The 129,717-nt window shown below is 42.0% G+C and overlaps 2 protein-coding genes across 7 annotated transcripts; both read right to left on the reverse strand.

The window, feature by feature from the left end:
* Positions 1-3,404: 3,404 nt before the first annotated feature.
* LRRK1 (leucine rich repeat kinase 1) lies at positions 3,405-60,564 on the reverse strand. Of its 6 annotated transcripts, none has more exons than XM_042475295.1 (35): positions 60,417-60,561; positions 54,943-55,133; positions 44,272-44,435; positions 42,699-42,870; positions 42,119-42,298; positions 41,107-41,255; positions 40,420-40,646; positions 39,659-39,786; positions 39,189-39,352; positions 36,643-36,780; positions 34,772-34,884; positions 34,613-34,689; positions 34,058-34,084; positions 32,935-33,064; positions 32,194-32,306; positions 30,491-30,705; positions 29,451-29,615; positions 27,270-27,442; positions 25,625-25,745; positions 24,275-24,434; positions 23,495-23,771; positions 20,276-20,447; positions 18,551-18,714; positions 18,048-18,187; positions 16,972-17,221; positions 15,600-15,766; positions 13,894-14,091; positions 13,420-13,697; positions 12,560-12,754; positions 11,546-11,700; positions 9,426-9,543; positions 8,771-8,887; positions 6,458-7,305; positions 5,038-5,139; positions 3,405-4,056 (listed from the first exon to the last, which is right to left on the reverse strand). In XM_042475295.1, exons 2-35 carry the CDS (start codon positions 55,007-55,009, stop codon positions 3,879-3,881), a joined length of 6,042 nt encoding a protein of 2,013 aa, XP_042331229.1. In that variant the 5' UTR covers positions 55,010-55,133; positions 60,417-60,561; the 3' UTR covers positions 3,405-3,878. The 6 variants fall into 6 exon arrangements, 5 of the variants coding, with proteins under 5 accessions (XP_042331229.1, XP_042331230.1, XP_042331234.1 ...); XM_042475296.1 differs by lacking the exon at positions 60,417-60,561 and adding an exon at positions 60,206-60,362; XM_042475300.1 differs by lacking the exon at positions 34,058-34,084 and having other exon boundaries at positions 34,613-34,641.
* Positions 60,565-67,536: 6,972 nt separating this feature from the next.
* ALDH1A3 (aldehyde dehydrogenase 1 family member A3) lies at positions 67,537-89,690 on the reverse strand. Its single transcript, XM_042476943.1, has 13 exons — positions 89,516-89,690; positions 81,576-81,680; positions 78,152-78,292; positions 77,251-77,380; positions 75,341-75,402; positions 73,119-73,247; positions 72,465-72,578; positions 71,023-71,125; positions 70,743-70,927; positions 69,767-69,931; positions 68,923-69,080; positions 67,975-68,049; positions 67,537-67,666 (listed from the first exon to the last, which is right to left on the reverse strand). The coding sequence occupies exons 1-13, from the start codon at positions 89,621-89,623 to the stop codon at positions 67,594-67,596; spliced, it is 1,548 nt and encodes a 515-aa protein (XP_042332877.1). The 5' UTR covers positions 89,624-89,690; the 3' UTR covers positions 67,537-67,593.
* Positions 89,691-129,717: the final 40,027 nt, after the last annotated feature.

Raw genomic sequence — 129,717 nt, forward strand, 5'->3', positions numbered from 1 at the left:
CCCTTAGGGGGCCTGGGAGCCATCTGAAAAAGATTATCAACTGACTTGCTTGGGTAAAATAGGTCATTCCTCACAAAACTGGCCGTGTCTCCTTAAGCCAAGGATTGCAGGTTGCAGAGCAGAGAGAGGTAACATGGTCAGAGCACAGCCAAGCAACTGGGTGGCCACTTCCACATTGCCAGAAATGCATATGCTAATTTATATGAAGTGATAGGGATTTAGAAATAATGCCCGACAGTCTGTATTGCAATTGCAGATTCATAACATGGAGTTATGGATCTGGAACTGCTCCATATTCACTAATATAGTGGGCTTTTGGGATCTGCTTGGGTTTGGTTCCAGGATCATCCATGGATACCAAAATCAGTGGATGCTCAATTCCCATTAAATACAATGGCATAGAAGTGGTGCCCTTTATATAAAATGACAAAATCAAGATTTGCCTTTTGCAATATATATAATATTTTCAAACTAGGGATGGTTTAATCAATGGATAGGGAGAGATGACTGCAATATGTAATCATGACCATGATACTATTGTCATGATCATAAATGCCCTCCCAAGCATATTCTACTGGTGTAGTGTTTTGGCAGTTGGACTAGGACTCTGGAGACCTGGGTTCTAATCCCAACTTGGCCATGAAAATCCATTGGTTTAGCTTGGTCAAGTCACACTCTCTCTAGGAGAAAGACAAAAAGACTATACCCTGCTAACAATTCTTGCCAATAAAACATGTGATAGATTTGTTTTAGGGTCACAACATGTTGAACCAACTTGAAGGCACCCAACAACAACAGTGAAGACATTTCAATGAATTTGGTCTCTTCTCGGTGTGTCTAATGGGAGCTGTCCTCCATAGAAATCTTGAAATAACAGGTTTGGTTGGACTGGAGGGAGGTAAAAAAACAATGAAAAATAAAATAATAAAATATAACTCTATGGTGGAGCAGCTGGGGAAAAAGGAAGGGAATACACAAAAAATAGGAGCAGTTTGCGGTGGCAATGTTGATCATAAGACATATGCCAAAATCCATAGTGTGGTAATAACTTTATTAGGCCAACCAAAAAGGCACCGAATTCTCTAGGAATAGACGATTTTGTAAAGGGCCCCATTCATTGCTACAGTCCCTTGTCCTGCTCTGTTTGCTTTGTCTCTTCTGCAGTCAAAGAGATGAGACAGATCAATCTCCCCGAAGAACAAATGCCCTCTAGTGCTTCTTTGGGAAGGCCACAAGCAAAACTAGTTCCCTTAAGCAATAGAAAATTTTGAACTGATGCTCTGGTTAGACTCCAAAAAATAAAGGTGCTTTGACCTGATTGGATTTTGTGCCTCTGCCATTACTTTGTTGTTGTTGCTGTGTGCCTTCAAGTCATTTCTGACTTATAGAGACTCTAACATGAATTTATTTTATTTATTGTTTTGGCAAAACTTGTTCAGAGAGTGTTTGCCATTGCCTTCCTCTGAGACAGCAGGGATTTGAACACTTGTTTTCCAGAGTCCTAGTCCAGCTCTCAAGCCATTGCACCATGCTTCTTCAGATGACTTAGTACCCAAAAAAAATGATGCATCTACAGTTGGCTGTCTACATTTGCGGATTTGATTAATATGCTCTCTAGGAAGTCTAGGTCTTCCAATACAACTCTGTCAAAATTTGACCATAGAGTTGTGCTGGAGAAGCTAGAAGTTCCTAAAGAAAGCACTTCTCTAGGCATTTGTAGGTCCTCCAGCGTGATTCTGTGATCAACCTCTGGCAGCTGTTGACCATAAAGTTGCATTGGAGGACTTGGAGATCCCTAGAGAGGTCTTCTCTTAGGTAAAAAGGTACCTAAGAGACCTCTCTTAGGTAAAAAGAATAGCATTTTTGTATTTATGGCGAATGTGGAGGGATCATTGGATCAACTATACACATAATAAATGGGCAAAAGTAAATACAGGTAAGAGAACACTCTAAACCAACAGCTTGTTGACCAAATTCCTTTCACGCTGCTGTGCAAACTCTGGGAGGTGCCATGACACTGAGGGGCAGATGCAGCCATTAGTTCCCAATTGGGAGTGACAGTGACGCCACTTAGTTCTTGGCCATCTATTTTGAGGGATGTTTTCTATTGGAAACTATTCATTGTAAAGCAGCAGGCGGTGAGAATTTAAATTCTATGCCAAGCACCTTGTGGATATACATGCCACAAACAGTTCCAAATTTCAGTAATATTTCATGTAGACGCTTGGTTGGAGGAAGCTGTTTTTATTATGATTTTAAAAAAATCATTCTTCTGTACAGACATGCTTACAATAACAATTCATTTTATTGTTATTTGCCAAGACTAGGGTTCCCAGTGACCTTATTAGCATGCCGCATAAACTCTTCTCTTCAGGTGCTTATATAAAAATAGCAATAAACTCTTTTATGTACAGTGAGTTTCTGCGCTTGCGAATTTGGGGAGAACATTGTAGACAGAGCCCATGTTGCAAATTTCCCTTGAGCATCCTCCACCAGCCCCTTTCTCCCCATCCATCCTCAAGAATGTTGTCAAGTCACTTCCAATTTATGGCCACCTTAAGGCAAACCTATCAGGGGTTTCTGGGCAAGATTTGTTCAGAGGAAATTTGCCCTTGCCTTCATCTGAGAAAGTGTGACTTGCCCAAGGACATCAAGTGAGTTTCTATTGCAAAGTGGGGAGTTGAACCCTACTCTCCCAGAATCCTAGTTCAATACTCAAACCACTATACCATACTGGCTCTCTGCCCATTCATCCATAACATCTACCTTAGTTCCATATCTTGACATCATTGCAAAGTGCATTTATCTATTGATGTCAGGACACAGGAGTATTATTTACGGAGCTTAGTTCAGTTCTTACAGTTTTGAACAGGAGCTGATCTGCTGTTTGCAGCACCTTTAGTCCTATAAAGTTGCATGAAGGTGTCATTCTGATACATCCCATATGGAACTCCTCAGCTTGCTCCATTATGGAGCACTTTCAAGGTTTGTCTTCCTGCAAATTACACTCTAAAATGCCTGTCTGCCTAGTGAGCCGTTGCTATTCAAATAGCATGTTTGCCGCAACAAGAAAGGCATCACAAGCAGCCATTTTGTATCTTCTTGGTTGTCATTTTGTTTGCTCAGGTCCTTCATTCAAAATTAGTGTACGTTAAAACATTCACATTCTAAAGATTTAAAAAATCAACAGCTCTCTTAACATAACCAAGTTTTGAAAGAAATCACCAATTGCCACTTAGAAGTGTGTAACTGCGATGACAGAGTTATTGAGAGTTCAGAGCCTGTTGGTGATAACACATAGGACTTTGTAATCTGTTTGCAGATGATTTAGAAATTATGTTCATAGTACTAATGCAGTGCTGCACTTAACTGTAATAACCACATATCGGTCCAAGATATCAATAGAATTTCTAAGTGCAATTTATTCATCTTCCCATTCCACTGCTCAACCTATGCAGTTTAAAGCAGGTGTTACCCCCATATCCAATAAGGTATTGCTGATCCGGACCGTGTCCTTATTGTTGTGAGATCTACCACTAACTTAAAAAAAAATTGGTATGTGATTTTGGTTTTTAGTTTGTTTGTTTGTTTGTTTTGGAAAATATAATCAGTGCATTGCATAACAATACAGCATGACATTGGCCTCGCAGAGATGTGTCGGCCAGATTCACACATGCACACGACTGAGATAAGGATGCAAATGATGTTCTATCAGATGACTATCTGAAAGGCATTGAGGACATAAACCCAAGAATGTCTTTAGCAGCAATATTAGAAGATTAACCATCCAGGCAAGATTCTAGCTTGGACGTTGTCTATCTTCTGTCAGTTTTCTGTTACTATAAAGTACTCAGTCACTGTGCCTTCATCCACAAGCACTACCTTCTCTTTCGCATGCAAGCTTCAAGCCTTCCCAGTTCTTCATACGACTGGTAGAAAATGTCAAAGTCTTTGGCACCCCAGCTCCTCCAGACAGCCAGGCAGCATTCCATGGCCTCATTCTTGAAGCAACACACAACAGTATCCTTGGCCAGGACAGCAGCATCCACTAGTGACCTGGAAACCAGTAATCATGTTTGAGAAAGGGATTATTAAAACAAAACAAATGGGGAGCCAGAAACTGCTTTTTAAGTATTTTGAATGTTTAAATGTTGCCCTTTTAAAGACACTGCAAGGAGATAATGCTTCAAACAAAAGTTTCTAATTCTCCTCAGCCACAGATACAGGTAGAGTCTCCCTTATCCAGAATTCTGAAATCCAAAAGACATGTTTCCCCCAATAGCTGTGATAGTGACTCCTTTGCTTTCTGATGATTCAGTGTACCCACACTTTGTTTCTTGCACAAAATTAGGCTATATGTTTAGTGTACATGAAATATAAATGGCTCCTGTCTTCAAGATATTTCATTATGTACATATATGCAAATGCAGGTATTCCAAAATCCAATACGCTTTTGGTCCCAAGCATTTTGGATAAGGGAGACTCAACCTATATGTTGAGTAGGATGACTAACATTGGCAGTGGTGCTTTGCAGAGTTTGACTTACTCCTTCTTTGCCCTCCCCATGACTAGGTAATTTAGAATAAATTACACTAACAAACAAAAATAAGAGCAAAATTAGACACATTGCACAAGTATGCTCAGTTTGCTGAATTCTGTTTCTCTTGGCTCAAAACCTTGATTGTCTACATAGGGGTGAGGATATCTAGGGGATGCCCTAGATATGGTTGAATTACAACTCCTTGTTTTCCTCACCAGGGTCCTGTCTGCACATTTATGCAGAGAGATTTGGAGAACAGAGGCAAATATGTTTGCATCAGGTTTTGCTTTCTGCTTTTGCCCCAGTGCTGCTCATGAGCATTTCAGGAATGACTGACTCTTCTCAAAGGCTCTGACATGCCAACTAGAGAGTCTATTAACAACTGGAGATGCTGAGGATTAAACCAGGTCCTTATGTGTGTACAGTCTGTGGTATTCCACTGAGCTATAGGGGTCCCTCCCAATCTGTTTCCCCATACCTTTCCCATCCATCCTTACCCATAAGCAGCCAGCTCTGCAGCTTTTAGTACGGCAATGACTCTGCCCCGCTGAGAGATGGCTTCTTTCTCTAAGCCAATCACAATGATATCTCCACCTTGCCTGGAAAAGGAAAGCAATAGGGTTCCTATTATATATCACTCAACAGGGGAAGTGATTCAACCATAAGAAAGATATACACTTTCTCAAAGTTTCTCAGAAGCAGCTCCTTATCTCTCCTTAAAAATCATGGTGAGAGGAAATAACTGAACTTCTCAATTGGCAAGTAAGGATCTGCTTCTCAGACAGGGCTGGCTGTTCTGATTCAGTTTTCTATTTGGGGCTCATAACAGTTTGTCTTCTTTGTTTTTATAAGCTCTCCCAGAAAACAAATACATGCTTGAGAAAATTGTTCAGTCTCCTTGGTATCTCAGCAGGAGAGGTTTTAAAAACAACTGGGATTGGTGAGTCCAACCCAGGGGGGACAGTGTAGAAAAATGATTTTGTTCAAATGCCTGGGATGTTATTTAGAAGGCAGCCACTTTTCATGCTGAGAAACTCCCAGTAACCAAGCCATGACTGGGAGTCAAACTAGGCTGCTGCCTTTCTCTGGACTGCAATAGTAGTAATACAGTAGCAACATGCCAGGAGAGAAATGAGGCTGCTCAGTCTTAGCCTTTGTATTGGCTTTCCATGCACAAAGCCTAGAGCTACCCAGGTCTCGAGAGGCAGGCAGCACACCATTCCTGAACATGACAGATCTATTTCAAGATTACATACAGTGGTTACTGACAAACTGATCCTTCTCTGTGAGTTCATACAACCCCCTTTTAACATCATCTAGGCCACTAGGCACTGCCACATCTTGTGACAGTGACTGCTGGAAGAAGAGCAGTTACAGATTGATCTGGTTACTTAGCCTTTGGTTGAGACATTACATGTACACATAGCTCTGCACATGCAGTTATGTGTCCTTTCACAGTTCAGTAGTTGCTTGCTTACTAGTGGAGAAGTGGGGAAAGTGATTCAGACGGCAGAGAAGCAGCTGTTCTCAGTTTCATCCCGCGGGATAAAATGAAGGTGCATGCTCAAATGGAGTGCACCTGCCTTTTTCTTCCCCCAAAAGCTCAGAGCAGCCAGATCCTGAATCTCCATTTCCGTCCTCCTCCTACCACTAAGAAGTAATAGTAGCAGCAGATGCCCAGCCCCAAGCTTAGGAGGTTTTTGGACAGAGCTCAAGGACAAATAATAGCTCTATGCAACTTGCTGCAAAACATACTTATGCACACCTAAGTCACTAGCAGGATGCCAGGCTCTGAGTAGGATTCTGAATTGTAAGAATTAGCACTGTAAAATCTTTACATAGTGATGGAAGTGCAAGCAAGATTACAGCTTTTGAACCACCTTTCATGTGACCACAGTGCTTTCCAATGCAATTTACCTAGGGATCCATATGAGGTCTTTTACAGGGAGGATTCTCATGGCCTGGAGACGCTCAACATCATCACTGGTTGGTTCAGAAATACTTTCAGGTCCTTCCATGGGAAGGTTTAGCCCCTGAAGCTTGTCAAGTTCCTCGCAATCTGTCGAGAAAGGTGCACTGGAGGAGCTCACAGGGGAGCTTGGCAGGCTTGAGAAGGATCTTGTCAGCATGTTGGTAGATGAGGGTGAGTAAGATGACACTGAGCAGTAGTCTGTCAAAGAGTCCTGATGGTTTAATATCTGAATCCCTAGTTCTTGGCTTTGTAGAATGTTCACATCTGTTAAAGAACTGGTCTCTGAACCCAAACTCCCATTTGTAGCTAGCATAGTGGGAATCGATGTTGATGGTTGCTGAATAGTGAACATGTCTCTCAAGGGGCTTTGGTCCCCACAGAAATAGCGCGCACAGAGCTGGTAAGTGGTGGTGTAGTACATCACCAGGAAATTGGTTGTATCATCCAAGCACCAGGCCACCTCCTCCCCATTACACTCTGAACTACACACTATGGAAACAATGACAGATGGTGGGTTGTAGGGTTCTAGTCGCCTGGTGATTTCCATGACTCCACAGTCTATAATGAGGACGCCAGGGCCATTGCTGTACCAGACTTCGGTCCCATTGTTTGCTGTTTCCATTGCTTTCACAGGGTAAGGATTTTGGCGGGGGTCATCATCGCTGATCTGGAATATGGAGCGATTAGCAGTGTGGGAGCACAGGTAGCAGCAACTGTCCTCTGGGACACCTTGGGATTCTTGGAAAACAGCTATAAGTCCATCTGACAAACCAGCCAACACTAGGTAGGCATTCTAAAAGCAGAAGAGAATTAAAAATGTGATAACTGATTTTGCATCCAACTAAATACCCCCAAACTTTACACAGTGTTACAAGGTGACAATGCCCATCTCTTAGATTTCAATAGGGCAATTGCTTCAGTTGCAATGGGATGTGTAGTCATCAGATACTAATGGATCCTGGGGCAGATACCAATGCTAAGTCTCCTACATGTAGAATTTCTATATTAGCACATTTGTTGATCTTTGCAGTGTATCAGAACTCAATACCGCACAGATTATTTTCTCAATCTAACTCATGTATCCAGACACCAACCAACCAATTATACAGCATTTACTGCTTATTAATGTAACAATGCAAAACATAGGGAATTCCATGTAGGCAATTGTACCGAAGTTGACATAATTTATTGCATAATAATGGTAAGATAACTGAGTTTTCAATGTGAAAGCTAGCAAGGGCAGATATAAATGCTTAATTTTGAAAATTTTAAGAACTATGAGAATTGGATGAACATACACAAACTTTTATCAAAACCATAGTGAAAAGCATTGCATTGGGTCAGCAATGTGTGTGGATATGTTGGGGGGGGGGTTACCTTTGATCCAGAATATATATCCCATGCATCACTGTACAGTCCACACAGGTATAGGCCTTGAACAAATATGGGCCTTGAACAAACTTTGGCTGTTAGGCATTTAGAAACCATCACTACATTCCTAGCAAATTCCAGCTGATCAAACTCTTTTAGTTCCAAAGAATTTTAAGAAAGGAAGTGAAGATTTTGTTCTGAACATGCCACGAGGAATTGCTTTAGAGAAGAAGACTAGGCAAATAAGCTCTCTCTTTTCCTCTTTCTAATTCTGCTCATGTCTCCTAAGTGTACACTAAAGAACAGTTTGTTAGTCAAGATGGAGATTATGGGAGTTGTAAACAGGTAAATAGTTAACAAAAGGATACCAGGTTTGAGTCTGTGTCTGGGAGAAAGGTGACATAGAATTAAAATAAAATAACATAACATAAAATAAACTGTTTGCTGGCTATTTCTATATTCTCTGTTGCATGCTGTCAATTCTTCCATGAGTGCTATACTCTAAAGTTGATTTAACCATTCAAAAATTGTGCGAACTTCATCGCTCTTCCAAAATCTGTCCACAACCATCCTAGCTGCTAAGTGTAGGCAGCCAATTAATTGACAAAATTCTTGGTAAGTGGAACTAATACTAATCCTGACATATTAAACTAATCTGAATAATATTTTGGTCCAAATCCAATGGCTAGCCCCAGCTAAAACATCCCTAATGAATGCATTGCAGAATGGTAAAACAACACTTATGTAAATCTCGCACTGATTCCCTGGGTCTACCCTGTTTGGTTCAGGTGTTTGTGTTTAAAATGAAATGAAAAACAGATTATGATTGGTTTTCTGAATAGCTGGAAGATATTAATGGCCCGTGTTTGAAACCTGCTTCCTTTTACCTTTTTTACAATGGGTACCGCAAGGAAATAGGTGACAACTGCTGGCGTGTCGACACCTTTTTGTGGCACCTTCAGAGGGCACATGCCTCTTAAGCTGTAGACATAAATCTTTTGGTCCTGTACAAGAGCAAAAGAAAGAAACCTAATTTCAATAGTTATATTCATGCTGTCACAAATAGAATGAAATTGGAAGAAAAAAGAAAGAGAGCACATATATAAAAGTCAGCAAAACTAGGGAAGGGTTTTATCTTTTTGTCTACTGATTTCCTAACAAAGGTATTTCTCAAGTGGATTCATTTTGGAGAAAATAACCCCATTTATGCATCCCAGCGTTTGGCTCATTTTCATAAAGCACTTAAAATGATGAATCTCTATGGATTCAACCCAGCACTGAATGGGAAATCTCACCAGTGATCAATCATATGGTCTTTTCAAAGAGTAGTATCATGTCTTTGGAAATGCAGATGACATGAGACACAAACCAAGAAGAAAATGCTGGGGAAAACTGAAGCTAGGGCTCCCAAACCGAAACACTTGTTGTTCTCCTGTACCTCCACAACTTCAACAGACATAATTTCCAGCATCTTGGTGAGTTAGATCCCAGTGATAAGAGACACCCCAGTCCAAATACAGAAACAGTTTGGAGAGGAAATACCTCTGTGGCAGTCCATAGTGAATTCTGAACTTTCAGCTGGCAGCACACCTTCATTCCTGGGCAGCTCATCTTTGCCACTTCTATCAGCCCTTTCTCTGCATTCACTACTGTATAATTTCTGAAATCAGAAAACAGCACTCATTTTTTACTGCCTCGCCAGAAAATTGGCATCAGCAAGTAGCAATGAAGCAAAAAGCCAGAGATGCCTAGTTCCAGGTGACCAAAGCCGTCTGTCCCTTAACCAGGCCTGAAACCAAAGTGAAATGGATTTGGATCACTGGTTTATCCAGAAACACCTGGAGCACTACATGCTCCAAAAATGTGGCCAAAAATGGAATGTTAGACTGGCTGATAATTATCCAGAATGGTGTTTTTAGTAATAGTTTTATAACAGGCAAAGCTGGAGCTCTCACTTGTTTTAGTGAGGCATTAACCACTCCCTTTACCTTCTCAGTCAGTCCCCTTCTAGCATTTTTAACCATCCAGGAAAGGACCTAGAACACATGTAGCTGAATCCTATCCACAGGTTGCACAAACTGAAAAACACCCATTGTCATTGGCAAGCAGGGGCCAGAGTTACATCCTTTGGATCTGTACCATCCAAGTCAGAGTGGGTCCATGCAATTTTATCTGCAAAGTGCATGGCAAGTTGTCTGCAGCTGGCTGTCAAGTGGTCAGGATTTTCTTCTCTTGGGCTTCTGTGTGAAAGACCCCTGACCCCTCGAAACTGCTCTGCCGGCTGACTCCCTGCAGAGTCAATAAAGGCAGAGAAGAAATTTGTCTTTGTTGCCTTTTATTGCCACAGAATAGGTCCTCAGATAAACCTTGGCCTGTATTACATTGGATGAACTCTGCATTTTCTGCCAACACTGTTTTAGTTGCCTTCTAATTTGTTCTATTGCTACCAGCTCCCTGGAAAACCAGAGGATCAGTTTGGCTCCACTCTGTGGGATGGGATGCTCTCACAGCAAATAAATAGGAGGTTTGCTATAAGCAATCTGCCAAACCTTTTTTGGAGACTGGGCATGAAATGCAGCACAAGTGATACTTTTTACCCTTTTCAAGTCTTGGTTTTTCCTCTCTTCTTTAACACTGTGCTTTGGGCCTTTTTCTTTGGTGTGAGCAATGAAAATCTAAATTTGTATCTACTCCTGTGACAGGAGAATCCTGGGGGCTCTAGTAAATTCAGGTGCAGGTATGTAAATGTACAGCGCATGGGCTCTCCTGCATGTGCTGCCACATTCACTCAAGAGCATCAGGTTGCCCATAGGCTTCTACACATTTCACACCAAGTTTCTTAGCTAAAGGGGAAGCTGTCATGGTAATTCCATCTGAAGGCTGGTAGGAAAGTTTTTAAACATTGACACATGAGTGCTTTTCCAAGGAGGAACAGTGCGTTTGTTTTGCCGTTACTCACAATACAATACCCTTTGTGTTTGGAGAGAAAACCACAGAGTATTCATAAATTTATCATTAATGCTGGGCCTCTTTACCAGCTTGAGCACAAAATGTTACACATCTAAAGATTCAAACCAGATGTGGCTCTTTGCTGTTGTTACTGTCCTGCTTTAGAAAACACAGACACACACCACAAAACAGCCATTCAGACTCAAGGAATAGCATTATGAAAAGAAGAAAGTGGCCACCATCAGCTGGTTCAACCCACCTAATACATTGCTTTTTATCATTACATTTATTAATATACAGATTGTGTCCAAAATCCAAAATAATCCCAAAATCCAAAATTGCCCACATAAGTGGTTGAGATCGCGACACCTTTATTTTCTGACGGCTCAGTGGATGCAAACTTTGCTTCATGCGCAAAATTATTAAAAACACTGCGCATATAATTACCTCTACATTAAGTGTGTAAGGTACATAAGAAACATAATTTAATTTAATTTAGAAATGACAGCAAAATTATATTGCAAGGTGAAGTCAAAGGCTTTATACTGCAAGATTTGCAACACAAATGAACGTAAAGGAATCAGAGCACAAAATATGGCTGAACATCTTCTGTTTAGTGAAATAAGTTAAGAGATACAGTATTAAGCAACTGGTTCATTTATGTTGCATGAAAGATCACAGAGGGGATTTTAAAAACACAACTACACACAAACCTGGCATCTTCTTTCCCTTCCCAGAATACGACTGTGTACTCTTCTTGCCCTTGGGAAGAGAAGAAAGATGACTGTTTCCCACATGGCAGCAAGTACATGAATGTAGCAAAGGTGGGGTCTTTCATTCTTCCTACCACTGAGGTGGCCAACGGTCGCTGGATGAAAGAGAAAACAGACTTGCTACATGGCATATATATGTACAGAAAGATGAAGATTCAGAACTTATAGGCCTTCTGAGTCATAGAACAAAATGGCTTTGGAAATTACTGCAGTGGGGAAAAGGGAGCTCATTGCATACATGGTGCTCTCTATAGGAATGGCGATCTTGGGTCTCTCCACTTGGGAAGTGAACATGGAGCACAGGAGCTCCACACATGCATCTTTGTTCTTGGTGTGTACCTTCAAGTCATTTCCAACATCTGGCAAGTCCAAAGTGAATATATTATGGGGGTTTCATGGCTGAACTGGGAATCGAACTCTGGTCTCCAGAGTTTTAGTCCAACACTCAAACCACTACCCCATGCTATACCATCTACACACTACACCATCTTTATTTGCATGTATATGATAACCCTTTCTTCTAACAAGAACAGGGAAGTCAGCAAGGAAGGCTGAGTGTGCAACTGGCAATCTTGAGCGAGTCATTCACTCTCAAGCCTATCCCAGAATTGTTAGGAGAACAAATGGGAATGTATGTGAAGATGATACCACATATGCATCCATGAGCTATTTGGAGGAACAGCAGTTTAAAATACACATTAACAAAATTACTGAAGGGACACTGGACCAGAGTGCATATGTATCACTAAACTGCAATACAAAACAGTCATCCATCATGAAACTTCTGTTCACAGCAACCATTTCTAGTTTTTTCAAAAAAATAGGGATTTTAAGATTTAGGATCTTGACCTAGGCAAGATCAGTTCTAAATATGGTTCAGAAGAATGTTTATACTGTGCCATGGGCAATCAAGTTAATATGGAGCACTGCTTCATCTATCTACTGTCCATGTACCTTTTCAGGCTTGGTGTCCCAACACTCCATCATCAGGGCCTGCAGTCGATGGAACTGCACCTCTTCCGGTTGGCCCAGAACAGGCCTTATCCCTTTGGAAAGTTTCTTTGCAATCTGAAGCTGATGTTGCCCAAGCACAGGACGCTGTCCAGATAACAGCTCATAGAGCACCATTCCATAGGAAAACATGTCAACCTAGGGCAAAGCATATTGGATAAGAGAGGGAAAGTATATTTAATGTGTATTTCATAATTCTCATTTTTCCATCCTACACCCGTCCAGTGGGCTGCATTGTTGCATATGGACACGGTCTTAATAGCAAATCAGTATAGGAAGGTTGACTAAAACAATTTAGTTTTATTTAACAGTTTGACATAAGTTAGTACTTGCGCTAATATTTATAAGACTAATTCATAGCATGAAATTAGCTATTTAGGTGATTTTATTAGTAAAATACATATTTATTCAAGTCTGCCAGGGTCACTATTGAAAGAAATCTTCTCTCTGGTTAGTATACCTGGCCTGGAAACTGGCCAAGTACACTAAGGTCCAAAACAAATTGCAGAGATAATCTGGTTTGAGACCACTTTAACTACCCTGGCTCAGTGCTAGGGAATACTAAGAACTGTAGTTTATTGTGCACCAGATCTCTCTGACAGAGGAGGCAAAATATCTCACCAAACTACAGTTCCCACAATTCCCTAACATTGAGCCAGGGAAGTTAATGTGGTCTCAAACTAGATTATTTCTGCAGTGTGTTTTGTACCTAATTTAGAGTAATTAAGATGGACTGAATCATGACCTTTATCTTGAGTTCTGGGTGTGATTTTCTGTCATGGACGTGGATATTTTAAATGTACCTTTTCATCATAGACAATCCGAGGTCGTATCTCTGGGGCTTGGTACCCAGGTGTACCCTCCACGCCTAGAGCCCCTTCGTGAAAGGATTGCCGAGAAATCCCGTAGTCAGACAGTTTGATATTGATGCTTTCTCTCACATCTAAAGACCACACAAGAATGTTGTCTGACTTCAAATCACAGAAAATGATGCTCTTCTTATGGAGGTAAGCCAGGCCAGCTGCTATCTGGTATGCCACTTTTAAAGTCAACATGTGCCCTAGTGGCACAAAAGATGCTCCTGGAGTAACAGAAAGAGAGAGAGAGAGAGCAGAAAATGGCATTGAGTTCAGGAAAAACTCCCTTGATTGCAATTGTTTTGGAGAGAGGTGGGGGGACAGTCGCTGGAACTGTATCCCTTTCCTTTTTTTGGAAGAATTTCCCAAGGGCCACAGCCCAGTTTGAAAAGGCAGAAAGAAGAAGATCTGGTCCTTCACCTTTGGAGTTTTCTGATAGCACAGTGGTGAGGCTGCCCAAAGGAGCCAGCTCCAAGGCAAAGCAGAGCGGGTGGATGCTGATCCCGATCAAGGAGACAACACACGGATGCTGGAGTGAGTGCAACATGCAGGTTTCCTGGCGGAACTCAGAGAAGTTCTTCATGGCATCCATGGCTCGCAGGTGCCTCAGCATCGTGTCTAAATGGACAAAGACACACACTGACATTAAGTTAAACTCAAGGTTAGTGGCACATGCACACGAGAAGTCCTGCTGGGTCAACAGTCTGTTTACTCTAGCATCATGTTTCTAATGGAGACCTGCCAGATGTTGCTGAAAAGGAGACAGCCAGAAGGTCAGTGAAAACTATTTATGGCATTGCTACATAACAGGTCAGGGAGTTTACGCATATGGCACTTGGTGATGAGGATGGAGCATTTCTCTTTGACCCCTTGCAACCCGTCTTTAGGGTTAGGCATGGAAAGTCTGTATAAAAGCTTAATATGCTCAGGAACCAAGGCTATGACTGTGATCTATCCAAAACTGGGCAGTAGGCATTACACCAGGCTGTAGCAGAGGGAGTGAATGAAGGCACAGCTCTCATCAACCTTGTAAAGCTGTAGTTTTTTTGTGGGTTTTTCCGTCTATGTGGCCATGTTCTAGAAGAGTTTCTTCCTGACGTTTTGCCAGCATCTGTGGATGCTGGCCATGAAAGCCTTCGACCTCACCTTGCAAAGCTGGTTGGTATAAGACTTTTGCAGCCAACAACTAGTGTCTGAATTGGTTGTGCCTTTTTCTTTCTCCTTCCCAACTCTTTTTTCTCTTGCGTTTGGTCTAAAGCTTTCTTTCTATTGATATTTTGGTAAGAAGCACGCACGCACGCACGCACACAGACACAGACACACACACATACATTCCAAAAAGCAAACTTTGACTCTGCCATTTTATATAAGGGACATCATTTTACTATCCATAGTATTTAATTGGACTTGAGCATGCATGGATTTTGGTATCCACAGGGGTTCCTGGAACCAAACCCTAGCAGATACCAAGGGACCACTGCAAATATATTTCTGGGGGAAGAGGCCTCCAAGGTCTTTGGTGGGATGTGTGTGTAAATGCAGTTCCCCAAACAGCTGACAGTTGTCCACCCTCAGTTCCTATCTTATACCATGTAAAGATGCTAGTACACAGGCACTGACTCAACAGTCTTTGTATGCTGCTTTTCAAGTGTTCATGTTTCCTGCAGTGAGTATGGCACTGTCTTGTAATTGGATTACTACTTGATTTAGGTTTTTGACCCCTTCCAGAAAAGGGTGTGTATTTTTAACTGGCGACACCAGGCATTCAGCTCAAGTCTTAGCACTGAACGATGACAGCTGCTGAACTGTGGGCAGCACAGCTTAAGAGTCAACTGGGAAAGTCATTCAAATTCCTGTGCCCAATTCTCACTTCCATTCCATGCATTTCTTAGATTTCTAAAAACATTCCCGTTTTTATTCATGAATGCATGTTTCTATAAAGATGTGTTAAAACACACCAAACACCAAACTTCTCACACCCAAGACAGACGTTATTTCTAGCCAAGGTGTAAAAGCTGTATTTAAACAGGAATTTTTGATATTTAAAAGGGGAAGGTTATTTGCTTCTAAACAGAGAAGGGGGTGAAAGGGAAAAGTCCCTAGTTTTCAGAATAGCGGTACAGTACCTGTAGCTGAACAAGCAGAACTCTTGCATTTTTTAATCTGAAATCGCTTCACTGCCACCGGTTTTCCTTGGTACTGTGCCTGATATATAACAGTCCCACTTCCTCCTTGGCCGAGGACATTGCTTTCATTTTCAATGTATTCCAGTTTGCTGTTTTCCAAAAACAATCTGCAAGGCATGATGGAGAGAATGAGGCAAAATTTATCTTTAAGGAATTTAGGATGTATGTGCTGAGTTTCCAAAGGGCCAGTGTTGGGCAATCCCAGTTACCTATCAAATGGAAACAATGGCTTTAAGGTCACCTATAAAGCAAAATAGAGAGCATAGCCAAGAAATCAGAAGACTATGGGTGCATCTACACTGTAGAAATAATGCAGTTTGACACCACTTTAACTGCCAGGGCTCCATCCTACAGAATCCTGGGATTTGTAGTTTTGTGAGGCCAAAGTCCTTCCCAGTATTCCATAAGATGGAGCTACAGCATGTAAAGTAGTGTCAAACTGCATTATTTCTACATGTAGAATGCACTCTAGGACTTGGAAGAGCAGCTATGAAAGATCAGAAAGAATTAGATAAGATGTATGAAGGTCAGAATTTTCCTTGCCATAATATTTCCAATGGCTATGTATGGGTACAAAAATGGGATTGTAAAGAAAGCTGGCAAAAAGAAAATCAGCTCATTTGAAATGTGGCACTGGAGGAGCGTTCCATGGATACCATGGACTGTTAAAAGGCAAATGAATGGATCAAGCCTGAACTCTTCCTAGAAGCTGATGGATCAAGACATCACTATCCAAAGTAATAAATAAATTGAGACTGTTGTACTTTGGATATGAGAAGACAGGTCTTATGAGAAAAGGCAATGTGTGGTAAGGTGGAAGGCAGTAGAGGAAGACCACAATACAGATGGATAGACTCGATCAAAGAAGGTAGAGTCCTCTGCTTGCATGATCTGAGCAAGACAATAACAAGTTGTCTTGGAAGTCTCTCTTTAATACCATAAGTAGAAGTTGGCATGATGGCAATTAACAACAACAAAACCTTCTGTGTCCCAAGAAACAGACAGATTAGATGGTCCCCACTCAAGCTTTGTCTTCAAATGCCTGCTGATCTAAACCCTGGTCTCCAGAGTCATAGTCGAAGGCTTAAAACACTACACCATGCTGGCTCTGTATCTTTCTGGGTAGGGAAATAATTTAATGAAATCACAGCAAGCCTCTCTGAAACTACTTTACATACATGCATACATAAACAAACTGGAAAGCGGCAGCAGAATTACCAAAACAATTTGTAATTCTAATAGATCTAACAGATGTTATTTCCAGACATTGTTATTTCCAGGGTGAAAAAATGAAAAGGGAAATCCATCTCACCTGGCAGGAAAATCTGTCATGAAAAGCTCAGGAACCAACTCCTGCAAAAGCACAGGTATATCTGGGTGGTAACCACAAACAATGCTGTCGGACTCAATAGCCGTCAGAACACAATCCTCCATGTTGAAGTACTGCATGTCCTCGATTTTCTGGTTGCCTTTTTCATCTTTTTTTTTAGGTGTCGAACAGACTGGGCAAGGGACGTACTGCTCCATCAGCAGAGTCCCATCACTCTCGGTGGCTGTGAGTGCTGATGATGGATTGAGAACCATAAATCAGATTTCAAGATTGCGTTATCACAGTCAAAACAAGGTTCCCTAATAAGGATAGTGTGTTGCTGCACCAGTTGTTTTTCCCCAGGATAACTTCAAGGACTAAATCCAGGAAAAAGGGTGCTATTCCTGCAGGCAACATTCATTCATTCATTCATTCATTCGGGACTGCTCTGTGCACAGAGTTGTTGGTGAGCATTAGTTGGGATTGCACACCAATCCCTACCTGGCAACTGGTGAGGCCCTGTATCAGAAGTGCATTGCTTGAGCTTTGCAACAAAATCAATTCGGGTTCAGTCTCCCTTATTCAAAATGCTCAGGATCAGGACTATTTTGGATTTCAGATTTTTCTGGATTTTGGAATACCTGCACTGTATTTGCACACACACCCCCCCCACACACACACACATTTGGGGTTTCAAGCATTTTCGATTTGGGAAACTCCAGCTGTTGCACTTTTAAAAGCCAAATGCTTATTACTTGAGTATAAAGCATATTATAACATTGCTACCATTCATACCATTCAAATCTAGACACTAGGACCCTAGAAATCGCACACTGGGGTATTGGATTTGCATTTTTGTGCATGAATTCTTCACCCCACCACAACCATCCAGATGCAGATGCATGTCAGTAAGGAATCTTGTCGTGAAACTCAAAGGACTTGCAAAAGCAGTTTGTAAGACATTGCGTGATGGTGTACAGAAAAGACAAATGTCCAAAATGCACAGAGAAAGGCAAAGTTCTCAGGGACACCTAAAAACATTATTTCTATTAGCAGAAACTAATGGTAATCATTCTTACCAGGAAACCATTGGTCTATCAGGGAATTGACGTGATCGGTAATAAAAGCCATTGCTGAAAAATCCCTCGCCTCTGACTGGCAGATAATTTTAATGCCACCGCTTTTCTTCTTCTTCCAGTTAACATCTGAAGACTCTACGCTGCAAGAATAGAAACCTTGAGAAATCAGTGAAGGGCTGTTTTTAACCAGCTTTCTGCAGCGTTTTAGCTGCCTGGGATCTTACTACATCAACCATTCAGTCTTCTGTGAGCTGAATTCCTATAATCCAACACTTCTGGAAGGCACAGTTTGAGGAAGGTTAGTTTAGAGGATGATAGATTTAACATCCCCTTACACTGAAAATATAAAACACAGCTGTTTCTTTCCCCATCGCTCACCCAGGCAGACTTATACCCACATTACTTTCACCTAAAAAAAACCCCAAACCCAACTACTGTATACCATTTCACTTTGGTTTTTATGCCAAATATCCCAGACATACTTCCCAGGGATCAACCATTACCTCAAGTAACCTCCATCAAAGGTGACAAACAGCCCCTCTTGCCAGTAAATGGTGTGGTTTCTTTTAACCCGGAAAGTGCTGCATCTGTTTCGCTGTGTGCCGGTGAAACTGTAGATGGCAGCTCTTTTATTCCTAGTCTTGGTGTTCTTCTTGTTTTCAAAGAACTGGGACGGGAGGAAAAATGGGGACATTATAAAAAGAACTGTCAGAATGGCACATCTGGTTAAGCATTCTTTTCATGTTTCAAGATGTGTCCGTGTGAAACAGACAAGCAGGACCTGAGTGCTACAGATACAGGTTCTGTTCTGTTATGTAGGAAACAGCAGATGGCTGGACCTTCAGCTTGAGAATGATGCTGACTCGGATCATTCAATTGTAGAGGCAGAGCCTCGCTTGATGGCAAAGCCATTGGTAAGATTTCATCAGATGGGTATTTGCTGTGGCTTTCCTCTGAGGCTGAGAAAGTATGATTTTCGCAAGGTCACCCAGTGGGTTTCCAGAGCCATGTGGGAATTTGAACCCTTGTCTCCCAGAGTCCTAGTCCAACATTCAAATCACAACACTATGCTGGCAATCAACTAGAGTAGATCTGCTGAATCAATTGCTGAATGGTAAGTTAATACCTATGTATATGCTATCAGATTAATGGGTCTACTTCAGCCGGGACTAACAACTGGATTTAGGCAATTCACATCCCGCTGAACATGAAGACATCCATAGTTTTTGTGGATTTTTCAGGCAATGTGGCCATGTTCTGGAAGAGTTTAGCCTGAAAAAACCACAAAAAACTATGGATGCTGGCCATGAAAGCCTTCGACTTCACATGAAGACATCCATTTCATTTAATAGAGCTGGACCATAATCTTAAGAATATTGAGAATGCTGATTTAATGTGTATGTGTGGAAAATGCACATTCATCAAGAGCTTCTGTGGACCACAAGCATTATTCCTGTCATCAGTGTTATCATCAGCTGAACATTCTGAACTGATGACAGGATAATAATAAGATAAGAAGATTTGGAGAGTAATTACACAGATTGCCAAGGAAGTTAATACCAATGCAATCAGTGCTAAGAATTAACTTGTGCCAAATTCATTGCCCTTGAAGTCTTCAGTAAGATGCATGCAGTGGCCAGAAGCATATTTGAATAATTTTGGTCTGGGGATTATCTACAATTAAGCTCCGTAGTTGTCAATGTAAGCATTTTTCCAGTTACAAAAAATGTCCACTGCAGCTTGAAATAAAGGGTCTGCCTATTCCAGGGATTCCTGTGAAGGCTGCAGTGGAACTGCTATCTGTATAGCCAGGTCTCTTCCCATGAAAGGAGCATCCTTCACTGCGCTCCTTTTCTCCACTGGAGGAAATAGTGATCATTCATAAAAATGGGACACATGAGACTGAGATGATGGTCGAGATGATGGTAAATCTGTCTCTTGACCCTAGCAGTACCAGTTTCCTGGGGTTTCCATGTCTACCCCAGAAAGTCTACCAAGTACCTTTCTGTATTTTGCTACCCAAATACAGCTGTCCTGTGACCAAATACTGAAAACACTCATTATGTGTGAGTCTTAATATGATACCATTACTCTGACGTAGTTCTCATAGCAGGGTGCTTCTTGTGCATCAATGAAGCTAAGACATGTCCAAGATCATGAAGTGTCAGATGTGGATTTGCTCTCATCAGATACAAAAGATTTCCCCCCTCAATTTTGTATCCTCTTACCTGGAGGTCCATCTCTGCAAGACTGATAAGCATCCGGGCTATAAATCTTTGCCAAAAGCCAACTGGGACAAAATTCATCTTGAATACCCTTTGGATGGTGTTTGTTGTCTGATGGCGTAAGCCATGAACGTCAAGGGCTGGTTTGGCAGGAAGCAGGTGGGGTAGAAGGTAACTGAAAACAAATGCCACAATCAGGTCACAAATTGCACTTTTCAAACCAGCAAATACCCAGTCTGCTGGACAGAATAGCTTTGGTTTTATACTAAACAGCATAGCAAAAAACATATACATTAAAAGCCTTTGCAACACTGCAGGAAGAGAGGAGCTTTACAACAATCCTGCACAAAGAGACAGGCAAAGAATAGACACAGCTTAGAGGCTCATCTTTTGGAAAGCACTTTGAGCATAAACATGGAGTACTTGTGTTGCTCACGAAAAACAGATTCCCTTAAAAAAAAAATACAGTCAGATACTAACAGATTTCTTCATTTCCCTTAAGCATACAAATGTCTCAAGGATACCTTCCAGGCAAACATATGCCAGTGAGAAACTTCTAATGACCAAACAGATACTGCAGGAACTTCAGCAGATTGGTGCCAGAGGCCCATTATGTGTGCCTTTTTTTCAACTGCTGCTGAATTTCCATTCCACATAAGATGCTGGCACAAAAAGGAGCAAGCTGCTGTCCTCAGAATACCTCTCAGGACTTTGGTTTCACAAAGCAGCATCTCTAATATAACTATAAAACACTCTGAAACTGGTCCGTCTCCCTAATTGTCATCCCCTTTTGTTGATGCATTCGGTAAGAACATGGGACCCAGCCAGATCGCTCAAGTGAGCCATTAATTTAAGAACAAAGTCTGTACCCTGATGGTTCACAAATCCTCCTTGTGACATCTTAGCCAGCAATCTGCCAGTCTCCTGATGCCTGACTCTGAAAACTCAGAGGACGGCCAATGACAATTCAACTCAAGGGTCAAATGCTGTCCTACTCCGTTATAGAATAACAAACAGTTTCATTTATATACCGCTTAATACTGAACAAACAGTGTCTAAGGGATTTACAACGGTAAGCTAATTGCTCCCAACAAGCAGGGTACTCATTTTAGTGACCTCAGAAGGAGGCAAGCCTGAGTCGAGCTTGAGCCCTTTCACTGGAATTGAACTTGCAATGGTTTCAATTATGGTTTTGAGTGAGTGGCTGCAGTATGGGCATTTAACCACTGTGCCACCAGTACATAGAATATGTACTGCAAGGGGAACCCTACTGGGAGACAGACCACCTGCTTTCCATCCCAGAATTAAGCCCCCTCATCTCGGTTTGAAGGATCAGTAGCAGGTGAACAGAGAGACCTTTGCAATGAGACACAGGATAGCTGCTGTCATCCAGAGGAGACAATATGGTCTGACTTAGCATGTTCTTCCATCATGTAAAGGAAGACTCCAGACCAAAGAAGTTCTGGTAGGCAGCAAAACTTACTGGTTAAGGTTAAGACTTATAAGAAGGGAAGCCCTCAGTTCAAAACCTCTTCCTTTGAGCAATATGGGGATCGTGGAACTGATCAACCTCACAGAACTGTTGAGTTACTGTATGTTGATGTTAACATGTTAATGTATGTATGTTAATGTATTATAATGTAAGCTAACCTATATAATATATGACCCAGCGTGGAATATGACTCTGGAGAACAGGATTCGGTACCCAGCTTGGCCACGTAAGCCACTGGATGACTTTGGGCAAGTCACATGCTCTCAGTCTCAGTGGAAGGCAATGGCAAACCCCCTCTGAAGAAACTTCACAAGAAAACCCTATGATAGATTCGCCTTTGTGTTGCCGTAAGTTGGAAGCAACTTGAAGACACACTACAACAACAAGAAATGTATATTGATGTGTATCTTAATTTATGTATGTACATATGCTAAGCAAGCTGAACATTCTTAAAGCGTCTGTCTGTCTGTCTGTCTGTCTGTCTATCTATCTATCTATCTATCTATCTATCTATCTATCTATCTCTGCTTTATAGGCTATGCTTTACTAAGGGAGAGCAAAGTGCATCCTGCATCCTCCCTGCAGCCTCCAGGACCACACACCTCTTTTTCCTAGAGGGAATGAGGCGCATTTTGCCACATTTGTGATCCCCCTGGGCCATTTTAAAACCAAGTGAGGTCTTTTTTAACAACAGAAGGTAAACAGGGGATGCCTTTTGCTCATTTCTTTTTTAAAAAAATGTCCCCTGGGGGCCTAAAATCATGGTGGAAAACCATCCCGACCCTGAGGATGTTTGTAGCATTTGAGGACAGCTCCCAAAAAGTCTCCTGTAGCTAATGCAGCCCCCTATCCTCCCCCAGTCAGCCAACCTTTGCTTTACTGCAACAGCACTGAAGTGCAAAAAAACAGATCTCCTTCTGTGCTGGAGCATCATGCAAGGTGCAAATTGGGAATGTGCCCAATTACACTTCACAGCTGATCAAACCGACAATTGCTTTTCCGGCTAACAATAGGATTGCAAACCCCTCTTGGGCAATCTAGATGGTAATTGCTAGCATCCTGTCAAAATGAACTAACCACAGCAATTGGTGTCAATGAACAGTCACAAAGTTTGCTTGAAGATGCTGCAAAAGAGTGGGCGAAGAAGAGGAAGGCGAGGGATGGGACAGCAATCTGCTTCTTTGCAGTAATTGGCTTGGGAGGGGGGGAAGAGAGACTGAGGTGGGAGAGAAGAGACGAACAAAGTGTGAGGAGCAATGCAATGGCTTGTTAAGCCAGAAAAACAAGACAGAAAAGCTTGAGGTATCTAAAATAAATGCTTCTTTTAAAAAATGTGTACAGTTCCTTATGATCAGCCTTAAGAATCTCATCGCCTAGGTTGGAACAATTCTATAGCAAAGATCTCCAAATACTTCTGGAGATCCCAAGGGAGGAGCAATGAAACCACAATCACTCCATCCAGAGGTGCATGCAATTGACCAGAACTGGGGCAGGTGAAGGGATAGGAGTGAAAGCAACGAAGCACATGATTGCTGATTCTGGAGGGAGTGGATTTGGACACACAAAATCCCATTTCCAACATATGCTAGCACTCTTTCAATTTTGCTGCATCTCCACAAACAACTAAAGCTGAAATAAACATCTGGACAAAAGGAATGACCTCTCCCTACTCCCACTTTGTTTCCAGCTGCCTGGATTAGCTACACTTCTGGTGACAATTACCAGTGTACCTGTTGTTGGCTACCGGCAGCGCAATTTCAAACTTGGCAAGGAACTGGAAATACTGCTCTTCCGTCTGTTGGGTGAACCCTGTCCCAACCAGTAGCATCCGCAGATCCTCAGCTTTGATCACGCCGTTCTTAGCAACTGACTTTGAGCTTTTGATGTTGAAGATTCTTTGCAGGCATTCCGACAACCAAACTGGGTCGAGGAAATAGAGGTTTCTCAGGCCGTGGCTTGTATCTGGGAAGTGCAACAGCGTTCCCGTTTCTATCAGGAAATTCATGGCTGGGGTGAAAGGAAAACACGGGGGTCAGGTCAGGAGTACAACAGTCTATTGTGAGAATAATAATAACAACGGCAAAAGCAACAGCAACAGCAATGATGTTGTAGAGGTGTGTAAGGTTGTCACTATAGCTCAGAAGCTGAAGGTACATCTTGAAATTCACCAACAAAAATGGGAACCCAGCAGCAGAGGTTTTACTGTCCGCTCCTTCTCTCTGAACACAACCATCTACAAGGTGGGCACCAGGTGTGCCAATGAAGAGAAGAAGGATTTTGTCAAAGCAATGGGGGAAAATAGGCAGGAAAAACTGCAATGTCTGGGCACCCTCTCCACTGCAAAATGCTAAAGGAACCACCAAACAGTGCTGTTATTAGAAAGGAGGCATGGCAATATATAGGAACACAAAGAGCTGAATTGGGACCCCAGGAATGCTGGGTTAGATCCAGGGATTCCCTAACCCTGTTGTATTTATTGGCTTTCAAGGAGTTATTACATGTAGACCTACCAGCTTGCAAATCCTCATGATCCCTGATGTCATTGCCAGGAGTTTTCTCTACGATTTCCTCTATTTCCTTGTCTGTTAGATATTGTACATTGTCGCTTTGGCTTCTCCTCTGTTGCTCACCTATGATGGACACTTGGAGGCTCAAGTAACTCCTTGGTATCTGTTAAGTAATACTGAAAATCAATGGCCATCAAAACAGTTGCCATGTTTTACAGATGTTAACATTAAAGTATTGGTTGCTATAAGGGATAACAAATGATTTCTACAATTTTGTCTCCAGTGAGGAGACAAAATATTTCTGTACAGTTTCCACACAATATTTGCACATGCCAATTTTGGAAATTATTCTGCACAGAAATAGGCAGAGGGGTTTTTGCATGAGAATTGTGTGGTTTTGTGCACAATAAACCAATTTCTAAGTAGCCATATAGGTTTTTATGTGTGTGTCACATCGTTGGTTTTTAGCTGTACAAAAACAACAGCCTTGCACAACAAAAATAATGCACAGAAAACAGCACTCTTACACAACAAAATCATCTTCCTATATTTTGTGTACAATTGCTCTTTTCTGTGCAATTTGTGTTTATGCGTGTAAAATCTTTGTTGTGGAAGATTTCGGCTTTTGCACAAGATTTTTCTTATGCAATTCTTTTGTTGTGCAACATTGTTGGGTAACATTTCTGGTTTTTTGCAGAAGATTTATTGGTGTAAAATTTTTGTTGCATGAGATTGCTGGGGGGGATAAGCTAGAATCATGTCATTTCGTATGATAATACAGTCAGATGCAGCATCTCTCCTTCTGGAGTATTGCTAAAGTGTGAATGAATGCAAACAAGGACTGCATGGACCAGTCCTGTGTCAGACGTTATCACACTCCCTCAACTGTTCTGATTTGGCAGAACCAGTCCTAATTCATCTTCTGTCATGCCACTTTTTCATTTCCCTTTAAAATGCCCCAATTTCTCTGCCTTCCTCTGACTTTCCCCCTTTGTGCTTCAATTGCTGCTAATTGAGTTCACAGAAGTAGTTTGCATTCAATTAATTCAAAAGGAGAGAGCAAAGTCTTGCCCTTCCCAATGGGCTCAGGCAAAAGCAAACTGCTGCGGCCTCTCCTAGCTTGTGTGTTCTTCCTCATTTAACAACTTTTGCCATCCTGACCACACTCTGATGTCACCTGGTCGCACATGTTTTTATCTATGAAATGTTGGAGGGTGTGCATTATGAATGCCAACCTGCATCAACCTTGTGTTTACACAAACTAGCCAGCAAGACTATTACTTCTGAAAAGGGCAGATATGTTTTCTAAAAGCTACAAAATTTACCATCCAAGTTAAAAATGACTATACACACCAATCTCCCAACAAGCTTTTGGGAGCCAATAGAACTCCCAGCGTCCTTCATGTTCACAGTGATGTGATAGATCAGATGTCGCAGTCCTTCCAGACCTTCTAGTGTCTTACATGAGATTTCACTGCAACGCAAACCAACAAAGAGATGTTAATATCACATAGTGGTCTAAACAGCTTCTCAGGGTTGCTATCCAGAGTAAAATTGTCGGGGGGTTTGGAGTCTGCATTGGTTTCCTAGGGGACCGTGTCAGTACCCTCAGACACCTTGTATGGCCATGTTCTCGACCCCAGAAGAAGCCTTTCCCCAATAGTAAGGGGCAGTATATAAGCATAAATAAATAAATCTCTCCAATGGCTGATGGCATTATTTTTTAAAATAGATCTAAAAGAATGTTATTTATATACACATTCACTAGATTTCAGAGCGGCTGCCAGGCTGCATCTCCTCTTCCCTATTATTAAACTAGGCTCATTACATTCACTGTTGGGCTTTGACTGTGGTGCATTTGTAAAACTAAGGGCTTGGGGGTGGGCTTTGCCTTGTGGCGGTTGGCACAATCGTCCCTCTGAAGTGCTATTTTGTAAGGAACCACAAGGCTCAGGCCTTCAGTATCAGGTCAGTAAAAGCCTCTTTTCAAAAACCTCTCTTGCAGCTTGGGAACTGCCTTCCTTCTATCGCGCTCTCCTCCTGGTCTCTTTGCTTCTTGCTGTATAGAGGCAGTCTTCTTTGTGCCTTGCCACAAAGCTGCACTCTTACTCACTCCCCACATATTCTCCAGGGTGGAAGGGAGGGAAATATAACAGCAATTTTTGCAGAGACAAACTATATCTTCTGTTCCAAAGCTCCAGTCACCATGGATGGTGGGTGAGGGGAGAAGACCCTCGGGCAGGGATTGGAGATAAGAGCACTTTTGTCTCTGGCCCACAAAAGCTTTCTCATATCTCAAAGCGACTCCAAACAGCACACTGCCTATCCCAATCTTACATTCTGAAGAGCAGTGATGCAGTCAGTTCTAGGTGAAGGATTGTGAATGAAAGAAATTGTTTTAGGGAGACATGAGACAACTGGGAGAGACTATATCGTAGTACCCCAGGAGAGTGTGGGAATAGGATGAGAAAGGGGCTGCCGGAAGTCAAGTGAGTTTTAGAAGAAGGTTGTGAAAGAAGCTTTGGTAGACTTTGGAGAACAGTGTTACTCAGAGATGGAGAGATCTGAATGAATCTTTCAGCCTTGATGAAAACAGGAAGGCAAGAGAAGTGGCATGCAAGAGACAGAGAACTTGAAGACAGAAAGAACATCATGCAAGAGTCCTGTTAATTTATGGACACCAAGTCCATTAAAAAAATTATTTATTTATAAAGGTCTGGCCAATAGATATTCTGAGGAAGATGAACCTGGTACAGGACGCTAACACTGTGCCCTATTCATCTACATCTAATACACAAGCTCAGGAAAAATATATATGGTATGGTCTATAGGGATCTACAGCTTCAGCATGCAAACATAAGATTGCATGAGTGGATGCTCCAAAAAAGAAAATTATCTCTACCTTTAGGAAACTAGCATGTCAAGAAGATGGCTGATGTGACAACACTGTGTGTGCAGTGGGGAGTGTACAGTTAATGGAAAACAAGACCTTACTTACTGTAAGTGTTTCATTGTGATATCTGGGAAACCAGTTGCTCTTGAGCCAGAAGGAGATCGACAGATAGCCAGGACATATGCTCTCAGGGTGGCGATCCTTTCAACCCGGAATTTAGTATCAATCAAGTCAAGGTGAGTTCCCACCACCAACACAATCGAATTGGGTGCTTTGGCCTGGAAAGAGAAAACCTCTAGTGTCACTGCTTTTTCTTGGATCCAAGTATGTCTCCTCACATTTTGAACCTTTGCAAAAAGCAAAAATACGATGTAATCTACTAAACTTCAGTTCCAATCAAATGCTGAAATCATTCAATGGTTTTGGGCCAGGATATTTTGAAGGACCACCTTTACCCAACAGATCACTGGAGGAATACAGGAATCAAGTAAAAACCAGACACTCTTTCTCCAGTCTCTTTGTCTTTTACACTGAATGACCTGGAGGTAGTAAATTAACCCAGCAAAATATCCACAACCACCCCTTCCCTCCATGGCTCAATACCAGGGGAATCCCTGGATATACTGAGAACTTTCAGGCCTAGGGCAAAGCGCTAGGAAAAACCCTCAAGCTCTGGAATAACTGAGCTGGCTAATGGTTCACCTTCCGTGAGTCAGATAGCTTTACTGAGGCTGAAGAATACTAATTGAAAAGTTAGCAACATGCTGTGAAATAAAGCAATAAAAATCTATGCCCCTCTGTTAACATCTCTGAGCAATCTCATGGGCCCTGATGAGGAATTGGTGAGGAATCACCAAGGTGATGAGGAATCACTAAGGCTGCTATCACACTGCAGAATTAATGCAGCTTTAACTGTCATGCCTCCATCCTATGGAAACCTGGGATCTGTCCTGGCAAGGTGGATGCCAACATGGATATCCCCTCTTGCATTTAAAAGGAGCTGACTCTTCTAGGGAGAACCCAAAATGGTCACATATTCCAAGTTACGTGCCACGGGTGGGCAGGATATGACCCTACAATTTGGAAAGGAGTTCTCCTTTCTGTAACTCACTCCTGGAATCCTGAAAATCTAACTACCTCAACAACATCCACTCCACTGAGTATGTGAGTTGCTCACTCTAGCTAATGGGTGACCAACATCTCATCCTCCTTGGTAAGGCAGGCCTGCTTCATTACAGTAAGTCCCATGGTGTTCAGTGGGCCTTATTCTTAGGAATGTGTGTACAGTGGACCCTTCCTATCAATGGATTGGCAACCTGTAGATTTGACCACCTGCGGATCACCATGCCCTATATTATTCAACGGTGATGCATGCATGGGGACATCCAGATGCGTCAGTGTACATGGCACTACCACTGAATAATATGGGGTGTGACAGTCCACATTTCTGACATCTGTGGGGGCCATGCGGAACTGAATCCCTATGGATGGGAAGGGTCCCCGGTACATAAAACTGTAGGCTTAGTTGATTTCATTGGATAGCTTAAATGCTCAAAGAAAATCTAACTGACCAAAATGGTCTTCTGCTTAAACAGGCAAGAGTTTAATTCAGATGAGATGTGCAATGCAAAGACAAGATGTTCAATGGAAAGGCAGATCAGGATTCAAATAATTTTGAATGAATTCTACCTCCTTTGAAAAAAATCAGCTTTGTAGTTCAGAAGCATTTTGGAAGTAACCAAGTGATCAGGTTGATGTGTCTCTTAAAATCAATTTCATTTGGAATCCTACAACATGCTCTGCTGGAGAATACTGCTATTGTAGGCTGTTGACTAGAGTCAGTTGCAACTCCTAGTAAGCAACACCTAGGTTGTTGTTCTTGTTGTGTACTTTTAAGCCATTTCCAACTTCTGGCAACCCTAAGGCAAACCTATTATGGGGTTTTCTTGGCAAGTCTCTTTAGGGGAGATTTACCATTGCCATCATCTGAGGCTGAGACAGTGTGACTTGCCCAAGGTCACCCAATGGGTTTACATGACCAAGCTGGGATTCGAACCCTGGTTTCCAGAGTCATAGTCCAAGGCTCAAACTACTACACCATACTGGCTCTCTTAGCTTAGCTAGGTGTTGTAACACCTAGGTTAGAACAATTTAAATTGAATAATTGTTTGGCTAAGTCTTATTAAAGAAATTCTAAAACTAGTCTCCTTTAATCTATTGGAATACTGGATTCTTCATGCAGTATCTCCCAAACAGTCTGAAAGCCAGCCGCAACTTCCCGCTTACCTCAATATTCAGTAGCCAAAACTGAAGACTTGCAACAGCTTCTTCCCCGAGTGCCAAGTTCCAGACGACTACGTACAAGGCCTTATCTGTGAAGAAACACTGGTTGACTGTTGACATGCTGGTGGGACCCCCGATATCCCAGACGTTAAACTCAACTGAATCCATCTAGTTGGACAAAGAGAAACATTGAGGGAGAGACAACACCCACTGCAGTTAAAGTAAATCAGACAGAGATGATAATGCTCAATGCATAATGAACTCGCACCCTGCATATCTCCATAATGTGTATCAATGGGTATCAATGTTCTGGGTGAAGAAAGACACATTTGTCAAGGGTGGCTATCACTTCTGCACAGGAAATGTAAGCTAATTGCTCCCTGCAAAGGAACCATGCCTCTGCTGTGGCTAGAAAACCATGATCGCTAACGTTCTTTCATTAAATATGGATTCACCTTATTTTTTAAAGACTGCATAGTTACCTTTGGTCTGTAAAGCAGGCATCTTTTGCCTCCTCTTTTTATCTAGGGGAGGGTAAACATTACTCTCCTTTCAGCAGCAAGTAAAAACATTTTGTGCCATCGTGCTTTTTAAACCGATGCGGGCTGAGTTTTTAAATGTCAGATACTAAGGTTGGATATTAAGATATCACTTTAGGCAACAACAGAAATGAGCTGAAGTCATTTCTTGCTGCAAAAAAAAAGGTCTCTCCTGGATCTAAATTGTCCCAGGGAGATGTGGCGAAAATGTTCCCCATACTATCTAGAGGGCATTTGAAGCATTTAAGGGGTAAAAAAGCTTTATCCACCACTGCTCTACAAGAGTTAAAATGACTCTACTGTCCACAGTAAAAGACAAGAAAGATGAAGTAGGCCATGTCTCCCCATTTGAAACTTTTACAACAGCCATGAACTCAGGAAAACCTCGAAAACTTTGGGATCAATGTAAATCTATCATCACTGGTTTTTGTCATTTTTCAAAGGCACAGTTAGTTCTCTTGTCCTGCCTTGGAAGAGAAAACTTTTGAGTCTCTTCATGTTTACCTTCGATTTGAATCCAGATGGTTTCTGAAGCTCCCACTTTGTGGTCTGGATCGTAGCATCATTGGGCATTGATGGGGAAGCTTTCCCTGTTTGCAGAATCTCAATCAACGTGGATTTTCCTTGCCGTGGGGGTCCCACGACGATCATTTTCATCAGGTTGCATTTCTCCGCTTTGCGTAGCTGGGCTCGTAGGTAGGCTAAAATGGTCTTGGGACCTAGTAGGCATAGGAATGCCAAAATGGTCAAACTAAAGTGACAGCAGAAAACTACAGTGAGTTCTTGGTATTCACTTGAATTTGGTTCCAAGACCCACTATGGATACCAAAATCCGGAAGCTCAAGTCCCATTAAATACAATGATGTACTAAAATGATGTCCCTTATATAAAATGGTAAAATAAATGTTTGCTTTTTGGAATATATATATAATATTTTCAACCCATGGATGGTTGAATCCATGGATATGGAGAACCAACTGTATTGGCTACTCCTAGGTTGTGGAATCTTTCCTCCTCCCATGGGAGGTTCGGTTTGGTCTACACAGGCCAAATAAAATGCGCCCCCCCCATCATCTCAATGGAGAGTCCAGATGATGCAATGCCAAATTCCTGAGACTGGCATGAACAGTCCAGATGATGGCAGGCCTGTTTAGCACCAAATCCAGGATACCCTTGTTACAATGTATTTTAAAAGCTCCCTGTTTGCTCTAGATCCTCCCAGAAGATCCAAAGTCCTCTGTTCTGATGCCAGGATGGCTGTTTGAAATGCATCTTGCTGTGCTGCCCACGACTGCGGCCACACATCACTCACTCTGAGGTCAGAATGAGGTGACCAGCCAAGAGATCAAGGCTGGGCATTTCATTCTGACCACTGAGCAAGCGACATCTGCAAGTGGCAGTGGCAGGCAGCACAGCAGTACGCACACATGGACAGCCACCAGGCATTGGGATGGGGAGCCCCAGGTATTGGGGTAGGTCAGGGTAGCCCCAGAGCATGGATACTCTGGGCTTTTGATGTTGTTGGACTTCTATTCTTAGCACTCCTTGCCACTAGCTATGGCTGCATCTGCACTGCAGAAATAAGCCAGGTTGATACCACTTTAACTGCCGTGGCCCAATGTTATAGAATCCTTGGAATTGTAGTTTATTGTGGCATCTCCCACCAAATTACAATTCCAGAATTCCACAACACTGAGCAGTTGAAGTGATATCTAATCATATTATTTCTGCAATGCAGATGCAGCCTATGTTGGCTAAGGCTGATAGGAGACTGCAATCTGACTATAGCTGGAGGGTTTGCATGCCTCTGCTGAAGAGAATGCAATATCAGGATTCCTAAAAAATGAATAAAACTATTAATGCTTCATTCATATAAGCCATGCAATGGCTGCATTTCTAATTGTGAGTTTGCCTGAAGGCTTCACAGTTCAATTATGTTCAGTCACTGGAGGAAAATCCCATGCCTAGCGATGCTTCTCTTGTGCCACTGCTGAGAAAAGGTGACTTGAAAATGAACTGATCAAGCCGAATTTGGATGAAATGGAAAGTTCTAGGTTTAGAATTCCATTGTGAGAGAAGTGCAGCCTGGACAGATTCCATCCCATTTTCCCCACCATTCAATAATAAATAAAACAAGGCTTGGTTTTGGATTCCCTCTCTGTGCAAACAGCTGACACTAATAAACCATAGGGAAGAAACAGACTCACTCTCTTTTCTGATCTCCGCAGGAAGGTTGCCAATATTTAGCTCCTCAATATCCAGCTGCCAAAGATTAGCCAGTTGTCCAAGTTCAGGAGGAAGCTCATGAATGCCTGCATTGCTGTAAATATATATATATATATAACACACCCATTTGGTGAGAGGGGGGACTGACATCTGAGCTGCACAAAAATCTACTCTTGAGGAACAAAATTGGATGCAAACCCAAACGTTTCAGCTTGGCAAAACTTTCCAGGAATCTTAGTGCAACCAAGAAAGCAACAATAACAACAGTTGTGACAACATGAGTGAGATGGGAAGGTGACTAGGACTGCAAATGCTCCTAGCAGGAAGGACACACATTAATGCAAGTGCATGGTTGCAAATATTGATCCATGATGGGCTACAAATATTCTCTGCCACTCACTAGTAGCCAGACTGACTGAGGGATTCTTGGCAGTGCAGCCCAAAAGCTAACATTTGCAGTTCGGCTATAAAAACTAGACTGGCAATTACATTTTCCATGAAATGAGCCAAACTTATTTATTGCACCGTGATCCCGCTAACAGACATGGTGGCATCCTACAAAATCCTAGGATCTGACATTTAGGAGGGACATTTAGAATTCCCAGTTAAAGAACTCTAGCACCTCACCAGACTACAAATCCTAGGATTCCACAGGATGCAGCCATGGCAATTAAAGTGGCAATTAAAGGCACTCCATGTTGCTTTGGATTAGCTGGACTTACTTTCCCAAATAGAGCTCTGACAACCCTTTGAGGAGGCAGACCGAATGGGGTACGGAGTCTAACTGGTTGTCATTCAGGTAGAGAACTTCAAGAGTTTCGCTCAGATATTCAGGAAACTCCAAGGTGGATCCTGGAAGGAGGAAAAAGCAGAATCTAATTATTAAAAAGATTGATGCAGGGTCTGATTTCACGGATGTAAATCGGTGGCAAAGGATATTCTTCAAATGCGGATATCTCCAAGTGAATCCCTGGCACCTCCAAGTTGAAAAGGATCAAGTCATGGAAGGTGGGGAAAATTACCCAAGACACTGGGAAACCACTGGGAGACAGAGGAGATGATACTAAACAGACCATTCTAGGATAATGCTGCTTCCCACATGGCTTATCTACAATGACAACAGATGACCCTCCATATCCATGGATTCAAGAATCCATGCCTTGAAAATGTTTTTAAGAAGTATAAATTCCAAACACCAAAGCTTGAATTCGAAGACTTTCATGGCTGGCATCCATAGTGTTTTGTTGTGGTTTTTCGGGCCTTTGGGGCCATGGTTCCTAGTAGAGTTTCTTTCTGACGTTTCGCCAGCATCTGTGGCTAGCATCTTCAAGATGCCAGCCACAGATGCTGGTGAAACGTCAGAAAGAAACTCTACTAGAACATGGCCACAAAGCCCGAAAAACCCACGAAAAACTACCAAACCTTGATTTTGCCATTTTATGTAAAGGATACCATTTTACTATGCCACTGTATTTAATGGGACTTGAGCATCTTTTGGTATCCATGGAAGATCTTGGAACCAAACCCCAGCAGATACCAAGGGCCCACTGTATGTAAAACCAATCACAAATCATTTGACTTGAAATAACCTATTTGATGGCAACAGCCACAAATATTATTGCTGACATCTCCTCTTTGCAGGCATCTGGGAGGAGTAGAGGGCCCCAATCCTAACTGGAAAGAACAACAGTGACGTCTGCTACACAGGCTTCTCCTGTTTCTTTCTCTTAGGGAAAAGGTGGGGTATAAATAAAGTGACTGATTGATTGATGTTCCTTGGCACCTGGACTGACTGTTTATAAGCTTCTAACCAGCTCTCATTTATTGAATTTATGTCACACCTACCTGCCCAAAAATTGGCACTCAGGGCAGCTAGCAACAAATAAGAAACAAGTATGGTTAAAACATAATATCGTGTTGAAATACAATGAAAAACAGACTGAAATAAATGAAAAGGTCTTTGCCAAAGACTAGCCTAGGTTCCCTGGTAGGGAGTTTCAAAGCTTGGGAGCATCCACCAAGAAAGTCCTCTCTCCTGTCCCCACCAGATGTGTCACAGAAAGGAGCAAGTTCACAAGTCCTGTTGCATGACAAAAGAAAGCTGAGACGCATAGAGAGAGAAGCAGCTTTCTCCTTGCTTCTTCACATGACGCTGTAGCACTTCCATTCTCCTTCCAGAGGGATATGGTCATAAAAGTGTGTCTTTTGTTGTGCTGGAAAAATCTGTTTGACAAAAGGTATGCTTTTACGACCACCTCCCTCTGGAAAGAGAATGGAAGTGCTATGATATCATGCAGAAAAGCAAAGAGAAAGCTATCTCTCTATTGGTGCATCTTGGCTTTCTTTTATCATAAAGTTGAGAGAGAAAGGCCTAGACTCTTCATCCCTTGCTTACTATACCTGTTTCAGTGCCAGCACGGCCTCTGCTCCTAGTAGTGAAAAATGCAATCCGCTTAGTTTTGACCCCTTCATCCGTTCTGTAGGCAAACAAACAAAAGACCAGTGAAACAAAAAGCCCTCCGCTGCGGTAGGAGCCTGGGATCAACAAAACGGACTCACTTTCCAAGCTGGTTCTTTGAGAGGTCCAGAGATTTTAGCTGCCTGCAAGTCCACTTCTCTGGAGAAGGTAATGTGACTATCTGGTTCCCAGAGAGTTTCAAGGACACCAAAACCTGAAATGGAAAGAGGAGAATTAGAGGAGCCGACAGGGGTTCTGTACTAGTGAAGGATAATGGTTTAAAGATTGTGGCAAAACTGTTTTGGCTTCATGCGTTCTTTATACGATGAGTGTATCCACATTGCACAAAAACAGCAGTTTGATATCACTTTAACTGCCCCGGCTCCATCTTTACAGATTCCTGGGGTTTATAGTTTTAATCACCTAATATGAACATACTCTTCATTTTTATTTTCTGCTGAAAGCCATAACCATCTAGGCTTGTGTGCTGACAAGAAAGGCTGAAACTAGTTGTGTGCATGGCAAGAGCATCACTTGGGCAGGACCACTTGTGTATGTATGTGTGGATGTGTATGCATGGATGCACATATGTATGTACACACTCCTCTTTCTTCTTCCCTAACCAGGAGGCAACTTGGGAAAGGAAAGATCATCCATGCCAGAGGTCTGAACTGATAATCTCTTCGAAAAAAGCATTTGCAATTTAGCTCAGGAATATTGGCAGCTCTAAAGTCACATGTAAACAACCCCGGATTTATTACAGTGGTGTCAAGTTTATTCTTTACAGAATAAACAAAAGCCAGGATCCAACTGGATCCTTCCACTAGTGGAAGAAACTTGGCAGTGGATCCTGAAAGAGATATTTCTTGCCCTGCACAAACAAAAAACCCCACAACTTTAAAAAAACTCTTTCTCTCTCTTCTTCCCCCCAGCCTTCTATTCTACTTGAAACTCTGCCCTTGAGGGCTTCCAAACCCACTGGAAAAGATATTAAGGGCAACATAAGGAGAGGAATCCACTTCCTCCAAAAATCCTATAAGCATATAGGATTCTTCCATCTGCCAAGGGATGCGACTGCATCCTGGCCAAAAGAAGCAAAACAAAAACAGTCCCAAGAAAGAGAAGGGAAGGAGAAAATCAAGCGTGCTTTGCATTATTAATTTTGTGGTATACTGTAAGCTACAAAAATCCATGATTCTATAGACCTTTGGTCAGTAGAGAATCTCTCTGGGGGAAGACCCACTGCAGTTTGGTAGATCACATACTTGCCATGCAAAAGGCACCAGTTTCCAAGCCCTGGCATCTTCAGATGTGGCTGGTTAAAGACCCCTACCTGAAACCTTGGAGAGCTGCCCTGTCCATGCATGCAATACTGAGCTAGATAATAATAATAATAATAATAATAATAATAATAATAATAATAATAATAAGCCCGCCTCTCCCAGAGGATCGAGGTGGTTTACAATCACAAAATAATGAATAACAATATAAATATAACAATAATAATATAAAATATGAGATGTACTCAGGTGGCTTCCTATATGAAATATAATGATGCAACTAGTGAAATGACTGAAAACTTGCTAGGAACCCCAGCTCCTAAATTACTGTGGATTTCATGAACCCTGGGAGAAAACTGAAGAGAAAAGGTAGAACAAAATGTCACAGGAGCACCATCTAGTGCTCAGATGGCTGGATACACATGCAACCTCCTTCAAGGAAACAAAGAAAGTATGCATTATGAGAAATGGAGAAAGACTTCAAACATGCAAGGTGGAATCTTATGCTATCAAACGCTCAGGGATCCATGCCAGTTTATTCAAGCTAACTGCAGCCCCTACAAAAAATGTGAAGGAGTAAAAGGCCAGATAGCAGCAGAATGGCTTGTGCTTGATGGTGCTATGAGCCATCTATCTGGAAGCATTTGCATTCAAAGAAAATTACAAGTGATGACAGTGTTCCTCCCACTTACTTCCAGTTGGAAAAGACACTGGGGAACCTCTTTCAGAAGATTTTCAGAAAAATCTACTTCCTTCAGGTGATTTTTCCAAAAAACAGCCAAAGTATCAGGCAGGGATTCCAATGTATTTCTGGATGCTTTGCAACATTTCTGGAAAGGTAAGGAAAAAACAAAGATTCAAACAGAATTCTTTGTGCTGAGAATCTCACCTTTTTGGTGTCTGTGTTTATTTTTAAATCATGTTTCTAGTCCTTATGAATGCCAGGAGAGGTTTGGAAGTGACTAGCAAAGTTTTGAAGTGAGAGCTGGAGATGGAAATATTGTGTATTATTTAAAAACTATCAGATGATACCTGGGTACTTTACAACATACAAAACACACAGTGCAAATCAAACACACAATTGCAATAAAAATGCATTATGATTAAAATTAACAAAAAGAGGTATTATAGAAATCTAAAATTCCTAAATTATCTAAAACATCTATTTCTGAAGTGTGTTTTGCACAACTGATATTGAAGCATGTGTTACTTTAGGCACATGGGCTCCAAGTCAGATTGGGCCTTATGAAACCAACACTAGTATCCTGAATTAGTCATAGAAATCAATGGGCAAAGTCTGAACCTCTTTCACCATGGATGAGATATGTACATATATCTGTCTTTCTCTAGAACTAACAGAATCAGAACCAATTTATCTGAAACTGTGTAATAGATGCACATATGCTAAAGCTGCATAATTTATTGACAATGCAGAACTCATCTTTATTAGCACAGAATCTGGATTACACTATAAAACAATTTTTGGAAGAGAGGTTTATTTCTCTATGCACAGGAAATATATTCTCTGCCAGCTATCTTCATCCATGCAAAAGCATTTATATATATGGTTCCTCTACCTGCATGTGTTGCATGCCTTCAAGTCACTTCCAAATTTATGGCAACCCTATCACAAGGTTTTCTTGGCAAGATTTGGGGGTTTACTATTGCCTTCATCTGAGGCTGAGAGAATGTGACTTGCCCTAAGTCACCCAGTGGGTTTCAATGCCTGCTCTCCAAAGTCACAGTTCAACACTCAGACCACTACGTCACACTTGCTCTACCTGCAACCTAAAAAACACCAAAACACTCAACAGAAAAGGCTATACTACATGATATTTTGCCATGAATAAAATCACAGTATTGGAAGGACTCCAGCTGTCTGCTAGCCCAATCTGCTGCCAATCTGCTGCTACAGGTAGCTATCCATTCCCCTTTTTAAAATCTCTGGTAGGAAGAGCCATCACCTCCTGAGGGAATCTGTTCCACTGCTGAACAGCTTGTGATTTCAGGAAGTTATCATTACTTCCAAATCACTGAAGATTTGGCCAATGAAATGCAAGCCAAAACCCAGGTGGAGCAAGGTGTCAATATGTGACTGTGATTTCCATTGCTAGAACTGGAACTGGACACTTGCCAGAGCCAAGACCTGAACTGCTTAACACCTGGGCAATTCTGGGGTTTCTTCCTCCTCTGCAAATGCAGATGCTGAAGCTGCATCTCCATATTCTCCTGGGGCATGAGAGTCCCTCTTTAGCAATAGCATTTATATTTCTATAACACTTATGAGTAAACTCAGCACTCTCTAAGCAGTTTACAATCTGTAAGCCAATTGCCCCCAACTGTCCGGGAAAGCAGCCAAAGGGCTGATAAAGCAGCTAGTTATCAAACAAACAACCCCCTCCCAGCACAGCAAAGTCAATGTAAGCTACACAGTCCTGGAGAGTTGCAGTAGCTTTGCCAAAAGGGTTTACCAGAAGAATTGTCAGACGGTCCAAGGTTCAGGGTAACAGATAGGCAGGTAGATAAAGCAGTCCAAGGTCAAGTTTCCGGGTAGTCAAGACAAGAAGCCAAGGAGCCAGAGACAGAGTCTTTCCTCTAAAAGAGTCAGATATCCACTGGCAAAGAACCACACATGCTCCAGGTGCTTAAGAAGGCAAGGAGCTGGCCTTCAGCTGTGCCTGATTACGAAGACGTTTCTGATAAAGCCTCCGAGATCTTCGAAGGCCCTCTCTTTCTGCTCGACGCTCATTGAAGGTAGGCACACTGCCCAGATCCTCCTCCATGTCCACAGCCTCGGCACCAGGCAAACTTGACTGCTGAACCTCTGGAGGGGCCATAGACTCTGCTCCAGCAGAACTAGGGCCAGCCTCTGGCTCCTCCATTACAGGTTCAAGCCCCTGGGGCTCTGGCTCCTCCATTATAGGTTCAGATCCCAGAGGCTCTAGCTCATCCTCTGAGTCCTCCAAGCCATCTTCCAGGCTGGGCATGACACCAACAAACTGGGTACTTATTTTACCGGCCTAGGAAAGGATAGAAGGCTAAGTCAACCTTGGGGCCCTGGGATCGAACTCACAACATTGTGGCTGCGATACTCGGAATTTAACCGCTGCACCATCAGGGCTCCTTTAAGATCAACCATCCCTCAGCTACTTTAGGCCATTAATGCAGCATCCATGGTCACAGTATTTTATCTATTTGGTCTGACACTGTTTCCACCATGCCAGCAGTTCAGACTTACCAAGGGACAAGCCCATGGCTGAGGAAACACCTTCAGATTATTCCTGGTCACATTGAGGATGTTCAGTGACTTCAGACAGTGAAGAAATTGAGTGGATAATTCCAATAATCTATTGTCTGAGACATCCAGTTCCTGCAGTTTCCTTAATCCAATCCAATTAATTCCTTTAAAAAGAAAAAGGAACATCAACAGATTTGACCAAAGGTGACCAAAGCTATCTCTGTCCCATAGCCAGGTCTGAAACCAGATTGAAATGGATATAGATTGAAATGGAAAGGCAAACTCAACTCAACTGGACCCTTACCTTACCTTGGGGCTATGTTTAAAAATGTGATTATAGTGCTTAGCTTCCCTGCATTCTTAATAAGACGTAGTTCTGCCTCCCCCATTTTGTCACCAATCCAGAAGTGAAAAATGGCCTGGTGCATAATTTGCGTCAACTAGGAATTCCAAGACCAAGATGGACTCACCGATGTCCTCATCAAATAACCTTTCTAAATAATTTTTGGCAGCAACGAGCCTTTGGAGTCTGCAGAGGTGCAAGAATCCTGAAGGAAGACTGAGAAACCTGTTGTTGGAGATGTCAACCTCGAGCAACCTGTGGATTCAAAGGAGAACACGGGGGGAGAAGGTCGTCAAGTAAAATCTAATAGAAATGAGAGAATTAGAATGAACATATTGTCTCCCACCAAGACGTTCCTCTGTGGGATCTTGCCCTAAGTCATGGCAACTGTGGGAGGCTATGGGGCTGCATTCTTCCCCTCAACCGCTGATTATGAAACAAAGAAGAAGGGCTTGCATGTATCATAAGGAATAACCCTGCCACAGTGTTGGTTGCTATTCAAACCAGATGGTAAAGAGTCCTACAAAATATTCCTGCCATTCAGGAATATACCATCAAAACACTCCCAACAGCTGGCCATCCAGCCTCTGCTTAAAAACCTCCAAAGAAGAAGACTCCACTGCACTCATTGGAAGGAAGGCAGAAAATAAATGGGATGAATATATGAATCATTGTCCTGGTTCTAAAGCCATTAGCCATAGTGTTCTGGTTTGGATGAATCAGATTAATCCTTGCGTTCCTAATTTGGTCACTTCACAAGGCTTGCTCATACCTCAAGCTATCAAACTAGCCAATGGAGAAACTGAACACAACCCTTGGTTGATTCAAAAAGTGGCTCATGCTAAACGTTTAGTTCCAGATGACAGTTCTAATGGTAAGAACACATACTTTGTGCACATGATTCCATCTGAAGAGTGGACTTCAGGCAGCTCACTTAATCGGTTTTCACTGAGGTTCAATTTCTGGAGGTTAATCAGTCCCCAAGGGATAATGGATGGGAGCGAGGTCAAGCAATTGGCAGCCAGGTTGAGCTCAGTTATCTGGTGGGAGATATCTATCAGCCAATCGAGATCCACCCAAGGAAGCTTGAGGTTTGACCAGTTCACCAAGAGAGCCTGAAGATTTAAGCAACAGAGAAGATTTTAAAGGGAGGTGTTGAATCTCTGAGATACACCAAGGACATTCTGCCACTATCTGAATGTAGAGCTTAGAAGAGTTGCTTTGGGGCGGATTACAAATTCCAGAATCCCCAGACAGCCGGCCTGGCACAGTGAACTATAGTCCAAGACCTGACCTTTCAAATCTAGTTAAGTGCAACTGGAAGCCATGTCATTAGACAAGTTGCACACTCTCAGCCTCTGAAATACACCATGATAGTTTCGCCTTAGGGTTGCCATACGTTAGAAACAATTTGAAGGCACACAACAACAACAACAACAGTTTTTAATCTGTATTGTTTTTAATTATTTGTGAGCTAGAGCTAAGGGATGGAATTGCTCTCAGCCTCACATCCACCGAAGGAGAGAGAGATGCTCCATTCCCTTAAACGCCTTCAGTTTACACACAGCTACTCACTGCTTTTGCAGGCGCACTCTTGGGTAATATGGTTGTTTCAACAAAATATTTCCGAAGAAGGCGTTTGCTTGAACCAGGGCAGTCCATCAAGATGTAGGAACAAAAGAAGGATCCATGCTCAAGCAAGAAGGCAGCTACATCCTCATATCCTAATAAAGAACCCAGGAAAGAAATACCAAGACAAGCAGTCTTTGTGTGTACTATATTTCCAACTTTAAACAACCATGAAAACAACAACATCTGAAATGCCAAATTGTTCACGGCGACAACTAATTTAAAAATATACAGGAATTTTTAAAAGGAAACTACTATGATAAGTGTGTTTCCTCAAAATGGATGTAGTTTTTTTATTTAAGTAAAAGATCCAGATACAGTGAACATGTGTGTGTGTGTTTGTGTGTGTGTGAGTGTGTGTGTGTAAAGAGAGTCCCTCTTTAGCAATGGCATTTATATGTCTATACCACTTATGAGTAAACTCAGCACTCTCTAAGCAGGAAACTGGCCAATGGAGGGATCGTCAGCTGTGGATTTCCTTCCACCCATGTCTGTGGTCTCTGCATGCAGACAGAAGAGGAGTGAATATATATGTAATATATACAGTATATGTAATATATATGGAATATATAATATTCCAAGCTTTGAATTGGCTAGGACAATGAATAGTCTCAGGTCTAATCTGGACTGCAGAATTAATGCAATTTAACACTGCTTTAACGGCCATGACTCCATCCTATGGAATCCTGGGATTCATATTCTGTTGTGGCCCCAGAGCTCTCTGATACAGATATAGCTAAATATCTCACAAAACTACAAATCCCAGAATTCCATAGCACTGAGCCAAGGCAGCTAAAGAAATGTCAAACTGCATTATTTCTGGCAGTGCAGATTAGACCTCAGTGTCCGTACGCAGAACATGCTCTTTGAAGTTTGGCTTCCAGTTTTGCCAGATACCTTTTGGATTGCCAGGAAGATAATATTTTTTAGAGCTTGTACAGAGCCCATGGTAACATACCTGCTTTTATAGCTGCATAAAGAGGCAATCGGATAAGAGCAGGAAATTCATTCTTCCTTACTGCACAGCTGTCTGGATCTGCTTTGTATGTCAGGACTAACAATTTGACTAACTCTAGATGGCCTTGTTGGCATGCAATAGCAAGCATCCAGTTCAGAAGCTGCAAGGCACTGGAAGGACCTGTTCAAACAATTGTTCACAGATTGCAATTAAATAAATACTTATTCCATTCAACAAAATACAAAATCCACAAAACAGTGATACCTTCAATGGAAAAACTAAAAAGCACAAAATACATCCACAGTGCAGATATAATCCAGGCTGACACAACTTTAACAATGATGGTTCAATGCTATGGAATTCTGGGAACTGTAGTTGTGGTGCCACAGTAAAGAGAAAATATCTCACCAAACTACAAATCCCTGAATTGCATATCCTATCCTATCCTTTGCTTACACATGGCAATTTGCAACAACAACAACAAAATGTGATACCACTTTAAGGGGCAGATTTGGTACTCATGATAGAACATACTGGAGACAAGGAAGGAACAAGGAAGGGACAAGGAGACTCAGCCTACCGAGAACAGAATCCAGGAGTTCTTGTGCAACATCCTTGTGCCCAAAATATGCCGCCATGACAGCGGGGTTGTCATCACTGGGTTCAAGGGGCACCACAACACATGCTTCTTTCAGCATATACCTCACAGCCTGCAGGTCCCCATAGGCAGCCGATAGACTTAAGAGGTGGCCCTGTTGGGGGAGGAGAAGAGATGATATACACTATACAGGAATCCCAATGGTGTCAAGAGAACTGAATCCAACCACTAACAAGGATTTTCACTTTCATAAGCTGCCTCTAAATGTTTGTGTAAGGTGGTGCTACTTCTCTTATCGAAGCATCAGTCATACAATAAACCAAGTGCAGTCAGTCTTCTCATTGGGAATTTTAGAAAATGACTGTCACCCATACATGCTGTGGAAACAGGTCCAAAATAACCAAGAGAACTAAAAGAGTGTCTGGGGAACTATCCCACCCAAGGAGAAGAAGAATTATTGCAAGTGGTTTAATATATAATACCGTTGTGCCCGCATTGGAAAATCCAAATCGGACAATTCCCTGGGAACTCCCTTCAACAATGAATCATTTCAACAATGAATCACCATGGGACCCACCTAACATTAATGTTGAAAAGCACAAGGGATAAAAAAGATACCTAAGAAACCTGCTTTTAGCTTTGGTGCCTAAATTTGGGTCCCAAACATGGGTCCCTAGGTGGTGTTGTACTTCCACCTCCAAAAGCCTCACCTAGCATGGCCAACGGTCAAGCATTCTGGAAGGTGTGCTCCAACAACGTCAGGGAACCAAAATAAAAGGATCACCAACCTATGGGAAGGATCACCGATCTACTGCCTAGATAAATGGTTCCTAAACTTTGCTCCTCCAGGTGTTTTGGACTTCATCTCACAGAAGCCCCACTCAGCTTGGCCAGCAATCTGGGAGCTGAAGTCCAAAACATCCGGAGGACCAAAATTGGGGAACCAACATTTATATGTTGGAATAAAGATGCACAAACGTGTGTTCTTAACTAATGATCACCGGGTAACATCACACTCTATGGTTATTGTTATATTTGTTATTGCACTGTAATGTTTGACTATCTTATAAAGACTTGAAAATCCTTGGAGGAAAAACTAAGTGGTGAAGCACAGTCTCCAGTACATTCAATTGAAGAGATCAGGTAAAAGACATCTCTCTGACTGTGGCCCAGTACAGCCACTGCCACTCAGAGTAGGTAATATTGGGCTGAATTGAGAAACCTGCTAGCAAAAAATTTCTTATGCTATATAAATTGTCAACAGAAAGGCAGATGGATGTAGGGTTATTTCTAGGAGAGAATCAGCAGGAGGTACAGGAGTGAATGATAAGGCCACCCACAGTCTACCACTCCCCAAACCTGGCACCATTGGTTCAAGATGATAGGACATGAAGTTCAACAGAACTTGAGGGCACAGATTGGGCAAAAGCTGCCCTGTGGGAATATGCTGTCAACTCATCAGACTTCACAATCTAAGCTTCTCAGGGGCAGACGTTGCTCTTTGCTTGCTTGCTTTTTCTTGGAGGAAGAGAATGCCCCAGTGCTGTGCCTTCACCTTTTCCACTTGCGAGATGTTCTCTTGACACACCATTTTAATCAGCTCTTGAGCTTTCCCAAATTCTCCACTTCTGTAAGCATTCTGAATGGTGTCTGTTGCAGGAAACTGGCCAATGGAGGGATCGTCAGCTGTGGATTGCCTTCCACCCATGTCTGTGGTCCCTGCATGCAGACAGAAGAGGAGTGAATATATATGTAACTATGGCCCCATACAGACAGGACAAAATAAAGCTGGTTCAGGTCACTTTGGAGGTATGCTGTTTCAATGATGCATGCGTACTAAGAGTCTGGAAGCCGTGCCAAAGCCATGATCAAGTCCTAAGGACTAGAGCGCAGCTTTGGCGCAGCTTCCGGACTCTTAGGACGCATGCATCATTTAAACAGCATACCTCCAAAGTGACCCGCAGCAGCTTTATTTTGGCCTGTCTGTATGGGGCCTAAGACTCATGGTTCACCACAACCACTGGGCATTAGGGCTCTTTTCAGCATAAAACTCTTAAGATGCAACAAAACAGACAACTTTCTTTCTCTTGTTCTCTCTTTCTCAGCTATCAATAGTGGAATGGCAAGCCAGAACCCCAACAAAAAATGAAGCAAGGGTTGCAAACAATTGTCCTTCCAGATGCCATCAGACTGTATCTGCCATCTGCCCTAGCCAACGATGATGATGAACGAAAATGATGAAATATTGGGAATTGCACCATCTGGACAGCCATACTTCTGTATCTTTAAAATAAAGGAATTCATGTCAAAGGCAATTCAAAGGATCTCAGAAATTATTAAATCCCATTAAGGCCATCAGACAATAGCAAGGAGTTTACTTGGCACTTAAAATACAATAGGAAAATTGCTAGGCAAACACATTGGGACAGAACGTCCTTTATTTGGTGGACACCACAGAAAGGGTACTTTCTGCCTGTTTACAAGGGAAAGACCTCCTAGAAAGATTTCAAGTGACAGACATACTGATGAAGGACATGCCACTTTACTAAAAGGAAAGGTGGCAACCTCTTTGTGAAAGAATATTCTCCACAGCCAAACACTAAAAATGAAATAACTCCATATAGTATGCATGACAAATATATTCTGCTTTGGTCTATACAGGCATACATCAATTACTAAAGGCTCTGACAAAGCAGCTACTTTTTACAAGGTCTTTTTACATTCTTTCCTGCTGTTATGTGGCAATGTCAAACCTCCTTCTGAACAAATCTTTCCATGAAAATCCCATGATAGGGTTGTCTCAGGGTTGCCAGAAGTCAGAAATGACTTGAAGGCACACAACAACAACAACAATCTTTTGTGGACCCCACTCCATCTGATGTACACACACATATGCACACCCAGAGTGGCAATGAACTGTGAGCAATGAGGTCAGCACATGATTCTAGTGCAAATGCCTGAACTGCCATTCATTTAAAAGATTACCGCTAGCTCCTGTTTTGTTGCCAGGTTTTCAAAATAGCAATGAGGTGAGTTGGAATGCATGATATGCAAGATTAAAAATCTGGCAGCAGCTCTTGGCAAGTTTGTGCTCTACCTATATACTGAGTAATGATTTCAATTAACCTAATCTATATAGTTCTCTGTAAAATTAATATATCGTCCACATTCCTAAATTACATGTCTATCTTTATGAAGGGCCAGCACACCAAAATATGGGCTTTTTTTGGCATCTTGTCCAGTCTACATAAATGGAAAACTTCAAACAGGGGAGACATCTTTTCTAATAAAGGATCCCTGCCAATATATTAAGGGACAAGATTTCTGACCCACAAATAAGGGTCATCCCTTATAAGAAGGGACACCTGGCAACCCCAATCTCCCGCAGCTTGAACAAGAAAAACATGTGTGAGTCTGTCCTGAGAAAGAGCATCACCTTTTCATTTGCCTCTGCATTGACTAGGAACAGCTTAGCATGGGACAGTGGCATTTTAGTGCACCCTTAAACAAAAGGAAGCGTTTGAATCAATCTGTGACTGTCAATAAATACCCTTGAAACGCACAGCTTAGGCTACTAAAAGTCTGACTAACCCTTCCTTGTCAATTATTCAAAACGGAGCTCAAGTTGCCAAGACATCTGAGATGACTCCAGGGATTTGTGTCAATAAGTTGCAAAGGTATCAATAATCCCTGCAGGGTCTTGGAGAATGTGTGAAGGGCAAGCGGACCAGATGATCAGTCAAAGTCAGAAGGATGCTGGGATACCGGCACAGGTTCCAAAAGTCTTCTTTCACACAAAAGGGACAGCCATGCAATGAAAACCTGGGCATTGTTCCATCTGACATGGCATTGGTGACGAGACTAAACTGTGGATGACTGCACCAGGAACCAGAGAGCATTTGTTCTCCTGTCTGCAGTCAAGAGCAGTAGGTTTCAGCAGCTGATGGGATCCTAATGCCCAGGCAGGGTCCACAAATCACATTGTTTCCCAATGCCCAGATCTACAGTACCCAAGAAACCTTTTGGTGAGGGTGTTGACTGTCTGAAAAGGTGTGAAACCCCAATGGTTATGATTTTTTGAAGTTTAGCTTATGATCTTGTATATACTGAACAGAACACCAGCCTAAGATTATAAACTCTTTTTGGTGGAAGCAGGTCGACATCTCAGCCCCTTCCTATCCTTCGCATCAACCCTATCATTAAAAATAAGTCCAAGTATCAGTGGAAACAAACCTGTGCCAGTATTCCAGCATCCTTCTGACTTTGACCGATCACCTTGTCCACATGTTCTCTGAGGCCCTGCGGGGATTATTCATGCCTTTGCAAACTGGTGACACAAATCCCTGGAGTCAGCCAGTACCAGAAGTGGAATATCACAGGCAGAGCTGCCGTTACATCTCAGATCCAAAACACATGGCAGAAATAAGCCAGGTTGACATCACTTTAACTGCCCTGGCAGAGTACTATGGAATCCTGGGAACTGTAGTTTAATGTGGCACCAGAGCTCTCTAACAAGGGAAGGCTGAATGTCTCACAAAACTACAGTTCTCAGCATTCCCTAGCATTTGAGCCAGGGCAGTTAAAGCAGTGTAAACCTGGATTATGTCTACAGTGTGTTTTGAACTTTAGTTTATCTTCCAGGGTGCCTTCAGACAGGGCTTTCCTTGTGAATCACCCTGCTTTATTAATAGGATTCATAGAAAAAGGCAGTATTTTAAACACACCATTTTGCTTCCTGCAAGAATTAGTCTAATCTGCAAACAGTTTTTTTAGTCTGTCATGATCACTCTGCTTTTGACTTAAGCTTCTACAGAACAAAACAGTCCAATGGAGACTCTGCAGAAATTTAAAAGTTAAAAAAAAAAACAACCACCCTGAAACATCATCATCATTAGAGGTATTATGAAAATGCAGGCATCCAGAAACAGAAATCTGTGGTAGATGTTCCTAAAAATAGTAAAGGATACATTTTAAATACAGTTCCAACTGACAAACTTTTCAAACATACAGTATACGTGTTTCCCGCAAAGGACAGAATAATGCTCCTTTGGTCTTCTTCTACAGGCTAAGCTAATGCAAGTGCATTAGCGCATTGTAAAACAGGAATCACGCTAAACAGTACAGTACAACTCTCAGATCCTTCATGGTGCAAACACTGACACAACAGAAGCAGCTTTCAAATATTTTGACATCTGTAAATGGCAGAAGTGTGACTTCTGTGACTTGAATAGTTTGGAAATTGTAGAACTTTGAAGTATACAAAGTGAAGTCGAAGACTTTCACGGCCAGAATCCATATTTTTTGTGGCTAGGAAAAATTTATTCCTGATGCTTCACCAGCATCTGTGGCTGGCATCTTTAGATAAGATGCCAGCCACAGATGCTGGCAAAATGTCACAAATAAACATGTCCAGAATATGACCACATAGTTCAAAAACCCCACAAAACCTATGAAATACACACTTGGATACTTACACTGATAACTTTACTGCAGAGCAAGGGGTTGTCTGGAATTTCTTTTCACTACAACATCCAAACGAAAGTGCTCTGATACAGGAGAACTGCAAGGAATGGGCCTGTACATCCCTTTAAAACAGCCACATCAGGCACAGAACTCACCTTGCTGTCATTATTCAGAAACGTGTCTCCAAACCCCTCAAGCAAGCTCAATTTTAAGTCCGTTTTGAGCCAACGCAATCCACAAGCTCAGAAATTGTAAGACACTTAACTCATCAAATCCGGCATAGATAGCTCTTGCATACTCTGACATGGTGTGAGTAAGATGCAGATGAAAAGAAAAGCTTTGTCTGAAAGAGCCTGAAACCTTTGTGCTAACTAACTGCCCTATGTCCCCTTAGAGTGAAACCCAAGCTTTAGGTTCTCAGTTAAATAAGGGGGCAGAAGGTAGGAGATGGAGAAAAAAGCTTCCAAGGTGACCTCAGACATCAGATTCCTGCATGACACCAGATGGGTGCAGTTGCAATTTATTGGATTAATCCTGCCCTGTTGTGATCGTTGATCAATAAGCTGACACCGAGTAAACCAATAAGCCAGCAATGGATAGCCAAAAAGTTCCAAAGTATGCAAAGTGGAGCACGCTGAAGCAAACCTATTCTATTTTAATTAGATTTAGGAAGGCACACGGTGACAACAACAATAGAAATACTGCTATCTCAAAACTCGTACTTCTGCAATTTCTATTCTATTTCTTTATGTTTTATTCATCTCATTATTGATACAAAAATTAACTTGGCCATTCAATGGTTTAAATTCTTGATTACTTTGACACATACAAATAACAATTGATAAAAAAAACCCACCTTCTTTTATATCTTTTTTGCCAGTCTTCATTTATAACTGACAAATGCTCCAATTTCTAATTTTGACAATTTCTAGTCTTGCTGTGAATAATGTAAGTGATATGAGGTCTTTATGTGATAAATCCTTATTCTTCCTTTCAAACAGAGATACTATCAGTAAAGCTTCTCTAAAATAGAATTTCCTCACCACTGTTTGACTTATACATGAAAGAACCTCCATTATTTTCTAATGCAAAAATGGGGACCCTTCTTAGCCCAAGGGATGCAATGGCTATAGGCAAGTGTATTGGGGCAACATCTCAACGTGGGCAGTTCCTGCTTTCTGCAATGGACCTCGGACAGAATGCTCCCATCATTATCATGGAACTGCGCAAATGCTCTCACACGATGTCAAACCCATCCCATACTTCTCCCGTGAATAAACTGTAATGTACCTGAAACTTCTTTTTAATGGGGAAACCCCATGAATGGTTTGCCAACAGTGTAAATGAAGAGCTATCATGAAGGTACGGAAGCTACTAATGTTTTTGTGATATCGTAGAGCAAATCCAGGACTTTTTAACCAGACTGCATTTCGCTACAGGCAATTTGTTCTCATTATTACGATTGTTTTTGAAGTGGATTTATCTCATTTTCAGGTGTAGAGTACGACTTTGTTTCAACTGGATAAAAATAATGTAAATTAATGTTATGAAATATATCAAGTTTATTTTGTTCTGTTTGGGATGGAACTGTGATTTTCAGACATGCACAGTAGTGCCGAAACAGTGCATGCGCAAAATACTCACTAATGATATATTAATGATACAAGAATGGATGTATGTGGAATGCAATTGCATTTCTCTGCTGTTTTGGTATCATCATTATTGTGTTGTTGCGTAACTGTGTGGAAATAAAGTTGCACTATTGTTCCATTATCTTCCAATAGCGCGACTGTAATGGAATTGGCCCTTGTGCGATAATCTCATAAGTTCCGTTGCTGTTTCACAGAAGCACACCCACACATTTCTCCCACTTTTGGCCATGCTATTTGGAGAATTCTGTGAGTTGTGGTCCACAAAGACAACATTTCTAAATCCTGATTTTCAAAAAGAGGCCATGGAGAAGTTATAGCAGCTGTACTCAAATCTGGGCAGTGACCTTTGCTGCTTGCTTTGCTCTACCAAACCTTAACCATAACTCCGACTCCCGATAGGCCTGTTTGCCAAGAACTTTCCTGATTTCCTTTGGGCCAAGCTGCTTCTCCTATGCAGCAGTCTGCATCCACTCCCCCTGCTTCCCCAGCCTCAGTCTAAAATGAAAGTAATGGGAACAGAAGTGACTCAGCTTTGGAACAAAAGCTTTATATTTTGTTTCCTGGCCTCCATAAAGCCCCAGAGTCTGCAAATATTCTCATGCTGACACCAGATTGGCACGGCTGTCTTCTTCCGTTCTCTTCCCACTCCTAAACTGTGTTCATGAAACATGCATAAGGTAAACAACTTTCTTCCTATTTAGCAATCTCTTTCATGTTACATTTCCAAAAAATAAAAATCAGTCTACCTGAACAAAGGAAAAGTGGATCAAAGCCATGAATAAAAGTGGTAACAGAAAGTGATGGAGGCAATGTCTGGCTGTCAAAAGAAAAGTGTATCAGTAATCAATCAGAATAGCTTCAGCTTTTTATCTTCCTTCCAAAACTCTGCAGATGAAATCATGACCGTCTTTTCTCACTCATACTCTTTGGCACCCTTCCTCAAACTCCTAATCAGTTTCAACTGGAGCCAGAAAATAAGATCATATTTCACCAATCTTGTATCAGCTTTGCTGGCTGCCAATTTGGGTTCAGGTTCAATTCAAGGTGTTGGCTATGACCTTTAAAATTGCTCAGCATTCAGTAAAAACTGTATCTGCTGAAACACCTTCTTTGGGAGAGCTGTAAAAGTCCATAAACCCACCCTTTCCTGGCATCTGGTCACACTGTTGTAGTTGCAAAGGAAAACGTGGGAGGGCAGTTAAGCCTTATACTGTATTATTATATTATATTAGGCCTTATATGATGTGATTCCACCTCCCCAAGTGTGACATCCTGATCTTCTCCCATTGGAGTCCATCAAAGCTGGGTCCCTCTATTGCAACTCTGCACTTTGCATGCATCTGGGACCCCCTTACCATAATGTTGCTAATAAATAGAACAACATTTATTTATACATACAAAAGTCTAGGACATAGTGCACTTCAAGCTCTCTGATGTTGGGGACTGGCCATTATTTTTTCCCCAGTGTGCCATCACCATATTTGTGCAATTAACTACAATTGTTATTCTCATTCCTAAAAACTTGTGAGGAACCAGCAGCCAATGACTTGAGGACCTGCACCAGTACTGAAAAACCATAACTTTCAGTATCAGTGAGGATCAAGCTAATAACTGTGCATGCCAGGGAATGATCCTAAGACCTCTATCATGCAAAGCAAGTGCTCTATCTCTGTACTAGGAACCCTCCCCAGACATGTCTAAAGTTATGGCTGAAGACTAAACTTAACTCATCTTGCCGGAACGGGCAGAGCAGCACAGTGATGAGAGCATCAGAATATGATCAATGAGATAAAGGACATCACAGGGTTGTTGGTGAGAAAAAGGCAAGGGTCCATATGCTCTCAAACCACATGGTTAAAGGCAGGACACTGTGCAAAGACAGCCCCAGTCTTACTCTGCACATAGGTGGGTGCAAGACGTAAAAACAGCATTACAGAATTTCTTCAAGCACTTTGATGTGAGATAAACAGGAAATCTCAGGAAGAAGTGAACACCAGCATCCCCTTTGAATCTGAATTCCTCGGAGGGTGAATCTGTAATTCAAATGGATCATTTATATAACACAAGGCTGGCAATCAGATTTGGAAGAACTGAAAGCACTGGCAGCCTGAAAAAAGAAGACTTCGTGACTTTTCAGTTAAGAGAAAATAAATCAGCTGCCGGAAGGCATCCTACAACAACAGAAGGTTATAGCCCAGCCAAAGTCAAATGCCACAGCAAGTTGAATCTCCAGTTCAAATTCTGCATTGGCTGTGAAGACACTAAGTGGTCGTGACAATAACATTTTTTAATTTATATCTTGCCTTCTTCCAAAGACTGGGACGCAAGACATAAGATACTCTGCAGAGCTGTTTTAAAGATGAGCCAGTGTGGTGCAGGGATTTAAGTGTTAGACTAGGACACTGGGAGACCAGGGTTCGACTCAATGCCCAGCCACAGAAACCCACTTAGCAGCCTTTGGAAAGTCACACTCAGCCTGAGAGGAAGGCAAAGGCAAACCTCATCTGAACCAATTTTGCCAAGGAAACCCCATGGAATGGATGGATGGATGTGCCTTCAAGTCACCTGTCGGCTTATGGTGACTCCATGGATTTCGTAGGGTCTTCTTAGTTAAGGAGTAGTCAGACACCACCCAGCTCTAAATTTGAGGCAGGGAGAGTTTTTCTGATACGCTCCCTGCCATAGCAACTTACATCCATCCGTTCAGATGGTTTGTAACAAAGATTACCCCTCTTCCAAGCACCTGAAAATCATTCAGTAACAAAGCTTGAAGGTATACAGTTATGCCATCCTGTAATCATACAAAATGTTCAATGTTCAGGAACATACAGAAAGCTATCTCCCTCCTGTCCCTCCCCAAAACACCCCAGTCATTTTAAAATATAGACTCACTGCTAGGTGGATGCAGAAATCCAGAGAGTAAGTAGTAAACAGCATCCATGCACACAAAGGGATAGGAATTTGCTTGAGTCCTCTGGGATTTCCATTTTAAAAAAAAAATCTCTAATAAACGTAAAAGACTATCTGAATAAAAACAGAAAGCATCTCTCCATGATTTCTTGGACAATTCCACGATCTAGCTGCTGCCAAAAAGCTCTGCTTCTGCTTGGTTTGCAAAACAGCACCAAAATTCCATGCACTCCTCATTCATAAATGCAGCTTCTAAAAGAACTGCTGTTTGCAAAGATGCCAAGGATGGAGAGAGAAAAACAGAGAAGAGGAGATTGAACCAAAAAGCCTGAAAGCAGATGGCATTTCCTCCTGGCTCTCTTGTAGGACCTTCCTCGCTGCAGACAAGAACATCTCTGTGCCACAGATTCCATAACACAGCACTCTCACATGGCACACAAATGTACTCACAGCCTGGGAAGTCTCTTGTGCGGAGCTGCGAAAGAATCTAGCAACCTGTAACACAGGACTGGGGAACATGTGGCCCTCCAGATGTTGTAAACCCCTCACTTCACTGGCTTGGCTCTCTGAGTTTAGAAACTAAAAAAATACTTTAAAACACCTTTAACTAATTACCATTACTCAATGTGTGTGTTGACTGCCTTCAAGACAGTTTTGACGTATGGTGTCCATATGAATGAGACATCTCCAGGACATCCTATCATTGACAGCTCTGCTCAGGTCTTGCAGACTCAGGGCTGTGGCTTTTTTATTGAGTCTATCCATCTGATGTGTGGTCTTCCTCTCTTTCTACTGCCCTCCATCTTTCCAGCATCATTCTTTTTTCTAGTGAGTCATGCTTTGCATGATATGACCAAAGTACGATAGCCTTAATTTAGCCATCTTGACTTCTGGGGAGATTTCAGGCTACATTTGCTCTAAAACCCATTTATTTGTCTTTTTAGCAGTCCACAGTATTTGCAGAACTCTTCTCCAATATTTTCTTCCTATCAGCTTTCTTCACCATCCAGCTCTCACATCCATACACAGTGATGGGGAATACAGTGGCATGGACAATCCTGATTTTAGTATTCACAGAAATTGCTTTGTCCTTTGAACTTCAAGATCTTGTCTAGTTCTTTCATAGGTACCCTTCCAAGTCCTAGTCATCATCTGATTTTTTGGCTGCAATCTCCATTCTGATTCATGACTGCTCCAATGTATGGGAATTCTTTAACTGTTTCAATTACTTCATTGTCTAAAAGTTGGGTAAATAATTCATTGACAGTGTTCAGCATTAAACCTGATTTCGAACTTTCTTCCTTGGCGTTCTTCAATAATTGCTCCAGGTCTTTGCTATTTTCTGCTAGTAGTATGGTGTCTCTGTATATCTTAAATTGTTCATGTTCCCCCCTGCAATTTTCACACCTCCTTCCTCTAAATCTAATTTTGCTTTGTGTATGATATTTTCAGCATACAAGTCAAAGAGATATGATGACAGAACAGTAGCCTTGCCTGACTTCCTTTCAAACTGGAAACAATCCTGTATCTCCATATTCTGTAGCCTCATGTCCCACATTCAAAGGCCTTACTGTGACCTATAAAGCAAATGTTTACTTACTTTTGGAACTGTTTGGTGCACTCCATGATCCAACGTACGTTTGCAGTGTGATCCCTAGTGCACAAGGCTACAAAATTGGAATTGATCTGGGATAGTCGCATATATGGCTGAACCTTATCCGACAACCTTGTGACTGACCTATGGCTGGTCTGTAGTTCAGGCTACAAGAGTCCCAATCCTTCGACTAAATATGCATGCATGGACTGCTCCCAAAGCAGTATGCATGTGTTTCCTTTCATTAATGTGATTGTGGCAAGAATGGGGCTCATATGATAAAGTCCATAGGTGCTTATCATAGCCATTTTTCTCTGGAAGTAAACCCCACTGAGACTTATATCTCCCAAAAGCATTGTAGTGAGATACTTTTTTGGAGGAGAACAACCATCAGATAGCTACAGAGGACGCACAAGCAAACCCACTCTAAACAAATCCAAATTACTTGAAGGCACACAACAACAACAACAACGTCCTGAGCAACCTCACTCATGGACTAAGTCACTATTCCTGTTGTTGCTCACAGTCCCCATATAAAGAATCATCAGGACCCAATTGGCTTAGTGTTGGATATATAGGAAATAGCCCAAAGTGGTGTTCTATTTACCTTCTGGAGCCGCCATATTGTTTTCGCTGTCAGCAACAGACTCCTCTGTTCCCACGCACCAATACATTCTGGGTTCTTGTCAAGGCTTTTCAAAGTGTTGATCTTCTGATGCATTTAATATCCAAAAGTGAATCTTCAAAACTAGACAGTGCTTGGAAAAATCCTTAATCACAGCTCAGAAAAGTGCAATTCTGTTAAAAGAAAGGAGAGAAAGGGATAGAGAAATGTTTGAATTAATGCTACCAGCCATATTTCAGGAATTACAAAACACCATATTTTCCACAAAGCATGCTGTCCCTAGGATTTTTTTTTTTGTTCCACGCTTCCTTCAGAACAGCTGTCAAATTCCTTTTTATGCAAAAGTATTAATAAACTGGAATGACTTGTTTCCCTAGCAACAAAGTGTTTTATACTCTAAACACCAGGAGTGAGCAACACAAGGTTCCTTTTTATACTCCCATAGACCCCCAACAAGTTAAAAAAAGTTTCCAAATTGAGATTCTTGCTCCTAGAAATCTCCACGAAACAAAATCCCTTTTCTGTAGCTTTAAGAATTATTTTAATTCATGAAAATCCAGGACCCACCTGTCACTTGTTTTACTTATGACTAGCTCTCAACTGTGAGCTTCCATAGAATTGCCTGGCAAGGACAACTGCAGCCTTCCCCAACTTCATCTGGTCTGGATTTGCTGGCCGGGAGATTGTGGGTATTGTAGTCTAACATATTTGAAGGGCAGGGGGTGGAACAAGGCTCAGCTATGCAAAAGGATCTTGCAGCACCTTTGAGACTAACTGTGCAAAAGCTCATGCTCATGCTACAACTTCTTTCACACAGTTAGATTCAAAGGTGCTGCAAGATCCCTTTGCGTACTGATATTCCAGACTAACATGACTATGTCTCTGAATTCTAGCCCCAAGGCTCCACTACTAATCCATTATTATTATTATTATTATTATTATTATTATTATTATTATTATTATTATTATTATTTTAAAAAATACAAAGCAATATGTCTATCGCTCAATATTATCTGTTTCAACTGTCCTCTCAGCAGCGTCTACCTTTCCTCCGACAAACCAACTTCCTTCATGACAGACTTGTGCTTTCAATTTTAAAATCTTTTTTTTCCTTCCAGGCAAGTATCAAGGTCCCCATTTTATCAACATTGCTTCTGCATTGGCCTCTGCAACTGAAATACAGAACAGCCACAGATCCTGAACTTCCCGCTTTCTGTTTTCACTCTGCAAATGTCAGCGTGCACCATTCTCCAGGGCAAGGACTACTAAGTAGATAGCATTACCTGCTAGGTTCAGCTCCTGTCTGTGGCAATGCTCTGCCACATGCAACATGTGTCTAAGTGCAGTAGGATGCTGAAAATATGAATGGTATTTCAAGACAAGAGGGCTCTTAGCACAACCAGCTGGAAGATACCTTTATCTCTCCTTTCCTTAATGTTTTTGTGGTATGAACAATGTTAGATGTAATGGCAGGGAGACACAACCAAGTCACAAGTGGAAGATGGAAATGATGCATGATTTTTATTGTGTGCCTTCAAGTCATTTCTGACATATGGTGACCCTAAGGTGAACCTATCCCTGGGTTTTCTTGGCAAGGTTTGTTCAGAGGATATATAGGAAATATATCTCCTATATTTCAACCTTCTGGTAGAATTCAAAGATATAGCCATGTTTGTTTGCAGAATCTGTATGTAGAGAGATCCAGTAGCACCTTTGAGACTCACTAAAAGAAAGGAGTTATCAGCTTTTGTAAACTTCAGCCTACTTCCTCAGATGGTTTTGAAGTAGACTGGAGTCTAGGAAAGCTCATGCTGCCAACTTCTTTCTTTTAGTGAGTCTCAAAGATGACACAAGATCTCTCTACATACTGATTTTAACCTTCTGTCCAGGAGGAGTTTCAAAATGCTCTCCATTGTAAGCATGACTAAGAAGCATGAATTTATATTGCAGTTATGACATCTGGTCACCCGGAACAGATAACACGAGTAGCGTTTTTAGTTTTTTGCTTCTATGACTAAGAGGAGAGGTCTTTTAAATCGTTTACACGGGTGGAGTCTGGCTGAAGAGGAAATTGAAAGGGATCATAACAGTTTTAGAGGCACATGGAAACTTTAATAGCTCATTTCCACCATGGCCATAACACCCTGAACGCTCAGTTCCCCTTGGAGCATGGCTGCCCCCAAATCTGCAAGGTTGGCTACTCAGGGGAAGGAAAGAGGAGAGGCTGCGCAGCGGCTGTGAGGAAGCAAAGCGATATCAAAATGAGCTGCATCTGTCTGGCCGGCTCTTCTTTGGCAACCACAAACCCAACAGAAACTGTGGCAGGAAGTGGCAAAACACAGATGGCGGAGGGGGAAGCGGAGGAACCCAGACTGTAAGGGCAAAGGCCAGCTGAAGCTGCGGCCGTAGGTTTCCAGTCCTTATGGGAGGAGGAAAAAATGGTGATCTTTAATCTGTTGAGACTCTTCCTGGGTCTTTAGCAGAAGCACCAATACAGAAAGCACATGTGTAACATTTGACCAAAAAGCTACCCAAAAAGAAAGAACGGGGAGAGTCAGAAAATTGCAAACGCCACCAAGTCCACCAATATTGGCTTGGCTTACTTTGTTGCTGTTGTTGTTTTGCAGAGTGGAGACTTAAGGAGTTTATCACACGGGAGGCTAAGTGTCCAAATCTCATGCAGAAACGGCATTTAAATTCTTGGAATATCCCACAAAAGCGGGATCGTTTTCAGACACATCGGGTACATCGGGCATTAATCCAACATTAAACCTGCACAGAAAGTGGACAAAATTGGACGCTTTTTACTTTCGGGGAAATCCCCAAAGTAAAAAGCAGCCAATTTTGTCCACTTTCTGTGCAGGTTAGTATCAGATTAATGCTCAGTGCATCTGAAAACGATCCTGCTTTTGCAGGGCTTGTCCACTTTCTCTGCGGGTTAATTTCAGATTAAAGCTCAATGCATCTGAAAACGATCCCACTTTCATAGATTTAAATCCCATTTCTGCATGGGATTTGGCCGATTCCCTCCTGTGTGATGAACCCCATTCTCCAAAATAGCTGCTTTTGTTGCTTATTGCAGTCGTTCGCTTTGACTTAATGGCAGCCCAACCAATGAGAGACCTCTAAGATCTAATCTGCACTGCGGAAATAAGGCGGTTTGACGCCACTTGAACTGCCATGGCTCCATGCTATGGAAGTCTGGGAATGGTAGTTTTGTGGGGAAGATGAGAAGGTTTCAATATATGCAAAATGCTAATAACATGGAAAGGATTCAGGAGAGATTCTTGCATCCTAAAAAAAGCAAAGCTCTTCAACACGTTCCAGCAAAGTGTTCATCTACAACTGACAACAGGCGCATGTGAAATGAAAGAACCAGGTCGGGTAAGTCTTGCGTAAGTAAACAACAAAAAATACTTTTAACCTAGAGACTGCCTGAAAGTGTATTCTCAGACGCATAAAAGTTCCCTCTAGTTTCTCAATGGTCCTATGTTCCAGCATGAGTTCAGTATTAAGACAGCCTTGGTCAAAGGGAAGCTGTGTAGTATATACGAAAGTGCAAAGGCCCAGGTTTATTTGTTTTCCATCATTATCACAACTGTATTGCGATAAGATGAAAGAATAGGGTGTGCACTTTTTATAGCCAACAGCGGAAGTTTTTAAACTAGTGTTTCAGGGAATTTCCATCTGCAGTTCTCTGGAAGAGAACTTATTTTTAGGAAGGTGGTCTCTCAGAGAAAATAGGACGGTTGCTATAGAGAAGGGTTAGATTTTAATACTGTATGGCTTTTTCAAAACCACGTTTGTATCCCGCTTTGTTATTTGCTGTTCTGTGCCTTTTTGAGTTGCTTCCAATGCATGGCAACCCTGACCTGTCACTGGGTTTCCTTGGCAAGGTTTGTTCAGAGGTTTGTCATCTCATGCCTCTGAGGCCGAGAAAGTGTGACTTGGCTGAGTGGGTTTCCATGACTGAATGGGGATTCAAACCCTGGTCTCTATTTGGAATCCTAATCCAGCACTTAAACCATAACACTATGTTGGCTCTTTTACCTTTTTCAAGGGACTCTTGGGGTGTCACCTTGGCCACAAAACCCACGGAGGGCGCATCCGCACTGCAGAAATAATCTGGTTTGGGACTGTGTACCTCGAAGCATCAAAAAGCAAAGGTGACACTGTCTCAGCCACCCTTGGGGACAAGTTTGGGTTTTGGAATGTTTTGGATTTTGGAAACCCAGAGAAAGGAAACTCAAACTGTGCCTGTGCTCCAAGCCACACTACAGAAATTATCCACTTTGAGACCACTAGCTCAGTGCTAGGGAATCCTGGGAATTGTACTTTGTGGTTGGCACCATTGTTCTCTGATAGAGAAGACTAAGGTCCAAAGCCCACTGCATCCAGTTTGAGATTGCTTTGACTGCTCAGTGCTAGGGAATCCTGGGATTTGTAGTTTTATTGTGGCACCAGAGCTCTCTGACAGAGAAAGCTCAATACCTCCCAAAACTATAGTTCCCAGGAAGCCAGTGGTCTCAAAGTGGATGATTTCTGCAGTGTGGTTTAGACCATAGATACTTATACAGGTTGAGTCTCCTTCTCTGGAATTTTGAAATGCAAAATATCCCCAAATCTAAACTTGTCCCAAGGGTTGCTGAGGCTTTGTTTTGGGATGGTTCCAGGTACACAAACTTTGTTTCACCCCAACAATTCTCAGAAACGTTGTATACTACAGTATTGCCTTCAGGTTATACTGTAGCAAGAGTAGATGACAAACAAAAGGGATGCCCAAATAAATATAATATTCCATACACAGTGGATCTCATAATAAACACAGATGCAAAGAAAAGATAAATAAATAAATAAAATAAAAAATTAAACAAACAATTAAATAAAAATAAAAATAAAAATATATTACATTTTAATTTATAACTGTTTTAATCTTTAAAACAGTTTCATTGTTTTTAAATTGCATATCTATGCATTTTAATCTTTTGCTATTGTTTTTAAAATTGCATGGTTTTATACTGGTTCGTTGCCTTGAGTTTTTGGGGGAAAGTGGGAGGTAAGGAAATAATAATAATAATAATAATAATGCTATAAAATAAAATAATAAAAGGAATAGTTTTCTAATCCCAAATGCAATGCAAACCCCCCTCTTAGTCCCAAGCATTTGGGAGAAGGAAGGCTCAACCTGTAACCCCTTTTTCAATGCAAACGAAGACCTCAAAGGAGCCTGGCCCTGCCTGCCTACCTCAAAGCAGGATTCAAGTCCTTTTGGCCTGGGGCTGTGGGATCTGGGGATTCTGGGCATTGCGATCCCTCCCTCGACTTTTGCAAAGGAGTAACTTTGCTCAACGGAGGAGAAGCCCTGCCTCTGGGTGCCTCGGAAGAGTTTGCAACCAGCGATGATGATGATGATGATGCACCTGGAGGAGAGTGCCCTGGTTTCTCCTAGTCCTTACCCGAATGCAAGGGCTCCAGAAGAGCTGCCTCCGGAGCAGGGCTGCTGCAAAGGGCCTTGTTGCCATTCCTCCAGGCCAGCCCCAGCCCGCTTCCTCCACCCCGGACCCAGGGCCAGCAGCCCAAGCATTGCAAGGCCAGCCCAGGAGGAAGAGAAAGAGGAGGAGGAGGAGGAGGAGGAGGAGGAGGGCCAGGCAAAGCAACCTCCTCCTCCGGCTGTTTTCTTCCCCTTCTTCTAGTCTTCTTCCTTTTCTTCCTCCTCCTGCTGAGCCTCCTCTGTTTCTTCCTCCTCTTCATCTTCTTCCTCCTCCCCCTCTTTTTTCCTCCCTACTCTCCCTCCTCCTCCTCTTCTTCTTCTTCTTCTTCTTCCTCCTCCCCCCCTCTTCCTCCCCTCCTCCTTCTTCTCCCTCTTCCTCCTCCTTCTTCCTCTCCCCCTTCTTCTTTTCACTTCTTCATCTTCTTTTTCTTCTTCTCCTCCTCCTTCTTCTTCTTACTCCTCCTCCCTCTCTTCTCAGTCCTCCTGCTGAGCCTCCTCTTCCTCTTCTTCTTCCTCCTTCTCCCCCTCCCCCTCTTCTTTTTGCCTCCTCTTCCTCTTCCTCTTCTTTTTCTTCCTGATGAGCTTCCTCCTCCTCCTCTACTTCTTCTCCTGTTTCCTCTTCCTCTCTCTCTCTTCCTCCTCTTTATGTGCCTTCAAGCCATTTCTGACTCATGGCAACTGCACTGAGGGGTTTCTCTTGCCAAGATTTGCTCAGGGGTTGTGTGTGTCCCATTGCCGCCCTCTCTTTGAGAAATGCCAGGGATTCACACTGAGTTCAGAAAAGGAAGAGGCACTGGGGATCATATTGGAAACATGCATTGCTTAATAGCGCATAACAAGGCATTTCAGAAGCAAATCAGCCTGTGCTTTATAGACTATAGCCCTTGACTACATACAGCATGAAAAACTATAAGAGTCTATGGCATTCAACATAGTCTATGGCGCTCATGTCTGGTCATCCTGGCTGGGGATGATGAGACTTGTAGTTCAAATAACCATAGCATACTTGGTCAAAGAGGGCTGGTGTAAGAGGACGAAGAACTGAGGGTTGATCTAGGTCCAAAACCCAAGCAGAAACAATCTGGTTTGAGACGGCTTGAACTGCCTTGGCTCAGTGTTAGGGAATTTGTCATAGATGTGGCCACTCCTAGATCTTGTGGTAACAGATTCTGAAAAGTTCGCCTCAAAAGAAAATGTTCTTTTTGATGACCCTGAATGTATGGCGAACTGATTCCATTGCATATCAACAAGGCCATTATGGAGGATGGCATCCATATACTGGACTCGTGATTCTATTAACCTTTCTCCGGTGGCACTGGAGTAAGTTTGGAGTTTGCTCGCTCGCTGTGATGAACTGCGCAGCCACATCTCCAGAGACAGTGCTGAATCCAAGCAGATCCATGGCTGTGTTTCTATACTGCATCTATATGGCAGAGGTGCTTGGGACCACCCTAGTGAATGGCAAAGATGCCTTTCTGGGCACTAGGTTTGTTCTGGCTCCAGAGCCCTCAGACAAAGAAGGCCAAATATCTCACCAAACTACAGATCCCAGGTTTCCATAGCATTGAGCTGTGGCAGTTAAAGTGGTGTCAAGCTACCAGTATATTGTTTCTGTGTTGCAGATTCAGTCACAGAGAGGCTCATATAGGGAAGTGCAAGTCCTCCTTCTCAGCTTTAGGCTGCTAAAGTATCAACTGCCAAGATAAATACTGTATAGAAAAGGGAAGTTTGCTGAGCATTAAAACTAATGTTTCTGAAATGACACACACACAGCCCAGGTGTGTACTAGTGTCTACTCACTATGCATGCTATGCTTCAGGTGTATAAAGTTCATTGGCTTGCAATTAGGGTTCTGAAACACAGGCAATCTCTTATCATGGATGGATGTGTGCATGCATGTGTGCTCACTCTGCATTACAAAGGTATAGCTCTTAAAATGTATTGTTGCTGGAGAAATACTGTTGATCCTATAGGGAGGGTTGCAATTACACTCATAGAATTGTAAGGTTGGAAGAGACCACCAAGAAGGGCCCTGATCCAGTCCAACCCCATTCTGCCATGCAGCAACTCTCAATCAAAACATCCCCATTGAGAGATGGCCATCATCCAGCCTCTGTCTCTATTGCAGTGGTCCCCCAAACCCTGCTCTTTAAGGGATTTTGGACTCCATCTCCCAGAATCCCAGACTATTGGCTGACATGGCCGAGGCTTCTGGGAGCTGAAGTCCAAAACCCCTTAAAGGAGCACGGTTTGGAGACCACTGATATACATGATCTATTTTAAACATATGATTTAAATCAGTGCCCTCCCAGCATGTGGGGGGAGGAGTCTTGAAGGACAGTTCCCATCATCCTCACAAGGTAAAGCATGTGGGGGGGGGGGTCTTGGAAGACACTTCCCATCATCCCCAGACCATGCAGAGGTTGGGGGAGGTCTCCCTGCAGCCTGTCTGTGTCCTTGGCCCCCTCAAGCCCCTTTCTAGAAATTCCCAGAATCCTTGAGCCCTCCACCAGGGCCATGGCGAGGTGGGTTGGTTGGGGGTGATGGGAATTGTAGTCCCAAACTCAGTCTCTGCACTCGCTAAGGGCGCCTCCCTTTCCCTTTTGTCCTGGAGCGCCCTCTAGTGGCAGCAGAAAGGACGGCTTCTCCCCTCCAGGCTCCCATTCCTCACGCTTTCTCTCTCTCTCTGGCGCCCTCCTGTGGCTTCCTAGCCAAAGAGCAGCTGGATAAGATCTTATCCTGACCTCTTTCGTGTGATAAACTCCCTAGGACTCTGAAAGACCAGGGTTCGAATTCCTGCTCATCCACGCAAAATCCCTCAATACGCCATTCTCAGCCGCAAAGGAAGGAAATGGCAGTCTTCCTCCAACCCACAAGCAAATCATGCCAAGAAAAACCCATGAGATGTTCACCTTGGGGTTGCTATAAATTGGAAATAACTGAAAGGCACACAACAACAGCAAAAGCCAAGTGCTGTTTAAGAGCTGCAGTTTGTACCCCTTTTTGTAGGGAAACAGACACAAAATTGACGTGGGTTGTCTTTCTTTGCATCTTTTTGAGCTTAATCTTTCTTTAAAATGGCGAGCCATAATTCTCTTTCTTAAACACCCATCTCTTACGCATCTAAGTTCACACATGTGTACTTCTTTCCCCTCTTCCCTAGTTGCTATCACTAGAAAGCAGCGAGGCACTCAACCTTCAATAGCTATTGAAAACCTCTCCATTCCACATGCGCACAGAGTGAGCAGTTATGCATGTAAGTACATGCCCCCACATCCATTACACGCATTAAATAAACTTGCTTTTCAGGTTTGAAAATCAAGCTAGCATTCAAAACCAAGCAATGCGAGAGGGTGCTTATGGTTTAAAATATAACTAGAAGAAAGCATGCAGAGGGATCTTGCAGCACCTTTGAGACTGACTGAAAGATAGAAGTTGGGAGCATCAGATTTCGTAGACTTAACTCTACTTCCTCAGATGCATTGAAGGAAGAGACTATGAAAGGTTGAAACTGAAGATGTCTGGGAAGGGAAGGGATCATGCTGCAAAGGAGGCTTGGGCTAACCAGTTGGCTGATGCAATGAGCAATAGCTCTCTGCTCTGCAATTTTGGGGGTTTAAAATTTGCTTAGTAAGAATATAGAGGTTCCTTAATAGGTATACTCAAACCTCGGGGTGTAGTTTGGAAATACATCTCCCAACAGTCACGAAAAAAGGTAGAAGCTGTGCTTATTTTCTACTTAGGTTGAGCAACAATGAGAACATGCAAAATCGGACAATGTTTCCAGACCTGGAACAAGAAAGTATTGCAGCCCAAATATATTATGGCCCCATACAGACAGGCCAAAATAAAGCTGCTTCGGGTCACTTTGGAGGTATGCTGTTTAAATGATGCATGCGTCCTAAGAGTCCGGAATCCACGCTAAAGCCATGCTCCAGTCCTAGAGACTGGTGCGCAGCTTTGGTGCAGCTTCTGGCCTCTTAGGACGCATGCATCATTTAAACAGCATACCTCCAAAGTGACCTGAAGCAGCTTTATTTTGGCCTGTCTGTATGGGGCCGTATTCCCTGTTAAAATGTGCATCCTAAGTATATGAAAGCCAATATGGTTTTGTGGGTTGAGTGCTGGATTATACTTTGGACTTTATCACACAGGGACAATTGGAAGTAGAAACAGGGATAATCCCATGAAAACCACCCATTCGCAATTAGGATTTTCACACGACATTGCGATTAAACGGCCATTATCCCAGGAATATGTCATAAATATCACACAATTGTGATAAAGCTTTTCACACGTTGCATTGAAAAGCAATTAAAGTGGCATTAACCTGGGAATAACCAGGCAATAAACAGCAACAAATAATTCATGGACAAATCTAGAAAATGCTCTCTTGCTGTTTATTGCCTGGTTACACTGCTCCCTCGGGTTACGAAATTAATTCGTTCCGCGGCCGCTTTCGTAACCCGAAAAGCCTTCGTAAGCCGAATTGCCATAGGCGCTAATGGGGAAAAGCCGCGTTTCGTGCGAAAAAGCGCCAAAAAGCACAAAAAAAATTTTTCGTAACCCGAAAAAACATTCGTAACCCGGAACAATTATTTCCAATGGGATTTTTTCGTATCCCGGAAATTTCGTAACCTGGGTATTTCGTATCCCGAGGTACCACTGTATTCCTGGGATGATGGCTCTTTTATCACTCTGTGTCTGAAAACCTTAATTGCGATTTAATAGCAATTGCATGATTTTGGCAGGATAAATCCGTGTCTGCAACACAGTTTGGAAAAATCGGAGCTTGGAAGTTGCTTTATCAAAGAACGTCTCCCAAAATTCAGCTCTCAGAAATTTCCAAACTCTGGTTAAGATCAAATTGCTCAGGTATCCCAACTTGAAACCAAGACTTGTCTTTTGCTTAGCCTTCTTTCATCACATAGAAAAATCCATCACATGTTTCAAGATCACAAAAATCTTAACATTTTTTATTAATGTACAGCTAATATGACAAAGAGTTCCCCATTAAAAACAGGCGTAACGTTTCCATGTACAATCAGCAATAAAAAATACATTAGATTAATTGCATTCTAATTTATAAATATATATATATATATATATTTATATATTTAAACATTTAAAAGTAATATTTCGTACCAAAAGAACAAAGCACTAACATGCAAGGAAAGAATATAAAGGCTCTATATAGGATTGTACTTTACAATTAGTGCCCTAGAGATATTTTAATATCCGATGTAGAAAAATTCAGTGTATACAAAACGGAACAAAGAAAGCAAACCCTGTTACAGTAAGTAAGTAGTTACAGGACATTTAAAAGCGTTGAGGTCAAAAAGTGAATTTTAGATACCACTTTTTAAATGTCGGTCTTTAAAACTGGATGGAATGTTCTAGATGCAAAGCTCAGCAAATGTGGCATTTTTTCCCATTGCAATTCCCAGAATCCCCAACAATTCCCAGAATCCCCTAACTAGAGGTTGCAGTCCAACATAACCTTTCCAAGTTGTGCACTGCGTTATAGATTGTGGCAACCCAGGTCTGCAAAACTGAGGGTCATAAAATGTATGCTGGTCTTATAGGAATTTGGTGTCCAAAAGCCAGAAACGTCCTCAGATTTGCTCCGTCGCATACAGTTTGTTCACAACTTGCGTCGACATTTTTGTGTTGTATAACACACGACGGAATGAAACGATCCTGCAAAAATGATCCTGCAAAGCTTAGGAGTTTAAAGTCTCATAGACTTGCAAAACACTTTGATTCTCTGATATGCAACGGAAAACCATGTTTGAAAACACTATAAGAAACCGAACTGGTACATTTGCATCCGCACTTAATCAAAGCTGGGTAACAACTGAATTGATAAGGTAACACTTCTGAGATCTTGGGGTGTTGTAGGATGCTATAAGTCAGATGACTTGGAGGCACACAGCAACAACAACAAACATGGGTCTAACTGAGATAAACATGTAAACAACTAGGCTGAAGCTTTTACTGGTGCTGTTCCTATACTTCTCAAACAGGTTGTAAAAAGTGCCAGAAAAAACAACTTAATGGACAACCTGAACTGGCTTTTTCTGAGAGAACGGGAAAGTTAGCCATGATGGGGGCATCCTACAACATCCCAAGATCTCAGAAATGTTGCCTTTTTTGGTGGCGGGACTACTACTCCCAGAATCCCCTAGCTAATATAGCCAATGGTCAGTGACCATGATGCTTGCAGGATTCTGGGAGCCTCAATCCAAACTAAGTGATTTTTCAACCCCTGTTACCGATGCAACCTTCTTTGCACCCAAAGCATGGGCTAAACCTAAATGGCTTCACTGGGGTGTGCAGTATTTGTATGACACATCTATGATTCTGGAGGGTTCTGCTCCAGGTAATACTGGCTTAGTTTAACTATGAAGCCGGGACCAGGGAACATAGATGAGTAGGTGTATCTTGCAATTCCTCGGTCATTCAAAAGACTGAAGGGTCCCAAGGACCACTTTAGCAATTCAGGAGCACACATGTTCATGTACATGGCCAGTGCTATCCTTACATGATGGAATTTGGAGAAGAGTTTTTAACCAAATGGAACATGAGACAAAACAATTCAAGCAAGTGGGGATATTTTGTGTTTGCAGGGCTTACCGTAATTGAGAACATATGACCCTCAGGGTCATGAAGAGGGATGGGAATCATCCACCCTTCCAGATGTTGTCTGCCTGCACCTCCAGGCAGTCTTAGCCAGGAGAGTCACTGGTAAAGAAGGAATGTGTGGTTCAGCAACATCTGGAAGATGCCATGATTTCCACCCCTTCTCTCCAAGGCCTTCTTGAGTCTCTGAAGGCACACTACTGCCATGGAAGTTGTCTAGATGGCATGGACCATTTCTACCCATGCTTCCATACCATTATGAAATTTGTTCAGCATGCGGGAGACAACCGCACAGCTTGTCGTTCTTTTTGGAAAACCAGCTAGTTGACTTTGGAACTGGAACAAGTGGCTCTCGCAACAAAACAAGATGGTTGTTTTTTTGTGTGTGTCAGTTGTAGCTACTTTCCTTCTTCTCCAATTTTAGCGCCCACCCGCCCTCCCCTACCACGATACACCAACATTCAGAGTGTCAGAGTTTTAGGTCGCTTGGCATCCCGCTCTCAGAGAGCCTTCTGCGAGAGTTTAATGGTTATTGTCTTCACTTCCGTATATTCGCTTAGAGCATATTCGCCACTGCGGGAAGAAGAAAAGAACTTTTCAGCTTTGAATGCAAGTGTTTTTACATATTAACATTCAGACCCCTAAAACCATGCGAAAGATTTGCTTCAAGAGCAGATGGGAAAAGGGAAGCCCTCTCTACATAGTTCCTTTAAACCCATTTATGAAGGCTAGAAAGTATTTCAGAGAAGGAACTCTGAATCCACTACTATAAATACGTTGGCCTTGATTCCTCCCATACAATTTTCCCATGCATCTGTAATTTCCCCCCCATACGTCCATAAACTATATTGTTCTTAAGAACCTGAAATGAAACTACTTACAGTTCTCGGCCATTTCCTGACATTTTAAAGCCACCGAAGGGTGCTTGTGCAAAGAGGGAATTGTAGCAGTTGATCCTGTGGAATAAACACCCAGAGAAATTAAAAGTCAGTAGCAGTTAGTATGCTGCAACACATCTGCTGCTCCTGGGGTTATAGTTCAAAGTCATCTGGAGGGCCTGCTGCCTATCTTTTTACTAGTCCTATGACACCTTTTGCAAACAGATGAACTCCTGTTCACAGAAGGAAACAGTTGAATAAAACTCAGCATATTGGCCCTGACATAAATCCAGACAGAACATTTAGATCCCCTGAGTCTTGCTTCGCTGCAAAATTTGGAGATCTAGACCTGCAAAGTAGGCATTTTGCTGTACCCAAGTTTCAGCCACGTAGCATGTTCTTCTTCTCTCTTTTTCACTTGAGATGATGGTGGTGGAAAAATGGGTGAACCAAGAGCAACAGTAGCTGCTCAAAATGAACTTTCTACCCCATGTGGACATGTCTGTTTGAATCTACTGAGGCTGTGGAGGAATATCTTTGACCCTGCACCCATCCTATGAACACACGACATTTTCAAACTTCACAAAACATTGGGGACAACATATGGAAGGCTAAAGGTTCCAGTGGGGTAGTGTTTGGGCGTTGGACTAGGACACTGGGAACCGGGGTTTGAATATCAAAACAATCTTGAATCCTCATTCTGTCTCCTGTGAACTTACTTACTCCTTCCCCAAGCTTCATGTGATCTCTAGATTTGATATGCATTTTATCTATGCTCTGAGAGCTGGGAGGAACCCTAATACACTCCAAACAAACTGAAAGTCAGGAGAAGAAGGTTTCAGAAATATTGCTGCATTTTTAGCCATACTATCAAGCGAGTAGAAGGTTGGAACAAAGTGGGATGACAAAGTCAGATTGTCATGAACTTGCACAAAGCCAAAAAACCCTTACCAGACTGTCCCAGACTGTAGCGCCGATGCTAATGTCAATGCTCGGTCCAAGTTCTTTGTAAACACTGCCGCTGTGAGTCCATATTCTGTGTTGTTGGCTCTCTGTATGACTTCTTCTATACTTTTAAACTTCATTATGGGTTGCACGGGTCCAAAAATCTATTAAAATTAATGAGTTAAGTTGAAAACCACCAGCCCTTTAAATAATAATAATAATAAATCAGTTTGCATAATGCTTTAATTTTGCAGTGGCATGTCAGTGGGGCAAGGAACCTGCTCCAAGTTTTTGACCAGACTCTAAAAGAAGTGTCCAAGATGCCGAATGCTGCCTCCAAAATATGATAAGCAATGTACGTGCGGTGCGTATGGAATTGGGGATGCCAGAGAGAAAACTAGAGATGATTCTGGCACATTTAATAGTTGTGTAGAAATGGCAGTTTTATTACTTGCTACCTGGTTATGTGAAAACCAAAATTGCCTCTTCTACTCAACCATCAAATTCTTCAGTTTTCAGTCTGCCAACTCTTGCGCGCATATGCCATACCTGCCCAATATTTTACACATGAAAACTGGGAAGCATGCAGCCAAACAACATCGGAGTGTAGTCAAGACTGCAAGTTATTAATAAGAAGGAACACAAAAGTTAGGGAAGGCTGCAACAGTTTAGTTTTGCCTAAGCCTACAGGCCCTAACTTTCATCTCCTTTCTCCTTTGCTGAAGACAAACTGGGAGAAAGAGAGAGAAATTGGGATATTTTGAAGGCAGCTGAAAAAATGAGATAACAGAAGAGTAATTGAGATTGTCCCAACCAAATTAGGAGATATGATAATAACATTTCAGCGTACCTCTTCTTTGGCAATCCGCATGTTGTCTGTGACCTCTGAAAAGACGGTTGGCTTTATGAACAGACCACAATCCTCCATAGCTAAGCCGCCACACTCCAGTTTGGCCCCTTCTTTCTTCCCACTTTCTATCAATTCCAAGATTTTGTCAAACTGTTTTTGGTCAATCTGTTCCAACGCAAAAGACAAGGCGCACGGTCATGGTACATAGCGTAATGTGCAGAAACAATGTCTCTACTTTGCTATTGCTCTACATTTCTCACTCAAAACCCTGCAATTGCTACTTCTGTGTCATTTCTTGGGAGGACTTTCCTTGCAGAATCATGCGCTGCATCTTATATGGCAAGAGGCTCAGTTGTTATAAAATGCACAACTAATGCACAACTCCAGAGTCACAGTCTAATGCTAAAAAAAACCTACACCATACTTGTGGGTGAATAGTGTTATTAAATAAGTGTTATTAAATAAGACTGGACAGTGTTCTGGATATTATACCTTTTGTTATGACTGAGGACATTAAGGTGAAGATGGAGAGGTCTGAACACTGACTTGGGTTCAAGAATGGAGCATGCTGGTCCATCACATACAGGGAAACTGTAAAGATAGTTGGACCAGCTCTGGTTGCACAGGCCTCTCCTCCTCACCTTCAGGCTATTTAATGGTCATGCAAATAAAATCATAGCCAGGTTGAATCCAACCACATTGTGTCTGGCTCTTATATCAACACAAGAAAACTGACAGTATGAAGATCCCAGGACATTAGCCTTTGCTTCTTTCATCCAGCAGCTATTCCATCAAGTGGAGGAATCTGATAATTTTAACGCTTTGACCTTAAGAAGCATATCTGAGTTAATTCTTTTGTTTTCCACCTCCCGGGGATGCTTTTCATTCTTGCGTCATGTCTTTTTATATTGTAAGTCTTAGGGCAGGGAATAAATGCTAAGAAGTAGTGAATACACACACAAGGCAGGTGGCTTACCTGTGGCCCTTGCTCAGTTTTGGCATCAAACGGGTCTCCCACCAGCCTTTTCTTTGCATATTCCACACTGCGCCTGACAAATTCTGGGTATATCTGCTCTTCCACAAAGACCCGAGAGGCAGCCGTGCAGCATTGGCCTTGGTTGAAAAAGACCCCTTGGTGGGCACAGTCCACTGCCAAGTCCACTGGAAGGAGCCCAGAACAGAAGATTTTTAAAGGTATACATTCATACTTATAGTCAACATCTTCATGATTTATTAAGGTATACAGCCATACTTACAGTCAGCATCTGCACAGACAATGCAAGGGTTCTTTCCACCAAGCTCAAGTGTTACCCTCTTGAGGTTGCTTTTCGAAGCAGCTTCTTTGATCAGCTTTCCAACCTGTGTCAAGAAGAAAGCAGGTCGAGTGAGGTTTTGTCCCAGCCCATATATGTGCAATGTGCCTTTATAACACAGAAAGGGAAAGAGGGGAGTTTTGGATTCGTAAGAGGATAGTACAAAACTGGAAATTCCAATCAACACGCACATTAAAAATAACTGAAGTCACTAGAGAATTTTTCCATCTTATTTCAATATGCTGGTTGCATTACTTTGGAACACGACTTTCCAAAAACTAACTAACTAGAGTAAGCTTCATGAATTATAACTTTGGTACAGGGAAACAGGTGGCAAACACACGGAGTTATTGCAAGGAAGAGTCTGCAGAACTTGGCCAGCAGGTGGTGGTAATGCATTATGGCTCAAGATTCCCAGTTGTCCAGAGTTGTTCAACATTTGAGAGATTTCTTTGGAGCCAGCCACAATTGACCATAATTATGCAAGGTTACATGAAGCATGCAGAGAATGCCACAATTGCAGTCCATTGCTGTTCTGTAGTCTCTGCAGCAGCAGAAAACAAGCGTACTTCATCGGAGGCACCCCTAGTAGTAGCTCTTAGTAACAGTGTATGTATGTGCCTTTTCAGGTCACCTTTGACTTATGGCAACCCTATGAATTTCATACTCAGCGATGGTTTTGCCAGTTCCTTCTTCTGAAATATAGCTTCTACAGCCCCTGGTAATCATTGGCAGTCTTCCATCCAAGTCTTAGGTAGTATCCGCACTGCAGAACTAATCCAGTTTGACACTACTTTAACTGCCACGACTCACTGCTAGGGAATTCTTGGAACTGTGGTTTTGTTAGACATTTAGTTTTCTCTGTCAGGGAGCCCTGGTGCCACAACTAATAACAATTCCTTGCATTCCACAGTACTGAGCCATGGCACTTAAAGTGGTGTCAAACTGGATTATTCCAGAAAGTGGGCAAAATCAGGCGCTTTTTACTTTTGGGATTTCCCCAAAACCCCACTGAGCAAGTCACAGGCTCTCAGCCTCAGAGAAAGGCAATGGCAAACCTCCTCTGAACAAATCTTGCCAAGAAAACCCTATGAGAGGTTTGCCTTAGGGTCACCATAACTTGGAAGCGACTTAAAGGCACACGACAACGACAATCAGTGACATAAAAAGAACTACCAAATATAAAACTCAATTCAAGGATTATGCACAAAATGAAGTCTAGCAATCTGCCAGAACATCTAGCAATATTTGGAAAATGTGCCAGAAATGAGTCTTTTTGTATCCCTGCAGGGAAGGGAAAGGTTTTAAAAAATGGATATTCTTTATGTCCTAAAATAAAAGATTGTGATGGGGGGGAAAAGACCGCAAATGTTTACGTTACTTACCTCTGTCGATCCAGTAAAAGCTATTTTATCAACATTAGGATGCGTAGAAATAGCAGCACCGGCAGTAGGGCCGTATCCTGGCACAATGTTAACCACACCTGGAGGAAATCCTGCCTGAAAAGTTCATTGAAGATTTTATTCTACATCTGGGATAATGAAAGTAACAGGGTACCCAAATTTAGCTATTTAGCTATGTAACCTATTTAGCTCAATATTTGGAAAGAACATCAATTGAAATCCTAATTTCACTTTCCTAGAAAGAAAAATAGCTGAATTCATCGCAACTTACTTTCAAATAGATCTCACATAGATCTGTATAGGAGTCTGCTGTGAATGTTGTTTTTACAAATAGTTATGAAACTGCACATGATACGAATCATCTTAAGATATGTAAGAAAATAATGCTTCTAATAGTGATACATTTATGGTACCTGCTATGATAAGGGATAAATAGGTCAATCCGTTCCTTATCAGTGTCAATTTCAAACATGTTCATTTATGAATTCGCACCATTTCTATGCTGTTGTACAATTATTTTCAATGCACAAATGTGTGCACCGTTATGCACACACATATATGCCCACTCTGATTCAGTATATAAGGCCAAGGCCTCAATCCACCCATCTTAAAATTAAGTCTTTCACATTTACATACCTCCTTAATTAAAGAACCAATGTATAATGAAGTCAGGGGGGTTTGCTCAGCAGGTTTAACAACCAATGTGTTCCCACAGCAGAGAGCTGGTGCCATCTTCCAAATCAGCATAAGCAAAGGGAAGTTCCACTGAAATACATAGAAAAATCTGATATTTTATACCCTTTAGGTATGGCATTCTTAGCAGATCAACAGTATCTTTGGCTTTATTTATAGAAATCCAACTATCTGCTGCTGCTTCAGAGTAGTATCCAAGTCAAAACTTCCACATCAGAGGTTGGAAATGTTTCTGGACTACATTCCCAAGAATCGCTTACTAGCCTTGTTGGCTGGGAAATTTGGTCTAAAAGGTAAACTTTCCAAGCTGTACTCCGGAATAAGCTGCTGTAGTGGTACTCAATTGCATTAGAAATTTCTCTATAGAGCTTCAAGCACAGTTTGCGCCATGTGCGGTTATTCTATATTTTGGTGATGTCTGATTTGCACTTCCAGTATGTTGAGTGATCTTTGAGACTAACTGAAAGAAATTGGCAGCATGGGCTTTCACATTTGCATCCCCAAATGCATCTAAGGAAGTAGACTGAAGTCTACAAAAGTTCATGCTTCTTTCAGTGAGTTTCAAAGGTGCTACAAGAACTCTCTATGCACTGATTCTACAGATCAACACGGCTATATCTTTGAATTCTTGCACTTCCATGTGTGTCTTTAAGAACCTGCTTCTCCTCTAGAGCAGTGGCTCTTAACCTGTGATCCATGGACCCCCCTTGCAAAAATATTATCTGTGACAAGTAGGAAGATCTTTCCGGTTCTATGAGGCCGTAGCGCACAAACAGATCATGAAAACCATGGGTGGCATGGTCGATTAAATCATGTGAAAGGTCTGCTTTGGAATGTGGGGGGGGGGGTTGTATGTGTTTTCTCAGCCACACAAGCTGTGACGCATAGCAAGAGTTATGTAGATTACAGTTATCTTAGAGTTTGTGTGAACTCCTCCACGTCAGAAACGGAGTCTGGGGACACAAATCATCATTTTAGAAAATCAAAACAATTTTAGATTTCCAGTGGGTGGAGATATCCATCACTGGATAATAAGGATATGTAATTTGCTTGTGTAACAGCCCAAATTCCATTCCTGGCTTTGCTTGTTTGTTTAAATTATCTTAGACCAGGCTAGGAAATACCTCCACCTATTTATCAGAAAACAGCGCACAGAGTCCTGGGCCAGATGGACTATTGGAAGCACCTTCAAATCCTTTCATTTGACCAAAGGGAAGCCAGTGGGGAAGAGGATCTCTTGTGGTGGAGCCTCCAATCCACCCAGATAAGCGAAGCATTTTGTTTTGCTGTAGCCATCAGATGTCAAACCTAGTCTGCTCTAACGCAGCACTGGCCACATCCCAGGAGTGGTAAGGAAATATCCCAGAGTGGTATTTTATTCCAACAGCTGCGTAAACATTCTCAGCCTAGTTACAATCATCTTTCACCAATGAAAATACCTGGTGTAGATTAAACAGAGTTAAGTGCTGGCGGCGATCTTCCCCCGCCGCGCAATCAACAGAAATGGGCAATGATACACTGGGATTAACTATTATGTTCCCTAAGCTACAGAGTCTCAACCACACTCAAGTCCTGGCTGTGGAGTAATTAGGTAGGAGTTTTCATAGCACAGAAAGAACTGCTAGTAGGCTTCTAGCACTAAATCTCTTACATTTCCTGCAGCTCAGAACTTCATAGATTCTTCTAAATACTGGTAGCCTGGACTGTTGGTCTCAAGTGAAAAATGGTGCGTTACTTTGCTACCCAGAGCCTTCTGATCTCACATTCCCACAAATAATGCTTCTTGTGAAGTGAGTTGTGGCAGTGAAAGATTCATGGGAAATAAGACTTGTTAGTCTTTGAGGTACTGCAAGACTCTTTGTTGTCTTTCTTGAGCCTTCAACTTCCATGTAAGCTAGATGCAATCATCTAGTTTACATGGAAGTTGAAGACTCAAACAAAGACTCAAACAAAGAGTCTTGTAGTACCTTAAAGACTAACAAGTCTTATTTCCCCCGGTCCAAAAAGCTGAAGCCAAAATCCAAGTCCTGGTCATCACTGCCATGTAACTTCTTATGAAAAGAGGAAGCTGAAGATGGAAGGGAGTGATGGAGAGCCTCAAAATGTCAGCAAGATGGCAATGGTTGGTTCCTCCAACCATAAAGAAACTAAAACATTATACTCACGGGCGTTATGGCCCCGCAGACTCCCACTGGCTCATGTCTGGTAAAACAGACATAATTGTCATCTGCAAGAGAATTCAGAACGTAAGTTATCAGCTGAGCATACTTTTGATATGATTCATCCTAAGAGATGAAGAAAGAAATGCAAGATTTAGGAGATGGGGTGAACGTCATATTTAGTGGTCTCTTCTCAGGGTGGACCACAATAGATGACACACTGATCAAGTCCCTTTAAAATGGGTGCCCTTAATAGAAGAAAGCAATACCGAAACAAAAGATGAAGAAAGAAGACTTCATGATTGTAGAGCCTGAATATTTTTGCCACTGACTACTTCAAAACTAGATGCTTAACATGAAAGCTTGTTCAGTGTAGCGGTCAGAAACCACAATATCCACAAATACATATCACAGCTTATTGGGTGTGCACAGATATCCTAACATAAGGGGAAAGTGGGATAAAAACAAGAGTGGGCTGTTCTACAGCTATGGGTCCCCTGGACTACTATTTTTCTGCCCCAAATGAATGGCCTGAGAAGGTCCCAGGAACAGAAACATGGCCATTGGGGCCACCAAAGTTATCGAAGGTTGTGCTTCAGGTTGCCAGTTCAGGATTGTCCCAATCCCCAAGATTTCGGGGCCAAAACCTGAGACCTAAGGATGGCCCCCTGTGATGGCAGCAAGCATTATGTACTAAATATCATAGCTTCTCATTCTCAGAGAACATATTTTCCCACTTGGACATTAAGACAGAAATCTTAGCAAGGCTGCTCCCAGATCAGGGAGAAATGAGGAGATCATTCCTTTTCACTTCTTTAGGGACATGGGTTAGCTAAGGAACATTTAATCTAATTTAGTTGCTTCTCGTCAGAAGATGGATGCAGAGCAGAATGGAAGGTGAGCCCTGGCATTACAATTTCTGGAAGAGGAGTAGGAAGTTAACTAAGGGGTTTATCACACTGGGGCTAATTTTGTCATTAAGGAGAACTTAAAGCGCATTTAAAGCATCCCACAAATAAAGCGAAAATGGCAAGTAATTGAGCGAATAATTATCACACACAATTTCACAAATAAAGTGATATCGGAAATACGTTGTTGCTGAAATCCCAAAAGGAAAAAGATGCGTGTTAACGCTTCTTTATGTCCACTTTAATGGCGGGTTTTGTGCAACAACGTGTGAAATGGTTTTCTGTAATTATGCAATTTTTCTGGGATATTCACGGGATAAACTCCCGATCTCCTTCGTGTGATAAACTCCTCGGTGAATGCATAGACTCCTTGGAAAGCCTTCGCACATTTCAGAAAGAAATGAGTGACGACTTAAAAAGGTAGCAAGCTGCTGCAGGCAGCCCTTTCCTCTTGCCCAAAGCCAAGTCTGGCAAAGCAGGAGGATTTTCAGCTTTGTCTCTCACCTGGACACAACCCATAAGGTCCTGAGGTCCTGAGATCTGGGATGCCAACTGTGTTATTCAACTTGAGGTTTCTATCCGCAAAAGAGCCCCTTTTGCCGAGATCTTTGTCTTGATTTCCAAATGGGAAAATATGTCTCCCCACCCCTCCGCCTTTGTGTGTTTGGATAACAAGCTGTGAGCAACTATGGTTAGTACTTAATGCTTAATAACGTCACCACAGGCTCTCCCAAAGTCTCAGGTTTTGGCTAGGAAACCTCAAGGCCTGATGCAATCCTGAACTGGCCACCCTATTTGAAGTGGGTTTACAATTTTGGTTTAGTGGTAAGCTAGGATCACAGCGAAAATAGATGCAAGGTTGAGTTTCAGAAGAGTTTGTTTGCAATTAACCAGACCGCATTTAACCATGACATCTGAATCATGTCCTCAGTCACTGATCTGAACTCAAATGGTTTCACACTAGTTCAATTTGGCAAACCTTAAAGAACAGCTCCAAGTTCAGCTTACCCACAGGTATAGTCTTCCCTTGGATTTTATCAGCCCATCCGGCGTAGTATCTCAGTGTCTTTATGCAGCCTTCTAAGTCAACGAAGAAAGCTTGGAGAAATGGTTTCCCTGTGTCCATTGTTTCCAAAGTCTGGGGGGAAAGACATTTGGACTTTTATTTTCCCCACAATATAGACAATAGTATATTTCACACACACACACACACACACCCCAATCTAATAGGATTAGCATGGGTGGAAGCAACACATGACCACAGATGACTATTTATCAGTCAAGTAAGTGACATATGCCATAAGGAGGCATGAGAAATTTGGTCCACTGATTTTTTTAAATGGATGTACCCAAGTCTACATGTCCCGGATTCAACACAGAATCAGATACAATTCACCATCAGAAATCTGTGCATTTCTAGGCTTCTGATACATTCCATAAAAATGTATTTTACAACAAGGACCCTTTTGAAAAATATGGAGAAAACACGATATACATATTGGGCTCAAAAATCTTCAAAGACCTACCCTACCTTTGAGCACAATGTGACTGCTCTGGTATGAAATGCTGTAAAGATTGTATGTTGCTCTCCATCAATGGAGAACAAAGGTACTATTAAGTGCATTTTCTAGTATTTGGATGCCCCTTCCGGACAAAAAGGGTAAAAATTAGATTCTGCACCTGCCTCTTGCCAGTTGCACTCCTTAAATACTAGATTTTGTTTTCTGGACAATGCAGAGAAAGAAAAAGTTGTCACTGCATTTCACCTTGCTACACTTTTTAGGTCAACTCTGGAGTAAGGAGTTTGCAGATCCCAGCCTAAGTGGAATTCAACAACTATTTCAGGCTTCTCCCCATTCCCTTCTCAATAATCCCTTCTGTACCTGCCCCTTGCACCAACTTCACTTACAGCTAGCACCACTCGGTCTTGCTCAATAAGATCCGCTAGTCTGCTGAGGAGCCTTCCTCTGCTCATGGCATCCATTTGTCTCCACGGAGAACCTCTTTCAAAGGCCATCTTTGCTGCCTCCACTGCTTTATCTATGTCAGGCTGCAAAACAAAGACCCAGAAGGACAAGAAGAATCAAGACACCCGTTCTGGTCAGAAGACAAAAGGATTGAAAGTGAAAGATGCATAGGTTATTCCTGAATTTACCAACTCTGAGCCTGTGAGATACACCAGTACATACCATACTCTTCAACAGTAGTTATAACTAATTAAACTATAATTAATTAAAATCTATTTCCAGGCACTTCTGTATACAATAGAACAAGGATTATCAATTATTCTCTTCTGCTTTTTGCAAGATGGCCTCTAAAGGGCTTACAAAACAGGAAACATTAATGAAATAGGAAAGCAAGGATTAGCGCATAAAACAGATCCAACGATTGACCATCCAGACATTGGCTAGAACCTTGTTGGTTACAATTCAGCCAGCTATTTAATGGTGAGTCAACACATGAGTAGATCTAATTCATTCACCGAGTCTACTCTAATCAGCAGCAACTATAGGATCTGGGCCATTATCAGATGCAATTAAGAAGCCAATACTATTGAAAACTCATTGAAGGCACAAGAGAGTAAGGTTTTCTAGATAGGTACTAAGCAAGGCCATTCTCTGGCTCCAAACAGAAGGTGAGAAAAGGGAGCAAATACAAGCCATTCAGATCATTCTTCCCCAAGACATTTCAGCCAAATTAATACTGGACTAAGTGTAGAAGGCGGTTATCCCATGAGGCTCAAAAAGCCACCATTTACCATAGTTCCTTCCTTATCCATCCAGCTTTTAAGATGAACACATTTTAGAGACATACTCTTAACATTTAGAGACATAGGGCCTGAACAAACAGGCCAAAATAAAGCTGCTATGGGTCACTTTGGAGGTATGCTGTTTAAATGCTGCATGTGTCTTAAGAGACCAGAAGCCGCGCCAAAGCCACACTCCAGTCCTAAAGACTAGAGCGCAGCTTTGGGCCTCTTAAGATGTGTGTGTCATTTAAACAGCACACCTCCAAAGTAACCCGAAGCAGCTTTATTTTGACCTGTCTATTTGGGCCCATACTCTCTAAATGTTGGAGAGTATGCCTTCCAGAGTAGCAAAGCAGCTGCAAGATCTAGCAAGATCCAAGCGCAGAGCAGGTGGCGCATAGTCACTCCCCAGTCCCCACCACATTGGATACTCTCCTGCCCCTCTCTGGTGTGTGGTTGCATTTGGTCCCAGAGATTGATCTGACCTTCTCAGCTCCCCATAGATTATCTTTAATACCAGCAATGTGGCTGGAGGTCTTGCACAGTCATTATATTTGCACAAATGGAAACACTTGGCTGACGCTCCACAGTGGAAAAGTCAAACCCGACCCAAGAAAACTCTTCAGTTACATCAATTAAGAGGTACAAACCGAAACCCGCACACAAACAAGGAAGCTATGGGCAAGGTTGGAATTCCAGTCTTAATCCACCTAGTGTTTAATCAGTGTTAAGTTACGCGGGTGTTGCAATACCAAGACACAACGTACAGCTAAAAATTTTGGGTTGGGGAGAACAGGGAAGATTAGATCCACCGCAGCTGTCACCAGGCACGAATCCAAATTAGACATGATTTTTAACCAAGGGAGGATTGGGGAGGGGAACAACAGTTGTGAAATGTATTTTCAAAAGAACAAGTAGCTGGTTCCAGAACAGGACCAATCTAGGTTTAGAACTGCCACATTAGCCTTGCTTCAGGTGCCCAGGAGTAGTCTTTCTAAACGTGACTTATGCACATCTTGCACCTTGTTGAAAAATCATGTGGTAGGATCTGCAGCAATCCCCATCAAATACATTAACCTCATACCCTCCACTACTTCACAGATACAAACTAGGACATGTATGTTTGAGGAACATCATAGTATGGTCCAGATGGTAAAAGTTGTCCAAAAGGAAGAACACAAAAGCAAGGAGAAGGTGTAGCAGTTTGCTTTGGTCTGTTAATTTAGTACAACTACTAGTGTTCTTTTGACATTTTTGTATTTCTGTCAGCTTTGGTGGGTTAAAATCAGGCAAAGTTAGAACATTAAAGTTAAAGGCTATAATCACTGCTAACGCCGTTGCCATTTGCTTGGCCTTATATTCAAGTATGTATGATATCTGAGGAGATACTCGCTCCACTAAAACTAAAACTTTGATGTGTCTTACACCTTTTCTAAATAATTGTAGACATTGAAACCAAGCAAAAATTAATGCTCAAGATATAATTAATGCATTACTTAAGGAGTTTTGCTTATAAAAATATATTCTTTTCCCATACAAGGTTATTGCCAGGTAAATATGTTCAGCATCAGAGAAGCAGAAACATGATGCAAAGAAACATGCCGAGAATGTTTCCTTTCCCCGTTTCTTAAAAAATCAGGGTTGGCCAATAAGTTGCCCTTCTGTCTGATAAAATTCAGTTGGCAAATACAGGATTGTGGTGGGTAGATGAAATCATTGAATCCAGGAATTAAAATCTATCCGGCATAACACTTCTTACCTTATTTGTGTGGATAAAATGGAATGAATAGCACACCTGAGCTCCCTAAATACATACATAATACACACACACACACACACACACACACAATATTTCTGTCTACCAGCCAGTGTGGTTTAGTGGATGGAATATTGGATTAGTTTGGATCCCTGTTTGGCCATGGAAAACTACTGAGTGACCAGGAGCAAGTCCCACTCTCTCAGCCTGAGAGGAAGACAATGGCAAGCCCTCTCTGAACAAATCTTGCTGAGAAAACACAGTGGTTGTGGTTGCCGTAAGTCAGAAAGAACTTGACGGCACAACATAACATTCCTATCGATAGGTGAGGTGACAAATGATGAGATGGCTAAAGAAAATGACAGGCTTATGTTAAACTTCCTTGCGAAATAATAAACCACGTTGCATGTCATCTTGGCTAAGCCACATATTGACAAAAGGCTCAGAGGAGGGAATCTTAAGACCACGTGTTGTCATTTTATGTGACAACCCCAGGATCTTCCTATCAAGATTTGCCCTTTGGAGCATATAAGCTTCCTTTTCCACTCCACCATTTCAGTCTCTGGAACTAATGGGCTCACGATTTCCACCAAGACGGTAGAAGCGTTCTTGAATATTGCAACTTTCCTGCTTTGCTGCATCTGCCACTTTATACTCCTTCAGGTCAAAGTGCTATAAAGTTTGCGTGTCCTTTCCAATACATTGAAATAATAATGCTGGGACCTGTGCTTTCCTCATTGGAGCTGGTTTCATTGCAATTTTGTAACACAGTCATGCACATGCCTTCCACAGCAGCAACAACAACAACAACATTCATAGAGAACAGACCTTGTCACCTTCTTCAATATCACAGATCTTCTCGCCCTTCCAAGGATTAAAGGTAGGGAATTTCTTTCCATTCTTTGACTCGTGCCATTCATTGTTAATAAATATCTAGAAGGAGAGAAAGTATTTGCATTATTAGAAAAATAGATGAGACCACCTTTTATCCCGAGTTACTAGCTTTCTCTGTACAGGGATTTATTGATTTCTTTAAATAGCATTCTATCCTGTCTGCCTCCAGCACTTCGCATAAGTGAGAAGTAGTGATCTTGGGATGTTAGTAGGGATAAACTGATGAAACACTATCTATCTATCTATCTATCTATCTATCTATCTATCTATCTATCTATTGCACACAGCTGGTATCAGGTAGTTCCAAATAGACAATGTTACCACAGTCTGGAGCAGGGCAGTCTAAGTGTGGTCCATGGGCCACATGTGGACCAAGGCCAATTTTTCCCCACCATTTAATTTGCTCCAAAAGGCAAACAATAAAATATCTCTTCGGTGTGTAAGATGAAGGTGACCGTTTTCAAGGAGCAGCGAAACAGAAGAGCTGAAAAGGTGAGAACCACAAGAGAGATCCCAATGAGTTGTTGTTTCTATGTAACTGCAGTTTGCCCCATTGGATTTATTTAGCTCCTTGCACAGAAGCAGACCTGTAACCCAGTAAGAGAAACTGGTTAAATTAAATTAAAGTCAATTTACTTTGCATCCACAGTTGCCCTGAAGTAAAAAACTAATTTTGTTTTAATCAAATGCCGACCGGGATGACATTAGACAGTGGGACAAACTCAAATCGATTTACAGTCAGTCAGATTTTTTTGTTGTTTTGTTTTGTATTTAGTTTATTTTGGTAATTTTATTGCCAGAATACAAGAGGCGCTTTTGCATCAGATGCCGAAATAGCTTAGCTAATAGGCAAACTCAACCTGAGGAAAGACCACTGACTGGAGTGCTTTGGAAAGTTTTAATATATGGTTTGTTACAGTTATAGTTTCAAGAACACAAAAATTGGATTTTTAAAACACTTTTTGGGGGCTGGTCTTCAAAACTTAAATAGTTGTTTTTAGTTATTTGGGGAAACAAAGACTTTTGAATGCCACAAGCCATTGGCCTGTGATAGGAAACATTCTCCTTTTGGGTACATCATGATCACTTCAACACAAATGGAACACAAAACTGTGGACTCCCCCAATTCAACAGTTTAGTGAAGACACACACTCACACCTAGAATATAAGTGGTACAGTTTGCAGAAAGATCTGGTAATACATTTGCAAAAGCAGTTGTAGCATACGCTTTTGTAACTTGGTCTACTTCATCAGATGCATGGAGTGACCTGTTGCTCAGAAAGAAGCTTTATAGTCCAGCTGTATGAATAGCCATAGAAAGGCAAAACTTGTGGGTATAGTAATGAGCCGACAAGTTCAGGTTTAGCAATGGTTGTTGAGGGAAATGTACCTTATGCTACAATCTTTTTCACATAGTTAGGGGCTAAACAGATTGTCCCTTTGGAGCATCCTTTCTGTGCCAGATTGGGGCCGTGACAACTACAAGCCATGGCCCCAATCCAGCCTTTCCCCAATGCTAAAAGGAATGGCAAATTGCCGCTCTTTTTTGCACCGGGGAAAAGGTGCCTTTGCTGCTGTGGCAGCACTTTCTGGTGCTCCTTTTGGTACTGTGTCATTTGGACGCAGCACCAAAAGACTGCCATGATGCCACTCACTATAGAGTCATGTGCATGGCATGATGGCGGCATCAGGGCAGTGTTGGGGCATGCGTCTTGCGAATGCCATGCTCCCACTCTGCCCCGAGGCCCAGCGTATAATACCAGTCTATACAGCCTCTTTGTCTCAAAGATGCTACAAGATCCCTTTGCATATTGATATTCCAGACTAACACGGCTATGTCTCCGAATTCTAGAAATGGTACAGTCACAAAGCAAAAAGTGTGATATAGTTCCTCATTACATGATACATATACAGTATATAGTTGCGCTGAGCAGAAGAATTACAAGTCACCTGTTATTCATAACATGTTCCTTCCAAAGTCTTGGCAGCAAAAATCTCATGGCCAGTTCTGTCTGGGATACACATTTAAATCTTAAGAGGAGTTTCCTCATTTGAGAACAGGGAAAAGTTCAAGGTTATTTTTTTTAAAGTTACTTTTCTTTATTTTAATACACACACACACACACACACACACACACACATACATAGCTTCAGTATTTAAAATTTGGCCTTATTTGGTGGGGCATCCTTTTATCCAAATGTTCTTTCTTTCCCTTTTAAAAGTCAAACCAGTGAATTGGTTGGATGTTGCAAAGGCGATAATGAATCTTCTCGGAGGCAACCGGACAAACATCCATATTAACAACTCAGTAAGAGTAAAATGAATATAAGGCCTGTTTGCAGCAGCAGTAAACAAGGAACCAAGTCTGTAACATAAGATGTTTGCAATCCCCTCAATGTTTTTACAGTTGCTGCTGAAGAAGAGTTTCTGCCCAGAGCATTGAGCTTCATTACATCAAATCCATCTCTAGGCACCTGTTGGCTTTCTTTTTCCTCCTTCGTTTTCCCCCCTTTTCCACTAGAGATGCTAAACCAGGAGTGAGAATAATAGTGGCCCTCTCCAGCTGTTGCTGAACTATTGCTTGCTTAAAGCTACTGGGAATAGCAGTAAAACATCTGGATCCATGATTTCCTCCATCTTAAAAGTAGATTTTAAAGAGCCCCTTTTGAGTTTGCAAAATTTTAAAAATGCTAGTCTTGCAATGTGCTGGTTTTTCTTTTCTCAACCCAGAAAGCCTTCCACTTTTACCTACCTCCAACAAATCGATCCTTTGCTCAGATGGATTCAACTCCAAGGTAAGGACTAGCATTACCATTTCATAGAAGGTGAGGCAGCCTGTCGCACATGATGTGCTAGAAACCCTCAAATCATTATTTAATTTATGTTCATCTCCTTGAACTGTTCAGGATCACAAGTGATCTACTTATCACATTTGAACCATTTCGCCCCAAGACGACCACTGCATTTTCTTATCAAGAATCAGAGGATAATTCATTATTTTGCAGTTATTTAATATACATTTCATGGAGAGAAAAACATATCTAAGGGCAGAAGCTCAATCTTTAGGCTTCAAACATATAATAGCAATCAGAAAATAAGTCACATTGTGAAAATATCACTCATCTGTTTCAAAAAGACAGACACTGCAGAGGTAAGCAACAGAGAAAAGGGATCTTTGGTTGTGCAGAATGTAGTCAAACACATTCATATACTGTATTGCACTTAAAGTATCCATCCTATAAATTCATGCGTTGGGAATTTTAACTAATTTCTAATCAAGAATAAGACAACAGGTTATTAAAGCTGCCATCTTATGCATGCTTTCTAGAAAGTAAAATGCTATTATACATAATACAAAAAATTAAGGATATTTAGATACTGGACACAATACAGTAGGACCTTGTTATCCAGTGGATAGCAAAATCTGTGGATGCTCAAGTCCCATTAAATACAACAGCCGAGTAAAATAGTGTACCTTACATAAAATGGCAAATTTGCGATTTGGAATGTATGCTTTTAAAAAATATTTTCAAGCCTTGAATCTGTAAATAAATAAAAAAAAAATCCATGGATAAGGAAGGCCAAGTGTACAAAAAATTAAGGCAATTTAAAATTATGCTGTAAGTTGCTAGCCCTGAAAGAAATAAGACCATTTGGATATATTTTCTCCTTCCTAGAGAGTAAAATAGTAAGCTAAGTTTAGCCAGTATTCCCTTCTCCGCAAACACACGCTTCCAAAAAGATGAAAAAATAAGATACTCAACATCTCAAGAACTACATATACAATTCATACAAGTCTTTAGAGGATTCAGTACCAAATAGATATGTTGGGCCTTACCGATTTTTGATTCAGATTTTTATTTAGAAATAACTTCTTATTTAACTGAAAGATTTTAGGACTGGCCTTCTAAAAAGACATGCAGCCCTTTCAACGATCTACATAAGGTACATCTACATAAGAGACGGACGAAAATCTCAAGCACACACCAAAAATAGCAAATCTCAATCCTGAACTGGGGCCCTGAATTATATAGGGAGCTTTAAAAATCAAAAGAACGGTTGACTTTAAATGAGGAATTTGTTTTAAAAGATATTTAAATCAGGGAATCGTTGCAAAATAAACATCAAGACAGCTCAAAACATATTGTTTTGGTTATACGTTGCTAGTTTAGGCCCTGAAATCTCTCCAACACAGAAGCCATTTAGTGCAACATGTCTTATTCATATTCATATGTGAGCATGGGATGTTGACGTTGCCCTTCGAAGATTGTTATTTCGACAAAGAGAATTCAAATGTTGTGCATTTTCATTTAGTTCTAGCTTTGGATCCACCCTAATAATCCAAACTCCTGTCCTAAAACAGACTCTGCAGCCGTTCAACAAGTTTCTGCTATAGGAGAAAGAATTAAATTTGCAGGCTTCATGCCATGCACTATAAACAAACCCATCTTTCCTTAGAATCCGTATTTCGATGCAGAATCCATTCTCAACCTTTCTGTATTCTTACCCAAACTGAAATCTTTTCTATAGACAAGGTTCAAAAGTACCCCTGTAAAATAGGACCGCCGCTTCCATTTTCTTTGGGAAGCATTCTGTTACATTCTGAGATGCACCACGTTTTAAAGGATCCAGGCTCAAGGAATGAGATACTCCCAGGAACAAGGCTCCCAATGTATAATAAAAAATGTTTATCAATTAATACTCTCAGCAAACTTAAAAATGGGAACCGAAGAGGTGCAGACAACCAGCAAATCCTCTGGGGCCTCTCTGTGTGTAAATGTCACAAACAGACCGCCTGCCAGATCTGATAAGAAGGAGTCTTAAAAATGGCTTTTTTCTTCCAGTTTGGAACATAGCCAGGTAGTTGACTAAGAAATGTTAAGGGTTTTTCCCTGCTGTAAGATGCCTAGAAACTCAAGTTTGCATCACTTAGTCAGCTAAAACACAGGTCAATACGTCTTATTAAAACTTGTGGTTTGGTTATTAAACGGTTCCCCCTCCGTTTTACGGATCCAAGAATGTATGTTTTTGCAATGCTGGTAATTAGGGAATGGATTAGGAGAACAGTGATGGCTAATGGCTTTTAAAAAGTTGAGTAGGTGTCTATTGCAAAACTCCAAAACTCGGAGCACTTTCATTCCCTTGTGGCTAGATTCCTACTACTTCGTGCCTTCTTTACCATAGTATATAAATCTGGCTCCGATTTGGACAGACACACACTTGGCTCTTCTTTCACCGCCAACATTTTGCAGTTGTTTTACATTTGCTACTAAACTCATTCAATCTTCCATTATACTATCAGTGCATTTTATTATTTTTACAGGGTTGAGTAGACATATATATTAGTCTAGCTGTGAATCTAGAGATGTTCGGGGCATTTCTTATGAAAAAAGTAGGTACGCATTTTTAGTAACAATAATTCATATTGCAGAACAATAAAACACAGGCACAAAAGTCATCATTTCCTTAGGCTAGCTTCAGTTTCAGATACTGTTTTTTGTTGGGACATCGTGTTTGGATATCGTCTTAAGGACAAGAACTTTAGTCCATACATCTAGGAGTAACTTCAACATGAGAATATTAGCCCTCTGTTTCAAACTCTGTTTATTCCACCTTTAGAGTAAGAGAAGAATAACTTTGGCAAAACTTCAACCTGCTGAGAAAGTAGACCTATATATCACATTATGGTTACTCTTTCTGACTAAATATATAGGTCAGGAAGGGGAAAGGAGAAATGCTGTTTTCTAAAAGTACTCAATAGATACATTTTTAGTTAAAAGAACCAACAGGGCAAGGTATCTCTGTGTAGATCTCAAAATTCATCATGGGCTACAATCCTGTCTTGCTTTTCTTTAAAACACAACATCGACCGAGCAGTTAGTTTCTTAATGTAATAAGAACAGTACAGTAACAAAGGGGCCATATGGAGAAGGGCCTTGTTTTGCCATGCCAGCCGTTCTATTGTGCCCGGGATCAGAGTAGGCCATGCCCCTTAGTTAATATCCACTGCCTCTATGTTTTAAGTAACTGTATAGGCTTTTCCTCCCCTTTATATAGTGACAGGATGGCTCTCCAAGAAAGCCATGTGAAAGATGTGGCTGGAAGGTTTACAAAGTACTTCCAGCTGAACCTCAAGCAAACATGAACGCTCAAGAATGCGCCTGTGCAATATGGCGCATACAGTCCTTCCTCCTCATCCGTTTCCCTACAGTGTGCAGCTGAAGACCAGTATTGTTTGCATTTTGACTTGGGAGTATGAAATCTCACTGCGTCTGGAGCAGCTGAGCAAGGTCATGGGTGAAGGGCTCGAATCCAAGTCAGATCTCAATGCGGTTATGAAGTGGCGAGTTTAGAAAGTTGCATTTGCTCGGCTGAAGCACTGCCTCCGCATCTGATGTATTAAAATACAGTAACACTGACATCTCTCTCCTGCGCTTTTAAAGCACTACTGAGATATAACACTGTGAACTGACCATATCACATTTGATCTAGTTATCTACAAATAAAGCATGAAGTGGAAACCCACATCGTTCAGTGTACAGATCACTAGTTTTGGAACTGGTTTATGTGGGAAACCCACATTGTTCAGTGTATAGATTACTACTACTTTTGGAACTGGTTGACCAGATCCTATTTGATCCTCTCCCATGGCTCTCCAAAATCCACAAAAGAGTGATACCTTTATTGGAACAACCTAAATGCACAAAATACATGTTGAAAGCTTGCAGCACGCAATACTTTTATTGGTTCAACCAACTTCTAAGTGATACCTTGACTGGACCAACCCCAATGCACAAAATATATGTCACCAGCTTGCAACATGCATTTAGCCCATTTTGTTTGAAACATATATTTTGTGCATTTGGGTTGATCATATAAAGGCATCCCTGTGTTTGGATTTTGGATATTATTGTACTTTGCTACATGGCCAACACAGATACCTTTGAATATGATGAAATCATGCACACCTTTTCCTTATTTACCCAGTACCCAACATACAGACCAAGACCCCAGAAGTTGGCCACCCAAACACACTGCTAAGCCTATGATCAGGATGACCAGACATCCTAAGGAGGACAAGGCACTGCAAAAATGTAGGACATTACTAAATAAAAATGAAAAACACTAATATAGAAGTAAACCCATGTTTCTTAGCCATGCGCTGAAGGGAGGACATTTTGAAATCCTTCCTCCATAGAAGGTTGAACAGTTGGGCATGTCCTGGAAAAGGAGGACATCTGGTCACCCAGCCTATGATGTCCAAGACCACTTGCCATGTTTGGTGACATGAAGCAAGCACTATGGAAGCTTGGAAAAATCCAAGGACTCTGAAGGACTAGGAGCTTCTATCTTACCCCACCAACTCCCCAGAACACTGGTTCCTAAACTATGGTCCTCCAGGTGTTTGGGACTTCAGATCTCAGAAGCCAGAGCCAGTTTAGTCAAGATTTCTGGGAGCTGAACTCCAAAACATCTGGAAGATTCAAGGACTAGGATCTTCCTTTTAAAGATCTATCTCACTCTACCAAGCCCCTAAAGCACTGGTTCCCAAACTATGGTTTTCCAAGTGTTTGGAACTTCAGATCCAAAAGTCAGAGTGTCAAGACTTCTGGGAGCTGAAGTCCAAAACATCTGGACTAAAATCTTCCTTTTAAAGATGTACAGTATCTTACTCCACCAACTCTCTAAAGCACTGGTACCCAAACTATGGTCCTCCAGGTGTTTGGGACTTCAGATTCAAAAGCCAGAGCCAGGTTGGTCATCAGTCAAGACTTCTGAGAGCTGAAGACCAAAACATCTGGAAGACTCAAGTTGGGGAACCATTGCAAGAGCATTGCAAAAGGGAAGAACTGCCAAGCCCTGTCTCCCTTACCTTGGTGTATTTGACCTCCAGGTTCCTGATGGGGTGAGGCAGGGCTGGAGGCATCAGCATCTTCTTCTCAGGCTGTCCGTTTTCCAGGGTCCCGTTCAGTGCAGCCATGGCTTCTTCCAGGATGCTCTCCAGATGTTGCAGATGCTGATGCTCAGAGACCTTCTCGCTCCGGCTGCCAGAGAAGGATGACAGCCAGCGCTCCTGGGGACTCGCCTTTTATGAATGAGCAGCCACTCATCAGACTCCCGGGTCGGGGCTTCTGATTGGCTCCTGGGCTCTAGGCCACGCCTCCTCCCCCCGACCATGCCGTGGCTTGCTTGCAAAAAGTGACAAGCAGCAGGTAAAAGGGTTTTTCTGCAAGAGGTATGGCAAGGCTCAGAGCAAAGAAAGGGAATGAGATCGCTGGCTAACTTGTGTTCTTGGGGGCCTTCCAGTCTTTTCCAGGCTTTGCCTTCTCCTGATCTTGCCAAGAAAACTCCTGCATAGGTTTGCCCTTAGGGTTGCCCTAAGTTGGAAAGGTCTTGAAGGCACACAAGCACACAAGTGATTTTTATTCTATTTTATTTGCAAGATTTGTTCAGAAGAGGTTTGCCCTGCTTTTCCTCTGAGGCTGAGAGTCTGTGACTTGCCCAAGGTCACCCAATGGGTGACTATAGAGCATTGATTTCCTAAGCTTTGTTCCTCCAGAAGCCCCAAGACTCAGGGGTTCTGGGAGCTGGAGTCCACAACCTCTAGAAGACCAAAGTTTGGGAGCCACTGTGTGCATATTATGATTTCCCCCCTCCCTCCCCGAAGGAGGCAGCAGCTGTCTACTGCATCCCAGCTGTGCTCCCTTGGAGTGCTTTGTTTTTCCTTGCTTCCTTCCTTTTAAAAGAAAAGGGTCTTGATTCTTTTAAATATCCTCTTGGAAAAGGCTAGATGTAGCCAGGAAAGAGTTAAGGGACCCCAATCCCTTGGCTGCCTCCCCCTTTTGCAGGAGAGCTTTACAAGAATCCTAGCAAGGAAAGCGCATCCAAAAACTCCCAAGCCTCAAAGGAGATCAGCTGTGGGCTGCAAGGCTACATTTTATATCCGTATATAATGGGGGTGTTTTGCTCCTTCTTCCCTGCAGCTTAGATGGAATGAGCTCATATCAGATCCAGCCCCTTCTTAATCCAAAACGTGCGTGGAATGGCCAGCTCTGTGTTCCCCTCTTGCTTTGTGTCCTCTCTCACCAAATATATGTCTTTTAAAAAGTTTCTTTTCTCTCTCTTTGGCTGTTTGGCTTGGCTTGGTGGGCCTGGACTGGGACCCCTCCTGCTTCTTCCTTGGCCTGTTGCCCACCAGCTGGATGCTCCTGGTTCCAGCTGAGGAAGAGGACCAGAGAGGTCCCTCCCAAGGCTCCTGGGATGCTCCTGGTTCTTCTTGGAGCAGGGACATCCTCCAAGAAGTCTCTTCTTTGCAACTGGGCAAGACTTCTCCCGAAATAGAGAAACAAGCCCAGGACAGAACCCAATGCACACCCCCAGTGCAGAGAAATTCAGGATTGTGAATCACATAGCAGCACAGAGGGTGCCTTCCTATGTTTGGAAGAGAGGTACTTAGGGTTTACAAAGTCCATCTGAGGAAGTAGTCTGAAGTCTACGAAAGCTCAGGCTGCCCATTTCTTTCTTTCAGTTAGTCTCAAAGGTGCTGCATGATCCCTCTATGGTTTTTTGTGGGTTTTTCGGGCAATGTGGCCATGTTCCAAAAGAGTTTATTCCTGACATTTCACCTGCATCTGTGGCTGGCATCTTCAGATCTCTCTATATACCAGTTCTTTAACAATTGAACTAAGGGCTGAATTATCACAGCATACCAGCCCAATGTTCCTTGGTTATTCAGGCTTAAATTTCAGCAACCAGAATCCTTGCACACTGGCCCATCTGACTGGGACTTATGGGATTTGAAGTCCAAAACACATGGAGAATCAAAGTTTGGGAACCACTGCACCAGCCATTCTCTTGGGGTGGGCATGCTAGTTTGGCAATGACCATTCCAGTTTCTCAGTGGTAAAGCCAATACAATTCTTCACCTGCTCAGAGGCATGTTTCATCTATTCTTGTTTTCTGTCTTCCAGGTTGATACAGAAAACGGACACCAGAGATGAGCTGCGTAGCTACAGCTCTAGTCTAAATACAAGTTAGTCCCAGCTAGAACAGGCCTACTGAGTTTATATAAAAGCTGATTTACTAAGATTCCACTGTTTCATTGGGTTTATTCTAACTAGGTCTAATGATAGGATTTAGGTTCCTGTGGTTTGCTAGGAATTCAGTTAACAGAAAAACTGATGGCTTGTTCATGGAGAAGATTGTTTGGTTGGCTGAGCTCATCCATCATCAGCCAGAAAAGCCAAAGAAGTGGAGAATCCCACAAATCCTGATCATTTCTCTACAAAGCATATTGTTCATAGGTTGATATGAAAATAGTATTTCTTTCAAAAAGGAAACCAGTGTTGCAATATCTCGATTGCAAATTCCACAGTTGCAATTGCAAGTTGATCAAAATGCCAACAAGCTTTGAAAGAAGTAGAGAAGATCCTAAAATGCAAGGACATACAACAGAGCGCAAAAGTTAGAATCGTACAAGCCATTGTATTCCCTATGTATGGATGTGAGAGCTGGATAGTGAAGAAGGGGGATAGGAAGAAGATCAAGTCATTCGAAATGTGATGCTGGAGAAGCGTGCTATGAATTCCATGGACAGCCAAAAAGACCAACAAATGGGTCCTAGATCAGATCAAACCAGAAATCTCCCTGGGAGCCAAGATCACAAAACTGAGCCTGTCGTACTTTAGACACATCATGAGAAGGCACAACTCATTGGGGGAAAATATTACTAGGAAAGGTGGAGGGAAGTAGAAAGAAAGGAAGGCCACATACTAGATGGATGTCATGTTAGGAAGGTCATGGATTTGAGTTTGCAGGACCTGAGCAGAGCAATAGAGGACAGGAAAACTTGGAGAGGTCTCATCTATAGGGTCGCCATGGGTTGAGATCGACTCAGTGGCACTTAACAATAACAAATACTGTCCAACATTGCACAGGTGAAAGCTGGGATGGATGCAGCCAAGGAATATCTGAGTGTGGTCAAGATGGTAAAAGGTCTCAATGAGGAAGAGCACATAAGTTAGGAGAGGATGTTTTTGTCTGAGTTTACAGGGCAGCATGAGCAAGATTCATCACCCTCCTCAATGCTTTCCCATCTGAAATAAATGAATACAAACTGCTGTGCTTTGAATTCAGTTTACAGTGGTTGAAGCAAGTCAAGACAAAAAGGGAAAGTGGGAGGAGGAGACTGGGACATTATAAAGGCAGCTGGAAAAGAGGGATGATAGAGGATTGATCAGCACTGTACATTTGGAGGGTACATGGCATGCATGAAGTCTCAGATGTAAGAGAGGCAATATTGTGGTAGTCAAATATGTATCCTTGCCAAGGAAAATCCCACAGTTACAAGTTTGGTTTCCACAAACATCAGTGTGCATCCAGCCCTGATAAAGCCATTGTACTTATTGTAAAAGGTATGGAGGACCAAGGTTTGGAGACCACTATGATACCACTGGGATACACTGATCATGAACTGGAATAAATCTTTGCAATTTTATACATGTTTCCTTGGAAGTAAGTCTCTGACTTTGTTCAGTGAGGCTTACTTTCTCTTCTGTCTGTTTCCGAGTCCAGCTGAGCTCACAGGGGGAATGCACGATCCTATTACTTTCATGTTTGCTTGTTTATATAGGCCTTCTTGTTTGCTTTTTCTGTCTTCTTGGAATCGCTGTAATTTCTGTACTGGGAATCTGAAATCCCCTCCTATCCCCCGCTTCCCATCTGGAGTGGTAAATCCCTTAAATTGTCAGCGCAACCTGGAAAACGACGCGTTTCTGCTTTGTATGTGACATGGAGATTTCAGTTTTGTTTCAGAGGGGCCAGGGATATTCTTGTAACACCCAGAAGGAGGGGCTGCTGGTCAGGGTCTCATTTAACTATAATGAAATACATTAGAAGTAAAGAGGAATTAACCGAGGCCATTGAACTTTGGACGCATCATGAGACAATGTGACTCACTGGAAAAGTCAATAGTGCTTGGTATGGGGAATGAGTTTGGAAAGAGATGGCACCGCAGATGGATTGATCCATCAAGAAAGCCGCAGCCCTAAGTTTGCAAACCTGTTTAGAGCAGTTGATGGTGGGATCTTGGAGATCTTTCATTCATTGCATTAAGTGAAATAGATGTGGAGGGCATCCTCAAGGATGCACTGCCAGAGGACTCTGAGCAAGCCCCAAGATCTTGCCAAGTTTGTATGGAAAATTTCCTTCCAATTCTAAGTGATGTAATGAAAGGGCAGTTTTGTCTTTCTCTACAGCTCTGTCTCTTCACTGCCTCGAGTCTGTGTGGCATGATCTGTCCATTCCTCTCAGCCTCTACTGCCAAGACTCTGGTCCATGCCCTAGTGGTTTCGCGACTAGATTATTGTAACCTCCTTCTGACAGGACTTCCTCTTTCACACCTCCATCCTTTAATCTCTGTCCAGTATTCAGCTGCCCGTATTGTCACATCCGCTCGCCGCTTTGACCATGTTTCTCCTCTTTTATCCTCCCTTCATTGGCTCCCCTTCCCCTTCCGCATCCGGTACAAGCTTTTGTTATTGACTTTCAAAGCCCTCCATGGATTGGCCCCTCCTTACTTATCTGACCTTCTTTCTCCTTACATTCCTACTCGCACCCTCCGCTCTGGTAGTCAAGGTCTCCTGTCACAGTGTAGGACTACCACTGCCCCCTCCTGAATTCGTCCTTTTTCGCTTGCTGCCCCTTACTCCTGGAACCTTCTTCCCCCACATGCACACCTCATCACTTCTCTACCCAGTTTCAAAACTGAATTAAAGACTATATTGTTTAGAGAAGCATTCCCAGAGGTGAGCCCCTCTCTGACCCAGGAAGCCTCCTTTTAACCATCCATTAAGAAGCCAAGCCCTTCCTCCAGTCGATCTGCCTTGGTCCAGGCCTCAGAGGTGGAGAAGAACTGCTGGACCTGATCCCATTCCCCACCACCTCTCCCTTCTCCTTTTGTGTCGTGTCTTCTTAGATTGTAAGCCTGAGGGCAGGGAATCGTCTGACTAAAAGATTGTATGTACAGCGCTGTGTAAATTTACAGCACTTTATAAATAAAAGTTAATAATAATAATAATAATAATAATAATAATAATAATAATGTTAGTTCTGACATAAACCAACTTTGAATGATTCAAAGAGATCACAGGAGCATCTGACAACATTAGACATGTTTCCTGTATTGCCTTCAAAAGTGGAAGAGGCTGGCATGAATAAAGTTACTTACTACATGGTCTCACAAATAGCAAATACTGTCTTTTCCATCTCTCCTCTTAAGTTTCCTTCATAGTGTGCTCTTGCCCATTAACTTCATTTCTGCCCGGTCAGCTGGTCAGCAGCTTTGTGCAGATATCCTGGCTGGGCTGGATTTGTTGTTGTTGACCTATGTTATGCTGCCAAACTGGAGACTCACACTGAGGATGGAGCAAGCTTTGTTTCTGCTGCTCCAGAGATGGAGCAATGGATTCAAGCTACAGGAAGAAAAAAGGTTCCACCTAAACATTAGGAAGAACTTCCTGATGGTAAGAGCTGTTCAACAGTGGAAGACAGTACCTTGGAGGGTGGTGAGATCTCCTTCTTTGGAGGTTTTTAAACAGAGGCTGGATGGTCATCTGTCAGGCCATGCTTTGAATGTATATTGCTGCATGGCAGGGGGTTGGGTTGGATGACTTTTGAGGTATCTTCCAACTCTATGATTCTGTGATAGTGCAAGGTTAGACAGCCTACAGTTCTGACAAGGTGATGGTCTCAACAACACAAAGTGTGAATTTGGATGTGATCAATGCAAAGGGAATCAGGTTCAAGGTCCACTAAGACCAAGCCAAGCAAGGTAATATTCAGGTGACAGGTAGCACCCTGGAGAGCTCCTTGGGAATGCAGGCTGACAAGTTCATCCAAGTGGGTTCAAATAGTATTTCAAGAGCAGACAACCCCAGATTGAGATCTAAACAGGGCTCAGGCTCATTCTGGATAGTTATATGCACTGCCTCTGGGAGGTTTTTGAATCATCAAATCATGTTCTGCGATACACTGAACAGAATCAGACCTCAGAATCTGAAGCAGGTTTGCAATTTATGATTTGTACACTGACTGTGGTTCCTGGGTAATCCTGGGATTTGTAGTGTTGTGAAGCATCAGAACTCTTTGGCAGAGAAGGCTAAAGGCCCTGCAAAACTACAAATCCCAGGATTTCATAGGATGGAGCTACAGCACTTAAAGTGGTGTCAAATTGCACGGATCCCTTGTCGAGGGAAAATATTAAAGCATAACCTGGGATGAGCAAAAGGCACCAAAACACCGGATGGCTTTGGAATCTGTTGCTGTCATTCCTTTCATTATATAGTTTATTGTTTTTATTGAACTAAATAGTGTTTTTTTTTAATTAAGAGGAAACTACGAGGGGAGTTTTATTTTCTGAAACTGTCTAGTTGGATGGATGAAGAAAATGGCTTGGGATATAAATATTTTAATCATCATTATCAACATCTGCTTATGTTGTTTATATAACTTTTAATGGCTTATGTAATGGAAGTTGTAGCTAGGGATGTGGAACTGTGTCTGTTTCGTTTTTGTTGCTTTTCTCAGAATCCTGTTGGATTTCTCATTCCCATCTCAAATCTGTATCAAGTTGTGAGACTTCCCTTCCCTTCCCAAATGGGAATTTCTGTGTACATTTTGGTCCAAAATTTCCTCTAAAGTATGCACTCTTTTTACACATCTTGCCTATCAGACACATGTCATTTTATCTTCTAGTTCTGTTTTAAATGTGTTTTTGATTGTTTTAACTGTATGCTTTGTAAAATAGAATTGCTTCCTTCATTTTTTTCATAAAAAAAGAACTTTTCTGCATACATTTTTAGCTGGACTTTTTTTTCATTTTGGCCAACTACCTCGAATCCTTTGCTGGGAAAAGGTTGGGGCCAAAATAAAACAACATCAAGTGATTTTGCATTTTCCCTTGGATTAAAGTATGGTGGCCCTTTTCTGAACAAATCTCGCCAAGAAAACCCAGTGACGGTTTCCCTTAAGGTCGCCATAAGTCGGAAATGATACAAAAATAACACCTGCTTCTCTCTCCAAAAGCAGCCCCTTCCTCTTCTCCCAAATCTAAAGTTTGCACCTCTCCTCTTCTCTTCATCCACTGAGTTACTTGACTGCAAACTACTTTTGCACTTTCAACTCAGTGGCAGCAATTGAGGGAAGCTGAAGGCAAAATGGGCAGAGGAGAGAGAAACCAGGACATTTGAAAAGCAGCTGAAAAGGTGGGATGACGTTCCTGTCTTGCCACATCCCTGGAAGCAACTCATTTTGGGTTCCATGAAAGGTTTACTATTCGATTTATTATTTTGTACCTGTACTGCCAGAGAAGAGGAGTGGCATTGATGACGTTTTTGTTCTTGCAGTTTTGTCTCAGGTGCTAGAATGCCTTAGGAGGACATCAGCCTTGCCATGGGCTCTGTGGTCCCAGAGGTTGCCCATGTATGCCACTGTGGCAAGACTCAAAGATATAGCCATGTTAGTCTGTAGAATCCGTATGCAGAGAAATCTTGTAGCACCTTTGAGACTCACTGACAGAAAGAAGTTGGCAAACTCCAACACCATACCATAGTATCCAAATGCAACTGCGATCCACGTGCATCTGAGCTTTCGTAGACAGTCAACTTCCTCAGATGCATTTGGACCTCAGTTGCATTTGGATACTGTGGTACGGTGTTGGAGTTTGTTTTTCCCCTTGCAATAACCATGAACCAAAGTAAAACTTGCCTGATGTTTATTACCCCCACATAAAAATTGTTTTTTCCAATGGGACGTGTTGCGGGACTCCTGCATCCGGGCCTAAATGCTTTCCCTCCATGCCAGTTTTAAACGATTCCATTACTCCTATGTTAATGAAGCTTTTCGGTCCCTCTTGCCTCATTAACAAAGTCCTCTGGCAGTGCCTGCTGGTGCCCCTCATCCTGAAAGCCCATGCTGTCGGCTGACAGGAACAGCAACAATAATTCATTTCAGAGCAAAATATTTACTCCTTAAAAGGGGAGTCGCTTTGATATAGGCCCCCCTGAGGGAGCTGGAGTCTCTCACCGCCCGCCTCTGCCAGTCCCAAATCTGGACTCGTCGGCCTTTGGCTCTTGGAAGGTGGAAAGGGCCGCCTTGGAGAAGACTCTGGAGGGGTTGATGAGCGGAGAGGGACAGGACCAGGGGATTTGGGGGGGCAGGGGGGAGTTTGCACCTGGGCCTGATGAAGTTTAATAGACTTTAACACATGGAAACAAGTGCTTTTGTTCCGGGGACAAAAGGCCTTCCCAGCTTAAGGCTGATTCCCAAACACTGCGCCCATTGTTTCCCCTCCGATGCCTCTTGTCACTCTCCTTGTCAAAGTTTAATTAGGACAACGAGCTTTTTGCAAGGCTCATTTTGCACTTCAGCAACTTCCTAACACTTCCCTAACGAGGGAAACCCGGGCCCTTTGGGAAGGAAGGGGCATCCCGGGAGGGGAGCAAGAAAGCCTCCGACGAGGACAGGCCGGACCCCGGGGGAACATGGGGGGGCGGGGGGCGGTAGACTGTCCAATGTTGAATCACCCCATGAAAAGGAAGGTGGATTTGGCATTTTTAGTGTACAAAATTGTAAAAAAAAATATTGTAAAACATACAACTTCAAATGTTATCTTTCCTTTAACAAATCCTACAGATCAAGTCTGATCATATCCATACTTTTCCAAACCTTCTACAGTTCTGTTCTGTAGCCTATAAAACACAATATTAATATTCCAATCTATATGTTAATACAGATGTATATTAGTTAAATTGATGATGATGATGATGATGATGATGTTGATAATAATAATAATAATAATAATAATAATAATAATAATAATAATAATAATAATAATAGACCAAATATTATTGGGTGAGGAAACCCTAAAAAATAATGAAAGCTGCTAAGAGCATTAACTGACTTTGATCTTTTGCAATAGCTTATTTGTCACACGTCATTTTTCAGGTGTATTTGGGAAAGAAAGGTGAGGATTGCCCATCCGCACGAATCAAACTCGTGAAAAGATGAGCGAAAGCAACGCCATCCAAAAATGACGTTAGGCAAGGTATATTTGGGGCAAAGTCCTTATAGATCGAGTAGAAAAGCTAGTAGAAAATACTGAAATATGGCCATATGTTGATATGAAAATCAACACGTGGAGGAGGAATTTGAACTGCAAACCAAGAAATGATTTACAGTGGTATGATATGTAAGAGAATTTTATTGGTTACAGAGATGTCAAACAAATCACATTTTTATTCAAGCAGGCTTTTAATGTATAATTATGTCAAGGAGAATTTTATATGAGTTTGAAGAAAGTACTTATATAACAAGTGTAAAAGTTAGTAGAAAATACTGAGATGTTGCTATATGTTGATATGAAGTTATTATAATAATGAGGGAGAGGAGGAGAAATTTGAGCTGCAAATTAAGAAGTTATATACAGTAGTATTATATCTAAGAGAATTTTATTAAAGAGACGTGGATAGCTGTTGTATGGAGAATAATGGATATTGAAGATTATGTGTATGAATAATTTTTATATATATATAAAGGAAAATAAGGTGTATTTGTGATAGAGGTTTTAGTGCATAAACATCTGTTGATGCGGTCTCTGCATGATTTACTTAACAGGGCATGCACTCTCAGTACTTCCAGATACTTCTCCATACTTTTAGATGAGCACTTTGTTGTTGTTGTTGTTGTTGATGTTGTTGTTGTTATTGCGTGCCTTCACATTGTTTCTGGTTTATATTGACCCTAAGCCAAAGCAATCATGGGGTTTTCTTGGCAAGGTTTGATCAGAGGAGGTTTACCTTCGGCAATTTAAGTCTTAAGTTCATCCTAGCTAGTGCTCCAGAGGCTGAGAAAAAGCGAAGAACGGGATGCTATTTTAAACATTATTCCTTTTTATTCTTGTGATTCCAGAGTTTAATTTTAAGGCTTCAGATTTTCACTATGTCTCCCTCTTGTGTATATCGATACAGATCAAAGTCCAGCCCCTGTGAAAAGGACGTTATGGTTCACTCCGTGGTTCTTTCAGAGCGGATAACAGCCGCAGTCGCCTAGTCACGGATGCTCGACTGTCTCTCGATTAAATTCCAGTTAACTAATCATCAGCTAAGTATAAGAATGAAATAATATCCAACATCAAAAAAGACACGGGGACGGGGAGGGTGGGAAGGAGGAAAAGGTTTCCCGGGATTCGCTTGCTTTGGTAAAATTTGATAGTGCATCGTTTTTAGTGCATCTGTTAGCTGCCTTGAACTTTGCAGAAAAGGCTGGTGAAAGATTCCAAGCCAAGAATAATTAAAAGGAGCTGGAAGAGTCTAAAGAGAGCCATGAGAAACACGAGGATGTATGGACAGTGAAGGAAGAAGATAGGAAGAGAATCAACTCATTGGAGATGTAAAAGAGTGCTGAGGACGCCACGGATGGCCCAAAATGGGTCCTCGAATGGAGCAAGCTCGAAATCTCCTTAGAAGCCAAGATGATGAAACTGAGGCTGTAATACTTTGGCCACAACATGAGAAAACACAACTTGTAGAAAAGACAATAATGCTAAGAAAGATGGAGGGTAAGAGAAAGGAAGGAAGACTACATGCTAAATGGATGGACTCTATTAGGAAGGTGATGGGCATGGATTTGCAGGAGCTAAGCAGAGCAGTGGAGGACAAGGGGTGCTTAGAGATGTCTCATCGACAAGGTTGATGGCAGTTAACCACAACAATCTACCCTATAGAGTCAGCATTGTGTAGTGGTTAGAGCATTGGACTATGACTCAAGAAAGAAGGGTTCAAATCCCCATTTGGCCATGAAAACCCCCTGGGTAACCCTGGGCAGGTCACAGTCTCTCAGCTTCAATGGATGGCAATGGCAAACCCCCTCTGAAGAAACATGCCAAGCCAAGGAAACCCTTAGGGCCACCTAAAGTCAGAAATGAGTTGAAGGCAAACAACACACACCACACACATACACACACTATAGCAGGAAAGGGCGACTATGGATCTCCATATAGAATCATATAGCACCCACATAAAATCATAGAATCAGAAAACAAGCTTGTTCCAGCCTCAATGTGACACCCCTTCAAATATTTAAACAGGGCTATCATATCACCTTTTCACTATCTCTTCTTCAGGCTAAACATACCCAGCTCCCTAAGTCTCCCCTCATAGGGCATGGTTTCCATATGTTTCAATGTAAGTTTTTTGCATTACAGTTCCCATCAGCCCCAGGCAGTATTGACATGGGTGAGGGAGATTATGGGAGCTGCAGTCCAAAAATGTCTCAAAGACCATACTTTCCAACCTCTGCCCTAGAAGCAAGAGGAGGCATGAAGTAGGAAACCTCACACCCAGCTAGAAAGTTGAAGGGTCTTCAAACATTATTACCTTCCAGGTTATCATCCAGTCAAAAAGTACAGCTCCTCTGTAAAATAAATCTGGCCTTTATCTTCACTGCTTAGTCTGGAAGGTGGGAAACTTGGGATTGGGATGCAAGGGAGGGAAGCCTTTGTGTATTTCCTTTGGATATTGCAGGTTTATATAAAATATTTTTATTTCAGCAATTTGGGGTAATCTTGGGGCTTTGGGTTTTTTCCTCTCCTCCTTCTAGCAAAGCCGCAACATTTTCAGGTTTATGGTTTCGCCTTTCCAGAGTTGGCTCAGTTCTGGGGTGTTGGCTTGGCGAGCAAAAATTAGTTTTCATTACAAACACGAAAGCATACACTTTTAGTTCATGAGTTCCAGATTTGCATAATTTTCAAAGCAAAGTGGTTTATTTAAAAATAAAAAATAAAACCAACCAAGCAAACCACGTTCCTTTGGCAAAGAGCGCTTCCCTTAATAGATTTTAATTATATTTCAAGAAGTCAAATATAAACGAAACAATAATTAAAAAGTAAACATCAGTTGGAAGCGGTAACAAAGAGTCATTACACGGCAAATTGTGCAATCGCTTCTCGTACAACGTTTTGGCGGAGGTTCGCATGCACAACTCTGACTGCGATCGAGAGTGTCACTTGAGTGCCTTGGAAGGGGCTGAGGATCCAGATTTTTCAGCCATGAAGAGAGTTGCCCCCAGAATCCCACTGTAGTCTCAGTGTTCAAAGATGCTGTTGAGATGGCAGGAAGGTACAAAGCAATAGAAGAAAGAATGAAGCCTCCCCCCCAGTGGGCAAGAGCTGCACTGTTCCTTGGACTGTGGCTCATATAAATACAGACAGAGCCAGTAAGACAGGAATGCTGAGCAGCTGCCAGGGGTCCAAGGCCAGACAAGGTCCAACACTGACATCTTCCATAGAGGAGCTCACACCTTCCAACATTTCACAGACATAAACTAGGACATGCATAGCCTTGCCAAACCAGAGTGTGGTCATGATGGCAAAAGTTATCAATGAGGAAGAACGTATGAGCTATGAAAGACTCCATGGAGTAGCGGTTTGAGCGTTGGAATATGACTCTGGAAAAACCAGGGTTTGATTCCCAGCTCAGCCATGTAAACCCACCTTGGGCAAGTCTCACCCTCTCAGCTTCAGAATATGGCAAATCCTCTCTGAAAAAAACGTGCCAAGAAAACCCCATGATAGGTTCACCTTAGGATCACCATAAGTTGGAAACAACTTGAAGGCACACAACACAAGGCTTCAGCAGTTTACTTTTCATAGAATCGTAGAGTTGGAAGAGACCCCCAAGGGCCATCCAGTACATGCAGGAAGACACAGTACCCCCGACAGATGGCCATCCAGCCTCCATTTAAAGGCCCCCAAACAAGGAGACTCCATCAATCTCCAAGGGAGTGTGTTCCACTGTCGAACAGCTCTTACTGTCAGGAAGTTCTTCCTAATATTTAGGTGGAATCTCTTTTGTTGTACCTTCCATCCATTGTTCCCTGTCCTAATCTCTGAAGCTTGCTCCAACCTCAATGTAACACTCCTTCAAATACTTAAACAGGGCTATCATGTCACCCCTTAACCTTCTCCTCTCCAAGCTAAACATATCCAGCTCCCTAAGTCTCTCCTCATAGGGCATGGTTTCCAGACCCTTCCCCATTTTGGTTGCCCTCCTCTGGGTATAGCAAGATTTCATCCCATTTTCTCCTCTTCCCCCTGTTGAATATAAACTACTTTTGAACTTTGAAATCAGTTTGCACCAACTGACATATGTGAAGAAAAAAGCTGGAAGGTGGGAAATGGAGAGAAAAACTAGGACATGTTAAGACCATCTGGAAAAAAGTGGCACAACTGAGGATTAGTCAGGACTATCGCTGCCAAATTGGGAAAGCTAGACAGTGTGCCGCTTTCAGATCTAGTAGCTACAACAGGGAGCTGCCTTCCTTTTCTCTCAAAACCTTTGCCACTTGTTCATCCCACAGATTCAGCATTTGGAAGGCCCTGAGCCAGAGAGAAACAGGACATATCTGCAAGCTATGGCTATTAGAAGCTGGAGGATGGATGAATGAATGAATAAGCAAGACGTGGCCATGAACAATATCCCAGAGAGACACTCCAAACTAATATAATGGTATTGAAAGACACAGAGAGGTCCAATAGAACCGATAGGAGCACATTCTCCCTGTTCATTTGCCAGTGAAGGTCATCCAACAAGGTGATCAAATCCATCTCCATCCTATCACTGGCCCTAAAGCCAGATTGAAATGGAAGACAATCCATATCAGCGATAAACCCTGGAACTGAGAGGCCACCATATGGTCCCAGAGGTAAAATATACATTTACGTGTATCATTTTATCATATCAATATACATTTTTGTGTGCATCTTAACCTACCATGTTCAATTTTATACATAAAGTATTTGGGTACTTTTTTTGGTTCTAACTGGGGATTCTTCATACTCATCTTAGCCTAAGTTTATTTCTCACTCTCCATCCATTATATCATAGATCTGGGGTCCTAAGAACTCTCCCACCGAATGATGAATTCGATCCAGACTTGTCCTAGCTTTTCCACAATGTTCGTATTTCACCAACATCTGGCCATTATATTTTTTTAAATAGTACAGTTTGAGGTTCTGGACAGATGATGTTTTTGATTCTGGCGAAGAGTTTTTAAAAACCTATAACAGCAACATGGTGGCACTGGACATAACAACGAATGAAAACTTACTTATCTTTGATGGTATCACCAAATGTTTTCCAGGTTTTAAACCCGTAGGTGACCTTATTTCCTTTCATGGTCTCATAGGAGGTGTTGGATAGTATTTGACAACTGGTGTGCAATGGTATTTTGGTTTTCATAGGCATTATTTCATATTGAACAGTATTTTATAGATCGGATACCATGACATTTAACAACTTACATCTCATATTTGATGCCTGCTAATATTTCCCCCCCAAAAAAGCCAATCCAGAAATCATGTTGGAAGTAAAATTTTGCATCGAAATGCAGTTCAAGCTTTTAATCAGGAAACGTTAACTGGCAAAACTGGGAATGTTGGCAAATGTTGAATATATTTACTGTATGTACAAAACCATATATCCTGTCTTTTGGAGCTAGAAAGGGTCCCTTGTGAAGCTTGCAGCTCTTTACAAACACAGTGAAAACAAAAGAGCTTGTAAAACGGAACACCAACATACAACCAAACAACATGGAAAATACTAAACAAATCAATTGCATTATTTATTTTAATCGTGTCTGTGTGTGTGTGTATATATATATATATAGATGACTGCTAAAAAATCAAGACCGAAACCACCCGAAGTTGAATCCACAGTAAAGAAACAATGCAACCATAAAATGGTAAAGAAGCCATAAAATATGAAACGCCAACGATCAACCAAAGTAGAACGCAAAAACATTTTAATATAATACGTTTTTATTTCTCCATTTAAAATAAGATAGCCATGAAAAATGTAAACAAGGGGAAGAAGGAAAAATTATATCTTGGCAAAATATTTCTTTCTTTCTGCTTCAGTTGTTAGTACGCACATAGACTTACACACATTACATGTTAAATGAAAGATTGCGACTACTCAGTCCAGCTCAGCATCATTTTGTGTGAAAGGAGTCCTAGGAATGAAACTTAGACTTGGGTAAAGGAGATAGGTTTGGCTTTGCTCTTTCTAAAGGAATTTTTAACAAAGCCTTACCTAGAACAACTTAATGCTCCCCAAATCTTTCTGTGGTTTGAATTGCCAAATTCCCTGATACTGGATACTACATAAAAAAACCAAACCAAACAAAAACACAAAGCAATACAAAAGAAAATTCTGGAAGACAGACAGAATAAGCATCCGTATATTTTGTTTCAAAGGAAAATCCCTCTCATTGTCCTGCTGTCCTTGGTTCGGTTTGAGATCCTGGATCCACTTAAAACAGCAAAAGCAATTCAAATCCATCAAGCTAAGGAAGGTGACAGTTTCCTCTGAAACAAAACCAGCTTCTCCGCCATTGACAACATTTTTTTTTTTAATGCACAGAATTGGAGGATATGGGGAGAGGAAGAAAAGAAAACCCTCCAGTCTTTCCAAACATGTCTCTTGTTTCATTAATAAAACAATCCACCCCAACCAAAAAAAAAAAAAAAAGCCACTGTACGAAACAGACAGGATGAAATGTACAACAAAAGTGAGGATCGGGTGTTCCACACAAAATTCTTCTACAGCATGAGACGGAGATGGACCGATGACAAGGTAATCTACTTTCTTAAACATTGTCCTCTACAGTTCATCAGTCCATTCAACCGGATCAGCAAATCTGCAAGAGAACCAGCATCCCGGTCTTGAGGAAGAGTGCGAGGAATAGGTGCAAATTTCCCCGTCCTCAACAACAAAGTGTATCTCCACATACATAAAGCAAGACAATAGCCAACTGCTGTGAGCGATACTCTTTTGCAATTTGGAACGAGTATTTTGTACAAGATACAGTTTTCCACACAATTTCTTTTACACCAATAATTGTGAAAAACTGCCCCAAAGGTCCAAAATCACGTATACACGCAACAACAGGGAGAAAACACGTGCAAGTGAGATTCAGCTTCACCTGACAGTTGGCTATGGCACAGCTGAGGAAGAGACTTGTGTAAAGAAGCACTTGTACAAAAACCATAAAGTATTTACTTTGGCAAAATCCTAGTTTACTCCAGTGTATACCACCAAGAGGATTCTGTCCTACATAATGTCTATTTTCATAGCAGATACAAGCTTGCATTTCCTGTCCCAACCCCCAGAACCCCTGTATGCAGAGCCAAGTGGAAAAGATATACATGCGGAAGGAAAGATTTCTGAGCCAAGAAATTTGTTTGGAGTGTTTAGAACTCATAGTATTTCCATGAATCAAAAATCAACTTCTGTTTACTTTTTCTTCCCATAACTTTCTTCATTTCAGAAGTGGCATTTCAGGGAAGAATTCATTTTGCTGTTGGCATGATTAAATCTTGGATCTGGGATGATACCGAACTGGCAACTAGAATCTTGCTCTTTCCAGTAGGCTATGGCAAAAGCAAACTGCTGCAGCCTCTCTTGGCTTCCTCATTTGGACACACTCAGATGTTGTATAGCCACTCATGTCCTAGTGTTCATCTGTGAGACATTGGAAATTATGTCATTGTCTTGGATTCAGACTGGAAATGTATTGGTGGACAACCTCATTGGAGCACCAAAGTGCCTCGCTGATTATTATTCCAGCCTTGACAGTAAGCACACACAACCTTCATCTTCCTTGGATCTTTATAGATAGAACAACTAGCCATTGGTTACTCTGGGTATGTTTCTTTGCTGTACATGGTTATCCCGTTGTGCTTGTGCAGGATCAAACGGGAAGGGCCCACCACAGCTGCTAGGAGCCACAGACCCCGAGGACTCAAGCCCTCCAGCAACATCCTCTCCAGGTGCTCCTGCTTCGAACAAAGGACCTTTCACGAGCCTCTGGGAATGAATGAAGCCATCTCCTCCGTTGCTGGTTGCAAACTGGCTTCCCTGAATGAAAATATTTGGTTACAGTAAGAGCTGCTATTTCATAGGGAGCCCAAGTGAGGGGGCCAGTGGGGACAGGAGTTGTAATTTGACTCACACAAAGTATTGGAGGGGGGAGAACACACCAATTTGGGGGTGTTCTTGTCCGTGGCCTCCATAGCTACAGGATAGAATTGAAGTCTTACATGTCCAAACGGCCACTGTAAGGGGAAAAGGTGGTCTGGCAGAGCAAGGAAACACACAACAAACTCTTTTGAACTTTCATTAGCCTTAGGCTGGTTAAGGAGTATTGTATTTACCTTTTCCAGCTGGTTGGAAATAGCTTTAGGGAATTGTTCCATAGTGTTCAGTTCCCACTTTCCTAAAGCTTTTTCCAACACTATAGAAAAGGTAAATTTTCTGGTGTAAGCAGACACAAGACATTTTGCTGCCTGATATAGAGAACAAGGTTGCACCGTCTCCCATTATATTTATGGAAACCTGACTGATCAGACAGAAGTTACCTTCTCCAACAGCAGAAAGTAGGACAATGTCCTCCATCAAAGACAAAAGGCAGTTTGTGATGTGTTTGTGAGGGTGCACGCATGCATTTGTTGGTGCATTTGGCGACGTCTGTATGGCATATAACTCTTACCTCCAACAGATTGCTGCTACACCCAACTCATTGGTCAGAGGCTCAACACATGGTGCAGAAAGTGGATGCACATGATGCAAGGTCAAAGCCAAGGAAGCTACCAGAGGAATGGAGTTTGCAGAAGTGGCTGCTAAGGAAAGGAAACTCACCGCCTTGAGGCAAATATCAGGAGTTGTGAGCAAGAAAAGCTGGATGTAAAGTAAACATCACAAGCCTAACCTGGATGCATTTAATGCAAATCAAGTTAAGAAGTACCAGTGGGCTGAATTTGAGGGTAGAATCATGCTGGACCTTTTGCCTAACGGTCTGCAAAAGGGACAAAAGGACACTAGCATGCTGACCTGGGGATTCTAGATTCAAACATGGGTCGATTTTATCATTAAAGAACTATATGTTATGAGTGGGCAAGAAAAAGCTGCTGGTGTTGCTTTCTGTGGAACTGACAAATTACAATGCCTGAATGCAATACTTATTTGCTCCCATTTTATGTTAAAAAGATACTGCAGAAAATATTGCAAGTGTGGTTTAGCACTGAGTCTGCACCTTCTGCACAGTTCCTAATGAATTGTGGACCAAACACTCACAACTCATCTCCATATATATCTGGGACAATGTAGCCCATTCGCCCTCCTTCCCCAGATCAGAATAAGGTGTCCCAGCACCCTTCTTTAGGGGAAAAAATGTTGCCAGGATTATATTCTTCAGAATCGGAATATCAAAGTGTAAAGGTCAACTACCAATATCAGTTGTGTGCCAGACATTGTTACTCCGTGTGCGTTGTGCACCGTGTAACCGGAGGCAGGAACCCGTCCTTCACTGAAGTTTAGGCGGGTCTGCTTGCCAATTCCTGAAGCCAGATTTACAATAGGTTTGCTCGCATCTCAGAGGAGCTTGTGCTAATCCCCGCAGCCGAAACTCTAGTGCCAAAGCCATGACTGGGTTTCTAACCCTATTCATGGACTCCCCATTGCCTCCCACCCGGCTCTCTTTAATTTCCCCTTTATCTCTTCCTTCCATCTTCAACCTGTCAGAACTTTCACATACCTGGGGCTGACAGCTTGGAAACTGGCGACTTTGATGTTGTAAAAGATATTTTATCTCTGGTAATTCTGAACAATTCACATGTTATCGCACAGGATATCCAGAAGCTCTCGAGAGCGAAGAGTGGCTTTGTTAGCTGAGATCTGAGCAATTTGCAAGCTTTTCTGAGGAACAAGGCCCAATAAAGGGACTCAAGAGATGTAATCTGTCAACTCCATTGAGAGGGCTGGCTTTAGGATTATTGATAGTTTAAAGTGTTGGCTGGTACAAAAAACAGGCAAGCGGTGTTGCCTGCTCCTGACGCCATATTAGTTGCAAAGTGTATGAGGAAATGCCTTAGGATTTGGTCACCTAGACCCATTTCCCTCCTATTCTAATTGTGTAAGTTGAGGGATTCTGGAAGTGTAGTCCAAAAGGTAACTTTTCTAATCTTTGGAAGGCAAAACAAAGAAAGTTCTGTTGTGGTATGCTGTTTGTTTGTTTTGCATGATCATTGTTCTTGTTGTTATAGTGGTCCTTGGTATCCACTGGGGCTTGGTTCTGGACCCTCTCCCTAGACACCAAAATCCATGGATGCTCAAGTCCCATTAAATATAACTGTATAGCAGTGGTTCTCAACCTTCCTAATGCCGTGACCCTTTAATACAGTTCCTCATGTTATGGTGACCCCCAACCATAAAATTATTTTCATCTCGGTCCCAAAGACCATCGGTTTTCCGATGGTCTTAGGTGACCCCTGTGAAAGGGTCAGTCTACCTCCAAAGGGGTCACAACCCACAGGTTGAGAACCACCGCTTTATGGCATGGAAAAGGGGTGTTCCTTATCTAAAATGGCAAAATCAAGATTTGCTGTTTGGAATATATATATATTTTTCTGAACATTTTCCAAACTGTAGATGGTTGAATCTGTGGATAAAGAATCTGTCGATATGGAAGGCTGACTGTATCTCTGCCCTTTCATAGATAGGCCTACCCAGCTGTGCTCAAGCTTTGCGACTGTTCTTGTTACACCTATCTTGTTTGCATAATACGAGCAATACCCTGAAACTATAACAGCCTTGATCACGTTCTGCATAATGAATTCTGACTTGTTTCTCTAAATTTCCGCGCCATGACTCAATCCGAGTGCAGTGATGCAATCCTAAAGGGAATCATTAGCTTTGTCGCTCCATTACTTTTGGTTAACCTCCAACGTTGGCCCAAGGGACTGATGGTTCTATTGTTGCCACGGGTGTGCTTGGCCTTCGTTGCCTCACATACCACAGGTCTACATGTGCAAATTCTAACATCCACATTCTTTCAGGGGATACCTCACCAAATCTGATTAGTGCAGCTAAGCCTTCCTGCCATGTAACGGGGCTAGGTCAGGGAAGGACCATCTGTTTCACATTAGGTGATAGAGGCCTGGTCTACAACAGGCAACACAATGAGGTGGTAGAGTTCTAAGCAAACTGAAAGGCTGCTTTTGAGCAATCTGCTGCAATTAGAAAATGAACACCGCAAGAGCCAGGCTAGAACCTTTCTTCTAAAAGGACTTCCTTTCCTTCCCTGAAACCCCAAAACACTTGGCTTAGCCCAAGCCAAGGATGGAGAACAACTGGCTATACAGATGTCTTGGACTATAGTACAAACCGTTTCTTATCATTGGCCATTATGGGCTGATTTGATGGGAAGTGTGGGCCAAAAAAACATCTGGAGCACCAATGTTTTCCTATCTCTGGCCTATGCCTTTATATGACTGACTACAGTCAAGATCTAAAACTAAGCCATCACCATAGTTTGCATTCTCTGAAGATGTCAGCCACAGATGCTGGCAAAACATTAGGAATAAACTCTTCTAGAACATGGCCACAGAGCTTGAAAAACCCACAAAAAGCTATGGACACTGGCCACGAAAGCCTTCGACTTCACAAGCCATCACCACGTTGAGTTAGTGAAAACAATATATTGAGCCAACAAAAAGATTGAAATGATCTTTTTGTGTGCTGCATAGAATGAGTTTTATACTTGCTACACATCTCAACTAAAAATTATACTGAATTCTGTGCACGTTTGTGTATGTATAAAATACTTTATCGAGTGCTGTTGTTGAGAAGGATCATTTGGATCTATTTTTATATAAACAAGGGGTATAAATAGAACATATCTAGTGTGGCGCAATGGTTTGTGTGTTTCACTAGATCAGGTCCAACTTGGTAGATTGAGGGAATACTGTGCATGAAGTGTATCTTGATTTAAGTAAGACTTTTTATAAGATCTCCAATTATATTCTTCCAGCCAAACTGATAAACTGTGACTGTTGGGTGGTTTTGTAACTCATTGACAGACCAAACCCAAAGACAACAAAGAGTGCTCACCAATGTTTCCTCTTCATCTTGGAGAGAAGTGGGATACTTCAGGGTTTTGTCCTGGGCCCAGTGTTGTTCAACATCTTTATAAATCACTTTGAGAATGGAAGTGATTAGGAGAAGTAGCATATGTTAAATGAAAACATTGACTCATTAAGTGCCTGGTGTCCTGAGACAGCTGTCTGTAAGTCTCACAGCAGCTCCCTGGCATCTTTGTTGCTTGCAGCCTTTCTATCCTGTTGATTGGCACTACTGTCTGCATTCGCATTCTCTTGGCCTTGGACTGGTTTCAGCTGATCACTCTATATTTTACGTCTTGCTGGCTTGATTTACCTGGACTACTGATTTGCTGTAACCATGTTTGGACCAGTTGATGACTTCCATCTTGTTTCTTTTTTCATTTTTCTGGATAACCTGTGATTGCCCTGGGCAGAATTTACTACCTGACAGCTCTTGCTTTAAAACCATCTGACTCCTGGGTCATTGCTGATTGGAGTATGGGACAATAATGTCTTAACAGGCACTATGGGAAGTATGAAATAACCTGATGATGGTGGTGGTGGTGATGATGATGATGATGATGATGATGATGGCTATATGGCTGGATTATACCGTTTAAGAGGGTCATATATTCTCATATATATATATCATATATCATATATATATGATTACAAAGTCTGTTACAGAATCATCAAATTGGAAGGAACCCTATGTCTCTCTCTTAATTATGTCTTAATTGTGTGTGTGTGCATACATATTTGAATAACAAGCTATGAGCGACTGTGTTTAATGGATACAATTTCATCCATTCATACAACCCCAGATCTCAGTTTTTGGCCTCAAAACCTGGAATGATCTTGAACCTTTTGAAGGCTGTTTTATCTGTGTGTTCTTGCATGGCAGTAGGGTTGAACTAGATGCCCTTTGTGGTCTCTTCTAATGCTTAAAATCCTATGATCTCACCCAGCATGGATGAATGCTATTCTGCTATGACATACTGTAATAATTTGAATGGAAATTCTCTATCTCTTTTGCTTTCCCCCCAACGCTTATTTTGTTCCTCCTTAACCATCGCAACGGTCTCATGGAGGTCCTTTTAACTTAGAATGTATCTTCCTTGGAATAACTACCAGACGCTCCTCGCATTTGTCATTCATCCCCACCTCCTTCCCTTCCCACCCATGCTCTAATCTCATCTCTGTTGAATGTATTGTTTTTCCTTCCATTATTTATAAAATGAGGTCATTTATATGGAGTATTGGAGCTTGACGGGTCTCTTCCCCTTTCCAAACTCTCCCCTTCAGCCCTCGTGGCATTGAGACGGAGAAGGGAGAAAGGTTTTCTCTTGGTTCTGGGCAAATGCCAAATTAAATATCTCGAGTTACTTCATTTATAAACAGAATGCTAATCTTATGTAGCAAGTCTTCAAACCCTGGATTTCTAATGCCTGGGTTTTAATCCATAATAAAGCAGTTATCATGGAGTTTAAAGTTTAGGGCTTTCTTGGTCACATCCAGTACCTTTAATTGTTCATGGATAACATATGGCATCCAGTGGTGATGCTCCAAGGACTGCCACATGGTTTCGACATTCCTGCATCACCAGGATTAATGGCAAATGAAGTAATGGAGGAGGCAGCGTCCACGGAAGACCTGTTGTTGTTGTTAACTACTGTCAAGTTGACTTCAACATGTCAGCCCTATGAACAAGAGACCTCCTAGTCACCCAATCTTCCACAGTCTTCTACACACATCATCCCAAGTCTTTGGTATTTTCTGCTAGTAGCATGTTGTCATCTGTACATCTTAAATTGTTGCTGTTCTTTCCTCCAATTTTCACACCTCTTTCCTCACAATCTAATCCTGCTTTAAGTATATGTTCAGCATAGACATTATACAGATAGGGCGATACAATAGAGCCTTGCTTGACTCCCTTGCCAAATGGAAATCATTTTGTTTCTCCATATTCAGGAAAATCAAATGCATGCCCATTTCTTTAAGAGCAATCCATAGTTTTTCATGATCTACACAACCAAAGGCTTTGCCATAATCTATAAAGTACAGGCTGATACTGTACTTAAATCTTTACCTCTTCTGATGCCACTGCAGCAGCTGTATTGGCATATCACCCACCATTTTGTTTTCTTGTAATGTCCTAAACTTAATGTTGCTCCAGACCATTGTGGGGAGACAATAAATAAGCAGTAAACAATATTTTGGGTGAATATCTGAGAACTAGGCTTCTTTTTCTTGCAAAGTGTGGGGTCAGAAAATGAAAAACACCCCAAAACTTTGAGAAAAGTATCTTCGGAGAAATCTGAGTTCATAACTAAGTACTGGGCCATTCTCTTGTACAGAGGCTCCTCCACATTGCCTCGAAGGCCGAGCGTGAACTTGGACCGTTGCCTATGACATAATATTCCCTCTCATCGCATATGAAATCTCAAGACATAATGATCTGGAACAGCAAGATAGCGCAGATAATTGGTTGAGATATGTGCCTCTCCTCTCAATTAAAATAAGATGAAAGCTTTTTGCTCTGCTAGTTTTTAATATGAGCTATATTAGCTGCATATGAGACCTATTTCAGAGGGTAACTGATTATATGTGGTTGTGTGTGTGTCTATGTGTGTGTATTCCTTGCATTCTGAATCCTTCCTATCTACTTGCTTTGAGATACCTTGTAATCTAGGATGTCATACATAATACATGGGGCTCATTAGAGGACGATGCTAACCAAGTCTGCAAAATAAATGGTCCCATTTGCTATGATGGATTTTTTTGCTGCTTAGGTTGGTTTCTTGGGACAAGTGGGATCAGGAGGGCAGAGGAGCTCTTCTTTTGCAATTAGTCTTGTTGTATAACAGAGCCAGCCCTACTCTTAGGTAGAAGGAGGCAGCCTCTTCAGGGAGAAGATTTGGTGTCATGAAAGGACAGCAAATGGTTTGTTACCTAATTTGGTTTTCTGTCTCTTGACCCAAAGTAATGTGGGTTGGCTTTGGGTACAATGGCCTTTTCCTTGGGTTGGTGAGGTAGAGTTGCCATTGCTCTCTGGGCCCCACTTTGTAAGAAATCTCTGCTAAAAGGCTGCCAACTCCCAACAGATATAGGCTGGGATTTAGTATTATGTTTGATCAGCCGATCGTAATAAATAAAATGATCTAAATGATTTAGTATTGCAGTTACAGATTCGTAAACTAGAAAGCACACAACAACTTCAGCAAACTTGGGGTTTTTCTTTAGCCAGATGGTATCTCTTTCGTGTAGATAGTGCCGTTATGTCAATGTATGGCTTGAAACTGGAGAATCAATTTATCGGTAATAAATATTAATACACAAGCTGAGTGCCAGCATTACAGGCTGCGATGCGTAACTTTACAATGTCAGGACTACATTTTGGACTGCTTCTGGATTCATCTCTGAGTCTGGAGGCCCAGGTTTCAGCAGTGGCCAGGAGTGCATTCTCACAGTTAAAGCTAGTGTGCCAACTACACCTGTTCCTAGATAAATTGGATTTGGTCATGGCGATAGATGCCTTGGTTACTTTCTATTTGGATTATGGTAATGCACTCTATGTGGAGTTGCCTTTAAAAAGTGCTCAGAAACATCAGTTGGCGAAAAGAGGTGTAGTCAGGTTGTTAACTGGAGCTGGCTACAGGGAGCACACAACTCACTTGTTGCAACAGCTCCATTGACTGCCAGTCCATTTCTGGGCACAATTCAAAGTGCTGGTTTTGACCCATAAAACCCTAAGGAAAACCTATAATTTCTTCATGATTTTTTCAGAGGAGGGTTGCAATGGTCTTCCCCTGAGGCTGAGTGCATGTGACTTGGCCAAGGTCAGCCAGTGGGTTTCATGGCCGAGAAGGGAATCAAACCTTCTTCTCCTGAGTCGTAATCCCACAGTCAAACCACTATGCCACACTGGCTCTCATATATATACCAATGAAATTTATGTAAGCAAGTTTGCAGTCAGTTACTAACAATCTCAGGCTCTCCAGACCTCAATCTCTCCAGTCTCTCCATTGGTGTGTGCATATTTGAAGCTGAAATTTCACAATTAAAACTTTATATATATACAATCAAATCATTGTGTGTGTGTGCACGTGTGTGTGTGTGTGTGTGTGTATGCACACACACACACACACGATTTGATTGTTGGACTATGACTCTAGATACCTGGGTTTGATTCCTGCTCAGCCATGAAATGCACTGGGTGACGTTGGACAAGCCTCAGAGGAAGACAATGGTAAACCTCCTCTGAACAAATCTTGCCAAGAAGACCCCCATGATAGGTTCACCTTAGAGTTGCCATAAGTCAAAAATGACTTGAAGTCACATAACAACACATACACATATATATGAATGAGGAATTTTACCTAAACTTGTGATATTCAAGACCTTTCCTTGCCTCTAAATTATTATTTTTGTCAAGCTTCAAACCTGAAGTTCCATGAACTGACAAATGTGAGTACTATTGCATCTCAATTATAGTTGTTATTTTCTTCTAAGGTTTTGCATGCCAGCCACCAAATACAACCTAGTAGCACCTTAGTGCCTGCATATTCTTCACTGTCTTTTCTGGCAGTTTGTCACATTGGAGCGCACTGAGCAGAATTTGGAAAAGGACTGGCTGCCGAGGGGCGGTGGGATCTGTAGTCCGAAATGTAACTTTTCCAAACACTGACTGTAATATATTAACTTATATAACTTAGACTAGTTTCCTTCCAGACTATTTAGGTTGCTGTTGTCAACAACCTCCCCACAGTTTTGCAGAACTGCTGAGGACATTAATCACGGTGCTAATTTCCACTCCAGCTTGGACCCAATCCTTTTGTGACTATTAAGACTTGCATTGCCCAGTAACTTTCCTGAAACAAACATCTGTAGATGAGAGAGAGAGACACACACAGAGAGCGCAAGCTATACAAAAGGAACAAAGACCTCACGCCAGAAGAATTTAAATTAAATGCACCAAGAGGTTACAAGGAACAGGGAAAAAATAATAATAATCATCGACCCAGCTTGCTAACCTTTGGTTTTGCACAGGCATTCCCATTAATCTGAACAATGAGCATTGATGAAGAAAAATGATGTTGCGTTGGAATGCTGGTCTGAAGCCCAATTAAAAAAGAAACGACTGGGTTGTGGTTGTGGGTTTGTTTTTACCAACATGGGGGCCTCCTCATGGTACCTTTCCAAGATAATTTAACTTTTGTCAGCACTGAGCAATAAACAACTGATACATCAAGTGCTTACCTACAAGTGCCATCTGGGTTTGTGCCAGAGTTGCAAAAGAAGCCCATAGGGCCACATTCTTCAAGCTGAGACTCTCCAGATGTGCTGGGTTAGATACTCAACTGCATCCTGTCAGGCAGTTACAATGTTAGACCAAGGATATTATATCTGCTTTGTATTCTCATTTGCATTCATGGTGTATTCAGGGAGCTGGGCATTTTCAGCCTTGAGGTGAGACAGTTAAGAGGTGATATGAAAGCCCTGTTTAAGTATTTGAAGGGGTGTCATACTGAGGAGGGAGCAAGATTGTTTTCTGCTGCTCCAGAGAACAGGACCTGGAACAATGGTTGCAAGCTACAGGAAAAGAGGTTCCATCTCAACATTAGGAGGAACTTCCTGAGAGTAAGAACTGTTCAATAGTGGAAGATGCTTCCTTGGAGAGTGGTGGAGTCTCCTTCTTTGGAGGTCTTTAAACAGAGGCCATCTATTAGCGGTGCTTTGATTGTGAGTTCCTGCATGGCAGGGGTTGGACTGGATGGCCCTTGTGGTCTTTTCCAATTCTATGTTTCTATGATTCTATATGGGCCGTCCTTGTGCAGTAGGTCTAAATGTGAACCTACTATGCTATGCTGAGCTGTAAAAGGATGGCAGCCTATGAATGTAGAGTCGCACTCCATCTCTGTGATGTTGGATTGTGTCCCAAAACATTCCTAGTAGTTAGTGTTCTTCACTTTAGGCCATTTCATCCAAATCATCCCACCAGCTTATCCACGGTATATTCTTCTTGCTCCATTTTGGTTTGCTCTTTCATATTATCCTCACCTGTATTTTTAAACCTTATTTCACAGTGAAACCCCACATTAAAAGAAAATGCCTATGTAGAAAGAGAACATTTTCCTAATTCCTCTGGGGGGGGGGGGGGAGTACATGGCAGTTTCCTATTCTTGGGCAGCAGCTTCCAGCCCTGGTGGCATTAAGAGGCCCGGCTTGAATCTACAGTGGTTAATTGTTAAGGCTGAAAACAAGCCGGATGGATTGTGTGTCTCCTGGAAAGGATATCGGTGTCTAATCTTGGTGAAAACGGAACGCAGGGCTACCCAGAGCCTTGTCCATCTCAATGCCCTTATGTAGATGGCTGAATAGGAGAACAATGTTTACATCCCCCCTGTGCTCTTCATAGCCTGGAAGCCGCACAACAGAAAAGCATGAGTGATTTTCAAAGGGGGCCAATCTCGGTTCTCAGTTACCAAGGGTCTTGACTGGCAGGTACTGTTGGTTGTAAATACGCCTCAGTTACAGGCGAAGGTCTGGAAGGAAGCAGAAACTGGAGCCTCTTTTTGAGGTTGGACATGGTTTCCGCAGATTCCAGAAGCGCGGCCACATTTGTCTCTTGAAGCAACAGTGGTAAAGCCATGCCCTCCAACTTCCACCTTCTTCAGTTGGTGATGAAACGATAGTCATGTGTGTAGGTATGTTTTTATAAAAGATACCAATGATTTTGGCTTTCTCCTGATGGGGGAAACTGAATGTGCACTTTCCTCAATAATCTTACAGTTCACTAATTGCATAATTTATCATTTGTAATAATGCAATTTTCTCTTTAATTCCTAACAACTTGTCAGGAAAAGGGGAGGACACAGAATGGGGAACTGAAGATAAGTGGAAGGGAAACAGATAGGCAGGAGGAGGGAAGAGGACGAGTAGGTTGACGCTATAGCAGACCTTTTTGGCTGGAATTCTGTTATTCATGTAAGCTTCTGAATAATGCTGGTGGTGTCAGTATTCAATTCCTGCCTGTGCACCACCCAAAGCCCCCCCCCCCCAACACACACACATGCTAATAAACCCATGGCACTGCCTCTTGTCTCATGGCCATTTCAGACTTTGCAGCAAGCAGATAGCTCAGAGAAGCATGTGGCTACATACCTCCAGCCAGACATGAAATGATGACATGAGCACTGTGAGCCCAGAGGACCTTGGTGCTGCAGTAACCATTTCACATCTGCCGTTGGAATATAGCCAGGTGCTTTTGGGGCCTGCCTGCTTACTGTGAAGGACAGATAGTCCATGTGAAGCAGCTTCAGAGGCTTATCTGTAGTTGGAGAAACGGTAAAGGCTCACCATGGATTCCAAAATCGTGGATGCTCAAGACCCATTATATATAATGGCAGAGTGAAATGAGGTCCCTCATATAAAATGGCAAACCAAGGTTTGCTTTTTGGAATTTTTAAACAGTGGAGAGGACTATTTTCAAGCCACGGATGGTGGAATCTATGGATGCAGAATCTGTGGATACATTGCATATTGCATAGGTTCGCATACAGATATCTGTGCATTGCTGAAGGGATATTGGTTGAGGCCTTTGGCTGGAAACTGTCAGAATTCTAGTAGCTGCTTCTTTGAAAAAGTAACTGCACTACGGGCAGAAAGGCAGAGCAGCCCAAAGATTTCTGAGTTGTTCAGGCTAAGATCTGCGCCTGTCCTGGGTTCATAGGTCCCAGTCCTCACATCCAGCAACATAAGTCCCAGCTAATGGCCAGCAATATCCCCCTAACAGTTGTTTGGGGGCAGGAAGGGGATTCAGTATCCCAGTGCTCCTCCCGGCTCCTCAAACAGGTGAGGAGGGCTATTGCCAACGATCGGACAGGGATGCTACCATGCACAAAGACAGTGTGCTGATGTGCAAGTGCATGGAGTTGGACCAAGGCCAATCTCTCCATCCGCATACCGGCTCTTTGGGTTTATTACACCTTCCTTCTGCAAGAATGCACATTAATCCATTTCAAAACAAAACCAAAGGAAAAATTCTCTGCGCACACAGGCAGAGAGCTATGTCCACAGTTAACAGCCAGCCAGCTGTAAGATGCAGATGGAGAAAATATTTGTCTATTCACCGGAGAACAATAAATGCTATCCAGGAAATGGTATAATAAATGTAACAACCTTACAGAGCATGGGGAGGGTGCAGGAGAGTGTTCTTTCAAACATTAATCAAAATGATTGTGGATTTTTAAAACTGTATTCTTTCCCCTCTGTATCCAGAGAAAAGGTACATTCTCTCATCCGGTGTATTTTAGATCTCCCTATTTCTTTCTACCAGTGCTCTGTAAAATAACCCATGTAAAGAGTCCATTATAGGCCAGGCATGGTACCACAGTATTCACGGAGACATATTTTCATAATAATTGGCCAAGTGCCCTGCTTTATAAAGGGCCATCCTCTGTTTACAGAGTAGCCATCCATTTATAAGTGTCTTTGGTGTGAATGGCTGACAAATCCTAACCCAGTTTAAAAATAAAATGTAGACAGAAAGTAATCACAGTTAGAGCTTGCAGAGTGAGCAAGAACACGTTACCTAGTTCAGTATAAGATGCTAGGATTTAGGTCTGTCTAATGTCTCCTGATATACAAAGTCCTCCTTTTGAAAGGCTGTTAGGTAACTGTCCTCTATTTGAAGGTGTACCATTTTTCAGTGATGTAGACTCGAGTTGATTGACTTGGATTCAAGTTGGATTCCAGTCACATGCCTTGACTTGGACTCCATTCTGAAATAAATGATGCACAGACTTGACTTGCAACTTGTATATTATTAGCCACTGACTTACTGGCCTAACTTCATCCAGAAACATTAAAGAATTGTAAATGGTTTTCCTCCTTTGAGTAATGCTTCCATCTCATACTTTTTTTGCCTTTTGGTCATGTAACGGAAACAGTACTTTATGTCTGCTATACATGAAGACCCCACTTCCTATAGACCATTGCCTCAAACCTATTGCCTAATGCATGTGCTGTTCACCTGTGAGAAATATGTCCTACTCCATGGGGGAAAGTCTTGCCTACTGCTCCTAGGAAAAGGTTCAGAAGGCTCCTCCAATGTGCAGCAGGGACAGGCTGCTGAGTAAACCTCATTTTACTAAAGGGCATTCTTAATAAATTGTCTATGATAATTTAATCTTTTAACCTAACTCTGGGGCTGTGGCCTTGGGAGAGAGCGAGGGCATGGTGTATCCTTATGCTGACGATGCTGTCCTGATGCCGACATCATGCCATGCACCCGACCGCATGTTGGGGGATGTCACAGCATTTCTTTGGTGCAGCGTTTAAATGCACTGCACCAAAGGAACACTGAAAAGCCATTGCCATGGCAGCAAGGATGCTTTTTTGCCAGTGCATTGATTAAGTCTATCCATCTGGAATGTGTTCTTCGTCTCTTTCTGCTGCCGTCTATCTTTCATAGCATTATCATCTTTTCTAATGAATCATGTCTTCTCATGATGAGTCCAAAATATGACAGCATTAATTTAGTCATCCTGACTTCTAGGGAGAGTTTAGATCTTATTTGTTCCAGGACCCATTTTTGTCTTTTTAGCCATCCATGGTATCCGAAGAACTCTTCTCCAGCGCCATATCTCAAATGAGTTGATTTTCTTTCTCTCAGCAATCTTCTTCATCCATCTCTCACATCCATACTTGGTGATGGGAAATACAATCTTGAACAATCCTCACTTTAGTGTTCAGTTGTATATCTTTTCACTTTAGGATCTTGTCTAGGTCTGTCATGGAGGCCCTTCCCAATCCTAATCATCTCCTGATTTCTTGACTGCATTCTGATCAATGATTGATCTAAGGTATGGGAGGCCTTTAACTATTTCAATTCCCTTGTTGTCTATACTGAGTTTGTGTAGATCCTCTTTGGACATTATTGACTACTATTCCAGTAGTCAATATGATAGTAGATGGATCCATAGTCTGACTCAAGTATAGGAAATGTCATATGCTCAGATGATTTTTGTAAAAATCTGTTTTAAGTTCTACATGGTTATTTTCACTTTAGCCCGAGAGCATCGAGCCAAAAGAAACACATGTTTACAACTATAATAAGGATTAGCTTTTAAAAAAACATGCACACAATCCAATAGAATGTTGAACCATAGTCAAAATGCGGATAGCGATATGACTATTTGCCAACTGTATTAAATGAGAAAATAGCAAAGTGTGGGGTTTCTGGCAGGGATAGAAAATGTATTGTTGGCATCTTTTTTTGGCCCAAGACCAACATATGCCAATACTTAGACTTTTCATTTGATTTTTTAAAAGAACCTCAACAATAATACAATTGTTGTTTCATGCCAGGAAACGGAGAGACTGCTTCCCCATCATACATGAGAAGTTACTGTCCAGAAATGTATCCGCTCAACTTATCATTTCCTAAGCAAAATGTGGAAGTGGCGGGGCAGGGGAGAGACATAATAGTGTAATTGAATCCAGGCTGACCTTTTTGGAGAGGAAATATCTGCAGGAGGTAATTGATTTCTATAATGTATAACATCAACATATATTACAAAGAGAGAGGGGGAAAAGATCAACCTTTGTGGGGCCGGGGAGAAGACAGTGGACAAGTCTTGAGACAATAGATGTTTGTGTATCTGAACATGGCCTATGAATTTTTCAAAGACATCTCAAATTGTCCAGAAAGAGTTTCCTTCTACTAGATGGGTGGCAGATCTATCAAGCATATTAACAACAGTCAAAAGTAACCACCATGTTGAGGCAACACGGAGGCATCAGGTGCTGCCCTTTGCTGAGTAGAGAATGATGGGCGAAATATGCCATTGCTCTGATCCAATGGGGGAGTATATACAGTATCATAATTCCATCTAACAGCCAACTTGGTTGGTTGAGTGCCAATGGACATGGAAGTGAATGGCTTTTTGTTGCTGTTGCTGCGTTCCTTCAAGTTGTTTCTGACTTATGATGCCCTTAGGTGAAACCATCATGGAGTTTTATTGGCAAGAGTTGTTCAGAAGTTTGCCATTGCCTTCTCATGAGGCTGAGAGCATGTCACTTGTCTAAGGTCACCCAGTGAGTTGAGATGGGAATCGAACCCTGCACTGAAGGTTAACCTGAAGATGATCTGAAAAGACTCATGGTACAAATGTAGAAGTAAAGCAAACCCACTGCCTTGACTTGGTTGGTTGGTTGATATCCCAAAGATTCTCTTTTGCCATTACAAGTCATGAGCTGATGGGCCTTTTCTACAGTACTCTCTTATATGGGGAAACGTATCAGAAGGGGCTGTCTACTAGACGGGACACAGCTGTCGTCAACCTTTCCTGAAACAACAGGACAACTAACTCCTTGGAATCTCAAGCAGAGAAAATTGGACTGAGCCTTAAGGAACAGCATGTTTCCCTGTGTTTCTTCCAAGGCGTCACCACTGAGGCATTCTCCTTGCCCAGCACCCATTTTGGATTTGGCCCATGCTCACCCACCATAAATTAAAACCCTTTGATCGTCTTGGTTAACAATAACAGATTGATGATAACAACAGATGAGAAGCGAGCCGGGGAACATGTTCGTTTTATTTATTCTTTCTTTACTATAAGTTTCATTTTGTGGAAAGGGAAGAGCTCAAGATCTTCCAAAGGCAATAATTCTTTTCAATAATAAGACAAGCATTTTTAATATGGAAAGCAAGCAGCTAATAAATTGAGAGATCTTTGAGTACTCCATATTATTGCTTTGTTGTTTTCTACGACTCCAAAGAAACAGATCCTTAAGCCATGAGATCAAGATGCAGTTTGCCATCAAAACAAGCATCAAAAGAACTGCAAAAAGAGAGGGACTTGTTCAGGTGAATGTGAAAGAACGTGGATCCTTTTTATCATTTGAGAATGCAGAAAACAACATTAATCCCTTGACTGGTTCTTTATTCCCTGCTCTGTTTGTGTTTGCATTCTCTGTGAGTTCAGCCGGTTTGTGGCTATGGATGATTCAGCCCTACATGCCAATTTGGGGTGTAGAAATGTTTGCATAAGCAGATGTAAGATGAAGAACAATAATGATTCTATTGTTTGCGCGACATTGTTTTCCTCCATGTGATCATGATATGTTAGATGGTTAGCTGCAGGTGTAGTTTTGAGGAAGCTTCTCTAAAACAAGAAGAGACACTGCGCTGGATTGGTGAGTATTTGCCAAATGATGGATATGTCTCTAGCAATAGAAATAGCAACAGCACTTAGATTTCTATACCGCTTTATAGTGTTAAGCACTCTCTGAGCATTTGGCAATGTGTTAGCCAATAGCCCTAACAAGCTGGGTATTCATTTTATCAACTTATGGACTTTTTCACACAGAGAAAATTGGAAGGTTAATCCGGGGTCGCCTAAGGTATTTCATATAATTTTGCAAAAGATTTTCAAATGATGTCGCAAGCAAACAGACGGCAATCCAAACGCAATTGTGAGACATCCCAATAAGAGCTGAATTTGGGAAAATATCAAATTTATAAACCCTTTTCCATTGCAGTCAATTCGCATTTGCATTAGTATGAAATGCATCTCCAGTTTGGCTATGGGATTACTGTCGGCCATGGGATCTTGTCTTCCCTGCGCATGCACAAACACACTAATTCGAAATAAAGAAAGAGATGGGTACATACTCATGTAATGATTTCAATTGCATTTGCACTGCTTTCTTATTCAGATGGACGCTGTGTTTGTCTGTGTGTGTGATAAGATACTACGTAATTTCTTGCGTTTTTGGATTGCCTCCCCCCTTTTTTTCTTCTTCTTCTTTCGGGATGGTGATACATTCCTCCATGTGAAAAAATCCTATGAAAGGATGGAAAGGTGAGTCAGCCTTGGAGTCCTGCGGGATCTGGAAAAGTGGGATGACCGAGTATTAATAGGGACTTTTCCTGTCCGATCAAGACAGTTTGAGGGTATGGACTGGTTTTCTGGCCCTGGTTTTCAGAAAGTAACAGTACCGCTGGGTGCTACCCTTATGTACTTTTTCAAACCTCCCAGAGGGAGATATCCAGTTACTGGTGCACAAGCACTACTTAGGGACCCCTGTGCACAGCTCCATCTCCCTGGCCATCAACCGCGGGGTCTTATTTGGGCTTGTTCCAGCTGGCTTTGAGCAGTGATTGGGGCAGTCTTACTCTGTTTCTTTCCCATTCAGTGCTCCAGAACAGGCCTGGGTTCACTCATTCAAGCAGTCTGCAGTTGCAGTACCCAGCAGCCCTCTGGCTGTTGTTGCATGCTGGGCAAAGGACCTGGGCAGAGGGACCAGCACCAGCCACCTGCCATAAGTAAACTGGCAGAGACATAAAACTCCACCAATGTGATACAGGACCAAAAACTTCTACTGTTCTTTCACTGGTAAATGTTACAGGAGAGAGAAAGCTGATCCCTGCTTTGGGGAACACCCAGTTTTGTCCTTGGTTTGGGGCACAAAGTTGCTTGTTGGATAGGCAAATAGATCTGAGATGAAGATGGGGATGGATACACTGTAAGATTCAAGAGTACTATGCAGATTCTATCTGAGATACGTCTGGTGGGAGGTTAGCTAATCTATCCCAGTCACCCACTAGTAGTTTCCACAATGGCAAATGTGGGATTGTGTTGTTTTTTCCTACTGGATGTTTCATCATCAGGCCAAGCCTCTTCTTAACCACAATCTAATCGGTTCCTAGAAGATTTTTTATTGTGTGTTGTTTCCACCTAGCACAGCTGTCGAGACATTTCATTATTTGGCAAAACGATTCTCTTTCTCCCCACCCCTTTCTTTGCGACGCCTTTGCTTCTTTCCAAAACTTTTTTTTAAAAATCTATCTTTGGTGTCATTTTTCCATTGGCAAGATCTTAAGCCCCCAAACATTGTAAGCCTGGGGAAAACAGTTCTGGGTTCCAAACGGAAGCAGGAATGGGGAGACGGGAAATTCTTCCAGGGAGCAAAAAAGAGAGTCAACAGCCAGCTTAACTAAAATGGCCCATGCTTAAAGCATTGGACCCACTCTTCATGCCGAGTGATGTCAATGAAGTGAATGCCAGGGTCTCCAGAAGTGGCATCAGAAACCATAAACCAGCAACAGCCTCCTTTAAGTCTTCTGTCTATCCTAGTTACTCTTAGTGGCTTTAGGGAACTGTTCTCTCAGCCATGTCCCTACTCTGTAAAATGGCATACGATCCAACTGTCCCTATTTGACAGGGAAAGGGCTTATTGATCCTCTGTCTTCCCACTTTTTCAGCTGCTATTAAGTTCATGCCTGGTTTAAAGATGAAAAACAGTAAGAAGAGAAAGCAAAGTCCTTGGCATTACCAGTCAATATTTTGCATCTGGAATGAGCAGCAGGCACAAAAGTCACCTGTATTGTTATTTTTACTCCATTATAGTCATTACATGGTGTAGTGGTCTAAATGTTGAATACAACTCTGGAGACCAGGATTCGATTCCCTGTTCAGCCATGGAAACCCACAGGGTGACCTTGGGGGAGTCACAGACTCTCAGCCCCAGAAAACCCAGCGCTAGGTTCATCTTTGAGTAACCATAGTGAGAAATGACTTGAAGGCACACACCACCAACAACAACAACAACGTAATTGTTTCTAAATGTGCATCTGTTTCTAAGTTTGCAAATTCAGCAATGCTGTTTTTCTTTATTGGAGAGTCTTAAACTGCCACTACAATATGGACCGGCAGTTGTAGAATCCATATTGTGGTGACACCTTTATTAGATTGTGCTGAGACACAACAGTGTGACACGAGGACGCTGCTGATGTGCCACACTCCCGCCACATACCCCAAATGCCAACATGTTCACATGTCTCTGTGAGCTCAAAGTCTCCTCTAATGAAAGAATTTCCCCTCCTGCTGCAATTCCTAAACCTACTATTAGCCCATTTGGCACCAGCAAAATCTTTCCTACACTAGCTAGTAGCAGTGTTGGCAGGGAGAAGATATTTTTTCCCATTGGGATCATGAAGGGAGAGAATTAAACTCCTTTTGTTCCTCCACTTCCACTATATGCATGGATTTTTGTATGGCAGGGAGGAAAGACTCAAGCTCCCCTCCAAGCCTAGGATGGGGGTGGCATCGCTCCTGAAATGATGTGCCAAGAGTTGACAACCAATCTTCTTATATAGTTGATCCACCAGGAGTTTAAAGGCATTTATGCCAGTTTATGTCACACTCAAGATTCCATCCCTGGCTGGAATTCACTTAGGGACATATGCACATTTAATTCACGCTATGCATGTGTGTCTAAAAAGTCATTATTGTGCAACGGATGTATTCTGCTGAGAGTGGTAGAAGCAGAACTGTGCAGACAGCAAGTCCACCTGTCCCTTGTCTTTGCAAATTGTGCATTGTGGTTGTACATCCAATACTGTGTACTGTGGTTGTGCATTCTGCAGTGTGCATCCTATAATTTGCATTGCGGTTGTACATCCTGCATTTTGCATTGGACAATGGCACTCAGTCACAGGTATGTGTGTTGTGCACTGTTGCTTTATGCATGGGGGCTGTGTAGTGCTGTCATGACATATGTCCACATGCGGGTAGTTACAGTTTACTAAGATGTAAGAGTATGTTGGATTGAGTGCGCCATTGCAGCTGATTCTCCTCCCACCTTGTAACTTAGACCAGGGATAAACAAGACACACTAAATGCATTTAACCATGAAAAGCAGTGTCTTGGTTGGCCCCTGTTCTCACTCTTACAAAATATATAAGTAAAGCCTTTTGGCTACCAAGAGTGTTCTGTGCCTCCGACTGTTTAATGTATGCCATGTTTTTCTGGCATCGGGGAAAGACTGTGCGGTCTGTATTTGTTTGTTTGTTCTGCAGCTTTAGCTATTTTGGAAAGCTGTTCCAAATGGGGAGAGGGGAAACCAGTGAAGGTTAAGCAAGTTGAAGCTTTCCAGGTCAGTAGTTCTAGTCATTGTCTTGGAACAACCTTTCCACCCAGTCCTTCTTTTAATGAGTTGTTTTCACTTCTTCCACAGCCACACAGATCTTAATCCATGGTGCAAGCCCAAAACAGAATCCCTTTTTTAAAAAGGACATGGGGCCTTCCTTAATCCTCTTAACTTGACAAAGTTTTTTCCTCCTCCTGCTCACACCTCTCCCTTCCTACTTAAGGCTATCCATGGGCTCCCCATTATCCCAGCCTTCCATCTCCCACTTTCCCTTTCTTCTGGTTGCAGCCTTTGGCAGGAAAAATCTGTCTCGGCAAATGAGCTCTACAGGACGGTGGAGATATTTTGTGTAGACCCCTTGTTGCTGTCAATATCATCGTTAAAACAATTTTCATGTTGTATGAAACTGAGCGCCAGCATGGCATAGTGGTTTGAGTGTTGGACTAGGACTCTGGAGACAAGGGTCTGATTTCCAGCTTGGCTACAGAAACCCACCTTGGGCAAGTCCCATGCTCTCAGCCTTGGGGAAGGCAATGGCAAACCTCTTTTCCTGCAGCATTTTACCTTGTCTTTCTAAAGAGTCATGTCTTCTGATGCTATTTGCAAAGTACAAGAGTCTTTGTGTACCTTGGCTTCAAGGGAGAGTTCAAGCTTGACTTGCTCTAGGACCCTATCTGCATGGGCCAAATAGAAGGGCCTCCCTCTCACCTCTCAATGGGGAAACTGGATGATGCATGGGCCAAACCCCAGTTCTGATCTGAACAACCAAATGATGGCCAAAACCCTGGTATACCACCGGTTAACAGATATTAAATTAACTTACCTTTTGCTCAGGATCTTCCAATATCTTTAGATATTGGACAGGTTGGGAGGATTATTAGGCTGGAGAAGTCAAATGTTGGCCGCCAAAGTCGAAAGTGAAAATGAAAAATTGTCAGATAAAGATCTTATGGTACTGATGTTAAAATTTGCAAAGCTAAAATAGCAGAAGCACGACAAACGTGAGAAACATTAGAAAACCTCTCGATACAAAAGTGGTGAAGTAGGATATGGTCCTTAGCTCTTTTAGAAGAATGGACCCACAAAATAAGAGTAGCAAGGGAGACATAAGAGAAGAGCGATTTGAGATTACATGGCAGCTATTGATTGTTTGTATTTACTATGGCAATGGTGGACTTAAACCCCCCTTTGGATCAAGAGATTTTGGAAGAACAAGTACTGAAGGTTATAACTAATATATGAATAACATGCAATCATCTGAAAGGCAATTCATATGTATGGGGATTGATGGGGATGGGGTTTATGATTTAATGACTTATGGAAGCGAGGGTGGAAAGATGGATAGAAGGAGAATAAAAGATTACAATATTTGTATTATTATTGTTCTATTTTATGTATTTGAAAAATATATCAGGAGTCACCTGGTGCAGTCTGCACTCTTCACAACCTTAAGTGAAGCCTCTATCCATATGATAATGCCGTATTTTGTTTCTATGTCAGAGGAGGAGGAATCTGTTCTGGAGCTTAATCTGTACTATAAAGGAGACATCTAAGACACAAGGACCCCTCCCCAGATAGGCCTAGCAACTTGGACAGATTCTTTAATGTCCAAAATACAGTATACTACCCTATGGACACCACTCCTGAAAGCCCTCTGTCTGGGTTCCACCCCATCTGTTCATTTATAGGCAATGCTTTCGGAGCTCCATTGCTTCATTATCGTTCCGTCGTCTTCTGCTTAATGAGGGGGACATTTCTAAGACATATTAACCACTTTACAAGGAACATAGATTCTTTCCAAAATGTTCAGGAACACAGGGCTATCTCTTGCCAGGATTCATCTGACGCATGCAAGAAGTGGGGAGGGAGGGAGGGAGGAATGGATGTCCACAGGATCCCTGCCAGTTTTATTAAAAGGACTATTTGTAGATCAAGCGACTGAGAGATTAAGATCTTCTCTGGATTTTATTACCAAGTGTGTTTGCGTGAAACAGACTCGTTTTAAAAAGTGATAGAAAATCAGATGTTAGGGTGTGTAGCGGGTCCTTTTCCAAGGAAAAGGGAGCCAATGGAATCATGTTGGAAAGCGGGGAGGAACAAGAGAAAGAGAGATCTAAAGCTCCGCATAAGTCCTTTTCCTTTGGATTTTTCCAGGAAATTCTCATAGGCTTCAAATTGTGGGTATTTTGAGATGCTAGTAGAGTTTTCGGCTTGTGGGACGTCTCTCTCCCTCCCGCCCTACTCTCTTTTTTGGAAGGAAGATCGACCGTTTAATAAGAAAAGTCTGACATGTGACAGCAAGCTGTCATTTCCAAATTCACATGACAAGCTTTTCTACTGCATGCAAGATTTGGCAAAGGTAGAGCTAAGACCGGTGCCTGCTTCTCACCAGACCATTGGCCTTCACTAAATATTGGGGAAAGCATATGAAAATATGACCAAAATAAAACTTCAACAGACAATCATGTATCCTCAGCCAGAGGTATTTTTTTAAACTTTGGAGAAAGTTTCACCTGACATTTGCTCAGTTCCTTGGCATTTCAGTGGGCAAAATTCAAACGCATTGGATGGATTTAGAATCATAGAGTTTGAAGGGGCTCCTCATAGGCCATCAGCCCCGAACTTAATGCAGGATCTCCAGCTAGTATATTCTCCAGCTTCTTTCTGAAGACATCCAGAGAAGGAGAAATTGGTTCCATTGCTGGACTACTTTCACTACCAAGAAGTTGTAACCTAAAACCATTAGATGTAGTTTCACTGTCTGAGGCAGCAGCGAACAAGCCTTGAGGTATTTGAAGAGACCATGCCCAGATCCTTCAACCTCTCCTCATGTTTTGTTCTCCATACCTTTTATCATATTCATTGTCCTTCCCTGAACTCACTCCAACTCTTCTATATACTTAAAATGGGGTCCCCCGGAATTGAACACAATACTCCAGCTGAGGCCTGACCAGAATATAGTAGGATTACTGCTTCCCTTGACTTGGAAATTATGTTTCCATTAACGCAGACTAAGATGCCAGTTGTCTTCTTTGCTGCAGCATCATACTGCTGGCTCATGTTCTCTCAAGGTCCTTTCCACGTGTAAATAAATTATTATTATTATTATTATTATTATTATTATTATTATTATTATTATTATT

The sequence above is a fragment of the Sceloporus undulatus genome, chromosome 6, assembly GCF_019175285.1.
Source record: "Sceloporus undulatus isolate JIND9_A2432 ecotype Alabama chromosome 6, SceUnd_v1.1, whole genome shotgun sequence".
NCBI classification, from domain to species: domain Eukaryota; kingdom Metazoa; phylum Chordata; class Lepidosauria; order Squamata; family Phrynosomatidae; genus Sceloporus; species Sceloporus undulatus.

Excerpts from the sequence above, each read along its gene's own strand:
- LRRK1 (XM_042475295.1), bottom strand. The coding sequence starts at position 55,009 with ATGTATTGGTGCGTGGGAACAGAGGAGTCTGTTGCTGACAGCGAAAAC. Across the intron at positions 40,647-41,106 it reads AGAGTGCGCCTGCAAAAGCA|GCTCTCTTGGTGAACTGGTC; the intron begins GTGAGTAGCTGT and ends TTAAATCTTCAG. Across the intron at positions 8,888-9,425 it reads CACTATGGACTGCCACAGAG|GACCAAAAGATTTATGTCTA; the intron begins GTATTTCCTCTC and ends GCTCTTGTACAG.
- ALDH1A3 (XM_042476943.1), bottom strand. The coding sequence starts at position 89,623 with ATGGCTGCACTGAACGGGACCCTGGAAAACGGACAGCCTGAGAAGAAG. Across the intron at positions 69,932-70,742 it reads AAACTGAGCAAGGGCCACAG|ATTGACCAAAAACAGTTTGA; the intron begins GTAAGCCACCTG and ends GCGTTGGAACAG. Across the intron at positions 67,667-67,974 it reads TCAGGAAATGGCCGAGAACT|TGGCGAATATGCTCTAAGCG; the intron begins GTAAGTAGTTTC and ends TTCTTCCCGCAG.